Here is a 144,179-nt window from a genome sequence, read left to right as displayed (position 1 = left end):
TTATGCAAGTCAAGTTATGCAAGGCTAACACCCGAGGTGTTACACAAAATGTGACCTAAGAATGTCGACGGCGGGTTTGCCGGCGGTGAGGTCTTCACCGAGTGACCTACGTGACCTAGCGCACCGGGTGAGCTACTCGGTGGGACCTCTCGTCGGGGCTATGCACAGCGCTGGCGCTCATGGCAGAGTGGTGGCGCTGGACGACGGCGCTATGCTGGTGGAGGCTATGGCGGCTCGATCGAACGCTATGCCGAGCATCACCGAGCTACGACGAACCTAGCTAGCGCCCTATCGTGGCCTGGGGTGGACGGTGGTGACGTGGCCACAGAGACGGGGCTAGCGGCAGAGCTCCGGCGAGATCACGTGCGTTGCGATGGCTTACCAAGCTAGAACAGCGGTAATGGGGAGACGCAAGGAGTTGCTGGTGGTGACGGTGGTGCCGCTGTGGTGACGAATGGGCGGATCAACGAGGCTTGGAGCGGCGATGGCGATGGCGGAGGCGCTCGGTGCTGCGGAAGCTCGGTGGCTGCGCGCAAGGACGAAGGAGGAGCCGAGGAAATGAAAAACGGAGCGCGGGATGGGTCGGGCGGGCGCTGGCGGTGTTAAGGCCGTGCTCTGGCTCGTCACTGCCGCGCTGGGCAGAACGCCGGCAACACGCGGCCAATTCTCGTGCCACGCGGCGGCCAAGGTCTGAATCGGTCGGCCACAACGCTGAGGGTTCAGTTCGTTAGTTAAGCCAAAATCGAGCATGACAACGTGACTTCGAGTTGAATTTGCCGTCGATACAAGGTGATTCAGCGAATGATTTTTAAACGAAAATTGTAGCCCTAAGTACCAGCTTTAACTTTGGTTAAGGGAGTATGCTCTAATTCACAACCAACAATGAGTAATGTCATCACCAAGATCGGCTGTCAGTCTGTCAGTCGAACGAAGACTTAGAAAATTTCATAAGTGTTGAAAGGTTGATTTTGCTGATTCTTGTGATCTCAATTCAAGCATGTTAGGAGCTAAATCAGTCAATGACCCAAAAATAAAAGTTGTTCCTTATGTCAAATACTACAACTTTGCTTTAGTGATCTCCTCCATGCAAGGTCTCTAACACCTAGTTCAAACTTGGTCAAACATGTCACATTTAAATGATGATACACATCAAAGCATGGCTTAATGACCTTTTTACCCCTAACCATGAATATCAAAGTTGTTCATAATGATACTCTAAACATGTTTAAGCAATTTGCAAGGTCATTCAATCATTTCATGTAGTAGTCACTCATAGGGCTAGCTAGTGTAATCACATGAAGCTTAAGTGTTGGTTCATGAAATGTGACCATGACAAAGTCCTATTTGCTAACCTAGGTGTTGCTATAAGTTTGTGTGACTCACATCCACCAAGTACATGTGTCCATTCATGATCATAAGCATAGACACATGGAGACATGAAATAACAAGAAAAGTTGCATATGTTTAAGAAACATGCGATAACAAGCAAACATTGCAGATGTTTCAATCCAATGTTTCAATTGTAAATGCTTGTTTATGAATGCTTGATGATCATGCTCATGTTATGCAAGTCAAGTTATGCAAGGCTAACACCCGAGGTGTTACACAAAAACTGCATTCTCTACAAGATATGGTATGTATGAGTATCTTGTTATGTCTTTTGGATTGACCAATGGCCCCGCACACTTCATGTATTTGATGAATTCGGTGTTTATGCCCGAGTTGGATAAATTTGTGGTGGTATTTATAGATGATATCTTGGTCTATTCTGAGAATGAAGAAGAGCATATTGAACATTTGCGAGTGGTTCTCACTGGATTGCGTGAACACAAGCTTTATGCAAAGTTCAGCAAGTGTGAATTCTGGCTTCGTGAGGTGCCTTTTCTCGGACACGTGTTGTCCGATGGTGGAATTATGGTGGATCCCACCAAAGTGCAAGAAGTGTTAGACTGGAAGGCTCCAATCTCGGTGCACGAGGTTCGAAGTTTTCTGGGGTTGGCTGGCTATTATCGTCGCTTCATCCCAAATTTCTCTAAAATAGCCAAGCCTATGACTCGGTTGCTGCAAAAAGACATGAGGTTTGTCTGGACTTCCGAGTGTGATGTGGCTTTTCACACCGTGTGAACCCTTCTAACTTTGGCTCCGGTTTTGGCGCAACCGGATATCGAGAAACCTTTTGATGTGTTCTGCGATGCATCAGGTACAGGTTTAGGAGGTGTTCTTATACAGGAGGGTAGAGTCATTGCTTATACCTCTCGCCAACTTCGGAAGCATGAGGTGAACTATCCAACACATGACTTGGAACTTGCTGCAGTTGTTCATGCTTTGAAGGCCTAGAGACATTATTTGCTTGGCAATGTGTGTAATATCTACACTGATCATAAAAGTCTTAAGTACATCTTCACTCAACCTGAGTTGAATATGCATCAGAGAAGATGGCTCGAGTTGATCAAGGATTATAACCTCCACATGCACTATCACCCTAGCAAGGCAAACGTCATTGCGGATGCCTTAAGCAGGAAATCTCATTACCACTCTTTGGTTGAAAGTGACTTCCATTTGTCAAAGCTCCTACATCCTATAGTCCTTCACAACATCACTGTTAGTTGTACTCTATAGAGTCGAATTATCAAGCTATAGAAGACAGATTCAGGTGTGTTCCACATCAAGCGCAAGATGGAAGAGCAAGAAACCAAGCATTTTTGGGTAGATGAGAATGACGTGTTATGGTTTAAGGATAGGTTAGTGGCCCCGAAGGATAGAGAGCTTAGAAATCAAATCCTATCCGAAGCACATTCCTCGAAATTGTCTATTCATCCTGGTAGTAGCAAAATGTATCATGATTTGAAGCCTCGCTTTTGGTGGACCAAAATGAAGAAAGAGATAGCCGCTTATGTGGCTAGGTGTGACACTTGTTGTCGAGTCAAAGCGGTGCACATGAAAGCTAGATTGCTTCAGCCACTCTCTATTCTAGGTTGGAAATGGGAGGAGATAAGTATGGATTGTATTGTTGGACTCCCTACTACTCAGAGGAATTTTAACTCCATTTGGGTGATTGTAAACCGTCTGACCAAGTCTGCATACTTCATTCCTGTCCGCATATATTTCCATCCAACTGACTATGTGGAGTTGTACTTTAATCAGATAGTTCGACTTCATGGGATACCTTGCACTATTGTCTCTGATAGGGGACCACAGTTCACTGCTCGCTTTTGGGAGTACTTACACGGATTATTAGGAACTAAGTTAGTAAGAAGCTCTGCCTATCATCTGCAAACCAATGGGAAAACTGAGCGAGTGAATCAAATCTTAGAAGATATGTTGAGAGCATGTGTCATCTCAGATAAGGGTTCATAGGAAAAGTGGTTGCCCCTAGCTGAATTCTCTTACAATAATAGTTATCAAGAGAGTATCAAGATGGCGCCATTTGAAGCTTTGTACGGCCAGAAGTGTAGAACCCCGATGAATTGGGTTGAAGCTGGTGAAAGGAGATATTATGGAATTGATTTTGTTCAAGAAGCTGAAGAACAAGTCCATACTATCCAAACCCATATGGCCATAGCTCAAGCTAGGTAGAAAAGTTATGCTGATCGCCGTAGAAAACCTATTGAGTTCGAAGTTAGAGACTTCGTTTATCTGAAAGTCTCACCCATGAAGAGTGTCCAATGCTTTGGTGTGAAGCGAAAGCTTGCGCCAAGATATGTCGGTCTTTTTGAAATCATTGGACAAAGTGGTAAGGTAGCATACAAGGTCCAATTACCTCCTGAGATGAGTGCTATCTTCAATGTCTTTCATGTATCCCAATTGAAGAAATGTTTTCGCATCCCTGAAGAGAGAGTTCCACTGGGGGATATCGAGTTAAAATTGGATTTGACTTTTGAAGAAAAGCCAGTCTGAGTAATCAACACTCGGGAGCGCGTGACTCAGAGTCAGGTGGTCAAGTTTTACAAGGTCATGTGGAGTAATCAGGGTAGTGAACGTGATGCAACGTGGGAAAGAGAAGATTATTTGAGGGACGGTTATAAGGAATTCTATCAACAATGGTACGCTTGTCAAATCTCGGGACGAGATTTTTATAAGGGGGAAGGCTATAACACCTCTGGTGTTTGGCTTCCACATTTGCACTTGCATTTCATAAACATGAGCATCATTCATCCATTCATGAGTTTGGAATTGTCTGAAACATGCTTTTGAAATATTGCAACATATTGTTACATTCTATGTGTGATTGTTTTAGGAAATGCATAGTGTGTAACACTCAAGTGCAACATGTGCACCACACTTTAGTGAAACAAGGTTAGCTAGTACAATGCCACAAACTCATGAAACACATGAAACATGGTTTTGAAACAGAAGTAACAAAGTCACTTGTTTTCCTTATTTCAATACATGTGATACTTGATTTTGGTGTGACCAATGTGTGGTGTGGCTAATTATCCTCTTAAGCAACATAGTTATACTTAGAAGGTCATTAGGAACAATGTTCATGTTGGTCATTTTGCCTAATTAGGTTTCAAAGTCATGGTTCGACTATTGCGGACCCCTAGAGCTCCTGGGTTTGACTGTTTAAAAAGTATAGATAGAGTGTTTGCATGTCTGAGCAACCTAAAGCAAAGTTGTAGAAAATTTTATAAGGAACAAACTTTGTTTAGGATCCAAGTCATGAAAATGTGCAGAACATGTTCAATTTGGGCCGACAAGCCAGAAATCAGTGCTGTTCCAACACTTAGAAATTTTCTAAGTGTTGGAGCTGTTTTGTAGTTTCATGAAGACAACTTTGGAGCCTTGTAGATTGAAATCCATGGTGAATTAGCTCGAGCTCATGTTGAGTCAATTGGAGTACTCACTTATCTCTATCACGTAGTTCAACTGGATTAGCATTTGGTCGAGCCGATTAGGAGTTTTACATCGTCGAAGATCGCCTGTCACTCGGCACAATTGGTAACAGAATCGGAATTTTCAGACCTGCTACAGTGCCAACCGGTAGCATAGCCCTGCCGCCGCATGGTCGCCATGCGCCATGGCCACCACGTGACATGGCTGGCCTGACACCGCTGCCCGGTGTCCACCGCTTAAAGCCGCGTCCTCCTGCCCTCCCTGCTCACTCTCATTCACCCTCCTTCGCCTCCTCCACTCTCAGCAGCGGCAGCGCGCCGGCTCCGCCATCGACGTTGAGCAAGCGTCGATGCCTAGCTCACTCGCCACCATGTAATCACCGTCTCTAGTTAGCCCACAGCTCCGCTGTCACCTCCTCTAGCCCGTCCATCACACCGTTGGGCCGAGGAACCGAGGTAGTGGCCACATTTAGCTTTCCATCACCGTCCGGACCTCGCTGGAGTGGCGCTCGCCGTGGTCAGCACTGCATGGCTCTCCTTTCCCTTCCCTAGCTTCCGTCTTGTCTTCTCCGTCACTCATTGATGCTTGGGTAATGATGTAACCAGCTCCACCGGTCCGGTCAGGCTGGAACATGGTTTTTCAGTTATAGATTTTCCTTTTATCATTGAATGATCCTTGTGTGAATTTTTGTAATTTATCTATGAATCCAATGACCATGAAATTTTGTGGGGAATGTCCTAGTACCTTAAGGATGCTAGAAAAAATATAAAATCTGTTGCTTGACACTTTTCACTAAGGTTTCCTAATTATGTCATTTTAAGCTTTTATGGCTTGTCATTTTTGTGTAGGATATTATACTTGCTCAAATGATGTGAAATGTTTATAGTAGTCTAATTGGAGCATGTAGTACCTACTGTAATTTTTGTAGATTAAATGGTCTAGTTCTCATATAGGTTTATCATTTCTCTTAATTAAATAAATAAATTAAGGAAGGCATTAAAAGAAATGAATTGGTGGTGAATACTTTACTTTCTGGTGTTCTTGTGATTTGTGTGATAAGTGAGTAGAGTTGGTTTTGTCCAATTATTTGTTTGCAACATAAGTTAATAAATATTTCCTGGCATTATGTCTTTCTGGACAGTTCTCGGGACTTTACAAAGTTCCCCATGATATTTTGGTTTGCTGGGAATGTGGTGAATACAAAAGTTGTAGATAATTTATGTATCTAGCTCCTGTCAAAATTTGGTGGCATTTAGCCTAGTAGTTTAGGAGCTACAGTCATGCAAAGTTAGATTACAGTTTTGCTTGCTCTCTGTCTTGTTGGACCTGATTATGTGGTTCTGTACATTCGACCAGGTAAAGTTTGGAATCATGCCTTGAGGTATGAAAATGAATTGTAGGCAATTTCACAAGCTTTCCAAATTGTCTTGTGGCCTATCATTTCGATGTATAGATCTCCAGTTTTGGTCAGTTTACTATACCGCTATATAAGTTCCTGTTTTGCTGAAATACGAATGATTGTGTGTGCTCAGTTGTAATGTTCTTGTTGGTTGTTTTGGTGTTAGCCTAACTTGAGAACATGCTTATGTGCAGGTGCTTGGTCCTTAACTGAAGATGAGCAATTGTATATTAGATTGTATAAACTTGGTAAGTTAAAGTAATTTGAATAGAGCTTAAGTCGGAAAATGCGGACTGCAGTAAGCATGTGCATTCCCCGAGCATTTCTAACTTCGTTCATGTGCATCCATGATATTTATCGTGCGCATACATGCAATAGGTGTGTCGGAGAGAGTGACGCTTCTAGAGTTCGAGGGAGCAAGCCAGGAGGAGGAGCCCGAGGTGCAGGAAATCGACGAAGCAGCCGCTGAAGAGGAGTTGCCCGAGTGCCCTAACCACCGTCCTTCCTCTTTCCTAAAAGGCAAGCCCCGGAACATATTAAGTCTCCTATGTTTTTACAAATATCTTGAGTATCTTTTATCGTTGATGATGCATTAAGTATAGGAATTGGTTGGAACCAATTGTTGCATTATATATCTATCCTTGTCCAGATATCGCACTTGAATCCTATTTAAGTTCAGGAACAGGTTAAATGCTTAGCCATGCTTAGTGCAGTAGAAGTTAGGTGATTTCCTGTCACCTATGAGCTTTAGGATGAGGTGGATCATGGTTGGCTATATTTGCTATCGTGGAAAAGAACCATGTTAATAATGAATTAAGACCAAGCGGAGTCTTGTGTAGGGTTGGACATAGTGACTCCGTCTGTGTCGTTTAAGGACTGATATGCTGTACGTCCTCATGTCATGTTGAATGCAGCCTAACACTTAGCTGGCCAGATAACTTGTTCCGACCGCGAAGCCTAGTAGCTCGACTCAGGCTGGGAACACGAGCAGTGGCGTGCATTCTGGAGGTAGTAAGGATGTGCGGAGAGCCATTGGCATAAGTCCAAGGTGGGTTAGAGCCCTGAGCAACCTTGGCAGAGTGGTACCCTGAGAATGTTGATCTGTTCGGACTTGCGACACCTGATTTGTGCCAAAGGCGACTTGTTTGCGACCCTGATAGGGGAAGCAGGGTTTGTGTTTAGGAATACTCCTCTAGCTGGATAGGAATCGATTTGAATCGCCGTCTCTCCCGGATAGTGAGAACTTGACTGAGCAGCGGCAACATAGATTCAATTAATTTAATGATATGGTTAAATGGAGAATGATGATAATGTTGCCACGATTTATACCTGCTATGGTTATTAATGTTTGCATCTTAATCAAATGATTGCTTAGTACAGGTGCTAATATAGATGATAGGTTAATGGCTAAAAGTCATTGCTAGTTCAGGTTAAGAGTTGATCATTATTACTTATGCTTTTCCATAAAAAGAAAGTGTCAGCCAGATCCACTAAATTAAGCTATGCATGATCCTTGGTGTCATTTGTTTTGGTTTCTGACGGGTAAGTCTAGATGAGTACATTCTCGTACTCAGGGTTTATTTCCCTCTTGTTGCAGATGACCTTCTATATCAGGGCTTCTGTAAGTGTTGTCTCCACCCGGCGGGTGTCGAAGACTAGATCATGGGCATGATCTCTGTTTCTCTTATCCGAACGCTTTTACGGGTTGTGATCAGCAAACCAGTATTTGTATTTGAACTCGGGTGTGTAAGTTAAACTATTTACTTCCGCATACTTTACAAGACATGTTTTGTAATAACGATGACTCTGAGGTGTTGTAACCTAATTGCAAACCATCTGTGAAATGTTGTAACATACGATATGTTATGTTGAATTACTGTGATCTTGGTTGTATGCAAGTCGGTTTGAAATCCTTCATGGTTTTAGTTGACTACCAGGTTTATATGGGCTCAAGTGTGAGAATTTGATCATTTCGGCGATTGTTTTTTGTACTTGTGCTCTTATAAATTGGTCAGTTCTGTGACAATTGGCATCCACTGGAGGATGCTACAATGGGAGGGGGCCACCCACCCGTGCCATGACGAGAACCACCCCTGCGCATACCAGCCACCACTCTTGTGTCGTTGTGGCTTGAAGACGCCTCGGTGGATTTCGTGGAGTGATGGAAACCCAGACGTTGATACCACAGATGTTGCAGGGCAAATAATGTAACTCGATTTCTTTCTTGTTCATTTTGTTTTCACAATGCAAATACTGAAATCCCACTGTACTTATGGTAATTTGATTTTTTTTCATAGCCCAACTTAGATTGCAGGTTCTTTAAGTGTCACAATCCCCAATATGGAAAAAAATTTAGGACTTTGATTTTGGATTTACTTAACAAGATTTGGGAGCTGGAGGAGGCCAATGTTACAACAAATGAAGAACATCTGCAGGAGGAGGAAGAGATTATGCCATAGATTGAAGAAATGGCTAGGATTCCAACGAAGATGATGGAAAATTCCATACCTTTGAGAAAGAAATGTGCTTCATGTTCTTCTTTCACCGATTTTGTACTTACCTTAGTTCTTGGCATTTTCATTGGCAACTTGCTTAGTTCACCATAGTTGATTCAAGTAACAATTTATGATGTATCAGACTGAAATCTATCACTTTTATACAACTATTGTTAAACTAAATGCAAGGTAATTATCCAGGTGTTTAATTTATTTAAATGTAAATGCTAGAACATCCAATTATCAATTGATGTGTTAGACTAAAATCTATCACTATTGTACAACTATTGTTGAACTAAATGAAAGGTGATTAACCAGGTGTTCAATTTATTAAACTATAAATGATAGTAGATCCAAGTATCAATTGATGTGTTGGAGGCATCCTACTTCCGTGGACACTAGGCCCTGGTACAGGGGCAACCAATTTATTGATCTGTATATACACTCCTATGGTCCTACCACACCTTCCTCCCATCCATTCCCCACTCTACTCCCTTGCTCTGCTTCACCCTACTAGCGTCGGATGAAAGGCAGCCTCTCACGTGCAAACTGCTCCTTCACCTCCAACCTTGCCAGCGCACAAATCTTCAGTGCACCATCCCTGCTTCTCTGCTCCATCTAGATCTAAGGTAACTACACTGGATCTGCTCCTTAACTAGAATCTATATTCCTTTGTATTGCTCTCTCGTGCTCTCTGCCCCTTCACCTCCAACCTAGCTACAGTAATTTTGTTGGATCTGCAGATGAAAATGCATCTTCTCGTTCTAGAGTTTGTGGCCTTGTATATCCATGGAGTGCAGCTTGGAGCCTTATTGTCTTTAGTATTGGTTCACCGAATCAGTGCTTCATGAACAAAATTGATGAGCTAAATGAAAGTGTACCAATGAATGTGGACAAGGTTGTAGTGGTCAAGGCTAGGAATGACATGGAGATTGACAACGATCCCGTGGAGGCCAACAATGATCTACAGGATATTATGGAGATTCACAATGATCCCATGGAGGTCGACTAGGATCTACATGAAGAATGATTAATTACGCAACCAATTATGTACATATGAAGGCCTTTTAACTTTTGCATAGTGTTGGCCTAATTAGTATCTACATTTTAGCTTTTGGCATGCTTGTTAGCTTGGTAGTGTCCACCTACTTATTTGGTATGAATGTATGAAACTCAAGTTGGATTCCTTTCAATCCAAACGTTAACATTGTGTGCCTTAGTGTTCATCACTGTATCATACGGTGATAATAGGACCCATCCACCGGTGATGGTACTGTGCATTCACCATCACTTAGTTGCAAAATTCCCAATCCCGCGTTTGAACCCTCCCGCACAAAACTGATAAAAGTTCGATGCCCGCGTGGCATAAAAGTTACGCAGAGAGCAAGCAACCCCTACCCCAACATCCCCACTAACCCTTCCCCCCCCCCCCCCCCCCGCTGCCCCCTTCCTCCCCCACACACACATAGCTTTTCTTGTCCTCATTGTTGTTGTTCGTCAATGCCGCTCCTGCTCATCAACACTGCTTAGCTCTTGCTCCGTGTCGGTGCACATCGTTGGCTTGCCCTCACAGATCCACCGGCACATGAACTGCTGCTGTCGCCTGCGTTGCCACTCGTGCTCACCTCCGCTACATCCAAAGGCAAGTGTAATAAGGCCTTACTTGCATCGTTGTCCCTTCTCCTTGAAACTCATCTCCTTACTAATATTTGTTGATGCAATTCCACGGCAGGGCAGCCTCATCTCTTCAGCTGCTGGTGTCCTTCTAGATGAACACACCTGCAACATGAGGAACGTAGTGGACAACCTTTCAGATGATGTGCTTGCCAACATCTTCAACTATGTCCCCGCCCTATCCTTGTGCTACTGTAAGTGTGTCTGTCGCTCCTGGAATTGCGTCATCTCCGACTCCTATCAACGTAAGAAGCTTTCATAGACTATCGTTGGCTTCTTCTATGGCAGCTGGTGGAAGGGCAACCGCCACTTCGCTAGCATCACCAGTCAATGGCCCTCCTTGTCCTTCTTGCCCTTCCCCATTAAAAAAGTCCTAGTCTCAGATTGTTGTAGCGGCCTCGTCCTTTGCTAGTGTGCTGGGCCTGATGGATTATGTCACTATGTTGTCTACAATCCGGCGACCCACAAATGGCATGTACAACAGCGTAGCATCCATTCTATTGGTCAGGCTCGCTTAGGTTTTGACCCAATGTCCTCGCACTTCCATGTGATTGAATTTGTTGAGGTGGAGGGTGCGTGCGTAGGTGTGAAGATCTACTCATCTAAAACTACAGCATGGATCTTTAAGGAATCTGAATGGGACAAGGGTAGTATTGTTCGACATTCGAAATCGAGAAGTGTTTTTCTTAATGGTTTTATGCACATGGTTGAGTACTCTGCGATAGTTGTTGTGGATACAGAGGCAGAGATATGGAGGACAATTCCTAAACCAGGTGGTGCTAAAATGTCCATCCATCAAGCTCAGGGTCACATGTGTGTGTTGTGCTGATTTTCGCAATAGGTCTTGGCTTTTAGTGTGGAAACTTGAAGACTATGGTACTGATAACTGGATTTTGAAGCATGTTATGGACACGGAGGAACTGTTTGGACGCATGAATATTAAAGTTGGTTCTGAGCTTTGTGATGAGGAGTACAGAGTGATTATAGTTCACCTAGAATGGAATTTCATTTTCCTTATTGGGAAGGATAGAACATTGATTGCATATGACATGGACCGCATAAAGGTTCATATCATCCATGCCCGTGTTATCCACTTCTGTAGATCAAGAGGGTGTTTCCATATGAACATGCCTTACTACCTTCCTTATGTTCTCTTGTTCATGGAGTCTTTAGCAGAGCAGTAAAGGTGCATTTCCTGCATTTTGTCGTTACGACAGTCTTTGTTCAGGTAGGGAGTTGTTTTCATTCCATGTATGTATAGGCCAATTTAATTTGGCTTGTTAACTAAAGGAATGGTATATGTTCAATATTATTAATTCTGCTGCTTTGTTTAGGTTGTGGATCAGAGATGAATAAGAGGGGTTCCATGGTGCATTGGTTACCAATCCAAAGGATGCACTAATTATATTCATTTTGCCTTACAAGCAAGAGTGCCACATATAAGGAGCATAGCTATGTCATTTCGTTATGTAAGTCTGTATAGATCAGTACCTTTAGTATGCTCTATGCACCGCTTGTGTTAGGACATCAGTGGAGAAAGATGTTATGGTAGCGTCCATTGTTATTGTAAAAAGTACTCTTGTTTGTGAACATGATTTATGGATGTAATGGTTATATATATGTATACTTTGTGTTCATCAAGCTATTAAGGGCCCAGCTGAATTAGTAACTATTATAAAATGGGATGAAATTATGTCACTGTCACTATAGGTATGATGCCTATCAAAAGTATATCACTACCGAATCCTTTAGTAACCCGACAACGACTAAACGATCATCAAAGGTGGATTGTGGTGCAAGGCGATGGTGACCATGACCTTTGTACTGGTGGATCATACGCTGAAGTGACGGTGGTGTTAACCTCTACATAGGCATCTCAGCTGTTGAACCGACAGTGAACCCACACCGCCGACAGTCGGGTCGAAGTACAAGGTGATGGTGTTGGTGACCACTACACAGGCGGTTCATGTGCCCACACGACAGTTTTGATAGCCTCAACACAGTCGGATCATTTGCTAATGAGGCGGTGTTAGTGTACATCCGCAACTGGTTCATGCTCTAATGCGACTGAAGTAAGGACCTAATCACGAATGGATCATTAGCCAATCGGTGGTGTTAGTGTACACCACAGTCGGTCCTAGATGGCAACAGTGAAGGTTATGACCATCACTATCGATAGCTTATTGACGAGGCCAAAATTGGACTGCGACATGGGTTACGACGTAGCTGTGAAAGGTGCAAGTGTAGTAGTGGTTGTGTATTGTAGAACAACATCTACTGGACGAGTTGCAGGTGGCATTGATGTCAAAATACAATGCTCCTCAAAGAGTATCCCTAAAAGTTCTTGCAAACAACAAGATAACATCAAGGAGGTCTATGTGGATGGGGTAATTAGATAAGCCTCTCTGTTTCTTCATTATGATGTGCACATACAAGTGTTCCTTACACATAAATGAAGGATCTTGATTAATGAATTCCCCTTTGTACAACTATAGGTAGACATGTATACTAAGGTGTTGGTGAAGTCTTATAAGGCTAAGTGCTTGAAACACCTGACATCTGCCAGGCTTGCTATAGAACAAGAAGCAGACAACCTAGTCAAACAACTATACAGGTCAAGCATAAGTCGTCTGGGAGCTACATTAGATAACCGAATTTTTTACTATTTGGCCCTTTTTTCGAAAGTTTCTCTCACATAGACCCCTGGCGGAAACAATTCCAGAAATGGACCCTTGGCTCGGCGCTAGAGTGAGTGGCGCCAAGCTCGATGCCACGGTGACTAGCGCCGAGGTCCTGGGCACGGGCAAATGGCCTACCAGGGGCTCGGCGCCAGCCACTCTGGCGCCGAGCTCGGTGCCAGTCTGAATGGTGCCGAGCTCGGCCTAAATATCTACCGACCATCTTCTTCCCCATCTCCGCACCCTAGCCAGCCGTCCTTGCCCACGCCGTCACTGCTCCACCACCGCGCCCGCGCCCACGCCCGCCCGCACCCACCCCCGCCCGCGCACGCCCAACTGTGCCTGCCCACGCCGTTGTAGCTTTGCTGACTAAGACGCTCCTGCTCCGACGGCCAAGCCCGCACCGCGCCGCTGCCTCCGCTCCCTCGCCCGAGCTCGCACCACGCCGCCATGCCCTCGTGTTGTTGACCGTTGGTTGGCTACAGCGCCGAGCCACCACACCCTCCACCGCCGTCCTCGCCTTTGTCTCCACCGGTGGCCTCGGCCTCGCCCCACCTTGCCCCCTCCACCACTGGCCTCGCCCCGCCTTGCCGACGTCCACCGTCGCCCTCGCCTTGTCCCGTTGGAGAGCTGACGGAGAGTGATGTTGAGATGATGAGGTGTATCTTTCCCGACCGTCGTGATCCTAGAGTTCATGAGTTTAGTGATCTTGCTCATTCTGATCTGGCATTTGCAGAAGGACGTGATGATGAGCTCCTAGAAGCTCCTGAGGCCGGTCCTAACATGGTAATTGAGGAGGGGAGGGTGTTCAATGACCTCCCTGCTTTGAAGAGGTGGTTGCAGGCCTTTGTAGTGATATGAAAGAGGCCTTATAGGGTATTGCATTCATATGTGGAGTGCCATTACATAGTTGTGTGTGACAAGGAACGCTGCCCATGGAGGGTTTGTGCAAGGAAGCAACAGGTGACCGGAAAATGGAAGATCACAAAAGTAGTTGGGCCACACAATTGTGCTGACCATGAGCTGACACTGAGGCATCGGCAGTTGACATCTACCCTCATTGCCAAGCGGTTGATGGGAATTTTGCAGGGAGAACCCAACATGAAGGTGAGAATAATTATCAGGACCGTTGAGGCATTGTATGGAGGATATGTGATAACTTATGGTAAAGCATGGAGGGCTAAGCAGCGAGCGTGGAAGATGATATATGGGGACTGGGAGGATGGGTATGAGCAGCTGCCAGTTCTTTTCAATGCAATCAAAGCAGTGAATCCAGGCATGCATTATGAGTACATCCCAAAACCTAATGCATGGATGGATGGGAGGCAGATATTTTTCCGTGCCTTCTGGTGCTTTCCTTAGTGTGTCGAGGCCTTTAGGCACTGTCATCCCATCTTCTCCATTGATGGTATATTCTTGATTGGCAAATACTAGGGCACACTTCTTATAGCCATATCCTGTGATGTGAACAACAAGTTGGTTCCTTTGGCATTTGCTTTGGTTGAGAAGGAGAACAATGACAGTTGAGGATGGTTCTTGAGGCTAGTCCGGATACACGTAGTTGGCCCTGGTAGAGAGGTTGGCGTCATATCTGATAGGCATCAGGGCATACTTAATGATGTGTGAGAGCAGTTAGAGGGGTATGCACCTTTGCACCATCGTTAGTGTACTCAACACCTTACCGAGAATCTACTACGGAAGGACGGTGTCAAGAAAAACTTTGATCTATTCCAGGAGGCTGCTCGACAGCTTGAGGACAAGTACTTTAGGGAAAAGTTGGAGTAGGTCAGAACCGCATCAAATGCAGAAGGTAGACAATGGCTCACAGGTTTGATGAGGGATTTGGAGAAATGGATGAGAGCTCATGACGACGGTGGTTGGAGGTACGAGTTTCAGTGCAGCAACATGGCAGAGTCATTCAATAAGTTGCTATTGGGGATACGTGGTATGCCCGTGAATGCAATTGTTCAATTCACCTTCTATAAGCTTGTTGCCTGGTTCAACGATAGACACGCCCATGCATTGCAGTTGAGGAGTGATGGAGAGATATGGGCTCTGAAACCAAAGGCACACCTAGAGAAGGCAAGAGAAAGGGCTGGCACACATGAGGTTGCATGCTTTGACCACGCCATAGGGACTTATTAGGTCGAGCATAGGGGTGGTACAACGTCCGATGGCAAGGTCCTCCAAGATTTCAAGTGCACTTGTGGTAAACCAAGGCAATACCACTTTGTATGTTCGCATTTTGTGGCAGTAGCTAGGCATTGCAACTATAATATTGAGAGGAGGATACCTCATGAGTTCAGTGTCAACACGCTTGTGAACACATGGAGCCCTCGCTTCGTGCCTTTCTGAGACCCTGGAGAGTGGCCTCCATATGATGGGCCGAAGTACATTGTGGATCCAGCTTACCGTTAGAACAAGCGTGGATCAAGGCAGAGGATGAGGCATAGGATGCTTATGGATCAGATACCCGGAAGAACTAGGCATGGGAGAGGAACTCCATTTGTTACTGATCCCGAGCAGCACGAGTGTGGCAAGTGCGGTAGACTTGGCCACAACTCACAAAGTTGCCATTGGCAGATTAGTGAGGTAGGACTATTGGTTTATAGTATTATTTTATATTTGTCATATCATATATTTAATTATGCATGTCTCAATTTATGCTTGTATTTGTGTCAATTACCTATACATTTATAAGTTCATGTTTCATTGTACATTACAATTCTAATTCATTCACTTTTTTGTAGGATGGAGCAATTCCACCTGCTCGACCCGACGTACGAGGAGACCCACCGAGGACGTCTCATTGCGCTGGGGCAGGTAATAATCTATAAGTTTTATTCATGCATGTGTTCGTGAAGTAACATGTGACTATGTTATATTTGATGCAGGACCTTCCGCACCTTTGTTCTAGGACCCACAGTGGGTTCTTGGACATTCGGTACGACGATAGGTACACTCCTTTCCTACAAAGAGCTAGCCTGGATGTCATCTCCTTTTAGGTTCATCGTGGGTTGCCCAAGCTCAACTCAGCGGCGATAACTACGTTGGTAGATAGGTATTAAAGTGAATCATTGCCTCCATTCATGGCCATTTGTTCATGCGATTGACTTTTTGACAAGTAATCTTGCTTGGTCTTAAATATAGGTGGTGGCCAGAGACTCACAGCTTCCACCTACCTTTGGGGAGATGACAGTCTCACTTCAGAACTATCAGAAGATGCTAGGCCTAAGGATTCATGGGAACCCAATCACCGGGCAGTGCAGGTCAGAGGGATGGAGAGCACGAGTGGAGGCCTTCCTTGGGCATGAGCTTGGTGAGCAAGGGGCTCACACTTCTGGAGTTCCCATCTCATGGCTACGTACAGAGTTCACACAGTGCCCCGAGGAGGCAGATGAGGAGACGGTTGGGTACTACTGTCGGGCGTGGATCCTACACCTTTTTGCTTGCGTTCTCTTTCCCAACGTGATGGGTGACAATGCGTCCTGGATGTGGATCCACTGCCTCAGTGACTGGGACCAGGCAGGTTAGTACAGCTGGGGCTCTGCAGTCTTGTGTTTTCTATACCGGTAGCTGTGCGAGGGGTGTCGTCTACGGCGAACCCATCACTTGGTGGATGCGTGTACCTGTTACAGCTGTGGATGTGGGCTCGTTTTCCAGTTGGTCGTCTAGAGGTACTGGCTCGTCGTGAGTGGTTCCAAGGTCAGCCTCCAAGTCACCAGCCGACGTGGGCATACCTTTGGGACTAGGTCAGGGTTTCGCACACGAGGATAGACCGGGCGTACATTCAGTACACGAACGAGCTAGATTCGCTGACGGTGTCTAGTGTAAGTAAATTTTATTTTACATGCTGCTATTAAAAGGATTAGTATACCATCTAACATCTGATTTGAACATGATGCAGGTGGAGTGGGAGCCGTATGGTGGAGAGGACGCACTTCCTTTTCAGCTGAGCAATGTATGTGGGGCCGACGACTACTTCTATATAATGAGGTGCCCTCTAATCTGCTTCTATGCTATCGAGTACCACCTGCCAGATAGGGTTGCACACCAATTTGGAGTGAGACAGCTTTGGCCTATGCCTCTGTTCTTGACTGGCATTGACTTACACAAGTAAGTATTTTGATATTTCAAATGTCTCATGATGATGGTCCATTTCTTATAATATGGTGCCACGTACGTGGATTAATGTAACGATGACATACGTGTAGGTTGGATCGTCAGAGGAACAAGAAGATTTTTGACTGGGAGAGGCACCACCAGTCCTACATTGAGGAATGGGAGGAGATGCACGACAACCTGGACAACAACATCGAGCCACACACGAACTGTGAGTTCAGGTGGTACCAAGCTTGGTACCAGCGTTCGACAAGGTGCAGGCTCAGGCTACAGTGGACCGAAACTGACTACGCCGACATCGAGTCCTCCGATGATGAGGACACGACGTACGATCGGTCCACTCATGCAGGAAGGCAGGTGGAGGCAGGACCGATCTTGGATAGAGTGGTAAGCCAATCGACTTATTTTGTTACGTTTAGTTACATAACAATACATTAGGCATTCTTGGACCGACATTAGGAGTTATCTATTATAGTTATTGCAACATTTGAGCCGTATAACCCTTATAATAAGTTACATTCTTGTACAAAAGAAAACAAAACTAAATGATATCTGTTCAGAAGTCTTATTATTGAAAACTTTGTTGCAGGGCAATACACTGAGAAGCTCAGTTGAAGAGATCGAGCGCGTTCGGCCTAGAGTCAATGATGAGTACATACTTGGCTTCCTAGATGTAAGATTAAAAATATTCTTTCAAACAAATCATTAATACATTATATTCTTTCAGTTAACATAGTTTTGTACAACAGAGGCTGTCACGTCGTCTATGCCGTGCAGCTGGTCGTTGTGGTTGCAGGACAAACACGACGCATGACGTGTACGATCCTTCCATAGGAAGAGGAGCCTTGGGTTCCTCTAGTCAAGCAACTACAGGGGACGAGGAGGCCGACGACGACGATGACATGGACAAGAGGCACGATGAGCTTGGGCCCTCTTAGCTCCATGATGTTCCATCGACTCATCCTACACCGCCTCTAGGCCCTAGGCGACGCCATCCGCGTGACCCTTACACTCCAGGCACCAGAGCTCTGGGTCATAAGGGTAGGGGCAAGAGTAGGAGACAGTGAGGGACGTGGTAGGTGTTACTATGAACTATTGTGAATTTTGTATTTACTTTTCTTTAACTATTCGGGACTGTATGGACATTGTGGACTATTTGGACTTTGCATGACATATTATGTTGGTTGTGATATTCATTGTGGTTGCATTATGCTTGTTGGATGATTAAATGTTTAGAATATATATTGATGTCTCTGTTTATAACTGTGGATGCTTCTAATACAAGACCATATCTTGTGAATTTTTTGCGTGAACCTTTAATCATACTACACTTGTACGAAGGCACAAATGTAGTACATAGATTAACTATAAATTTATTACATTTATAATCCAAGAATATTTGTACATACGCTGTGTAGAAGAATCTAGGATTACCACGCAACAATGAACGAATCTATGCTTTTTAGACAATAAATATAGACTTTTCAGATACACGGACAGCATCGAATTATCACATCACTGATATAGACCTTTCAGATGCACGGACAACATGCAAGGAAGCACAACTATACTCTATCTCCACCATCCATCTTATGATTGTTTGATCCAAGGGCTAAGGTGAAGAGGCACACGGATCGCTGACATGGCACATTGACAGGCCTCCATTCCTCCTCTCAACCTATAAATAACCACTCACTCCCTCTCATTCACACAAACAATAAGGAAGAAGAACACTCCTCAGTATTTGCTTTTGTTGTAGTACCAATGTCTAGAGGGTCATCCATAGGGAGAGGAAAGGGGAAGAAAACTACCTGGGGGTGGGAGGGTCCTCTTGGTCCCGATTTCTTTGAGCAACCTATTTATGAGAGGTTTCCAGTTGAGAGCAAAAGTGATTTCACCAAAGAGGCACCACTGACAGGATACGATGAAAGGAAAGAAGAGTGGCCAAAATGCATGCATGGTGAGGACTGCCTAATGCAGATGTTCACCGAGGGAATAGATGGAGGTCGTCGTTTCTTCAAATGCCCACGAGCATGGGTAATTGCTATTACTATTTGTTTCTTCAATATGTTTGTCTTGTATATCACTTACACGACATACTTTTTGTAGTCTTCCTTGTCTGAAAAAAACTGTGGGTTCAGTAGGTGGGTCGATCCTCGACCTATTTATCCGCATGCGGAGTACATCTACTACCTACAAGACCGTATCTTCGATCTAGAAAGGGAAGTTAGCAGCAGTTATAAGGATGACGAACAGGACGACAACAACAATGGTGCCGATTCACAAGAGACACTCTGCAATGATCCATATTGCACCTGCCCTAACCACAAGAAAAAGGGGTCTCCCCCATCACCCCCGCCAACACCACCACCAACAACGGGAGGCTACTATGGAGAAGGTGCAACACAATTTGCTATGTGGCCACACTACTAGGATGACTTTATCTTTTTCTTGTGGAGAACCCTAGGTTGAATTACCTAAGTCATGTTAGGTTTAATTACCGAAGGCATGGTTTAATTACCTAAGGCATGTTAGGTTCAGTCAAAGAAAACTATGTACCTAGGTTCGGTACATGTAGTCACATGCCATTTAATGTGTTTCATGTGTTGATTTCTATAATGTCGTATGTCGCAGCATGTGTTCAAATGGAAATAAGTCTGTATCATTAAGCGGAATATTTAGACCATTGATAATGAAAACAACCACATAATGAAAAGTTTGATACTATGTCACATTACAGAACATATTAATAGTACAACTAAGTGCCGACAGTAGACAAAGGGGCAAATGCACTTCCAAATCCTCAATCTAAAACGTACTGAGTAAGCAACTCATCATCCGAGTACTAGTCCTCTACTACAACCCTATTGCTGTGGCTAGGCTCAACTGCGTTGCTCTAACCTGCCTGTCGGTTGTAGTAAGCGGCCTCCGCTTCATCTGCGGCAGCTGCGGCCTGAGTGAAGAACATGTCGTCATCCTCCTCTGCCTGTAAGCCCGCCTCTGCTAGAGCGATGAGCTCGCTCAGTCTGCCAGTGTCGTCGTCAGCCTCCTGCGCCTGAATGCCCGCCTCTGCTAGAGAGATGAGCTCGCTCAGTCTGCCAGTGTCATCCTTAGCCTCCTGCGTCTATATGCCCGCCTCTGCTAGAGCAATGAGCTCACTCAGTCTGCCAGTGTCGTCCTCATCCTCGTCTCCATCATCACACAGCACAATCGGTGATTGAACGGTGCGACCAGCTCATGATCTATGGCCATCTAACTTCTTCTCCTCATACCTTGCACGAGCCACCTCTGCAGCATGTTCCCCGCTGCAACCAATCCCTTGATGTATAAAATGCAATCAGTTAGCAACTCGATAATATTACATTTAAAACCAGGCAACGAAAAAAATGTTTTCAAGCACTCACTGGCACATAATGTAGCAACATGCTCGTTCAAGACCTGCATCTGTACTCTTGTCTCCTCCCTTGCCTCATTCCTTGCCCTCTCCTCCTCTAACGTCGTCCGCCTCTCCAATCCCCATTTGTTAAGCCCAACATCTATCGGGTTACAAATACCGCGCTGTCTAGCAAACTCACGCATCTTTTCTTTGTGATGTTTAACGAATAGGTTGACGTAGTCAGGTCCATATCCCCTCTTCCATGCAATTACTTGCCTCTTCTTCAGTTCATCCAAGAACTTAGCTTGACCATCATAATATTCCCACCTGCATTTTCTAGTGCTCTGTTCAAACAAAAAATTATATCATATATGTCTTAGCAAAACAAACAAAATATGATTTCATGTTTACTAGAAAAATAACGAACCTCATCATACTCAATCATATGGCCGCAATAATGACCTATTCCAAGCTCCGAAGGGATAGGCCATAGTTGGATTTTACACCACATTCGCACATGACAGGAGGTGCTTTGTAGATTACCCGTTCTTTCTTCTTTTCCTTAACCCTCCGCGGTTCTTCTGGCCATTGGTTCTTAGGACCATACAACCACTCCTTGAAACGACACTTCGCCATTGAATACACCTAAATAATGAGACATTAGTACATAAACACATATAGCTCAAGATTTTAACATATACACTTTGCACTTACTTCATGCTTGTTTGGACACACAAACTCCAACGTATTCTCAAGGTTTATCACAGCTCGATCTCCGCAATCGCACAGAGGAGGTTCCTCGAGTCGTCTAACTGTGGCTAGGTGCTTCTCCTTAGCCGTCATTGCCGGAGGGTTAGGGGGGGTGGAACCCACCGCTTGAAGTGCTCACTTGGATGTCTCCCTCTAAACCAATCGTCGAAAAAGAGGTACCTAGGATCAAACTTGTCTGCACCATCAATCCACTGAAAGAAAAAGCACCTCTCATGGTCCTATACAACGAGATTCCAATAAAATATTAGTATCATACTTAAACAAATAAAGAAAAAGGATAGTACAAACAATTTCTTACATTAAACCGACTACATGTGTAGAAGCAACGTGCGGCTGTGTCTGGATGTTTTGATTGAAAAACATGGGCCAGGAAACCACAGTCACAGTTAGGGATAGGAAGGTCAGGAGGAACGGGGGCATCTTTGCTAGACGCGTCGGGGTATAATTCTCGAGGACGACCCCGTTTTCGCCAAAACTCCTCCCGAAACATTTCTTGCATCTAACAAATAGGATGTAATTTAACAAACATAAATAAAAACATCACAACAAAATATCAATGAGAACCATAACTACAATACAATCAATTTCGTTCTAAGAACCAAAAGCAGTTAACATTATACCCTAAACCTAGGGTTTCTCATTTCATCCACAACAATAAACCCATAACATAACTACATGCGATGCGGCTTGGTTTGCTAGCTTTTTCCACGCCTTGAAATGAACCTACGGTTGTATAATACATGTATTGAGGGATACAATGAAACCCTAAGTGATGACGATTCTTAGGTTCAAAAATCCGACTAATATGTACCGAATCGATGCGAGAAAAACAAGGAGGTGAGCGAGTATACCTTGCTCTCGAAGATCTACGGATCAAATCAAGGTTTTCAAGGTCCAATATGTCGATTCGTGAGGTAGGATGAAGTGGCGAGAAAAAACCCCGAGGAGAAAGAAGAGGAAGAACGCTCGGGGAAGAAGGTTGGGCTGGGGTTAAATGCAGGGGGCTTAGCGCCATTCAGACTGGCGCCAAGCTCGGCGCCAAGATCTACGGTGCCGAGCTCGGCGCCAGAGTGGCTGGTGCCGAGCTTGGCACCAGAGTGGCTGGCGCCGAGCCCCTGGCAGGCCATTTGCCCATGCCCAGGACCTCGGCGCCAGTCACCGTGGCGCCGAGCTCGGCGCCACTCACTCTGGCACCGAGCCAAGGGTCCATTTCTAGAATTATTTCTGCCAGGGGTTTATTTGAGAGAAACTTTCGAAAAAAGGGCCAAATAGTAAAAAGTTTGGCATTAGATAACAACTCTGCTTGCAAGTCTTATAGCGACATGCAGCAACAAGTGAAAATGCATGGCGAACTGACTCCACCACCACTGTTGAGTCTGTTAGCCAATAGGATCACTAGCTCAGGTGAATGAACCACTCACCAGTCTTGCTGAGCACCCACTAGCTAAGCCGACCATGAACAAGCGTTGTTTGTCCCCACATACTATGGCTAGAGGTTGAAGAAGAGGGAGAACAGAGCATACACACACAGTACAAGACACCAGCGTTGGCCGAAGCCCTGTATGGGAGATGACAAATCTGAACTCTCTTTACTGAGTTGCCATGGTAGTCTATGTATACAACTCTATCTATCTAGTCCTAGTACAACGCACATGCTGCAATAGTAACTAGATAACATAGTAGGACTGACTTCTGCTCCTGTCCCTTCATGTGGCTACAGTGTGACAGGTGAGCCGTTCGGCCCCTGCCTCTACAGCGGCTACAATACCACAGCATGGAGCCTTTTTGGCGTCGCCTTTCCTTGCTGTGTGTTCACACAAGGAAGCAGAAGATTATTCTAACAATTCTTCCCCTAATCCTACTGTTATCCCTTGTACCCCCTCCATGCCGATCATCTCTTTCAGCTACGTGAGTCGAAGACGTCCAAGCGGCTTGGTGAGGACGTCCGCGAGTTGCCGACCAATTTCGATGAACTCGATGACGATCTGCCCTCCATTGATACAGTCCCTGAGGAAGTGGAACTTCACATCGATGTGTTTTCTCTGTTCATGTAGAACTAGATTCTTTGTGAGGGCGATGGTGGGCTAGTTGTCCAACATCAGTGCCGGTTGGTGAGCTTCTGCACCAGTCACCTCGCCCAGCAGCCGGTGCAGCCACACAACTTGGCACGCCGCTGTGGCTGCCGCTATGTACTTTGCCTCGCACGTAGATAGCGCCACCACCTTATGTTTCAGCGACATCCATGAAATTGGAGCCGACCCAAGGAAGACGAGCACTCTAGAGGTGCTCCGCTGTCCGTCGATGTCTCCTGCCATGTCTATATCGCTGAACACAGTGAACTGCAGCCTACTCCAGTCAGTCTTGGGGAAGATGATCCTCTGATCCACCATCCCTTTGATGTAGTGCAGTAGCTGCTTCATCGTAGCCCAGTGATCCTCTCTGGGATCCTCTATGAAGCGACTGACGTAATCCATGGCGAACGCAATGTCCAGCCTCGTGTGGACTAGGTAGCGCAGACCGCCGACGATGCTCTGGTAGAGTGTTGCATCCACCTTTGCTGCGGTGCTGGCCTTCGTCAGCTTCAGTCGCTCCTCCATTGGAGTCACGCATGGCTTGCACTCAGCCATACCGCTCCGCTCCAATAGCTTGGAGGCATACGCGCTCTGACCGAGCGTGAGTTCCTACTTCCCCTGTCTCACCTCGATGCCGAGGTAGTAGGAGAGTGCACTGAGATCGCTCATTCGAAAACGAGCCGTCATCTCGTGCTTGAAGCCGTTGATGTCCTCCGTGCGGGCACCGGTGATGATTAAGTCATCCACATACACGCCGACGACGAGCTCCTCCTTCCCCAGTCGATGCGTGTAGAGCGCGTGCTCGGTTGCGCACCGTTGAAACCCAAGCTCGCCCAGTGTGGCGTCAAGCTTGGCGTTCCATGCTCGTGGGGCCTACCATAGTCCGTAGAGCGCCTTGCGTAGTCGGAGCACCCTATGCTCCTTTCCCTTGACGGCGAAACCTGGAGGTTGCCTAACGAAGACTGTCTCCGCCAGTTCACCACTGAGGAAAGCCGATTTAACGTCCAAGTGATGGACGCGCCAGTCCTTTGCTGCTGCCAAAGCTAGTAGCAAATGGAGCGACTCCATGCGCGCTACCGGCGCAAAGACCTCCTCGAAGTCTATGCCCTCACGCTGAACAATGTCTCGGGCGATGAGGCGCGCCTTGTGCTTGACAATGGCGTTGAGCTCGTCCCGCTTGACCTTGTACACCCACTTTAGGCTGATCGGACGACATCCTGGAGGTGGATCGACGAGCTGCCATGTCTTGTTTTCTTCGATCGCTTTCATCTTCTCCAGCATCGCCCATTGCCAGTTTCCGTCGCGCTTGGCCAGCGCAAATGTGGGTGGTTCCTCTGCGCTGACGAGCAGTAGCTCTTGGTCATTGAGCAGCCGACCAGCCAGGCCTGAGGACACTGTGCCACCTACGATGTCGTCCAGCCTGCGGAACCGCACCTCCTCACCTTCGTGGAAGGCATCCATAAACTCAGTGAAGTCACTTGGTGGTGAGGAGAACTCAATCAGTGTTGACGGAGTTCCCTGTTTTGTCGGAGTGCTGCTCGGCACCCTGGTTGCAGTGCTCGGCACTACTTCTGGACAGCTCGCCATTACTCCTGCAGTGCTCGGCACCACTGTAGGAGTGCTCAGCCTCAGTCTTGGAGTGGTCGGCACCACTGCAAGACCTCTTAGCTCTGTCACGGGAGTTCTCGGCACCCATTCTAGAGTGGTCACCACCACTACAGAACCTCCCGGCGCCACTCCTGGCGTGCTCGGCATCCCTCCCTAAATGCTCGGCACTGCCGCTGGAGTGGTTGGCACCTCTTTCCCAGCGTCTCTACCACCGTGGATGACCAAGTGCTCGATGACGAAGGTGCTGGTGAAGCCACCAGCTTCTCTCGTGCTCGAACTGGTCAAGTCCCAAGTCATCTTCTCGTCGAACACGACGTCGCGCGAGACAAGCACCTTGTCTCCGCGTACCACGGCAACTCAATAAAGACAGTTCAGATTTGTCATCTCCCATACAAGGCTTCGGCCAACGCTGGTGTCTTGTACTGTGTGTATGCTCAGTTCTACCTCTTCTTCAACCTCTAGCCATAGTGTGTGGGGACAGACAACGCTTGTTCGTGGTCGGCTTAGCTAGTGGATGCTCGGTAAGACTAGTGAGTGGTTCGTTCACCTGAGCAGATGATCCCATGGGCTAACAGAGTCCAGAGTCTCCGTGGTAACAATCTAACACGTTTCAAATGTCTGTAGACAAATCATTCCATTTTCGAGTATTTCAGCTTAATCGCTTAACGATCGATACCTTTTGTCATCGCAGCAACAAGAAAGGTTGGTTTCAACTTCGAAACACCATGTTTCGACCTCCTTACCGATGACAACACGAAGTTGTCATGTTGGAGTCACCAGAAAACAGTCCACCAAAAAAAACAAGGAAGCAATTGCGGCATGCGTTTGGTTCACTGCCCCATTTGCGGCATGCCGCAGCCATGCCGTGGTCTTCTAGTGCATTTTGGGTACAAAAACGTGCCGGAGGTGCGGCGGCCGATTTCAGCGCCGCAGTTATGGCGCGGCCAAAGGTTCGGTGCGGCAGCTTGTGGACACCGTCCAAACGCGCCCTATAGACCTTAACATCAGCAGTTTGGTTGATTTTGGTGACAAGAAAGAGGCCCGGCCAAGCGTTTTTGCGAAGCCTACGTGGAAATCTACTGATGGGTTGCGTTGAAAAAAAGGTATGGTTTGTACAATATACTATTTTGCTATTTCTTTCTCTGTGCCATTGTGCAACCTAATAACCAACTATTTGACACTAATGCCAAAAACAGTAATCAGGATACGGTGGACCATGCAATACCGAAGAAGCTGGAAATAACATGTTCGGATATAATTGAGCAACTAAAGCCTGGTGGTTCATTAGAAGCTACAGTTGTAGATGCAGTGACGAGAGAGAGGTTCCAGGCTAAATCAGGATGGTACTGTCGACGTGCGAAGAGTGTTTGGAGACATTTTATTGAAACTGACTTTGCGGTAACTGAAAAAAGGGGACTAGTAACTTATTCTTTCTAGTTGGTTGTATCTGGCTGATAAGTTTGGTTGTCTTGCTTGGTTTTCCGAGCAGCGTATCGCCCTGATGGATGGTGATTTCTTGCATACTCCGAGCGTGAGAGACCAGTTTGTCGGCGACCACATGTGCCACGACTGTCTCAGTGTCAGCTGGTACAGACCTGTTCGCTTGTTGGTTTCAGTCAGCCCAAACCAACCAGCCAACAGTGTTTTTCTCTCACAATAAATCAGCACCAACCAGTCCAAACCAGCCCAGAAACTAACCAGCGAACAGTTACAAGCATGTGTTTTGTAAACACGACGCCAAAATTGCTCCTGCGTTGTGTTCTAAACAGTTTTTTGGGTGTTTTGGATTGTAGGTGTTGATGTTGGCGGAAATACAAAACAAATGGACAGCACTGTGTTAGGACTTCAAAAGGAGGCAGATAACGGGTTTCGCGCCTGGACATGTTCCAGGTGCAGGCGGTGAAGGATGGGGCCGTACATGCCAAGGCGATGGATAAGCTACATGCAGCCATGAAAAATTGTTTTAAGAACTACTTCGATGGGTGGCAAGTAAGGGGTGTTGGTGTGCCCCTTCTAAATTTTAGTCGCTGTCCCATCGGATGTTTAGACATATGCATAGAGTATTAAATATAGACTAATTATGAAACTAATTACATAGTTTGCGACTAATTTGCGAGACGAATCTTTTAAGTCTAATTAGTCTATGATTTGACAATGTTTTGCTACAGTAAACATATGCTAATGATGGGTTAATTAGAATTAAAAAATTTGTCTCGTAAAGTACTGATGGATTATATAATTTGTTTTTTTATTAGTATCCGAACACTCTATGCAACATCCTCCCGATACACCTTCTAAATTTTAGTAGCCGGATTCAAACACCCTCTAAGTTGGGACACTTGGCCTAAGGCGCTTCTCCGCTGTGACCCAAACATTCTCACGGACCCAAACATTCTCACGGCAGCTGATTCTTAGTCATTTTTATTTTTGTTGTGGCCCTTTTCTGACAAAGTTGTCCCCTCTATAGGTGTGAGTCTGGGGTGTTGGCTCTGCAATTTGTTCGTTCCTTTGACGGAGTTGTACACCGTGCGGATCTGTCTGAAGTAAGTTACTTTATCCATCGTTGTGTTTCTTGTTTTTGTTGGATGTGAAAAAACGTAACTAACAGTTGAATTCTTTGGATTGTGTAGGTAATGGGGAACACATCGGCGCGCGAAGAGATACTGTTCGGCGTACTGCATTTGAAAGGGAACGCAGGTCTTGTCCCTACGAAGTTTAGGGATTTAGAAAATAAGATAGTCAACTAATAGGAATAGTGCAATGATTATGCAATTTGTGTAAGACGTGTTTATGTATTTGTTGTGCTGAACCGACGTGCTAGCTATGCACCCAGTACCATTGTTGTTCCCTTTATATGGAACCGGTTGATTGATTGCCTTAGAATTTGCGTCTGTCTTTTCTCGTTTTGACCTTTGCTTTTGGTTGCAATGTAAGTCCAAATTATGCGGCACAAGCTGGAGAGTTTGTGATATAAAGATTCCTGACTTCTTTTTGCGTGGAAATGTAGCTGTACATTGGTGATCAGTGTTGTGTACCTATTGTTACTTGAACAGTGCATTCAGTAGATAGGATGAACGTCCACGTGAATGAGGTGCAGACAATAGCTGTTCACATTCACCTCGGACGCATTGTTCCAACGTAAAACTATTCGGGCGTCGAGAAAGACCATTGTGAGACAAGATAAAGTTTGTGTATAAAAAGGGTGAGTGGAGGGGGGAAGTAGATGGCGGTCTGTGTCGAGGTAGCGTTTGCGTGTAAAAGGGTTTCTTCTTACGTTTAGCGGCATTATTCTTTCTACGGAACATATCGGGGTCGAAGGTGGCTAGATGCTTGTAACTATGTTAACGCCCCTTGAATGCCTGTTTTATTGAATTTTCATTTTGCTTTCTTTCGAAGTTTGATAGGAGATGGCTGGACGGAACCTGGTGCCGGTGACGCGGAAGATGGTGTTTGACGCTGCAGGTGGAGCTAAATCTCGCAATGCAAGTTTGTTTTCACCATGGACAACCGTGAGTTGAATTGTAAGCAGAAAGGCTAACAGTTTTTCCGAGAAACAATGGACAAGGTTGAATGATAGTTTTTTCCTCTTTTTGGATTATAGGTTCGAGTGGTTGGTCGTGCTCTTTGTTATAGAAAAACAGAAATGGCGGTGGAATTTTCCCTGGACGATGGGACAGGGAAGATTGCAGTTAACTACTGGTACTTTCTTATTGGGCGAGATAGCTAGCCCCAACGATGTTGCATGGATTATTAATACTGTGTGACATTTTCTTTGTCGCAGGTACGAAGTCCCGGGTGTTTGCCCAGTACAAGCGATTTTTTGGGATGATGCATTTGAAAACGGGACAAGGGTTGTGACAATATGGGGGGGGGGGGGGGGGTGGGGGGGGGGGGGGGGGGCGGGGGGGGGGGGAATGGTTTCGGATATCTTACAATTCCATTCTTGCAGTGAAGGGCAGTACGTGCACGTGGTTGGTAGGGTGGCAATTAGTCAAGATGATGTCTTCCTGCAGGCATATTCATGCAGGAAGGGCTTAAATTTGTTTCAATGAAGTATATGTTTTGAATACCAGTTTTATTTCCTCAACTGCGTATAATGATTGCAGGCCTGTACGTGACTACAACGACATAACGCACCACTTCTTGTACGCCATCCATGCGTTTTTTGAGCTGAGTAAAGGGGTGGTAATGTCTCCTACTGAGACTTTTGTGTTTCTGCATCACAACTGTGATGACAGAGTTTGCGACTTACTGAGACGTTTGCTCATTTGATTTTCCTTTTCTGTGCAGTACTTGAGCCATGTTGATACGGTCAGTTCGGCTGGTGCCTCGCTTGGGTGTAGCTTGAAACCTAATATAAGTCATTTGGTTCAGTCAGCGGACATGCAAGGGTAGGTTTACAAAAACTGTTTTTTTTTTTTTTTGGATTTGCTGTGCAATGTACGCTGATTAGGGGCGTGTGTTGTTATACAGGTGGATCGTGCGGTGATGGTGAACCACCGGTGGATGGAGAACGCTGCAATGTTTGCTCGGATATTTCGGAAAACCGGGGGACACTATCCGAAACAGTAGAATTGTCGGCTGCCAGATGGTTTGCCGAGTGCATTCCATCAGGCACTCGACAAATATCCTATTTACCGAGTGTTTTTAATTCAACACTCGGCAAACATATAGCATTCGGCAAAACCCAACTTTGCCGAGTGTCTAATAAAAACAGTCAGCAAACTACAACGAAACACTCGACAAACACGGACACTCGGCAAAGTAGAGACACGTGCGTTGGGCATGCGGCGGCCATGTGACGGCCGTTGGGTGCGCCGTCCTGCCGTTATAACTTTACCGAGTGTCCGTTAGAGACACTCAGCAAAGACAAGGTTTGTCGAGTGTTTTTTATTGACACTCGGCAAACTGATATTTTTACAAGTGTTTTTTTTTTACACTCGGCAAAATGATATTGTTGCCGAGTGTTTTTTATTAGCACTTGTCAAAATAATAATTTCTTTCCTCTCTAGCCCTCCAAACTTTTTCTATTCTCCACATACAACATGTGGTACTGCATGTTAAAATTTAGCATATTTCTCGATCTGTTTGCTATATTTAATTAATTTATTGCATTTAGATGAATTTTTTTGTTTAAGTCAAATTTGAACTGCAAGTGATTCAAATAATAGAATAAATTGAGTAGAGAAATCATATTCATGTTATTGAGTCCATTTTGGGGCCTTACTCGGGAAATGAAAAGAATTTTCGAACATTTTGTTCAGGAAACACGACCACGAACGTGTGGCCGGATGGTTTTAAAATTCTAAAAAAAGCAAATGAAGTCTGAAAATGACGAGATTTGTCAAAAACTCATGATATCATACGTGGAGACTGTGGAAAAAAATTGAGAAGGTTTCGCACAATTTGTCACATACGACCTTTACAAATCGAAGCATCTCCGAAGAAAAATTGTAGTGTTGAGAAGGATCCAGTAAGATTTGGAGTCAAAGTGACGGTCGAATTGGGGTTTGACTTCAAAACTTTTTGTATAGGCAATAGACAACATAGATTGGTTCACGTTAAATTTTGGTAATTTTTCGGATCCGTTTGATAATTTTAATTTATTAACTGTAATTATAGAATTTTAATCGATATATATTGAATTTGAGCTATACCTGCATGAAATAATGGATTAATATTAGTAGAAAAATCAAATATGCATTGTTGAGTGAATTTGACAAGGTATTTTTAAATTACATCATAACAAATTTAGTAAAACACGTTATGAAGGAGGATGGGTGGGCATGAAATATCAATTTATTTTGCCGAGTGTTAACTGTACGACACTCGGCAAACAATATAGTTGCCGAGTGTCATATAGTGGACACTCGGCAACATACCCAAGCCGGCCCCACTTACCAGTACCGTACCGGTTGGGAAATTAAAAAAAAACAATGCCGAGTGTTTTGAATCTGGCACTCGGCATACCTTTACTTTGTTGAGTGCCAAATCGCAGGCACTCGGTAAAGCCCTTTAGTTTTTACCTGATCCGGCCGCACACTTACTCACACACACTCACACACTCACTCGCACACACACGCACACCGGACCGCCCTCCGCGCCGCCGGAGCGCCACCCACCACCCCGCGCCGCCGGACCGCTCTCGGCCGCCGGGCCGCCACCCCCCGCAGTTGCGATCCCGGAGGCAGGCCGCACCTATTCATGGAAGCAACGCGTCCGGGGAGGTGGATGAGCAGCTTCATCAGCCATGCAGTGGGCAAGCTTGATCAACTGGGAAGGCATGCAGTGGACAGGATGCCTTCAACTAATTTTAGGAGTGTGAACTCTTCTTTCCTTTAGCCGGCCGAGTGCCTCTATAAGCTATGTATGAGATACCTTTGAGAATCAAGCAATGAAGAAGTACCCATCTTAATCTCATCCCCTTCGCCAATAGGGTGCTGAGGGGTAAAACCTCGCCCCAACCCTACGGATCGAGGCTATGAACTGCATAGCCAAGATCCAGCTATCCTAGGGCCCAATGCCCCATGACACCCTCTCTCGCCGAAGAGTGGACCGTGCTCGTTAGCCCCCTCCTTCCTCCCGGTCAAGAATGTGCGACTACGGCACAAACACCAGGTCTACTTCACCTACTTCGATCTTCAGCTCTTTGACGTGGTCCCCCGGTCGTCCACCTCTGCAAACAATACCTACGTGGCGGTGGGGTCGTCTCCTCCCGCATGAGGTTTTCATTTTCGAAAATTAAAATTTATTGGGGGTCACAGATAAAGAGGATAAACAAGATATATTGGAAATATCGGACCAAATTCAAATAAAATTTAATCTGAATTTAAGTAAATTTAAATAAATTTAAACAAAATTTGTACGGAAAAGATAAATATTTTCTTATCCACCGATATTGGAAACCATGCGTCCAGCAGGGCATCAATGGGCCGCCGCCGCCACCTAGAGCTAAGACAGCTCTGGTTTGTAGCTTGAACATGCTGTGGTAGGTATACTATCGTGATAGTGCGGCTGTAATTGGTTGAGGCAGGGCAGTTGTAAATTAATCTCCTTTCCATAATAATAGGGCAGCGTCGTACTGAATTTAGAAACAATTAGCTTTTTACTATATCCACCTCAATGTAAATGGAGAGAGTTGAGTCTGACTATTACTACTAGTAGAATAGAGTAGTGGTGCTTTACTAGCCACGTTAGTGTACGTATATAAGTCAACATCAGCTGGCTACTTTTGCAAGTCTCTGTGCTTCTATCTATCGGGTTCAAAACAAAACCGGATAGGCAGGGGCAACCGGTGAAGGTGAAGCCACTGCCCACAGGTCATGTGCATGCATGAGAGAGCTTTCATCAGCTGTGCAATCACTAGGCCGCCGCTGCACGGCACTCAGTTCAGCTGCTTCCCTGTGACACTCGTGCACCCTGTGAAAAGGTTGTGAAATATGCCTGGTTGCCAGCGAGAGCCATCATATCCATGTCCAAGCAGCAAAAGGTTCCAAGTAAACGGACTGAGGAAAGGAACAAAGGCGTATGGGAGGTATAGGAACTACTAGCTAGGTGTACACCAACAATATATATACATTTCGTAGAGTACTTTTCTTTTGCCAGATTAGAGGTGCTTGTTTTTTGTGTGGTACACGACGTTCTCGACTATTTGTTGCTTGTTTCTTTGTCTCACGGAGATGTCTGTTGCTTGTAATTCGTAGTAGAGACCTGACATGGAGGAAAAAAATAATTATCTCTGTGCTTGGTTGATTAAGGGGATGTTTGGTTCGCGGCCACCACGAGCCACAGCCACACATAAGACTGTCATATTTTTTGCTACTGATTTTTAGTTTCTGAGTTACTTTAGGCAGCCAAAGCTTTCTTACTCTATAGCTTTCGCCACAGGTGTGGCGCCGCGGTGGCTAAAGTGTGGCGCATTGTGGCCAGGAACCAAACACGCTTTAAGTGCAGATGTGCCATCAGATGCATAACACATCTCGTAATAGCACTCTTGCTAGTCTTATTCAAAAATACGAAACTGAAGAACACCTCCTATATGCAAACACCTAGAAAAAAAAAATGTGCCACAGAATCAGGTGGCCTCCTCGTTTGGCTGGCTTTACGCCGCACCAAGCTGCGGTTGGTTTTCCCCCCTACATAAACAGTGTTTACTACTTATCCTTTGCAGCCGCCGCTAGCAGCGTAGCTTTCTGAACATGCCACCTTGTCTCTAAGAATTTGGGGCCCCAGGATGAAATACAAAAGGTCCCAAATACAAAATGATGCCCTAAATTATTCAACTTGATCTACCCATTACATTTTTTTTCTTACAATACTTAGGAATATATCAAATGATAATGCTAAAGAGTAAAGCCACTGCTGAAGCAATAAACTAGCCACATGGAGTTGAATAACATGCTTGGAAGACAAACGAATAAACACATGCAAATGTGACCGATTGGAGCTTAATTATCTATTTTTATTGGGCCTATACGTATGGCTTGCTGTGTGCTACGTTATTAGTGTTGGACTAGCAAGCTGCCTTGCGTTGTGTTACGGTCATCTAGTGCGGTTAAATATGGGACGGAGGGAGTATCAGACAAATCTGAGAAGAAGGAAAAAAAAAGAACATCATCACATACACACACACAGCTACACTAACTTTCAGGTACAACCGAAACATGTATGTATGACACTTGATGCTAATATGGCCAGTACCGGAGCCGGACCATCGTAACTCCCACCGACCACTCCATCTTGCGCTGTGTGTGTGCCAAGAGGTGTGTGTACGTAGCATTTGTGGGTGAGGTGAGATGCTTGAACGGGGCCGTTAGTCGCGGGGCCCACAGGACTGTAGGTTCCAACGACCTCTAACTACCAGCCGGGGACGGGGGAGTGTCAAGTGTGGCTGTGGGTGGCCCCGGCCGCTGCTTTAACGCCAGTGGAAGTGAAGTGAAGTCCACTTTGCTGGGAGTGATCGAGAAGCACTCCACTCCACTACCACTCCCCTCTCGCTCGCTCAGGCCACACACAGTTGTTGCATATTGTTGCTGGTTCGTGAAGAAGTACTGCTGGTTAGTTTGTGTGAGAGAAAAATACTGTTCTGGTTAGAAATTTACGATCGTTTATGACAAGCCACAGCCAAATGAACAGGCTGATGACGCACACCTTCCTCTGCCTTTTTTTCTTAATTAATTATATAATAACAGTTGGTGGCTCTAATCTAGCTACTAACTTGGGCTCTTTTCTAGTACCACACACACTGTCACACTCGCTTGAATATTTTGGTGATTCTCTCGTCCCAAACAGTACTCAGATTTTTTTGGCGATTCACAAACTTCATTTTCACCAATTCAACTTGAACTTTTTTTCTTTTTTTGGTGATTGTCATCGCAAACAGTTTCTTTCAGCATATATAAAAATGAACCAAGTGGTAGTTTACCTTTCGATATGCCATCGTCACGCATAGGCAAGGTACGTAGCCAGTACTTACATTTGCACGCCCGGAACTCTTTGATCAGGATGTGCAAGAAATTAAGCAACATCATCAAAGAGCTTGAGAGGTAAGGCACACAGAGGGATTCTATTCTACAGGAACGTACTAGGTCAACCGGGTGTCTAATATATACAGTAACATTTTTAGATCGCTAATCCTATCCCTAACTGATTAAATCCCTCTAATTGATCCTGTGGCCCCTAGGCCCCTAATTGATGCCCCATCACAGGGTCAAGCGCTATCTTTTGTACAGTGCACTTGTTGTTTCATCCGTTTATACTGAAAATTTGTGGATTTGAAATTTCAAAACAAAAATTAGTGAAACAGTTCATTGCCTGATGGTGGAATAATCTAGCTACACAACCGTTCCATATAGGAAGCACTACACATTTTAATCGATTATTATCATTTTCATCATGAACAACATATCGGTGAGAAAATAATGCTTTCACAGTTTTGATTATTGAATTATACTCACAACATAGCTTTATTTTAATAAATTTTTCTTCTTTTTTTTTTGCTGGAAATTCTGGCGGTGTAAAGCATGTTGAACAACATATATATGTCAATTTATGGAAATAATGTAAAGCAAAATTTTAAGAATAATGAAAAATTATTGCCGGTTTCGCTAGAAATACCCGACAGTTTTAAAGAATGAGCGGATCATGCAGCTTCCATCCTTTGTCTTGTGGAAAAAGAACAACAGGGATGGGATCTGAGAAATTGATTAAAATACAGAAGACTGAAGACTTGTTGTTAATCATGAAGTGATATGATGAACTGTATACAGAGTATGTTGCCAGTACGGTAGGTGAAGGTGTATGCAGCAGCGCAGGCATAATTCAGACTAGGGGACTGATGAAGTTCCTATACTACTGCTTTGAATGAATTAAGAAAGAAACTAGCGTTGTTAGGTTCCGTGTGCCATTCACTATCACTAACCTCACATTTAATCCGATCCATATCCCTACAGATGCACGCTTAAATAACTAATAAATAGGCCCTTCTCTGAGGCTTCCTTTTGCTCAAGAGTTTGTTAAGCACATGACTCGGAACATCCTAAATTCAGAAGAATTCTGCTGAAATCAGTAAACTTTTACTAGAAACAGCATGTTTTCATACAACAAAAAGAAGTTTTCCTTTTTCAAGAACAATTACAGTTGTCGTTAGCAATGCGAGCATACATACAACCACGCATACGTGCGCAAATCGAATATTACTATTATTATGGCCTTAATTCGCTAGCTGTAATATAATGGTAGTTTGGGCGCAGATGAAAACTGGTTGTCTGCGAAAACGAAGTTCCTATGGATGGTTTTTGTCAATCCTGAATGATGATATCTAACTATCTTGGCATTGAAGCATCACATGGACTATGGAGATTTAATTTAATTTGCTGGTGACAGAAAATGAAGGCCTACTGGTGAAATGAGAATCATGGAGCAAGATCACACACCGACGTGCTCTGCAGACTGCAGAGCGGTGTGTGCTCACATAGTCACATGTTTTATATTGGTTTTCTGAGCGGTTGGATTGGAGTTGGAAGCAACCTTGCATTGGCATTTGGTACGGTGCTAGATGGCACGATTGAGCCAGGCACCTGTCTGTACATGTGGTTGGGAAGGTGAAGTGACGTTGACCAAACCCACGTTGCTAGCAAGGGCCGGCCTTGTTCGGCTATCGCTGATATTAAAGTTGGCTGAAGCTGATTTGTTGTGAGAGAAAAATATTGTAGATTCTAGCTGATAAGCCGGCTGATAAGTTCAAACGAACAAACCCTAGAGTAGCTATTTTAGTACTGTAGCAGTCCGGCCAGAACTAGAGATGACATCATTTTTATTTTTGTTAGTTCTTCTCATTAGATTTTATTTTTGTTAGTTCTTCTGATTAGATTAGGGGAACTGCTTCGTCCGGACGTTCGATCGGATATTGATCTGTCGGACAGTACTGTGGACTGGACCAATTCGTTTCAACGGTGCGCGCCTAGCACCCGTGCCTCCTTTTCACGCGGCCACCCGGGCGCCCGCGCGCCGTGGGGACCGCTGGCGACCTGCGCCTGCCGCTCCTTATGTCCAGATGGACGACTGCGCAGCCCACCCTTGTCCACCTCACCCTAGACTCACAGTGCACCCCTGCCCCCATCGTTGTACCCCGCTCCTTCCCTCAGACCCCCCTCCTCTCTCTCCGCATGGGCAGGACTAGGTAGCTGGCCCCCAACTCGCTGCGCCCACCGTCTGCCGATCCCCAGCTCTCTACCACGCTCCATCCCCTCGCGCCTGGGCCATGCACCCATCACTCACCGTGCCTCCGTGAAACACTTGGATGCAACATACATCGGACACAGATAAAACATTTGAAACATACTACTGCAATATATGTGTGAAACATATGCAACATCCAGATAAAACACTTGCAACATGTGTGTGAAACATATGGGATATCAACATATGTGTGAAACATATGCAACATCCAAATAAAACATTTGTTGCAACATATGCCTGAAAATATTTTTTTTAAACGCTTGCAACATAACACTGAAAACACTTGCAAAAATATTCAACATGTTCAACATCTCGACTTGCTTTTGCAACACCCATATGCAACAATTGCAACATACCTCTAAAACATCTGAAACACTTGAAACATACATTTGCAACATAGAGAAGAAAAAGGCTGGGGCTAGCCGATTCTGATCATCCGGGTGGGATCCGACGGCGAGCAGCGGCATGCGAGCACCACCACCATCCAGCACCAGTAGCACTGGCCTTGGCTCAGCCTGGCGGGCAGCGCACGCTATGAGAGGGAGCGGGCCGCGCGGCACACGGCAAAAGCAAGGAGCGAGGTGAGGGTGGGGCACGCGACGGCACGTAAGTAAGGAGCGAGCGAGCAAATGGCGCAGGGTTGGGGTGCGGTGGGAGAATGTTGCAGCAGCAAGCGAAGTGAGGCACGACGTCCGGAAGAGAATAAGAGACATAGAAATTAGCAGGGAATAAAAAAAGCAAAGTTGTGGTGCATATCACGCCGCGTGTCTGTCCGGAGGAAGTTGCTAGCGTCGGATGTCCTGCATGTAGCATTACCGTTAGGTTAGTATCAACATAATGCTACTCCAGCCCTTTGCTTAATTATTAAGATCTTAGTTACCCATAGCAACGTACCCTAAATTCTGGACAATTGCGTCCGATGCTGACCCTGTACTACTACCCCAGCTCCATATTTCACAAGAGAATTCCAGTGGTATACATGCTATACTTAATATTTACTAGTACATGCTATACTTATGTTGCATCGCCACGCATACTTTGGTTGTATATCATTTGTATAATATCGAAACCTAAACTCTTATGCTAGGATGGTTTAGTAGCTCTGGTTGTTCATGTAGACCTTCTAGGGCCCTTGTAAAAAGCGCGCCCTTTGTATTGTTACATTCTTCTAGTTAATTACAACAATGCACAAATCTTTTGTTTATTCATGAAAAAAATTTACCAGTACATGAATAACTATTGTGAAAGCACATTAATGGAAAAATGGATGGAATTAGATATTAGTATTGATGAATATATCCAATGCAACAAGATGAAAGAGTGGAGGGCCAATAATGTGCAGTACGAAAAGAAAACGTGGGAGAGGAGAGGAGAGATGGTTGGAATTAAGGCATGAGTTGAGGTTGAGGGAGGCCTCTCGCTCACTCACTCAGCGTCATGGTCAGGCCAGGGGCTGCCAGCCACCGGCAGCAGGAGGAGCACCAGCAGGCTGTCTGCACCGGTTGGTTAGCATGTTGTCCCCTGCCCCACCGCACGAGCTGCCACACCACACCCGCCGGATCCTCTGCACCCTCACCCTGCTCTACTCTACACTTGTTAATCACTCATCATCTAACTAATAATCACTTTTGTGTGAAACACTAACAACTGGAGTACCTAGATAGCTAACCATATTTCTTCACTCCTACACATTCTACTAAGCACCGTATGATCCATCCACCGTTGATGCTGATCTTGCAACATAGGAATCACAGATAGTCCGGTGATATAATAAATAGAGCGTTCTTTCTATACAACGAAACTGTTGCGTTTGTGTGTTGAGGACAAGACTTTTGGATCAAGAGCGAACACACCGATGAGTGCTAACTGCTAAAAACTCAAGCTAATAACAAGGTCAATCATGTGAGCTAGCTAGTGTGAGAGAATCCTAATGGCTATCACCCAATGTGGGCACTCAAGTGTCTTGGGTTGGGTGGTGTGCTTCCAACCTCAACTTGCCAAGGAACCAACTAGGCCAAGCCAGTGGAAGCTAACAACAATGCAAGCAAGAGGGAAGGAAAGCCTTTTCGTGGTGGTAGAGCAAATGACCAAACCAAACCCAAGCCAACTCCCCCACCCCAAAAAAAAGGATTAGATGTTGATTACGACGGCGATGATGCACACACAGAGGAAGAGGAGTGAGTGAGTCAGTAGCGTTGATGAGAGAGAAGCAACACACACAGGCCACCCAAGGGGGCCACACAACAGCACACAGGCACCTAGAGAGAGAGAGGGAGAGAGAAGCAGGGAGGGAGATCACTCCCTTTACGTGAGCACAATGCCTAGCTAGTACCCACCTTTTTCCAGCTCTCTCCGTCTCTCTGCTTCTCTGTGTCTCTCTTGCCACTTTGTACACTCCGTGTGTTGGTTTTGTTGAAAAAATAAGTCGAAATATTGTTTCGATTGATTTCTTCTGAGAGAGAAAACACTGTTCTGACCAGAAAAATAAGTTAAAAAAGATGGATTATAAGAGAAGCTCGCACTCATCTCATCACATGCACACACTGGGATGGCAATTGGAAATGCTGATCACATCCTGACCTGATCAACACTTGAGAAAATACAAATTACAGTTGATCTGATCTGATCATCCAAGAAGGTGGGAATATAATACACAATTTCGATAGTCAGAAGCAATCACTAGCAGAAAAGAAATTGGGATGATATATACTCATCACGGAAAGGAAAAAAAAGAAGAAGAATAAAAGATTCTAAATTAATGAATGAATTAATAGAATTTTTAATCACACAGGGTCAAATCTCAAACATATCTCTGTTTCTGTACCGGTAATTCACATCTCCCATTCCAAATTCCCAATCATCTTGATGAACATGAACAAACAGTGTAATAAAAATAGCCCGAAAAAAGGAATAGAAAAAAAAGAATATTTGACAGCAAGGAGATCGAAGAAGTGTATGTACGCAGTAGTAATTATGTATGATGTTGATGAGAAGCAGAGGAGGGAGCTAATTGGTGTGTTTGTGTTTACTAGTAATGGCAGTCAACCAAAGCGGACGGCGTGGCCGGCGGGAAGAGCAGCGGCGCCGGAGGCCGCTCAGCGACGGCGGCGAAAGCGAAGCGTGGGGACGTCAGCGCCACCGGAGCCTCGGCCTCGTAGCAGGGCGCGGGCATGTTGAGGTCCAGCTCCAGGAGGCTCTTCTCCTTCCTGTTGGTGGGCGCGTGCGCGTCGTCCCGGTCCCGCGCGGCCGCTGGCACCAGCGGGCGGTGCCGCCGCATGTGGCCGCCCAGCGCCTGCCCAGACCCGAACTCGGCGCCGCAGATGGAGCACTCGTGGACCCGCGGGTGAAGATGCTTGGCGCTGCTGCTGCTGCTGCTGCTTGTGGCTACGGCGATGGCGACGGGAACGGCGGCGGGCGTGGCGCCGCCTGCGTCCTGTCGTTCTTGCTTTGGCATCGGGGCAATCGGGATCGCGACCACTGTTGCATCGGCGGTCCCTTCCGCCGGGGCCGGGGTCGGCGGTGGTGGCGACTCGCCCGTTGGCTCCGCGGCTGCAGGGGCAGGGGCCAGGAGGTGGTCCTTTTCCTGGGGCGGCTGCGATGCCGGCGGCGGCGGCGGCGACACCGGAGGAAGCAGCAGGCGTGGCTTCTTGTGGCTGGTGCGGTGGCCGCCGAGCGCCTGGAAAGACGAGAAGCACTTGTTGCACGTCTTGCACTCGTACACGTACTCGCCGGAGGCAGCAGCGCCGCCGTCGCCGGCCGTAGCCGGGCGGCGGCTCCGGAACCTGCTGCTGGCCTCCTTGGCCGCCACCGGTATCGTCCCGCCATCGTCCTTGGCCGCCACGGCGGGCTCGCCGTGCGCGAGGAGCATGAGGCAGAGCGCCATGTCCTCGTCCTCCTCGGTGAGGCCGCGGCACCCGCCGGTGGACGCGGCCTCGTCCGCGGCGGACGGCGACGTCGTGGTCGTCCCTGACCCCGAGACGACCGAGTCCTCCCCGCCGGCTGGCGCCGTGGCAGCCGACGCCGCGGACGACGACCACTCCGGCGCGGGAGCCACCACGACCGGCGGCGCGTGCACGCGCTGCCTCTTGCTGCGCTTGCCCTTGACGAGCACCGGCGGCACCACCATGGCGGGCGGCGTGCCGGCCTCCTCTTCTTGGACGCCGCCGCCCATGGCGCCCCGACCTCGATCGGAGTCGGAGGAGGGATCGGAGAGGATGGGCGAAGGAAGGCAACGTGGAGAGGGGAAGGGTAGCTGGTGATGCTTGAGGAGAAGGGAAGGGATGGCACTGCAGCTGTGCTGTGCTTTGCTGCGGGTGCCTGTGAAGGATATGATGTGATGCTAATGACGGATGGACACGGAGACACTACACCACCACCACAGCCCACAGAGGAGGCCTGCCATATGCCCATGGCTGGCAATGTGTTGTGGCCATAAACTAATCATCATGGTGATTGCATTTGCAGTGGCATTGGTTGAGGGAAGCCTGCTACACTGCTACCATTGTACTGTCCAACACAGTTTTTCTTAGGTACTCCATGTCCTGTAAAGAGTGTCATTCCTATTTTCCGAAAAAATAAATGCTTTAAACTTTGACTAAACATATAAAAATATTTATATTTATAATGCATAATTAGTATCAATAGATCAATCATTGAATATATTTTAATAATAAAATTATTTAGAGATATAAATGTTGCTAATATTTTTTATAAACACAATTAAAGTTAAGAAAAATTTGACCAGCATGAACCCTAGATCAGCTTTTTTTTTTTGCGTGGAGGGAGTACGCTTCTCATTTGGATTGCGGATTTGTTCTTTTTACAGTTTCAAGAGAGTTTTTAAATTGGTACAAAAAAATTACTAAGTCTTAATGTTAAAATAATATTTATAATGTAATGCATGGTGCCTGAGTGATGAGATTTATGGTACCAGATCGAGGTGTGTGTGACAGCGCGCTTTGGTGTCCTTTTTTATGTGCATGGACACAAGACTGGCTCTGCCACCTAATTAGTGAGTGAGTGTCTAACTAAAAGTGTCAGGACTTTGGACGGTGTCGAAAGTGAGTGTGTTTAATCAGGTGTACCTGCACATTACTGTCTCTTGTGGTCCTTTATATATATATATATATATATATATATATATATATATATATATATATATATATATATATATATATATATATATATATATATGCTTAATTCCCCTGTAAATTGCTCAGCACACAGAAGTTGTCGTCGTTACACCCAAAATTCAATTCCTTGCACAGATTGACCATACTGCATTCCTAGAGATAGGAGAATTACATCGAGGCGTGTATTGACCGGTGTCGCCACCTTTGTTGACGATCGATTGCGCTATACATTCGAGAATTCACAGCAGTTTGCAAGTCACCAATGGGTTTTGCGTTTGTCATCTCTTGCCTTGGCAATGCGGACATGTCGTGCTCTCGGCCAATAGCTCAGGTCCAATGTGTCACTAACGGATGAAAATTCCGATGAAAAGGTATGTGTTTGGATATTTCTGCAATCCAATCCTTTTCTGTCATTTATTTTATTGATTGATGAGTCCACAAGGAGATACGGTTTTGCAAACAATGCAGCTGAGGCAGACATATCATATTACTTCGACCATATCTATGCTGCCTCATATTAATTGTGGAAATTTAGTTCTCCATCTGCATCAGACTATTTATGAGAGTATAGAATGCAGGTTTATTTCCTTGCAACTATACATTCATTACCTATATTTACATTATCGCGCGCAAAGATCGATTTTTTATAAGAAATGAAAAACATTTTTGGGGGAAAAGTATGTAATGCCTATGCAATTCATTCAAGCATAAGTTAGTGCGAAGTGGTTGAAGCCATAATTCCATCCTTGAACAACTACCATGAGATTAGGTTAGCATGTCAATACACTGTTTGGCTAGAGTGAAATTAGCTTATCAGTGCACTGTTTGAGCATAAAGATTTAGGCCGGGGGGATGCTTGAAGAGACAAAAGGTAAGGATGGAGGCTTAGCTTGAAGAGAAAATAAAGTGATTTCAACCCTGAAAATAGATTTCTACACTTCTCTTTCAATATACTAGGAGACTTCATTGTCTCTCGCGCCTTCTTTTGTACCAACTCCTTTGTTAATTTCCAAAATGGAGCAAAGGCTAAAATAATAATAAAAAGCATAAATAGATTTGCTTTCTTCTTTTTCTACTTCTGCTCTGCTTCCCAACCGCTTTATATTTTTCCTCACTTTCCATTCTCCTATATATACATGGAAGCAAGACTAGCTAGATAACCATACTGTAAATTTTTTCTTAAACAAATGGAATGCCTACACTTAGGGATTGAATTAATATGCTCTTAAACATAACAGTGTATTTTTACATTGATATGTTAGTTGCATTTTTTTTGTTAGTGTGAATCAATATGCTCTGAATTTTTTTTTTCTGAACATTACATTATTCACCTTAACCTGCTTTATTTTTTCTCACTTTAAGAATAGACATCGCTAAAATAGTATTTACTTTCTATATCTTTGTAATTTGCATCAAGTACACATCTCTAGTGACTAGTGTGGCACCTAATTAGCTCTTCCTTTTACCGTAGGTCAAGCATTCAGTACAACCGCTTCCTCAACTGTACACATTAGCTCACTCCATCCATGGACATCCCCTTTAATTATACATGCCATGCCATGAGCCCATGATCCCAAACATTACATGTCAATGAGAGGAAATGAGTGATCTTTAATCATTTGATACCGTGTAAAACCGTTGGCACTCTAATACATATAGTTTTGTTCAGGTCAGAGGTTGGTTGGCTTGCTTGCGTCCCACACCTATTTTTTTAAAGGAAGAGGCAGCAGCTCTGGCTGTTGCCTGTCTTCGAAGCTGCAACAATACTTTAGTGTGTGTTGTGTTGTGTGTTGTGTGTACTAGTAGCCTGGCAGTGGAGATGGTGTAAGTGTAAGCAACAACTGCTTCACTCCCCTAGCTAATCTCTCTCTCTCTCTCTCTCTCTCTCATCCTCTCTCTCTCTCTCTCTCTCTGTTGTGATAGAGCGAATGGGATGGTGGTAAGACGACATGGCTCCCACATTTTCTTGTCATGGCCAATTTGGTACCGTACATACATGCATTTTGTTGAAAGTAGCAGCTGCTTGCTTCTACGTAACTTTTATGCTGTAGATGAGCGATTTTCAGGGCGAAAGAAAATTCCACGGCAAACTGGCGTCCTGATTGCGCAACTTGGACCGGACGTGCCCCTTTTAACTTTGCATTTTGCTCGGCATTTTAATAAGTTATTTATATTTGGTTTCATCAGCTCTGTTCCTGATCTAATTAAGGAGGCAAATTGTTTTCAGGTTCAGACTTGTCATCGTTTCTTTACTTGCCCTGCACTCCCATTCCCGTCATCACAGCAATGTTTACATCACAGTCAGGCCACTTGCATGCTTAAAGGGCAAACTACCTAATAGCTGTTTTCCTCTTAATGAAAAACTTGCGCTACGGCGCATGTTCGCGAAAAAAACCCCCCTACCTAATAGCTGTATCCTGTACATGTGGCTAAAATTCTTGTAAGATTTACCTTAGAAATTATCAAAACATAATGTGACAAGCATTCAATTGTATCTAAAGTTCTAAACAAGTGGTGGATCTAGAAGGAAAACAGAGCCAGTGCAGAAGCAGATCTCTCAGCAGAATTGGGCGCTGTTACAACTTACGAGAGGTCTGAAGAACAATCTTGACTCAGGGTTGTGCCTCCTCGCCAATAAATAAATAAAAAAGAATGACAGCCTGTCTTCAGCTTGCTTGTGTAAGTGGTCAGATACTTGGGAGCACAAAATGGATTAGACCCATTCATATTCTGAGACTTTGCGTGCAACCAGCTTCCATGTACACCTCAACATTTGACACCAATCTGGACTGTGCGAAACAAGAAAGGGCATTCAGAGTCTTACAAAGAAAAGAAAATACGTCGAGAAGACGGGAGTTCCTTGACAGTTCCGAAGATTTTCCCCATCTTTAAAGAAGATTGCACATAGTTTCATTCAATCTGGTCCTGATTGTTGCATATGTTGGTTCACTGTTTCTCGCTTTTACACATGTGCTTTGGTTGAGCTGCAGGTAAAATAGCTGTGCACAGCAACAGGCCAGAAAAACTGCAGCCATCGATCAGCCATACTCCCAAATAAGTTCTACAGCAGAGGAATTGACAGTACGCATATACAATACTTGATTGCTTGGTAAATATAAATTAATGCACTGATTCTATGCTTTGACCCCCCATCAACTCATTTAGGGCCTGTTTAGTTCTCAAAAATTTTTGCGCAGTACCCATCATATCGAATCTTGCGGCACATGCATGGAGTACTAAATGTAGACGGAAAAAAAAACTAATTACACAGTTAGGTGAGAAATCGCGAGACGAAACTTTCGAACCTAATTAGCCCATAATTAGACACTAATTGTCAAATACAAACAAAAGTGCTACAGTAGCCAAAAACCAAAAAAAAATTCATCTAAACGCGCCCTTACTACTGGATCTATCCACTAACTTTGTGCAGATGAAGAGATGGTAGTAGTGCTTTGACCCAGTGTGGTAAAAGGCGAAATCTCCCTATGCTTTGACCCAGTGTCTTGCGGAAAAAAAAAGAAACCAAAGTGCAATCCAGAATCTATTGAAACTTGATTGTTAAAAGGCGAAATCTCTGGGTTGCAAATAGGGTATAATTTCATTTCGTTTGAGTTGGTCGGATTGTTGATCCTCAGTGTTGATTTGACTCTACACACCGTCAAGCCATTTAAAAAGTAGTGTGATTGTGGCACAGAATTGACGGTAAAAGTTTACCATTTCATTGACCTGTGCACAAGATTAGCTAGAGACGTTGGTGCACTTAGGCCACTGATGCTCTTTGACTTGGTTATGTTAGTTGTCGCAGCCATAGCAGCCGGCATTCCAACCAACGCAACACTCGCTCATGTTCCTCCCCATCATTGGAGTCTCTCGTCTTAGAAATTAAAAAGAGCTTAATCAGAACGTGTCAGCTCAGATTGGGGGAATTTTTTCGCATGTGGAGCATAGTATCTCTGCCAAATCACGGCGTCAATCTTAGATATAAAATTCCTTTGGCACACGTTCCTGGAAGTTTACCTGCCGCCTACGAGTTCATCTCTACAAAACTTAGATATAAATTTTTTGATAATGAGCCGCAAGAAAACAAAAAAAAACACTCTTCTAACCATGAAACAATAAGTGCTGTTTACTAAAAGCCAGTGTCATGTAAAATTATTCGATGTAAATAACAGTAATGAACTTTTATGATCGATACATGCAAGTACAATGATGCTGTAGAAAATAGGAAATGAATCTTGTCCAGGTCACTGAACAGATATGCAGTACATTGAAAAGAGTTTAGCTTGTTTATCATTTATTATTGTTCATGCTTGAAATGTTTTTCATCGCGGCGGTTTTCACTTGGTGTCCGAGCCTTTGTTCTTGAAGCCGTCAATAATCAAGTTGCAGGCGTTCATGGTGTTCCCATTTAGCAGATTGTGGTCTGTTCCCATTTAGCAGATTGTGGTTCCAGAGTTTGATCATAAAAAGCCTCCAGCACCTGTTTCAGCAAGAAATCTCCAATAAAAAAAAAACAGCACCCCCAAAACATATGAAAATGCATGTCTGCTGCAGTCCGCAGCCATGCATACAAACTCACGTAGTAGTCACTCACCCTAATAGCGATGGGCTTCGTGCAAGTAATTGTCCATGAAGCTGGGAGAATGCTTTACAGGCAAATGGTATATGACTATCAGCTATCACCCTGCAATTTACCCTTCCATTTTCAGCCAAACGAACAGGGCAATATAGGTCAAGGACATGAGGAAACAAAGATGTTGCAGCATCTGACAAACTAAATTGTAGTTCCAGAAAAAAAATATTGATAGGAGTGACTGCAAATATGTAGTCAAAATTAGTTTTTACTACTCTGATTAGACTAGAAGCATTTTTTTCCCCATTTTGATTGTTGTAAGGATACAAGTGGGTATCCAATGGTGTTTTCTTTTGTCAGCTAACTAATTACGGTCAAATATCATTCTAGTTCATTTCACTCACTCAAATTACATCAAATACCATTCTAGTTCATGTGAATAAGTTTTTGGGTTGACCCTGTGACCGAAAGTAATTAGAACTTGCACCCCTTGTTAAAAAAACTCTTTCATAGACAATTTCACCTTTATAAAAAATGATAGAAAAGTCTATTTTCAGCACTTGAGCTTTTATTTTAGTAGGGATTTAACCCTCAAACTCCAATACCAAACATGTGCAGTCCTCTAACTATTAAAACCGAACAGCTTTAGCCCTTGGCTGGTTTCAAAAGTTGTTTTGAGTATATGCATATTTTCTAAAAATAAAATAATAGTTAAATCTCTCAAATTCATAAATAATTGTTTTTAAATCAAAGTCAGAAATATATAAAATTGGTACCAAATTTTTTGTAAAAATATAATCTATCTATTTAAATAAATTAGTTATGAATTCAAGAAATTTTAAATATTTTATTTAAAATATAATCTATCTATTGTTCTCATGTTTTGAAATTTCAAAATTTTAAATTGTTCCAAGGAACTTGGATGGAGAAAGGATCAAAACCAAACAAAATTTTATTTGATTTTTCATATTTTAAAATTAATTTTTTCAAATTGTTCGAACGAACTCAGATGTAGAAATGACTGAAACCAAAGTTATAGATCTTAACGAGAACTATAACTTTGTAGTTGACGACTTTTTCATTTGAAACCATTTATGATCCCACAATTCTATTCAAATTTTTCATATTTTGAAATTCAAAATTTTCGAATCGTCCTAACAAACTCGGATGGAGAAATGACCAAAACAAAAATTACAGATCTAGATGAGATATATAATTTTATAGTTTATGAAATTTTCATTTAAAATCATTTACGCTCCTAAAACTACTTTTGAAGTTCTCATATTTTAAAATTCAATGTTTTGAATTGTTCGAACGAACTCGAATGGAGAAATGAACAAAACCAACGTTTTACATCTCGATGAGATCTACATCTTTGTAGTTGTTGACTTTCATTTGAAATCATTCGTAGTCCCAAAATTCTGCTTCAAGTTATCATATTTTGAAATTCAAAATTTTTTCAAATTGTTCAAATGAACTTGGATGAAGAAATTACCAAAACCAAAGTTGTTGATCTCAATGAAATAAATTATATTTTTATTAGAAAGTTTTTTGTACCAATTTCATATTTTTTTATTTAAAATTAATTATAAATGAATTTTGGTACACTTCCGTTTTGCATAACGCAACAAACTTATGCTTGTTCATCATAACTATCGCAGTTACATAGTGAATACCGCAAATACATGAATTAATTTCTAGTAACAGGACGTCAGATTTTCTTAACCCTAGCAAACATACTGGACCTAATTCAAACCTGAACATGGACAGCTATCAACATGGTTACAAACCTGTTGCATATATACACACTAATTTTAGAGTCACATTTATTCTCAGTCTAACTCAAGTCACCTACGCAACCTCACCAAAAGAAGGCAATACTTAAAAACATGCCATAGGAGTAAAGACAATTTGGGTTAGTCAATCAATAGCAGGAAGTGAAATCACTTCTATTTACCGTGATAGCAGAAACTAAGAGGAAATATTGGGGATGGAATAGCAGGAAGTGAAATCACTTGTATTTACCGTGATAGCAGAAATTAAGAGGAAATATTGGGGATGGACTGACCTCTGTCTTGAAACAAATGAATTCCACATATGCATGACACGCTTCTCATCTATTGCAATATCATCGAAACTATCAAGCATCTGCATTCAGTCAGAAAGTTAAAAATAAGAACTAAACTATTTTGCAGTAATACAGGATGAGTTGGGCTCAAGCTAAGGTAGCATATGCTCATATTAATGTTTGTGCAAGAACAGAGAAGAAAGATTATCACATCTTACCTTTCCATCTTCAAAGTCAGCAACATCATCATCAACTTCGCCTTCACTATCATGATTTGAGAGAACTTCAACTGTCATTTGCTACAATAAGTATAAAGAGATAGTTAAGCTAGATTGCAAATATAGGAATGAATCATTTTGGACAGTTGGAGCCACGTTAACATGATACTGGGAACCAATGGTCAAGGAGAACGAATTAAATTACCAGAATGAAAAGCATAACTGCATATATAACACAAATGCTGAAAATTGGCCTGAAATGTTTGGACATGGAAACAAAACTGAAATTAGCAAGCTTCACAAACATCATCAAATGCTTCCTCCAACATTATATCAGGCCTTCCCATCAAATTGGTTGATCATTTGTGAAAATATGGTACCAAGTAGTATGCACTATGCCACCAAGTAGTTATAAGTGACTACTTCACTTGGTATGTGTTCTGAAAGTTACCATGCGTTGTGATGATGCCCTTGGGCCTTCGGATCTTGAGCTTGAGGTAGGCATAATTTAGGACAACCATGAACTTTGCTTAGCATGGTCTCCCAGGTATGGCATTGTAAGACCCAGTGAAGCCCACCGCCTCGAAGGTGAGTTTCTCCGTCCTGAAGTTGCTTTGGTCATCGAACGTGAGGGAGAGCGCGATGCGTCCGAGTGGCATAGCGCGCCTTCCGGGGATGACTCCGTGGAATGGTGCATCAAACGGACAAAGTGCCAATCTAGAGATCCGCAACCTATCGAAGGCATCCACATAGAGTATGTTGAAGCTACTCCCTCCATCCATTAGGACCTTCGTCATCTGGACATCTCCCACCATGGGATCAAACACAAGAGGGAAGCGAGCCCACTTAGGGACATGGTCGGGGTGATCGTCCCTATCGAAGGTGATCGATTTCTCTAACCACGTGAGGTGGCTTGGAAATACAGGTTGGACGACGTTGATGTCACGAGCGATAAGCTTCTCCTAACGCTTGGATTCATAGGTCTTGGGCCTACCGAATATGAGCATCGTATCCCGCACTTCTAGGAACTCGATACTCATTTTCCCTTTGTTTGTCGACGGTCAGTGGATCTTCCTTCTGAGCATCCTTAGCATTTTAGAAGGCATCCAAGTACCACTTCCTCATGGTGTCGTAGTCCTACGCAAAGTGCTTGACCTTGTAGCCATGAAGGAGACATGGGGCGTTTCATGATGTACATGCACTTGATCGAGTTGTTGTGGGAACGCTGCTTCTGTTCTGTTTTGTCGGCGGCTCCCATGAAGTTCCTCTTGCGCTTGTTGTCCTTCCTCCTAGGGGAAGAGGGGGCATCGTTGTCGTCGCCCTCAGCCGCCTTTTGCTTGCCCTTATGCTTGTTGACGTTTGCATTGACTACTTCGTCACCGCCTTTTGCTTGCCCTTATGTTTGTCGACGTTCACGTTGACTACTTCGTCATTGTTGGCATAGTTGATGACAATTTCGAGGAGTTCGCTCATCATCAAGACTTCCATTCTACTGATCCTATGGACTAGTTCTTGGCATCCGACTCCCCTCATTGTCTATTTCAGATGAGCGACCTCAACCTCATGTAGTTCTACCTTAGGCTCAAAGTCATGCAAGGGTAGAACGCTATCATGCTGGGGCAAGTTATGTACACCTCGAAGCTGGAAGGACATGGTGGGCATGGTGGCCTACAACCCCTGCCACACCCTGATGGAGGTTCGGCTGAAGCTCTCAACCAAGAGCACGACGTCGGAGGTCGACGAAACGATGTACCGCAACATGGTGGGCAGCCTTTGCTATTTGATGCACACGATGCCAGATGTCATGTTCGTGGTGGGCTGTGATTAGATTCATGGAGAAGCCCTGGTAGGCGGCAGGAGCACTTCGCCACCATCAAACACATCCTGCGCTACAATGAATTGATGGGCTACAATGACAACAATTTGTGGCGGGCATTGATGAGAGGAGGAGCACCGACAAAGTCATCTTCTTCCATGATGAGATGCAAGTCTCTTGGCAATCTCAGAAGCAGAGAACGGTGGCCCTCTCAACATGCGAGGTAGAGAACATGGCAGACATGGCAGAAGTGTATCAGGTGGTGTGGCTCATGTGGCTGTTGGGCGACATCATCGGCGTCAAGGTCTAGCCGCTGCTTCTGAAGATGGACAATCAGTCCGCAATTTCACTCAACAGGAATATAGTTCTCCATGATAGAAGTAAGCACATTGGCATGAAGTTTCATTTCATCCATGAATCCATGGAGAATGGGAAGATTTGCATGGACCACGTGAGCATCGAGGAGCACCTCGTCGACGTCCTGATGAAGTCGCTTCGACGCATGAGGTTCAGTGAGCTTCGTGGCAAAATTGGTATAATCTATTTAAGGTAAACCGAGTCGGGCTTAGGGTGAGATTGTTGCATAACCTAGTCTCGGTTTAGTTGTTTGAGCTCCTATTTTAGTTGTTGATTTAGTTTTTTTACAAAATACTCGGTGACCTTTATTGATTGATAGATATTACATCGTTCATCAAAAACTCAAGAATAAAACTAGGGGGCTCATCATCCCAATTATAATTAAGTTTCGTCCGCATGCCTTGCCTAGCCAACTCGTGCGTTGTCTTGTTGACTTCTCTGCTGCAATGCTCGATGGAGATCATCTAAAACCCACTCCAAACAATATTACATTCATCATACACAGCAGCAGCTGAATTTTCCGAAAATCCTCTGTTTGCCATTGTTTCCACCACTTACATGCAGTCAGACTAGACAATCAGTCGGTTGCAACCTGCATGTTGTGCTAGCAATAACCCTTCCTTCAATGCGAAGCTTCCGCCATGGGCGCGTCCACCAGATAGGGGAGAAAAGTATGTGAAGTTACTATCGCTCCCCCTATCCAATCTCTTCTAATAACACCAGTGCTGCCGGTCCCCGTTCATTCATCAAAGGAGGTAGCAATATTAACTTTAACAAACTCCTCCGGAGGTTTTTGCCAGCCTTGTCGTTCTTTGGTGCCCTTTATAGTGGCCATCTTGTAATTCTTTGTTAGGGTAGCAATAGACAAGCTCGATCTTGATGGTCGCTGAATGTTCTCACCATGCACAAGCTGGCGTCTCTCCCACCAGAGAGACCAGCCGCCCGTAAGAATAAGCTCTGAAAATCCGACACCAAGATGATCTACAGTCTCCCCCTTCTGATCACTTCCTCAATAATTACTGACCTAGACCAATTAGTGCCAATGACCTCTAAAATTTTCTCCCAAACTCCTAAGGAGCTCCACACAGCCTTTGCTCGATCACAGGTAAAAATCACATGTTTGATATCTTCAGCACCATTTTTGTAAACTGGGCACCCACCAATGTTGCTGGTGTGCCGATTAGCTAGGACAGCCATACATGGAATGAAACCATGCAGGGCTCTCCATCCAAAAATCTTGATTTTACCTGGCAGGTCCAATTTCCATAATCGTTTCCCTGCTTGGCTTCTACTTGCACCAGTTGCCTTCAAAGTGTGAATTCTTGGACCGTACTTACTTTCCCACTAGCAGTGGTAAGCTGACTTCACAGAGAACATCCCATTCCTATTATAGTGCCATGCCACGCAATCTTCTCTCCCCAAGGTGAGTGGAATCTGCAAAATCCGATTTACATCAACTGGCCAGAAAATTGACTTCACCAAATCGACGTCCCATGTTGCATCCACAGGGTTGATGAGATCATCAACTGTAGTTATGATGTTGCTGCCTCTGGCCATTGGACCTTCAAGTTATGACTTCTAGGAATCCATTTGTCCTCCCAAATATTAATCTGAGTTCGATCACCAACTCTCCAGATATACCCCTGCTTAAAACAGTCAAGCCCAGCTAAGAGACTTTGCCACGTATAAGAACTCCCACTCTTCATCCTTGCCTTCAACAATTTACCATCTAGATAATACCGAGCTTTGAGTACTCTAGCACAAAGAGAATCTGACTCACACAGTAGTCTCCAGATTTGCTTCGCTAGCATCACAAGATTAAATGACTGCAAATCTCTGAACCCCATACCTCCTTTACCTTTTGGAACACACAATTTCCACCATTCTTGCCAATGGATCCTTTTATGATCATCCTCATCACCCCACCAGAATTACGACATAGCATTTGTTATTCCTTTGCAGATTTTTTTCAGAATTTTAAACACCATCATCACGTATACCGGTACAGCTTGAGCAATTGACTTAATAAGAATCTCCTTACCACCCATGCTTAGCAATTTTTCCTTCCATCCGTTAATTCTTGAATTCACCCTGTCTATTAGATGTCAAAAACAATCACTTCGATCTGCTCCCACCAACGCCAGCAGACCAAGATATTTATCACTTAAAGTCTCTGTCATTATGTTTAGAGACTCACAAACCTCCAATTTTGTATTTACCTCTGTATTATTGGAGAAATAAATGCTAGATTTTGCCTCGCTTACTTTCTGACCTGAATTTACACAATACCGGTGAAGAATATCTGCAAGGCAATCTACATTTTTCCTGTCCGCATGCATAAGAATGAGAGAATGATCTGTAAATAAAAGGTGTGAGTTAGTAGGGGCTTCTCTACAGACTTTCACCCCCTCGATCTCACCTCTCTCATCTGCTCCTTTTAACATGCACGATAACCCCTCTGCTACAAACAGAAAGAGGTACGGTGACAGTGGATCACCTTGCCTTAACCCCCCTGTTGGCGTGATCATATCAGTTTCAGTAGAATTAAAACAAACTTTATACTTTACTGAAGTGACACATGCCATGATAATTTCACCCATCTCGTGTCAGAACCCAGTTTGATCATAATCCTTTCTAGAAAATTCCATTCAACTCTATCATAAGCTTTATGCATATCTAGCTTGACAGCACACATGCCCCTTTTCCCTTTCTTTTTCCTCATCGTATGAATGCATTCATAAGCCAACAAAATGTTATATGTGATTAATCTGCCTGGGACGAATGCACTTTGGTGGTGGTTAATAATATCAGGTAAAATTACCTTCAGTCTACTTGATAACATTTTTGAAATTACCTTGTAAACCACATTGCAAAGCGATATTGGACGGAATTGGGCCACCATCTCCGGATTGTCAATCTTTGGGATTAAGATAATGGTAGTATCATTCCATCCATCTGGAACAATAGCATTATTAATCGTAGCCAGGACTTCCTCCACCAAATCACCGCCCAACATATTGCAGAACCGTTTGAAAAAAAAATAGCATGAAGGCCATCAGGTCCTTGGGCTTTCAAATCCCCAATACTGAACAAAGCTTTCTTCACCTCCTCTCTAGAAAAAGGCGCCATGAGAATTTGATTCATGTCAGTTGTAACTCTACAGTTCACATTTGACAAAACAGCAAGGTCCACCTCTTGGGTTTCTGATGAAAAAGGATTTACAAAATAATGTTGGACCATCTCTCTCATCTTCTCAATATCTTCATGCTTTACTCCTTGATCATCAACTAGTGCACGTACCATATTCCTTCTTTTGAGATGAGAAGCAAAGTGGTGAAAAAAAATTGTATTTCTATCACCGTGCTTGAGCCAATTTGCTCTTGCTCTTTGCACCCAAATAATTTCTTCTTGTTCCAACCGGAGCAGGATATCCTTTTATGCAGCTATCAACTCATCCGTCATTGGTGCACAGTCTCAAATTTTCCAGCTCCTTTTTCAGCTTCTTCGTATGCTGAGCCGGCTTCTTTAGGACCACACGGTCCATGCAGATCTGCATGGACTGCATTTGCTTTCTCCATCAACTTAGGCCCATGGCCTACCGACGAAGCTCTCGCCCATGCTAATTGAACAATTTCTTCCATGGTCTCCTCTTTCAGCTACCTCGCCTCAAATCGTTTCGGGCTCCTGTGTGATTGCTTATTTGCACCACCAAGGAAGTCCGTATTTACAATGAGCAGGCGGTGATCTGATTTCACCATCTCGCTGTTTACCAACCTTGCGTTAGGAAACATAATATTCCACTCAGGATTCGCGACGCCTCTATCAAGGCGTTCTCTGATTTTCCCCCTTTGCTAGGTGAAAATGTCTCCGGTATAACCAATGTCCGCAAGACCATAGTCTGCCAGAGCGTCTTGGAATGCTTGTATATGTCCCTGAGGGCGTGCTCGCCCCCCTTCCTTCTCATGATGAAATAAAATCTCGTTAAAATCACCCAAGGCCAGCCATGGGAGCGAACTGCTACCATGTAACGAGCGTAGCGCCCCCATGTTTGGTCCTTGTGATCCCAACTCGGCTCTCCATATACTCCAGTTAACCTCCATTCATCTCCATCCCTGACTACCACATCAATAAAGTACTTAGAAACATCATTTAGTTGAATTACCACCTCCTTCCTCCACAGCATCAAAAGCCCGCCACTACGACCATCACTCTCGTGGATGATGTAATGATCACAACCCAAACGTCTCTTCAAATTTTCTGCCTTCGCCTTCCCTACATGCGTTTTAGAGGAAAAACACATCTGGTTGCTCTCGCTTGTGGATTTCCAGAAGCGCTCGAACTGCCCGGGAGCTAGCTAGCCCTTGGCAGTTCCATGCTAAGAGTTTCATTGCGCTCGGTCACCCTCCTCGTCAGAGGGCGCCGATCCAAACAAAGGGTTATTTGTAACATCACCAACTTCCTTGCTTCTCTTCGGTCTCTTCTTCTCTTGCTCCTTCAGAGGGCTCGTTGCCAGAGTGGAGCTCTCCAAAAGATTCACCTGCTTTGCCACCAGACCTCTCCCATCTACCTCCGTAACCTCTCACTTTCTGGACGCTAGAGCAGCATCCAAATTTTCCTCATGATCAGCTGAGGTCTCCATGCCTTCAGCCTCCTCTTCTACCCAGTAATCACGCGGCCCCTACCTCTCCCTCGCCCTCTACCGCCACCTCTACCTCTTCCTCCTCTGCTATCCTCTCTTCCACCAATAGACGGTGGAAAAGATACTCTGAGCCAATCACCCCATTCACACTCATCTTTCCCATGCACCCCATCTCCACATTCAGCAACTTCATGGCCCATCAAGCCACACTTGAAACAAAAGCTCGGAAGCTTCTCATATTGCACCAAATTCATCATCCTCTCCTTGATAGTGATCGGCACCACACACACTAGAGGTTTATTCAAATCAAGAAAAACCCTAGCACGGAGATTAATCCTGCCTTCATTAACGATCACGTGAATGGGATCCCCCACTTTCCTCGCTACTTTTTCTGCCAACTCCCTCTTCTTCATCAAGCCATCCGGTACTCCTTGAATACGAGTCCAAACTGGAATTTTATCCAGTCTGTATGTTTGCACATTAGAGAAACCAAGGTACTCTTCGATCACCACCGCAGCTCCTCGAAACAGCCAGGGCCCGTCTTCCATCATTCTAGTCCAATCACCAAGGCAGTGCATTTGAACTACAAAGAGATTTCCACCGAGAACCTTGAACGTTACCTCCTTTGCTGCTGCCCATGCTATCCGCATGGCACTGAACAGAGCTACATGACTGAAAGCAGGGCAAGCCAGCGTACATCCTTGACGAGCTCTTCAAACTCCTTCGAGAAATCTAGACCCTCCTCTTCTTCCCCTTGCAAATTCATCCTTCCCAGCCGCTCCTCCAAGCTGGGTTCCTTTGGGTCCTGATCCATAGTCTCACCCACCGCTTCTTTCTCCTTTGGTTCCCGCTGGATGCCCGCCATGCAACGACCGCCGACGGAAGTCGCGGACGCGGGGCGCTCTGTACTCACGGATGCTCCAGGAGCACGTACGTGTAGGACCGATTGAACTTGGTAGAATTTCTGTACTCTCGCAGCCGCCGCCGAGAGGAATAAACAACCCTAGGGGTATTCTTGTATCGAATCATATGCCACCCTTTGTAAACATAGTGTTTCACCTGCAACTGTAAGTTAATTACAATGCGTCGCGTTTAGTTGTTGATTCAGTTGAATATGTGGGCTTGATTGCATTGCGATCATGGTTAGCAACAATAACAATTATATTGGCAATAAAAGAAGGTTAACAACAGAACATTAGGCTTCCGCTGAACCTCGATGGATCTTTACATACAATATATGTTCACATCTGTAACTTTTTTCGTTACCAATATCTCTAAGAAAGGAATTAAGTCTAACAAGAGCCAGTTGTTCTGGATAGATACTGAATCAGCTATACACAGACACACACACACAAACTAGCTGTCTGGCCGAATTGAAGACTCAATCTTTCTGCCGTGCATAAGCTTCTTGGTTAAGGAAGTTTATCATCATCCAGACAACGCTCGTCAACTCGCCGCCACTGCTGAGCTTCTTGGCGTGGGACTCCCTGCTGCACCGATTGGCCGCGTACACCACGAAATCCATCCACACGTCAAGGAGCAATCTCAAGACGGCCTCGACGCCTTTCTCCTTGACTCTGCCAAGCAGCTCTACCGCGACTCCATTGGCGTAGCAGAGGCGAGGGACATTCTGGCTGTATTTTGGCATCTCCTCATACACCTTGTTGGCAAGCTCATGTACATGGCTCAGTTGTTGTTCAGGGACACTAGCAGGGCCATCCTGCAGGCAGAACATCTCTCTGAGCTTTGCACCGATATCTCTGTTAATAAGATGACGACCTTGTTGATTCTTGCACCTGTCGGATAGGTTCTCGCAGGTTCGCCGGTACACCATGCCCTGGGCAAGGCCAGGCAGCATGTTTGGGTGGTTCACGAGGAGGAACATCATGTAGTTGGACAGTGTCCTGATCGACTTCACCACCAGCAGGAGGTCTGCTGCTGCATCTTCGTCACCGCTTCTTGATCTGGCGAGGAAGATGTCGGTGCCGATGTGCCAGATGATGACGCCCTCTTGGAACTCCACGCCGAGGTTCCTGTCTCGTTTGATGCGTTCATACAAACCCTTGTCCTCTCTCTCAAGCGCCTCCTGACCCCAGCTCTTCCTGATCACGCCCTGCGAGTTCAGCCCCGTCTCGGTCAGCCTCTGCACGTACCGGAACAGCCCCTGCCTCAGCTCGTCGGAGATGTCAGCTGTGGCCGAGTAATGCTTCCGGTTCCACCAGTACTCGAATCCCAGCGCCATGGCCATTCTTCCTGCAACAGGCCTGTGAGCCCTTCTGTGACGGCTGCAGAAGTGCAGCATGTTATACTGCCCCATCTCGCCAGACCACCTCCTAACACTGACAGATCTTCCCTGTATTGTCTTGACAAGCTGACGAAGCCGATCCCATCTTCCGGTGCACAGTGTCGCGTACCGGAGCCAGCTCCACCGCGTGGTGCACAGGAAGGCGTAGGTCCACGAGGAGCCCAGCGCGTTCAGCACCGACGCCATCTCCATGACCAAGGCCCCTGCCAGCAAGACGTAGGTGACGACCACGTCGAACACGTCGTCGTCGTCTCTGCCGCTGAAATGGAACAGCAGGAACGCGGCGGCGATGGCGGGAGACGAGGCGAGGCGGAGGAGGTATCCCGGCCAGGTGTGGACCACGGCGGACTTGGTGTAGAGGACGTCGTACAGCAGGGAGAGCTGCAGCTCCGCGAACGCCCACATGCCCCTGGCGTCCTGCTTCTTGAGCGCCCTGAGCATCTCCAGGGTGCTGTGCTCGGGGTCTTTCTCCAGCCAGGAGGAGTCCACGGTGGCGCGCTTGCAGTAGTGGAACATGTGGTGCGCGTGCCGCAGGTGGGCTTCTTCCTCGTCGACGGCGGCGGCCTTGTTCGGCACGCCGTGGTCCCAGTGGTGGACGTGGTGGTGCCTGGCGGCGGGAGGCTTCTTCGTGAGCGAGCTCCGGATGCTGCTCTTGTTTCCGCCCCTGATCGCCGCCACCTTCTCCCCGTACTTGGCGACGCCGACGGCCCACATCAGCAGAGCGGCCAGCGCAAGGAAGGTGTCGCCTCTAGGGAGAAGTATGTAGAGGACGTAGGTGACTGCCAGGACCTTGACGACGAAGAGCTGCAGGTGGCGCAGCCAGAGCTGGTTGTCGTGGAACGCGTAGGCGCCGATGCTGTCGGGGCCGCCGCGGTGCAGCAGGAGGAAGGGCGCCCAGAACGGCATCAGCCGGTGCTCGCGCGGCGCGCTGCTCAGGGAGAGGATCCCGATCGCATAGATCCCGATGGTGTCGGCCAGGTGGTACGCCAGCCACAGAGGGACCCGCAGCAGCATTGGGGCTCGACGCCGCCGGATTCCGGCGAGGGGTAGGAGGAGGACGTGCATGCCGAGGCTCAACAGCAGCAGGATCTGGATGGCCCAACGGTTCCACACATCCAGTGGCCTGAAAGCCATTTTTTTCCTTAAACAAGGAAGGAAAACCTTGCTGACTGATTCGCGAGAAAAGGCCAGCAGCAGGTCCTGAGGCTGCTGCACAGGAGAGGAATGGGACGACGACTAAACCAGAAGAGAGAAATGGTGAGGTCTTGTACCATGTAGCTACATCCATCATCAGTGACACGGCCGCATTAGCAATTTAACATTTGCCATTAATTGTTGATTGCTGGTGACTTGTATGAGGCAATGTCCAACAATGTAATAATTAACTCGTCAATTAGTACTATAGGTTTGAACTTCCAAACGTCCGTCGATACTAAAGTCATGAACTTCCACGGCTTCAACAATAAATCAATCGAAGGTGCACCTGTGGCCAATTGATGGATAGCTAAGTCACCTTTCATTGCCAGAAATTGGAGAAGCTTCTTCAGGTTTATGTGATGGGGATGCCAGTATGCCACAACAATTGGTGTTCTGGCTCGCATGCCAAAATTCATTTTCATGGTTGGTATACCTAGCATACAGCGTCTCTATATTCAAGTTGTTTACTACTGCAAGATCTTGCGTGGACGAATATAATAGGTGTCTGGATATCAATCCGTTTGAATATTATCTTAGCGGACGGGTGCTGTCTGTCATATTCCAATCCTTATTTATTATTCATACTAGCTATACCTCGTTATTTAATCAGGGGAACCGGTGACACGTGGAGTCACCTCACTTTGAAGCGGATGAAGATGGCACCAGCAGAGGTTCGCAGCGCTGGCGCACTAGAGGCGGTGGCGACTTGAAGACTTCCACTCGCCGAATATGGCCATTTAGGAGAGGATGTCGGGAAGCAGGGATTTGCCACGGTCATAGTTTTTTTTTCTTTTTTGGTTGTGTGTTCTCTTTATTGAGGTGTGAGTCTAAGTGCTCTCGTATCTTTTTGGATTTGTATACGCTTCGTGTATATAGAGGCTAGATTAATGAATCCATTATTTAAAAAACAAAGAGTTGGGCCAATTCATAACTAAGGGGTGTAAAAGAGCTAGGATACGACTCTGGTGAAGCTTAACTTCAGCTGAGAAAAAGCTCTTCCGTGTTGTCATTGTTGGCATCTTGTTGTTAAAGATGTAGGCATTTCGCTACTTCCAAATGCACCATAGAACAATCATGAAAATGTCCATGAAAGAAGGAAGCTGTGAGGATTGTCTTTGTTCGGCAATCATCTAGAAGACTAGAACATGCTCCTGTGAACGGTCCACTGTAAACCAAGAATGAACCACCTGTTTACACTGTTAGAGCATTCAAAGAAGAGATGCATGGAAGTTTCCTCCACTCCATCAAGGCACATGGTATAGTTATATCCCTCTAAGAATTTCTTTCATCGTCGCATGACATTTCTTACGTTTTGACTATCATAAAAAAGGAGCCAGGTACGTGTTGAACTTTATTTTTGGGATACATTTTGCTTTCCATATACAGAGGAAAGGAGTTGGAGGAGTCATAGCTGCAAAGTGATGCCTGTAGAACTTGGCCGACCTATGTGGCATTGTTCCAAATGTAACACCAAGAATTATCTAGAGGATGCGGCGCCATAAACCCAGCCAAAACATCTTTGAACACCAAGAATTTATTGTACCTGCTCTAGAAATGGCGAGCCTATAGGGGTTTTGTCTCGTTCCCTAAAAACGAGGTTGTTGATGATAAATTGGTACTATCCAGGTGGAGAATCTCTCCCCGCATAGTTTGCTTTCAAAAAAGGCGACCCTAAACATGTCAAGTAGATCCTCCTTGTGAAGTGCCACTTGGACAGACATATTGCTATGCTTAGCATATTGAAAGAGAATTGAGAACTTGGAGGAGAGAGGCTTATCTAAGAAGTTGTCTTCCCAAAGGCCCATTGTGCCCCCAATGCCAAAGACACATTGAGCACCTCTGAAGATAGTGCTCAATTTGAGAATAACTTTCCAGTAGAAAGACCCTCTAGAGGGAGCGAGGCGGGAGACTTTGTTCTTATAAAAGGAGTCACACAAATCAATTGCACCCAAGGAACATTGGCTTTAATGTAGAATTTGTCTAGATGTTTTAGGTCTCTCAGTCCTCTCTCAAATTAGCACCAAGCTTGAGAGGGAGAGGAGAGGGTGGAGGTGGATTTTCAATCTATCATGCACACCCACTCAATCTCTCTTTACAAATTCTTCAGTAGGGTCCTTGACCCTCCTGTTTCTTCAAAAAAAATCTCTTTACAAATTTGCACATAGCCTGGAAGAGAGAGAGAGAGAGGAGAGGAACCCTGACCATAGATGCAACTATAGGGAAAGGAGAGAATTGGAGAGGAAGGAAAGGAAAGGCACCGCCTTATCCTCCCCCAGCCAGCCGGACCTCTCCTAGCCACGCACCTAGCTGGCCACACAGGCACTAGCTAGTGCTCCATAGACCTGCGGGCCCCAGCGGCCAAGCCAGGCGTGGCAATGGCTCCAAGCTAGAGACAGCAGCAGACGCGTGGGCCTCTAGCTCCTCAAACGGTCGACGTGAACGATCACGGAGCGGCCACACGCTCTCGTACCTATCTTTGTGCCCCTGTGCGCCTTACGCGCTGCCCCACGCCTGTTTAGCGGCAACACCGCTCACATGCGCAGAAACGCTTCACCTGGCGCGGTCCCCACGCCAAATTAATATGACGCCCGCATCGGAAAAGAATGAAAAATTTACATATTTACCTCGCCACTCGTCCTAATATCATTCTTAGGATGGCAATTATAAATTTACTAGATGAGAGAAGTTTTAACATCGGATTTGCCATCTTTATGCATGTGGCACGCCACGTCAGCCTGACACGTTGGCGTCCAGTCAACTGGGGCGTATCAAAAGTCCTTCCTGCCCTTGCCTCGCTCCTCTCTCCCCCTCTCCGACAGCCGGGGCCCGCAGCTCCTGTCACTGCCAGGTGGGTCCCACTTGTCAGCTTCATCTTCCACCTCCAGCCGAGCAGCCGCGCCGCGGCCCCTCCCTGTCTGGTAGCAGCCCCAGCGCTCCCTCCCGTTCGTGAGCGCGGGCACCAGCAGCTCCTCCGCGGCCTCGCAGGCGCAGGGACGAGCAGCTCCGTCGCAGCCTCGCGGGCGCGGGCGTGAGCAGCTGCATGGCGCATGCCGCGGCCGGACGCAGCGCACGGGTCCTACTTGTAGAGCGCTTCGACCTGCTCCAGGTCTCCAGCACCTCGTCTCCTGGCACGGCGACTCCTGCACCACCCGTGGCTCCTCGCATGGGCCAAGGCGAGTCTTGCACCGTCCACGGCTCCTCGCACGGCGAGTCAGGCACCATCCGCGACGCCTATAGCCTACCCAAGTCGCCACCCATGGAGGCAGCAAGCACGGCGGCGGTGTTCTGAACGCGAGTCCACATACAATTGATGATGGTCGTTGTTCTCGTTCTGCTTGCCATGAGACCACATCTCGGCCATCTGCAGCATCCATCTCCTCCAGCATGCAGCGCAGGCACTCCTAGCGGAGCAACTCCACCTCCGCCTGTTCCTCCGCCACATCCTTATCTTCTCTGTTGTTATCCATTGGATTACTGTTATCCACTGGATTTGGGCATGTGAATTTGGGTTAAAATGGGGAGGGTGAGGAATGGATAAACTGAGACTTGGGTTTGGGTGTGGACAAGGCCGGGTGTATCCACACCCTCCCCAACTACAGGTATACATCCAGACGCCGGAGGTTGAAGAAGATGCTGACGAGTAGAGCCCACCTGACAGTGAGAGAAGCTGTAGGATCCGACTGTTGGAGAGGGAGAGAGAGGAGCGGGGCAGGACATGAAAGACTTTTGACATGCCATGGCTGACTGGGCACCAACGTGTCAGGCTAACGTGGCGTGCCACATGCGCAAAGATGGCAAATCCGATGTTAAAGCTTCTCTCATCTGACAAATTTATAATTGTCATGTTAAGGATGATATTTGGACAAGTGGCGATCGTTATAAAGGTAAATATGTAAATTTCATGAAAAGAACCGGCGTGCCCCGCTCCTAGGCTTAGCGCGCCACGCTCCTAGCCTTGGCTTATAGCACCCGCATGATGGGCCGCCCTAGTGCACAAGCAGGCTGCCAGCGCCTAGGCCCACGCGCGACCCTAGCGCTAGCTTTCACATGGCCTCAAGCTAAACAACAATTTCTAGTTCGGGCCAGGAATAATACCGAGCGCACCCTCTCTGCCTACGCACGCGCACAACAACAGAGAAGGGCTGCTTGGAAATTTGGCACAGCCGAACCAGAAATTCCCAACAGTTCTTTTTTCTTATCTTTTTCCATCCTTTTCAAGTGCTATCTCTTCCCCAAAGCATCTAGCAAATTTTAGCATTTGAGATAGCTTTTCATAAAGAATTTTTCAGGACTTTCTCATGCACCTCTCCACGTGACTAAGGGTAATGCATATGCAAGTGAAATTCAGACTTAGTGGCACTAGATAATCGTTGCAACTAAAAGATTTCCTCTCTTTATAATACGGCTATCTATCATAAACCTGATCAATTTTCTTCTCTACTCAAGTTGGACCGGTGAAATAAAATTCCCTACAAATATATCTTTGCCTTACGCATTCCGTTTCATCTCCTCCAACGTTGATGCTACACAAGCACCAACCTGCATCAAGCCTTTTGATAATCAACGATAGTCAACACTTGGCTTGATCTTTCTTAAATGATATGATCCGGTTCATATCATCATGTAGCCTTATTGGTTCTTCGATCTCAACATCACTTGCTCTTCACCGTTGTCCTCGTCCATTGGTGCCAATTCATTGCTCAAGCTTCTCCGCCATGTGCGGTGCGTCACTCCAAAGCCTCTAACTTCCCTTCACACTTGCAACCGGTCCATCGATATCAAGCCTTGTCTTAATCTTCTCCACCTAGTCACATGACTCCATGTCATGTTTCATATGCAATAAGCTCCTTCATTGACACACCTTCAACACCTTAGGGTTACATTGCAAAGGCAACTAGCCATCATCACACTTGTAAACACCGAGCATACGAGATAAGAGATCTTACTCTCAGCTGGACATAGGGTATCCCATACCTATGTCTCATGTGCTACCCTTCTGATTCCTTGTGCATGATACGCTGATCTGCATTGCCGGAGTCAATACCTCCGACACCCTTCATTCCAAATTATAAGATGTTTTAATTTTTCTAGATATATTAGTTTTACCATATATCTAGACATAATGTTATCTAAGTGCACAATAAAAGTTATATACCTAGAAACAAAGTGAAAATGTCTTATAATCTGGAATGGAGGGAAGTATATAACTATGGGTTACTATACACCTTCCCGGTGAAAAAATTAAGTTGAAGATGTAATCAAAGTTCGGCTAAATTCATATGGATATGTATAATGCATTCACGAAAAAAACATCTGGATATCTTCTAGAGCTCTCGACTCCTGTATGTGTCTGATGGCCTATGTGTTTCTCCTAGATGTTACTCCGCTGTATCATTTTGTTTGAACATGGATTGGATCATATAGGATGCATCTCCTATAGTCAACATACGTCGTCCTCATCAGAGTGTTAATTATATACTTTAATTTCTTGCAGGATATCTGTGGGTCTTAAAAAAGAAAGAAAGAAAGAAGAATATGCAACAATAATGGCTGCAGGAGGAGGGCCGCTGGACATTTGGAATGAGTGGGCGACCCAGATCCTTGTGCTCCTGAGCCTGATGCTGCAGGTTGTCCTCCTGCTCTTCGCTGGGATCCGTCGCCGTGAGGCCTCCACCGTGCCGACGTTCCTCCTGTGGCTGGCCTACTTGCTCGCCGACTCCACCGCCATCTATGCCCTCGGGCACATTTCGCTGAGCGGTGCGCCGAGCAAGCACCAGCTGGTAGCGTTCTGGGCGCCGTTCCTGCTGCTCCACCTGGGCAGCCCCGACAACATCACCGCCTACTCGCTGGAGGACAGCAAGCTCTGGCTGCGCCATCTGCAGAACCTCGTCGTGCAGGTCCTGGGCGCGGCGTATGTCCTCTACAAGTATGTCGCCGGCGGCGACTCTTTCGTCTTGCTGGCCGCCGTATTGATGTTCGGTGTCAGCGTTGTCAAATATGGGGAGAGGACATGGACAGCATCCGTGACTCTCTCGAGGGACACGTTGGCAAGCACCAACATTTCCACCCTCCAGACTATGAATCCATGGTGGCAGCCATAGAAGATGATGAATTCTATTTGCGCCGTGCGCACTCCATGTTCCATGTATGCAAGCGTGCCATAGACTCTTGGGTGGCCAGCCCGGACGAGAAGAAAGAGGATGATCATCAGATTCATAGCTCTTATTTGGACCGGGAGGAGGAGGAGAAGCGGCGTCCAGCTGAGGACCAGCAGAGCCTGGAGATTCAGTTGGATATCAAGACAGAATTGAACAGCTACAAGGGCATGGGCATGTGTGGACACTGATGGATATGGAGCTATCGCTCATGTACGACCTCCTGTACACCAAGGCAGGTATGATCCACACTTGGCCTGGCTATGGCATCCGTGTCGCCTCCTCCCTCGCCGCTGCCGCCTCGTTCCTGCTCTTCCAGTTCAGTAGCAAAGATGGTCACAGCAAAGTTGATGTTGCGGTTTCATATACCTTGATGTCTGGGGCCTTGATCTTGGAGACGGCATCGCTGCTGAGAGCTCTAGGGTCGACCTGGACATATGCCTTCTTGTGCAACACGACGTGGAGTTGGCTCCGGTACACAGCACTCTGCAGTGGCAGGTGGGATCGCCTCCACTGGTTTGTCAAGGCGATCACGGGAAGAAGCGGCCTGTACAACAAATTGGGCAACACAACATGCTGCATGCTTGCAGCCGCCGCAAGAGAGCGTATGAGTCACTGCTCGGCAGATTGGCAAGGATGCTAGGATACGAGGACTGGTTCATCAGGTACCATTTCTCCGGGACAATGGAGTTTTCACAAGACCTGAAGCACCGGCTGTGGTAAGGGGGAACTGGCCGGGTCAACGTGTGTTTTTGCAACACGAGGAGATCAAGCTGTACGGTTCTCTCACATTTGGCAACAATTACCTTGGAGCTGAGTTCTAAGAGTGCGTCATCATTTGGCACACTAATCCATCAACCCATGCTCCCGCACGGGCTAACATGATACTTAAGCAATAGAAAACCCTATTTGTTTAATACGTATTTACTAAAAAAAAATACTTCATACAATTAAATTTTATTTGAATCTAGATTTGGATCGTTGTGTGGCACGGGTAAGAATGTAACATTAATTTTTTTTTGAAGTGTGTGTAACATTAATTCGATTCTACGGTTGTGTTTTATTTTTCTTTCTTTGGTTTGTATCCCAGTATGGCTGACTTCGTCTGGTATATGGGCATGTTGGATGCCCCACTTTATGAATTGAACTATATAACAAATTAGAAGGTCATTTCACCTGCAAATATAAATTAGTCCTCTAACCTGTGCTCTCGTATAGGATAGAATCTTAAGAGACGTAAGGATTAGTTATTGTTTAATATCTCAAAGTAATAAAAAATACTTATATTAAATTGCACATATTACACTTTGTTCATTTTCTAACACAATAGACACAAATAGATCTTTTGTACTCTCTAGTTGTGATAACCAAATGTTTTGACATCCATATCCATAGTTTGTTCCATTTCAGGGCACACTTTATTTTTAATACGTATTTATTTGAAACATTAGATTAACGAATGGTGGCTGTTGCTGCAGCTCATGTCTTATGACGTCATGAATCTAAGTTTAATTGCTACTTGTTTTATATTCTCAAGTTGAATATAAACTCTTGTGCTTATTGTATATTTTATTAACTCTCGTTTGCAATTTTAAAAATAAGGATATGTTAGGCCATAAACTACATATATGTGCAATACTGTTTATATAATCATTATAGACATATAGAATGTTTTAGTTAGAATGTATAAATATCTCAATAAAAAACTTTTATAAATGATATGTCATGGTCATTAATGTAATTTTAAATAACTTGTTAGTATCATTAGTACATGAGTCATTAATAAAATATTTTCATGATTACTAAAAAACATAATATATAGTTATTTTATACATGTATGTGTATTTGATGTACATGATGGTACAATAGATATATTTACTTTAATCAAATTTTAATATATTAATAATAGAATTGCATAATATATAACCAATTTTAAGCTAAAACTCTAGTTCTTATTGTATCTTTTATTCAAATTTAGGTTTCTTATTTTATTAAAAAAATTGGGTCTGATGCCACCCGTTAATTTGGACAACAGCATAAATGATCATTTCAACCTACACCGCCACACTTAAGATGTTGGATTTCATTATATCAAAACATTATGAGTAGTTTTTTTTATAATATAGACCATTTAAAATTAAATTAAGAATATTAGTATATTAGTCAAAATGTATAAACTTATTTAAAATAATGACTTAAAATTTTATTATTGTAGAGTATCAATGTAACTTTAAGTGAATTATCATTGTCATTGCTATCTATTATGAAGGGAACATTTCATAAGTTATTAAACTAAATATTTAACTTAATATATACTCCCTCCATGTCCTTAAAGGAAGTGGTTTTTGACATCAACACAGTCTCCGAAAACAACTTTGACCGCTAGTTTTTACTTTAAAATATTTATAGAATATAGTCAAGATATATACTTTTACAAAACTACATTTCGAGACGAATCTACTTACATCACTTATATATTTTCAAACTCAATCTGAAATACTTTATTTGTAGTCTAAGTTTCAAATGTTTGACTCAAGGCAACCTCAAAATGACTTCCTTTTGGAACATGGAGAGAGTACATATATTACTTTATGAATATTGGATGACATTTCATAATATATATATTTATTGATTACATGAGGATTTGAGATGCATTTTTATTTACTTTTTTATAATGGCTTGAGGTTGATAATTTACTTTATATTACCTTTCAGCATGACATATAGGATAATTTGAATGTAAACTTAGCAGTTATTTTGTATTATCTTTCGTAAAAGTAGATGCGCGTAATATACAAAAATATTAGAAGATTATTTCAAATTATCTTTCATAATGACTCAGATGGATAGTTTAGGTATAAATTTAGAGGGTTACTTTGAATTGTCATTCATAATTAGAGGTGTGGTTGATTTAGATGAAGATTTAAGAATTATGTTGAATTATCTTCAGCCGAACAATGAAAACAACAGAACAAATTCCAAACAAATGGCTTATAATTTCCATGCGGTTGAACAAATTCTCTCGCTTTTTTAGATTGTCAGGCCCCTTTTACCAGCAGTCCAGCACAAATGTATCTTTTTTCGTTGGGTTTGATATTAATAGACAAAGTTTATTTCTATTTGATTTTTTATTAAAAGATTAATCAATCCTGAACATCATGGGCTGATATCGTATTAATACATACACATATTTTATGGAAGCAGCTAATCCACGGACAGCCGTAATATAGATCATCCGCACGGCCTTGCCATTTATAGTAAAGTGCAATTATTATATTCCTTTTTGGTAAGAATGCTAATCACGCTGGCTTGTTCATATGTAACCGAGACCGCTCGTGGCTTGCATGGCCCAGGCCCAAAAACTGACCACGGTTTATGTGGGAAAAAGATAAATCAAGCCCTGATTGCATGTATACGTTTACAAAAAGGGCAATGTATTCAGAAAAACACACATCTCAGAAAAAGAACACATTTGCATCTCCAGTTTTCTATAGCACAACACTATACATCTAGTCTATAGGAAAGCACACATTTCCGCATCTTCTATGTACATGGCCTGTATCATGCTTCGCAGTACATGGCCTGCATCCTGCATGTCAAAAAAAAAAAAAAAGGATAACATGTGTCATAAATTTGTTGCTGGACGCCTGGATGGAGAAAAAAGGATGCACATGTTAAAAAAAGTAAAAACCTTATGTTGCTTATTTGAGAAGACATTATTGTTCCAGGTTGCTGCTAGTAATGCTGTAGTAGATTGCATTTTCTTAGACAATTTAAGTGTTATTCGTTAGGCAACAATGTCTTCCTAAATAGACATTTTAGCCTATTCTTACTAGTAAAAAAGAAACAATATTTGTCGATCACTGACCAACTCTTTTGTTTAAAGATACATTACTATAATTTAGCCAATTCTTACTGGGCAATTTAGCCTATTCATTAGAAACAAATTCGTCCATCACTGAAAGAAACAAATTTGTACTTTGAGTTATTATTATTTATATAGTAGTCACTGACCAACTCTTGCTATTTCAAATTTCCATTGTATCATTGTTATTATAGATGCATAGTACATGCAAGTCATGATTGCTCAAAGGTACATCGCTCACTACGGGAGAGACAAAATTCCCCGAGTGTCGCTGGCTTCCCCGAGTGCCAAAAATCGGGCACTCGGGAAAGATAATCTTCCCCGAGTGTTGCACTCGGGGAAGAATTGCACTCGGGGAAGAGAGGCTTTTCCGAGTGCCGTAGAGATCCCGGCACTCGGTAAAGATCAGCACTCGGCAAAGGCCCTCTTCCCCGAGTGCAACACTCGGGGAAGATCGGCACTCGGCAAAGAAACATGTTACTTGACGGTTCACCCCGCCCACGCCGTTAAAACTTAAAAAAACAAAAATTCTTCCCCGAGTGCCTTCCCTGGCACTCGGGGAAGAGGCCCTTTCCCGAGTGCCACAACAGGGCACTCGGGGAAGAGGCTGCCTTCCCCGAGTGCCCTGTCCTAGCACTCGGGAAAGGGCCTCTTCCCCGAGTGCCAGGGAAGACACTCGGGGAAGAATTTTTGTTTTTTTTGTTTTTTTTTACCTCATTTTTTTTGTGAGGCCTTCCCACATTATTTGAAAATGTCTGTTCAAATTTGGGACAATTTTGACTTTTTTTTATTATATTTCGTTAGTTTTTTTCGTTTCATTGAATTTTTTTGCATACTTCGAATTTGAACTGCAGGTGCATGAAATAATGGAATTTGGTGATTCAAAAAATTATATTAATGATATTTGGTGTATGTTGAGGCCCTTCTCCGCATGCTTATACAAGTGATCACATGCGGAGAAGTCTGGGTTTTAGGCATCCGATGTCGCAACTTGCTCGAAACCTTCTCGATTTTTTCTCATAGCCTCTACATGCGATAACACGACGCCCAGATAAGTTTCGTGATTTTCGGACTTCGTTTGGATTTTATATAATTTAAAAACACTTTTCCCGCAAGTTGTTCGTCATGTTACGTCAACAAGATGCTCGACATTTAATGCGAGTTCCTGGATAAGGCCTCTACATACACCAAATATCATTAATATAATTTTTTGAATCACTAAATTCTATTATTTCATGCACCTGCAGTTCAAATTCGAAGTATGCAAAAAAATTCAACGAAACGAAAAAAAACTAACGAAATATAACAAAAAAAAAGTCAAAATTGTCCCAAATTTAAACAGTGAATTTTAAATAATGTGGGAAGGCCTCACAAAAAAATTAGGCAAAAAAAACAAAAAAAACAAAATTTCTTCCCCGAGTGCCTTCCCTGGCACTCGGGGAAGAGGCTCTTTCCCGAGTGCCAGGACAGGGCACTCGGGGAAGACTTAAAAAAAAAAAAGGCCCAGCAGGCCTTATCTAACCTAACCGGCCACCCACCCGGCCACCCCACACCCGCCCGCAGCTCGCCCCCCCGCGCCGCGCGCCCCCGCAGCCCCCCGCCGCCGCTGCAGCTCGCCCCCCGCGCCGCGCGCCCCCGCAGCCCCCGCCGCCGCCGCAGCTAGCCCCCCACGCCGCGCGCCCCCGCAGCCCCCGCAGCGCCGCGCGCCCCCCGCAGCCCCCGCGCCGCGCGCCCACGCAGCCCCCGCAGCGCCGCGCGCCCCCCGCAGCCCGAGACGACGGCGCGGCCCTGCCGGCGCGCCCCTATCCCTGCGCGTCGGGGCCGTCCGGCCGGCGCGCCCCCTCCCCGGCCCCTGCGGCCGGCCCCGAGGCAAGCCGCCTGGCACTCCCAGCCCCGGCCCCGAGGCAAGTACTAGATTTATCAAATTGCTTTCTTCATTTTCTGTTGCCAATTGTGACTAATTACGACATGACTTTGCAGGGTTTTTTCGGGTTGTATCAAGGTGCTAGCAATCACGAGGAGCTGCATAATTTGATGAAAGCAACTGTCATGATCCGTAGGTTGAAGAAAGATGTCCTTTCACAGTTGCCTGTTAAACGTAGACAACAGGTAGCCTTGTGGGTTTTTTTATAATCAACATAAGAAATATACATTAATTTTATTCTGTAAATTAGAAACATTCGATCAGTTCAAATCTGAGAATCTGTCTGTAGTAAATTTGAATTTTGTTTAAATCAACAGTTAAAGGTCCTTTGATCACTAGCATAGACCTTTTGAATCAGTGCCTCATTCGTAATTGTTTTCTGAACCTTTCTATGTTGGCTATATGCTTGTTTCTTTGCAATGCTTAAATTGTAACATTGAGAAGATCTGTTGATTCTTTTTGACGATCTTGCACAGTGAGTCAGTAAGATAACCTTTAGGATGTAGCTTTTATGTGAGCTTAGTTCCTGTTATACTGATATTTTTCTTGACTACACAGATCTATGCTTAATCATTTAATTTTCGTCAACCTTTCAGGTCTTTCTAGATTTAAGTGAGAAAGATGTGAAAAATGTCCGCGCTCTGTTTATTGAGGTATTATCCATTTTATTCTTTGCCTGCAAATCATATATTGTAGAATATGAGAACACAACCAGTTTTAGGTAGCTAAACCTATCTGCATTTCATATAACCACATTATATGGTATCGTATGTAATTGTTTGCACCAGTGAAGAACTTTCACATGGCGTACTGGTTTAATCAGCAGTGAGTTATATGACTAATTTAACTAATCAAAAGGTACAAATTGTGAAAGCTAACTAGTTATTTGTTCTCACATTGTTCTAGAAAGTAAAGTTATTGTTGGAATTTTTTCCTTTGCAAGTTGCTATGGTGCTTTTGAAAAGTCTAATCTTCATTTTTTTTATATAAACTCAAACAGAGGGAAAGTATGTATTGCACTTAGTTTTCTTGCTGTACCTCTGCATGAATGCATCAGCACAACCATTGAAGTTACAATTTTACTTTAAATAATTCTGAAATGGTGTGCATTTTGTTAGTTGGAGACTTTGAAGATCAAAATTGACTGCTCTGACTCCAAAGAGATGGTCGACTCTCTCAGATTTGCTTACCAGAATATTGTCAATAAGGTAATCTGAAAGTGCACCCCTTTATGATCCTATATACACTTGGTTGGTATTATTTTCTAAGTATTTTACTTTCTTAGTTACTAACTTACTATAAACCAAGACATGTAACTCTGCTAAAGCTGAAGTGTATTCTTACCATTTTTGAGGTACCCTTATCTTGGCATGTGTAGTGACTTTTAGTTATAAAAGTTATAAATTCTGCATCTTTCCAGTTCAAGGTTCTGTTGGCTTGTGGCATGTAACTGAATTAGCCAATTTAGTAATTCCAAATTGTAGTTCTAAAATCTTTGGAGAGGTTATTTGTTCATTGGAATATCCATGTCAATTTTGTCGTCTTTCTTTTCCGCTCTTCTATGTGGTATTGTGGTGAAGCTCAACATTGAAATCAGGAGCATATTCCTTTCTATATTAACATATTAACATCATATTCAACTTTTGTTATTTGCACTTGGTTTGAATATTGATTCATGTTATTCATTTTTCTGTCATTTAGCTTACTGTGATTAGTCTGTATTTGTGCTTGTCTGGAAGTATGATTCTATTTTTCCTAATCACAGATCTATACTGATTCAGCTGTAGCCAAAATTCCAGCTGTGTTGGATTTCCTGGGTACTACGATTGAGGTGATCACCTGATATTATAATTCTATATATTTGTCAAATTACCTATATACACTTGGTTGGTATTATATCTACTTGGGACTGAAAGGCTATGTTGTTGTTGTTGTTGATATTTGTCAAATTACCCTTTTATTCTACCCTTGTGCTGGAATGTGCTAGTTAGTGCAGGTTCATTATATTGTATTTTCACTTGCTGAAGCTGATAATGCTGTCCAGTTATCACCAATTGCCACTAACCTATACATGGCCCTCACAGTTCTCCTGTGTTCCATTTCTTTCATTGGGGATCACATTTTGACAGTGTATAATTTGAAAAAAGAAACAATATCCCTCTTATTCAAATGCTTTGTTGTTTACATGGAAAAGCAAAAAACAAAAAAAAAAGAATTTTAGAGGTGGCTTCCCCGAGTGCCTGTGCTGTGGCACTCGGGGAAGAGGGATTTAAAAAAAAAAACAAATTTCTTCCCCGAGTGCCTGAACTGCGGCACTCGGCAAAGAGTATTTAAAAAAAAAATTCAAAAATCTTTCCCGAGTGTTGCACTCGGGGAAGAAAATAAAAAAAAAAAAACAGCGTCGGCCGGCAGCCAACGGCGTCAAGTCTTCCCCGAGTGCCAGCACGGCACTCGGCAAAGCCTTCCCCGAGTGCACGATTTTTGACACTCGGGGAAGGCGACTTTCCCGTGAGAGGATTAGCCGGAGGCTCTTCCCCGAGTGTTGCACTCGGGGAAGGCTTCCCCGAGTGCAACTGGGCCTTCCCCGAGTGCAACTGGCACTCGGGGAATCCAGCAGTTCCTGTAGTGGCTGTACCATGAAATTCATAACACTGACTGAAACTAAAAAACTGCAGGCCGAGTCACAGAAGCTAGCTAGTGAATAAAATGAATAAATTCTGCTGAGAGCAAGGAATGATCACATAAGTACATCAATTTCGGTCCACTAAACTGCTATTGGTAAACTAAAAACTGCAGAGAGAAACATTACCTGAAGTCCTGAACGGTCAATGGACAGCTGATGTTTCTGCAGAACTACTGCTGCTGCTATAAAATTACCAAGCACTCAAACAGCTAGTAGGTCATTCAAAGGATAAATAAATCAATACAAACACCAAGCAGCTGCAAAGAAGCTAGGGAGAACATGGCAAGCCGCTGCTCAACCTGAAGAAAACAGATCTAAGCGATGCAGTGCCAAAATGCTGCTTATGCTGCTCAATAGTGCCCTAACTGAGGCTGCATCTGTTATGACCTGTAGATAAGAACTAGAGCAACCAATCAACAGAGAAAGCAAGGATCTGAAAAAGCACAGCAAGCTGCATTTTCTTAGGCAGTGTTGTAGTGGATTACATTTTCTAAGGTAATTTGAGTGTCATTTGTTAAGCAACAATGTCTTTCTAAATAGACAACTTATGTATTCTGAAAAAGCAAGTATAGTGCGTGTTCATTTGCAACCCACAGCCCTACCCCCACCCCCACCCACCCCCGGTTTATTTGAAAAAAAAATACATAGCTCACCGCTATTATCAAGTTCATAATTGTATATGGGCTTCTCTGTCACACAGTTACAGTCCATAAAAGAGGTGCAAGACAAGGTGTACCAGAGTCAAGAAAGAGAACAGAAACCAGCATAGCAACAGAGATTAATGGCATACCGCTTGATCGACTAAACATTAACGGCCTTCAAGACCTCAAAAAAGACAGCAGCTGTTTGGTATGTCTTAGTGAGCGGCGCACTGGGGAAAGGATAAATAAATCAATACAAACACCAAGCAGCTGCAAAGAAACTAGGAGAACATGGCAAACCACTGCTCTATTGGTGATGAGCAGGTTGATGCTGGTAATGCTGTAGTGGATTGTATTTTCTTAGGAAATTTAAGTGTCATTCGTTAGGCAACAATATCTTTCAAAATAGGCAATTTAGCCTATTCTTACTAGTTACTAGTATATTGCCCGTGCTAATGCTACGGTGCCATCTAAAAACACAAATCAACCAACAAAAAAGCATAATAACTCAGACAACAAAATAATAAGCATAATAACTCTGTTGAAAGTGAGATGAAGATGAGCACGTACTAACAAACATAATAACTCAGCTAACAAAAAAAAAACATAACAATTGTACGTCTTATGCACAGTTAATGTGTTAATAATGATATGAAGTTCTCTCTAAACATGTGTTTTCTATTCAGTTGGGCAACACCAAAGTATTTTTAATCAACGCTAAACTGGCAACTGAGGTCATCGTCATACATGGAAATCTGCTACAAAAAATCATCTCCAGCACCTTCTGGTTGAGCAGCGACGTCACCCGTGCAGTCCCTAAAGAATCATCTCACTACCGGAGACCGGCTCTTTGTCGAGTGCCAGGTGGTTTGCCGAGTGTTGTTTTTCGGACACTCGGCAAAGACGCCTTTGCCGAGTGTTTTTTTTTTGACACTTGGCAAAGAGGCTCTTTGCCGAGTGTTTTTTTTTAACACTCGGCAAATAGTCTCTTTGCCGAGTGTTTTTTTTTGACACTCGGCAAAGAGCTTCTTTGCCGAGTGTTATTTTTTTTAACACTCGGCAAAGAAAATTTCAAAGCACATTTTGAACACATTTTGAAGTAGTAAATTAATTCAAATGAAAAAGTTTTCAACTACAAAGTTGTATAACTCATCAAGATGTACAATGTTTGTTTTGGTATTTTCTTCATACGACAAAGTGAAAATAAATTTGTTCACAAATCTAACATATCTCTCTTGTAGTTTATGAAACTACAAGAGAGATATATAAGATTTGTGAACAATGTTAGAACGACCATGTCGGATGAACAGATGACCAAACAACCAAAATAAACTCTGTAGATCTCGAAAAGTTATGAAACTTTGTAATTGGCAACTTTTTGATTTGAAAACATCTTGTCATGCAAAACTGCGTTTGAATTTCAAAATTTCAAAATTCGAACTTTTCAAATGACCTCGGATGAAAAAACAACCAAAATAAACTCTGTAGATCTCGAAAAGTTATGAAACATTGTAGTTGACAACTTTTTTATTTGAAAACATCTTGTCATGTAAAACTGTGTTTGAATTTCAAAATTTTAAAATTCGAACTTTTCAAACGACCTCGGATGAAAAAACAACCAAAATAAACTCTGTAGATCTCGAAAAGTTATGAAACATTGTAGTTGACAACTTTTTGATTTGAAAACATCTTGTCATGCAAAACTGTGTTTGAATTTCAAAATTTTAAAATTCAAATTTTGTAAACGACCTCGGATGGAAAAACTTCCTAAACTAAAAGTGTAGATCTCAAAAAGTTATGAAACTTTGTAGTTTACAACTTTTTTATTTGAATTCGTTTAGGGCCTCAAATATGCAATTTACACTCGATTTAGTATAATATATTGGGAACTAAAACGGAATCCAGACACAAGTGAGAGTGTGGTGTAGTGGTAGAGGAGGTACGTGCACAGCGGGAGGTCTCGGGTTCGAATCGCGTCGCATAGCCATGAAATTCACGCGAAAAATGTCGGAGATGGGTGGGCACTGGCCGGTGGGGGCCTCCATCGATAAAAAAGAATTTCATTTTTTTGGGTAAAAATTCCCATTTTTTTCGGGTTTTTTCGGTTTCAACTTTGCCGAGTGTCAAGACACTCGGTAAAGTTGGCTTTGCCGTCACTGTTTTTGGCGAGTGCTGTTCGCCGAGTGTTACACTCGGCGAACCATTTGCCGAGTGTTTTATGCCTTTTGTCGAGTGTTTCGGGCACTCGGCAAACTCAAGGAGTCCGAGCACATTCTGGTTGAGAAGCAACGTCATCCGTGCAGTCCTTAAATCCACCAAGTGAAAAAAAAACAAATCATTTTTTTACGCAAAAAGGCGCTCAAAAATCAACAAACAGACGCTGAGCAAACAAAAAAGCAAATCGAAACTAGCATGTTTAGTTCCACCTAGTCGCTGTCCCATCGAATGTTTGGACAAATGCATGGAGTATTAAATATAGACTATTCACAAAATTAAATGCACAGATTGAGTCTAATTTGCAAGACGAATTCACTAAGCCTAATTAGTCCATGAATTGACAATGTTGTGCTACAATAAACATGTGCTAATGACGGATTAATTAGGCTTAATAAATTCGTCTCGTGGATTACTGAGGACTTCTGTAATTTGTTTTTTATTAGTATTCGAACACCCCATGCAACACTCCATGTGATATCCTATGTGATATTTTTAAACTTTAGTCTCTGCATCCGAACACCCTGCATGGTGCAGCAGCAGCAGAAGAAGAGCTCTGCATTTGCATCATCAGCCTCCTGTTGGTGCCCAGTACTGCAGCGTTGCTGCTGGCTGCTCAGGCGCACCACAGGCAGGTACTGCCAGAGCTCCACGCTCAACGAGTGCAGCACCTGGCTGAGAAGGAACAGAGACAAACGTGATCAGAGAAATGAGAAAAATATTAACCGTTCCGTTCGAGGGCGAGGAGTGGCACTATGATAACACATAAAAAGAATGAGTGACATCTGGTATATCACGGCAATATCAATCACGAATCAATACCTGAGCTTACCAAATGGTTTAGTAGATCTTCATCCGCTGTAGGCAGTAGCAGTGGACATAATAAAATTAAGGTATTCAGATATGGCAAAGTGGACAGAATAATTTCAACTGCTAACAGTCAGCCAGTGCCCTTGTGCCCCTATATCACTTGCCCCTCGAATCTGCAATCCATCAAAGCAAAGAAGAAAAAAAATGTTTGACGATTTAATTTATTAGTCTCCAAGGGGTGCTCAAGATATATTTAACACAGAAATATACATTGTCATCATCTTGTTGTTGTTTCTCACAAGACCTGTCAAAATGCAGAATTTAAGCAGATATAAGAAGAACGGTGTTTCCCTATGCATACCTAATTATGATATAACAATAGTACAATACTACCCAACCAGAAGACGAAAGTTATAGTAGGTTCGCATGAACACCAATTTTGTTTTCCTGAAGAAAGATCGCCAAAATACCGCAATCCATGGAAACAATTATGCTTGCACAGAAGCATTCTAATGCAGCCAGTATTCACAGCTCTTACTATCAAGGTAGACAGGAATAAGACGATACGACTCCACTAAGGCAGTAGCTAAACCACCAAAAATCAAGCAACAACTGCTTAATTAACGTAGAGAGGGAGGCGAGCGGAGCGGACCTGGGCCATGGGCTCGGTGAGGGCGAGCAGCGTGCCGGCGACGTCGAGGAGGATGGCCTTGTGCGTGATGTCGCCGTAGATGGCCCGCCGGTAGTCGTACTACTCCAGCGCCTCGACTCATATCCATGGCCGTCGCCTCGACTCATACCCGCCGTGCCGGCGCGCATCATCCACGGGGGAGGGGGAGGGGGAGGAGGGGGCACCGTCGCGCGCGACAGGTGATGCGGGTCATCGTCGTCCCGCCCGCGTGGCCGCGCCGCTACACCATGTTCAGGGGCACCCACCGCCAGGTCCCGCACTTATCTGATTAATGTAAGAATTTCTAGTATTTATCTTTTTTTTTTCTAGCGCGTCTGTGAGAATTAACGTGAAGCCTCTGCTAATTAGTAATAGCAAGATTGCTATAGATGTTTTGATCGCCAAGAGCAAAGGAGACGATGCCGGGCATGATGATGCAGGAGACGCAGACCTAGTGAGGGATATCAGGACGCTGTCCTAACTACATGGCTTTCCTCCTGGTAGACCGCCCCTACATGCTACCAGGGCTTACTCAGAGCATGCTGTACCGGAAAACCTGTGATAATCTGGAGGAAGTACGAAATCACAGTCCAGATCGACATGAAAAAGGATGTGTGCACCAAGATTAAGGAATTCTTCAGACTGCGTGACGACCCCAATTCCGACGGATTGATGCACGTAGACGGCCTTGCCGGCATCCTATCCAAGGAGCGAGGAGCCACCACTCAGCCTTGCTGTGCCTCGCCTCTATTTTTCCTATAAATATCTACACGTCAGGATGGAGGACACAGGAAGGGCGGCCATGTGCAACTACTCCTCGATGTGTGGACGGATTTTCTTGTGTATAGATGCAGCAGGGAGTCCCATGCCAAGAAGCTCAGCAATGGTGGCGAGTTGACTACTATCTTGTGGCTTATGACAGATTTCCTTCACCACGAAGCTAATAATATACTGCTGCACAAGAGAAGAGGCGCCGGGGTGGGGTTTAATTATATTTATATTTGTTATGTATGTGTCCTAATTATTGTACACAATCTGGTTCTGTATCTAAAACGGGTTGTCCCTCCATCTGGAAGTATAAGGTGCTTTTTTTTTGTCTTTAAGTAATCTTTGTACGATTTTACTAAGTTTATTTATAGAAAAGTGTAGTAATATTTACAGCACCAAATCTGATTTATTAAATCCATAACAGAATATTTTTTTATTATAGTAGATATCTCTATTTGGTAGAAGCCGCATGTTTCTGCCGCCACCGCCAGCCCTTGATCCTCGCCATCGCCGTCCCTGTCGCCTAGGGCTCCTCTCCTTCCTCTCCGGTGTGTCTACCGGGGTAAGGAGAGGGGGTCACATCTCTCTCTCTCTCTCTCTCTCTCTCTCTCTCTCTCTCTCTCTCTCTCAAGTTTTTAGATTTAGTTTGCCGAGGGCCTAGCCTAAATAAATCTATCGATGAAATTAGATGATTTTCGGTCAGGATCTTGTTATCTGCGATGACTTTGTTGATTGCAATGACGAGATCACCATTGCAGGTGTCGATTTCATCGGCAGACGACCAATTTGTGGCCATTATCTGTAGGGGGAGGGGTGTTTCACTACTGCTGCATGTCCATCATAGCCGGTTTGTAACCCCCCATCTGTGACAATTATGTCACTCGAGAGTTAATTGTCTACGGTTATGACATGGTTAAATGCCGATGGTTCGAATCCGGTGGTGGTAATGTGAGACACTGTCATTTTGGCATTTGATTCGATGTTGTTAGGGTTAATTTTGCAAGCGGTTGCAGTCTAAATTCGGCGTTGAATATTTACTAAGCACCGCCGTTTTGTGGATGCGGGCGTTGAATATTTACTAAGCACCGCTATTTTGTGGATGCAACCATTGTTGATCCTCTAATACGAACGACGGTTGAATGGTTGACCCAACGGTGCCAAGGTAATCATCACCAATAATTCATCCTTTGATATGGTTGTGTTAGCAATCTGATCAACATCGGTTTTGTGTACAATCCGTCGGTGTTCAGATTGTTATGAAAGGCGGCCCATGTTTGCATCCAGCTTTGATGACTAATATATCACTGGTGGATGTGATTCAAAAACTAGCGATGACATGGTCCATATGATCGACAGCTATTTGCAGTAACAAACAGTGAAAACAATTTGATCAGGGGCGTTTCTTGGGTTAAAGCGGCAGTGGTCAGTTTTGGTATTAACGCCAGTCTATAATCTGGTGGGTCACCGTTGGTTGTCAGTTTCATACGTCGATTAGCAACGTATAGCATTATAGTCATATTTCTAACAGTAGTAGGTATCACACAAATGCAGGATATTAACTGATCTCACTAATTCACATCCATACATATCACACACTATCTTCCCGGGCACAATTACATATAAATAAAGATGTGTCCAGTTTGCGAAGAACAGAGACATGTTAACTTCATTCGGTACCAGGCTGCGAAGACATAATTCCCTGTTTTGATTAGAGGACCGAGTGATGTCCATGTAGGACTTTGTCCATAATAAAACTAGCCAGACATTCTTGAAGAGTCATTATGTTGTCGTGGATCAGCTTCCTTGTATCTGACAGCAACATAGACTGGAAGAAGACATCGTTGAATTAATATAACATGGAGTGCATTATTCAATGTACTCAATATAGTTTTGTGTGTTGGTATAACAAGAACCTGTTTGTGTTTCTTGGTTTCTATGATGCCATGCATGACATAGAATGCACTAACATCAATGGCACCAAGAGGTTGCACTGCAATCATATATATCTCGGCTTCCTAGAACCCTAGACTCCCACAAGGTCTATGTATGCAACACTTCTTACAGTACCTTTCGTAAGCGTTGTGATCCACCAGAAAGATCATTGTGATGAACAAATTTTGTTACTAATATAAAATATGGGATATACGAATCCACTGGAACGATAGCTATAGTTAGTCAGCATTTCAATGGTTTGATATGCTCACTTCCCCTCATGCCTGTTTTATACACAGTGAGATGACGTTCGCTTAGGTCTATAGCAACAAAGACAGTATGTTCGCTTCAATAAAGAAGATTCGATGTAGATTAGACTCCAACTTGGTAGATGTAAATGAATTACGCGCTTACCTGTTGTTGTATGACAGGAGAATTGGTGATTTATTCAATTGGGCCAGCATGACCTTATACATTGCATCGGTCTTCGATTTGAATGCCACTATGGTGGAGTTAAAGGTGACCAGGTTGAAGAAGCCAATTGCAATATTTTCGTCCTTGCATGTCTTTGCCTCCATCCTACAGAAAAATGAAGTTAAATTTGATGGGTACAATGATTCAATTGCATGTCCTCTACAAATATGTCTCCGGCGGTGAATTTTTCGTCTTGCTGGCTGCCATATTGATGTTCGATGTCAGCGTTGTCAAGTATGTGGAGAGGACCTGGGCGCTCATGCGTAACAATTTGGACAACATTCGTGGCTCTCTTGAGGAACACGTTGGAGAGCAGCACCATTTCCACCCTCCATACTATGCGTCCATGGTGGCAGCCATAGAAGATGATGAATTCTATTTGCACCATGCACACTCTATGTTCCAAGTATGCAAGCGTGCCATAGTGGACTCTTGGATGGCTAGCATGGACGAGAAGAAAGAGGATGATCACGAAAGCTCTTATTGGGACCTGGAGGAGAAGCAGCGCCTAGTTAACGACCAATAGAGCTTGGAGATCTAGTTGGATAACAAGACAGAATTGAACAGCTACAAGGGCATGGACATGTGGACATTGATGGAGATGGAGCTATTGCTGACCTCATGTACACCAAGGACGGTATGATCCACACTTGGCCTAGCTATGGCATCCGTGTCCCCTCCACCCTCGCCGTCGTAGCCTTGTTCCTGCTCTTCCAATTAAGTAGTAGCAAAGACGGTCATGGGCATGGCAAAGTTAATGTTGCGGTTTCATACACCTTGTTGTCTAGGGCCATCCTCCTAGAGACGACATCGCTGTTGAGAGCGCTAGGTTCAACATGGAACCTATGCCTTCCTGTGCAACACGATGTGGAGTTGGATCTGTTAAGATATTCCTTGTGTATGGTTTGGCTAGGTAGTTCCTAGCTTGTAGTCCAAAGTTGTTTAGATAATATCTTGTTGATATTTTTTCTTGTAACTTCTTGTTGGTGAACACGCCACGCCAGGGGCTCTTCCTGTGCCTATTTAACATGAAACCGAGACCCTAAGGGGCAACTCATTCAACCCATTTCACATGGTATCAAAGCTATTAACAGGACTGATCCATGGATCTCCCATTGTCTTCTACGGCTTCTGCTGGTCCCTCGCTAAACTTCATTCTCGTGAGCGAGAAACGCAACAAGAACAACCACCATATGTGGTGTGCCCAAGTGCTCTTGGTGCTATGGGGTGCTCAACTCGTCGGCTACATCAGTCCGATGGCTCAACCCCCTGTGTTGTTCCTTCCTCCACCGAAGGGCGATGATAAGACGGATACACCACCCATGCCCTACCCTGAGTGTGAGGTGTGGATAGCCAAAGATCAGCAGGTCATCAACTACCTGTTGTCGTCTCTCTCCCGTGTCATCCTCTCCCAGGTTGCATCTACGGAGACCACAACGGCAGCATGGGCCACCATTAAGGAATGTTCACGTCCTAATCCAAGGCACGTGTCATTAACACTCGCATGGCACTCGTCATGGCGTCTAAGGGGCGTAGACCATCACTGAGTACTTCACGAAGATGATGGCCCTTGCAGATGAGATGCCATATGCAGGGACAAAGCTTGAAGATGAAGAACTTGTCTCCTACTTCTTGACTGGACTAGATCTGGACTTCAATCTGGCGGTCTCTGTTGTGGCCTGCCTAGATTGAACCTATCCTTGTTGGTGAGTTGCTACACGTAGTTGGTCAGCTTCGGGCAAAGGATGGAACTGCATGGTGGAGGTCCTTATTCCTCTGCAAATGTGGCTTCCAAGGGTTTCCATGGAGGAGGAGGCAACAACACTGAAGGTCATGGCGGTAGACTGCAGTGGCTTTGGATGTGGACAGAAGGGCGGTCCGAGGGGGTGGCTATGGTCATGTAAGCGCACCATCTAGCATTGTTTGCCAGGTGTGTGGCAAGGATGGCCACCCTATGTCTATGATTTGCTCCATTTAGCAAAAGCTAACCTTAGAGTAGTGGCGGAGCCTCATAGAGGTGAAACTAGGCATTGGCCCCCCTTCTTCTGACAAAAGATAGTGAACAAGCATACGAATCCCTCAAGAAGAAAAGATAGGTGCAGTGAAAGGAGAAAAAACAGGACATGTGAAGGACATAGCTACAGCTATGACTGAAGGAGAAAAGGCTAGCGAAGCCGTGCAAATTAAGCTCGCCCAACCAACTGCAACAGTACCATATTTTAAAATAGCCCCCTCAGTTCTCAGTCCACCCTCCGCCTAGTGCCTTAGAGACCAATGGCCTAGAGCCTAACAACAAGAACCAGCTTGAACAACCTATGGCAAGAATCTGATTGTCCATTAGAAAGTATGCCAAACCTGCAAGTTTAGTACATTGGCAATTTTGACACCAAGCAAGAGCGCATGTGAAGCAACTTACAACAAAGAAATAGAGCACACACTATACATTGGAATCTATCTATATCTCATATCACCCACTATAAGTGTATCTCAACATGCAAGCCATCCACATCATCTCTCACTAATAGCCATATCATCCTACTATTGTTGGGGGAAGCGCCTACGACTAGCCACCCCGGCAGACCACTGCCCATTGCGGCGGGGCCTTCGGTCTCGGTGACCCCTCTGAAATGTGTCCGGGGTGCAAGGTCCTAGGGTGAGCCGACCCTTTTCTGTGTGGATACATGTCCATGGAGCCTTAGCTTTGGTCCAAGCGCATCAACACACAGGTAACGGGAAGCACGGATCCTACGAGACGTTAGCCGCGCCGTTAAGAGGGGGTAGTTGGCCAAGGTGTAGAAAGTTACGGTTGTGCCCCTAGGGACGGCTAAGCAATCTACCCATGTAATTTCTCAATGCCCCCAGGTATGACCTATAAATACCTAGAGGCAACACTATTTCAGACAGAGTTTTTTGATGAATTAATGAGCATTTACTCCAAAATTTACTCCTGTCACCTGTCGTTCCACTTCTGACTTCCACCTTTGTCGCTCTCTTTCCCTATGGGAAACCCTCGTCCTCCCCCCTGCCCCCCGTCTAGTCTCTAGCGAGGGTGGGAGGCCAGGAATGACCCCACATCTAACTCTAACATCTTAATTACAAGTTATCCACTCTATCTCCACTTAATTTCATTCCAAATTCTTTGCAATCCCCGCAACAACACACAGGGTATCTTCTAGTTGTTAGGATTAGCATGTCAATGCCAATTTGGTTTTGAGATTGAGAACCTTACAAGCAAACAAAAGTGTCATAGAAACTTTTTGGGCCATCAACCACTTGTTCCAACAAAGAAGCAGGTCCTGAATTTGTCGAAGGGAGATGGTTCAGACCTAAATGCACATGATTAGAAAGGGAAGGAGTGTCATCTTCATTGCCAAGTTGTAGGATTTATCAATGGCTTAAGGCTCGTGAAGAACTCTCGCAACATACCAATGAATCATATAAAATCATTGGTCACTAAGTGTCCGACCACAAGCACTAGACAATTGAGAAGACCATATACTACACTAGCTTATGATGGGCCATGCTACAAAATAAAAGAAATATGGGAATGAAGTATACGAACCAAATTTAAAGCAATAACCTTAGCCCATGCAAATTCTAAATCCCTAGGCACTTTGACACCTAAGTTTTTCTATAAAAGCAAACTAAAAATTCCTTAGGGCCATCACAAGTTCTCAAGTCCTTAGCAAAGTTCAGACTAAGATATAGGTCCTTAAGAGTAAAAATATAACTTATGCTAAGCATGGAAGAAAGTAATCCTAGTTGTCACCAAATGGAACTTGCACAGAAGCAAGCAAAGTAAGAAGTAATGTAATAACAAAAGAGAGGCAAAGAGACAACTAGATTTTTTCCGTGGTATTGGGTTGTTGCCCAAAAACCTTAGTCCATGTTGGAGCAACAAAGAGTCACCAAGCCTCAATTAAGCTCCGCTTCACTAGTGAATACTAATTCTCCACTCAAAAATTGTCTTCAAACCACGGTACACCAATTGGAGGCTCCTCAACAAGAACTCCACTAAGAGAGGTCATCAAAATCCTCCACCAGGCCACCTAGATGATGGCAATCACCAAGAGTAACAAGTATTCAGCTCTTACTCAAACAAATTCAACAAAGAACACTAGTAGCACTCAAGGCTAACTGTCAATTCTCACTTCTTTAGTTACATGCCTCTCCAATAGCTTTACTATCCTCTCTATAAGTGTTGTTTGTTAGATATTAGGCACATGTAGGCACAATTTAATCCAGAAAAATAGCAAGAAGTCTATGACACCATATATGTGCTTGTGTGATCTACTCGCACTAGTAAGCATGATGATGACTATCAAACTAAGCATAGCAACCATACTGAATATAACAAATGCAGCAAAACAAAAGGTATAACTAGGGCCGAGACCAAGGTTGAGGGCACTGGTAATGTCGTTCTCACTAGTCCATATAGTGAGCTGCTTGAAGTCGTGAACCACAGTTGATGAAGAAAGGTGTTCATAATGTAGTCCTACGAATGGCCACCAAGAAGTAGTCATTCACGAGTTTGGTCGTTGGGATGTCACTGGCACATTGGGAAAAGTGTGGTCGGGCTTTTTCTAAGTGTAGGATTTACCGGACCATCTGGTGGAACACAATGTAAGTGTTCTAAGTGTTTTCGTGTAAAGTGTTTTGGGGCTTCTTCATGTGCATGAGGCTCTCCTAGGGAGTTCCTAAGGTGATTGGGAAACAAAGCGCAAAAGCGAAAGGTTTCTAGTGTTAGGTTTAACTTGTTAGGCTTAAATGATATGCCATGTGCACATATGCAAGAAGATGATGCACAAAACATATTTTCTAGATAGCACAGGCCCAAAGGAGGTTAACAAAGCTAGTTTCATGACTTTTGAAGTTCTAGACAAGTAGATATTCATTTAATGGGCAGAAAATGCATTAAAATGTAGCTGAAATTACAAATTTAGTTTTGGACTCTTTTAACTCATGTTTAGATGATATATAATTTTATAAGAAAACCAACAAAATTTGTTTCAAAATTTTTAGAGTTAAAATGAATTTTCTATTAATTTTACAAGATCATGCATGACTATGAAGTCTCTGTTGTGTACCGGTGGACAGTCCGGTGGGGAGGGGTGGACCGTCTGTTGGAACATGCAAAAACAGTGTGTTTTTGTGTGTTCTCAGACCATCTATCCAGGACTATCCGATGGGTGTGTCCAACATGCAAAATTCATGCCGGATATGATTCCGGGTGCATCTGGATACCGATTTGAGTGTGGTTTATTGCTATGGTCTCCTAGTGATGTGCGCAACTTGTAGATGTTGGTTGTGTCATGCATGGTGTGTGTGGAGGTCGATCTCACATATGGTGGTGGTGGGCATGGATGAGGGGTGGAGCTCATGTGGTGGGTGATTGAGAGGGGGTGGGCAGGGGAGATGGCTTGGGACTTGCTTACCACGTCGAGGAGAGTCTCCAACTGCAGCAGCTTGGATTGGGGAGGCTTGAGGCAGGAGATCGGCTTGGGGGCTTCTCCATGAACGTGAGGAAGAACATGACTTGGGGCCCTTCTTCCCCAACTTCTGGTGAGGTTGAGGGCATGAATGGGGTGCAACACGTTGCCGATGACATCCTCTGGCCATGGGGGCAGCTTCCTCCTTTCGTCTCCTTTTCTTGTTAAATTCAGACCATTTAGATCATCATAAATTTAATAGTTTTTTTTTCTTCTTAATCTCGTAATTTCTAGACCCTCTCATTGAACAAGGGTTTCCTTCTTTATAAAAGATATATAATAGATAGATTTGGAAGGATATATAGAATTTTTTCTTTGAAATTAAGAAGAACAAAAAACGCTTACAATGCACCCTTCTGAAGAATTTATATCTTTCACAGCGTTAATGGGCATGACTGAAAAAGTTAATGAATATAACCGGTTGATCCAGTCTCCATGACACAAACATCACTAGTTGCCCATTCAAACATGTTCTCTTTCATTGAGTTAATTGTTGTCGCTTTAGTTGACAACGATAGCCATCTCGCTCAATTAAAGAGGCAAAGACTAAGATGCAGCACACTCATGGATCGCTTCCAATGAGTCTCCTGGAAACCTTGTCGTTCCTACCAGGGTTTTAAGTCCAATAATGAGTTTTTGTAGACGTTTTGGCCTAACCGTGTAACATCTGCAGCCTTGTGCATGGAAGCTTATAAAATCCGTTGAGCAGATATAATTTATTCAAAAAAAAAAAAGAATCGCACAGAGCGGACTAAACATGAATCAGTGGGAAGCTATGGAGAGGGAGAACCATGTAACCGAGCGCGGGCTCGTCCCGGTCAGCGCCGGCGACGTGCAGGTGCAGCACGACCATGGCGGGGCGGCCAAGACGGACGGCTTCGTGCGCAGGGACCAGTCATGGTATACTCCTACACATATCCTGAACGAACAAGTGCATGCCAACCAAGTGATGGAATTGTACTTTGACGCGAGCTCTGTTCTTGTTTCAGCCGGTACGCTAGCAGCGACATCCCAAGCGATCTGCTGATCAAGGTGGGCGGCGTCAACTTCCACGTCCACAAACACCCGATGGTCACCCGGAGCGCCCGGCTGGCCCGACTCGTCGACGAGGCGTCGGCTCTGCACGGCCCCGACGCCGTCACCGTGCTCGAGCTGCCGGACCTGCCGGGCGGCCACGGCGCGTTCGAGCTGGCCGCCAAGTTCTGCTACGGCGTGGTGGTGGACATCACGGCCGCCAACGTCGCCGTCCTACGCTGCGCCGCCGAGTACCTGGAGATGACGGAGGAGATGGAGGAGGGCAACCTCGCCTTCCGCGCGGAGGCGTTCCTGAGCTACGTGGTGGCGTCCTCGTGGCTGGACTCCGTCGTCGTCCTCCGCGCCTGCGAGGGCCTCTCTCCGTGGGCCGACGACCTCCAGCTCGTGCGCCGCTGCAGCGAGTCCGTCGCGGCGAAGGCGTGCACCAGCCCGAGGGCCGTGCGCTGGGCCTACGCCGGCGGCAGGACGTCGCCCAAGAAGACCAGGGCCGCCGGCACGTCGACGGGCAACAGCGGCAGCCCGCCGGCCGACTGGTGGGTGGACGACGTCTGCGTGCTGAGGATCGATCACTTCGTGCGCGTCGTCACCGCCGTCCAGGCCAGAGGCATGCGGCCCGACCTCATCGGCGCCGCCGTCACGCGCTATGCCTCCAAATGGCTCTCCTCCGCTGGCCTCCTCAACAAAGAGAGCCCCGCGTCGCATGGCGGATTCGGCGTGCTCCAAATGGTCGTTGCCGGCGAGGGGGATGAGGATGACACGCAGACGGAGATGACGGCCAGTGAGCAGCGGAGGATCACTGAGAGCCTGATCAGCATTATCCCCCCGAAAAAGGACTGCGTCTCCTGCAGCTTCCTCCTCCGGCTTATCCGCCTGGCCGTCGTCCTCAAGGCGGCGCCGGCGTTGGTCACGGAGGTGGAGAAGCACGTGGGCGCGCAGCTCGACCAGGCGGCGCTGCCCGACATCCTGGTCCCTTCGTACCCCTACGCCCGCTCTGAAGCCGCGTACGACGTCGACCTCGTGCAGCGGCTGGTGGAGCAGTTCGTGGTGCAGGAGCAGTCCGGCCGTGGAAAGGAGAAGCAGGAACAGCAGCAGCACAGCTCCAAAGTGCTGAGTGTGGCGAGCCTCATCGACAGCTACCTCTCCGAGGTGTCCCGGGACCGGAACCTCGCCCTGGGCAAGTTCCAGGCCCTGGCCGAGTCGCTGCCGGAGTCGGCACGCGTGTGCCACGACGGGCTGTACCGCGCCGTCGACTCGTACCTGAAGGCGCATCCAGCATTGACCGAGCACGAGCGGAAGCGGCTGTGCCGCGCGGTGGACTGCGGGAAGCTGTCGCGGGAGGTGCGCACTCACGCGGCGCAGAACGAGCGGCTGCCGCTCCGCGTCGTGGTGCAGATGCTGCTGTCGGAGCAGGCAAAGATGGCCGGCGCGCTCGGCAGGGTGGGCAGGAAGGAGGACGACGTCAACGCGCTGAGGCTGGAGGTGGAGAGCGTGAACGCGAAGTACATGGAGCTGCAGCGCGAGGTGGAGCTTCTGCAAGGGCAGCTGGAGCGCATGCTGCCACCGTCCGCGGAGGCCAAGCAACAGAACGTGTCGGCGGGGTGGACCAGCGGGTGGAAGAAGCTCGGGAGACTCGGCAGGATTCAGGTGGAGCAGCCGGTAGTGACGGCGGCACCCGACGAGACACGGAGGCGGAGGAGAAACTCCGCCTCGTGAGCTGTACACAAGTTTAAGTAATGGAGTTTTCAGCTTCTTTTTGTTTGTACTGGTGAACAAGCACGTGTTTGTGGTTGTAATAGACGATATCATATTTATTTATATAGAATGAAACATACTTAAAAGTTGCTTAGGATTTGTAGTTTTTTTTTTAACAAGACATTTCGTTCTTTTCATAAATTATATGAATGTTTTTTATACTTTGTATGCAGTAATCATTAAATTTAATATACGAACCTGTCATCGGTTTAGCAGTAGCTACATATGCCAAAGGCTAACTTGGACCCCAGTGGCAAGTCCAACGGCAAATCCTGCAGCAGCAGTTCCGGCTATCATGGTCCTCTTCTTCTTCGTAGCACGTTTCAAGACTCCAATCCCACACAAGACACCATGCCAGCCAAGGTCTCAGAGCGGGCATGCCTCTTCATTAGCTGCTCATATAAAACAGAGTTCTAAAACGGGACAGAAAGAATTTAAATTGTTTCAGTTCATGAAGAGGACAAGACGGCCAAAAGGCCAAATGTAGTCGTGTTGATTCTACAGCCGAGGTTACGAAGCAAATGAAAAAAATAATCCCTGGTTATGAAACAAGACTCCCAGTGACCAGTGATAACATAGATTTTAATAAAAGAAATGTTTATAGTAACAGTAATACAACAGAACCACATAATCGCAACATACAGCAAAATGCAATGCACTCAAAACATGGTTACCTTTAAGATTATTAGATATGAGATAATGGAGGAAAGATTCCGAATAGCACAACAGCATGAGCCATTTGAATCAGTGACGAAGCCAGAAAAAAAAAATTAGGAGGGGCTGAACAAAAGAATAGAGGCTTTTTTTTATTTTCTCTTAACCTTAGCCCCTCCTACCTAATACATATATGCATAAAATTTTAAGCGAGGATTTAGGGGGGCTCCACGTGCCCAGAATCAGGAGGGGGGGGGCAGCCCCCCAGCTCCACCGCTGCCTCCGTCGCTGATTTGAATATTTGTGGCACAATATAATGGGTGAAGAACTGCCGAAAGCATAGTATGAGCAGGGCATTATTTTGAGACAATACAGACTTTAACCACTGACGACGTGTGACAGAAAAGGCAGGAAACTATTTTTAATGAAGAAAAGCCAGCCATCTGATTCAAATAAAATCATTATCAGTCAGTTAAAATCGCCTAAAAATTAAGCAACAAACATGAAGAGCCGACTCAAGAAGATGTCATGTTTACCGGCAATAGATTTATGGTATTAACTGCATGATGTTCTGTGCTGTTTTACAGAATTCCTAGTGCAAATGTAGGTGTGTGGGAGACTAACCGGAGTCATCAGAGGTGTTCCAAGAGAGAATGGAGGTTGCGTCCAAATGCATAGAGGACATTTTTCTCATATTCTTCCCATCCTTTGAGGCCTTGAGGATCATCCACAAACTGAGTTCGCATCCTCTGCGTCATGATTTTAATCTTGTGCAGCACTTCAGGCATACGTGGCCATTCAAACTCCTCTTTGCACATATGACATCGGGAGTCATATGTCATATTTCTGTAAGATGCATGGCCAAACACTGTGGATATGAAATCAAACTTTCCTGAGATGTCCACAACTATTTAAAATATTATAGGAGAGCACTTTACAAATTCTTGGCTGTTGCTGTTCATGGGTCTAGCGACATCGAGAAGGGACACACCCATTTCAAACTTTCCTGAGAGGGTCATAACTTTGCAATAAAAAAAACACATTAAGGCATTGTTCGTTTGATCCCAAAACAAAGGAAATTGGAAGGGATTGAGGGGGATTAAATCCCCTACAGTCAAAATCCCCCTCAACCCCCTCCAATCCCTTCGATTTTGGGATCAAACGAACAGTCTGAGGAATTTCCCAATGAGTTAGGCCCTAAGGTGTGATTAGAGACCCAGGAGGCACGAAGTGGCAGCTTAGCGCCGGTAATTTTTTTTCCCTCAATATTCATCACAGCTCTAGCAAGTCGCAAGACACTAACACAGCATTCATCGGTGCTAGCCGCCACACGCATCCCTTGTCATCAATAAACCTAGGCTAGCAAAGATCCACTCCCAACCTAAACGAACAAAATCGGACAGGGATGAATCGCGTTATCATACCACGCCGGAAATTGGCAGAACCAAAACTGAATGACGAACGTGAACCAGATTGTGATGGCCATGGATCGGGGCGCGAGGTACTCACCGAGCCACTGGTCTTCTCCTGCCACCTGTCGTCGTCTCCGTTCCTCCTCCTTCCGTCCTTCGCTGCGGCCCTTGGAGATGCACTGCAGGTGGAGATGGTCTGAGGACGAGAGGTGGAAGAGCCGCGGTTCGCGGACAGAGAAAAAGCTTTTTATGTGCCGGAACTGCACACAAAAATGGGCCAAGCCCATTCTAAACTTTCTAAGTTTAAAGCCCACGCGTCAAACGACGGCCACTCCTCTTTTTCTAAACTTTGTCCGGCACGCGGCACACTTGGCTGTCGAAAAAAATTCTATTGACGGTGCCACATGGATGTGCAACACCGCCTAAATTGCATGCACCGGCACCGTAGTATATCTCGTTTCAAGAGCTAATTCGCTCTGACACATTATGAATAAAATGGCGTTATCAGAATGCACGTAGTGGCTCAAAATGAGAATATGCCCAAATAATTCAATAGAGGTCTGAGTTACTAAAACTTATTGTTATGTGATGCTCCAAATAAATACTTAGTGTTACTAAAACTTAAGTGTTATGAGACGTGTATGAGCCTCTAAGAAAATGAACTCATGCTGTGCATAAAAATGTAAAGTCATGCTCAGTAAGCTTAAGACATGCATCCACGACTATAAGATTGAAGACTTTTGTTTTCTTTTGTAGTTTATAATAATAGCCAGTCGTACTTCTTTTTTATGTTTTTATGTTGGAACTTTTAATTAGAGGTATTTTTCTCAAGATGTAATTAACATAATTTGTATATACATATAAGAATTATGGAAGTATGAACTCGCAAAATATGTTCTTTTACTTTTGTCCTAATTAAATTAAACCAAAACAAAATTTATCTTTGCTGACGTGGAGGCGGGTCATGGCCGCTCATTTCCCATCATCACCTACGAGTAGGAAGAGAACTATCCGTAAGCGATGAAGATTGATAGCTGATGACCAGGAGCTAAAGACTGAAAATGATACTCTCTTCAGTGTTGTTTAATGGGGTTCCTAGCAAATTTTTTCATTGCAAAAGAGGAGTTAGACAAGGAGATCCCCTATCACCCCTTCTCTTTGTCCATACTTTCTCCTATCCCTTTTGAGTAAAGCCAAAGATAATGGAAACCTGAACCTGCCTATCCCTCTAACCTCCTCAAGAGACTTACCTATAGTCTAGTATGATGATACATTGATCATCCTAGAAGGAGGTGCCAGGCAACTATTTTTCCTTAAGTCAATCTTGAACTCTTTCTCGAATTCTACTGGTCTTAGAGTTAAATTTAGCAAATCAATGATGGTACCCATAAATAACTTTGAAGGTAAACTTGACATATTGGCAAATACTTTTGGTTGCAAGAAAGAAGGACTAGCCTTCACGTACCTGGACCTACCTTTATGAATCATCCGTCCAAAGGTTGAAGATTTCCTCCCTTTGGTAAGCAAATGTGAGAAAAGATTAGCCTACACATCAAGCTTTCTCTCTCAAGCTGGAAGACTTGAATTAACAAATGTTGTGCTTTCTTCCTTGCTCACCTTCTATATGTGCACCATGGCCCTCTCAAATTCTATAACAAAGCATATTCATAAGTACAGAAACCATTGCCTATAATAGAAAGCCTCCAAAAGCAGGCTGGCAAATGGTATGACAACAGGGGTTTTGGAGTGATCAATCTGACACATCACAAAGAAGCTCTAATGATAAAAATATGCACAAGTTCTTAAAACAAGTTGGACATTGTTGGTATTTTTAAACACAAACAGATAAATCCACAAGCACATGGATACCGTTGTAGCTTTCACTCGAAAGTATTCCAAGGTATCGTATTTATCCATAGGGAAACAATAGTTAAAGAAGTTGATAGTTCACCATCATATACCTACTAACTAATATACCGACTAGACAAAAGTGGGGGTAAGTGTTGGTAATGATAAGAGTTATTAATAATAACACAGACATAAGAAAATTCCATGGTATATAAATGAGCAGTCTAGCTAAATTGAGAGGACAACAGTTGAGTTCAAGGTTCCTAAGTACTTCTCTATTACTTTGGTTCTATTCTAGTTTAGACCAGAGAGTATAACTAAAGCATGGGTAGATATAGCGATCACACAATAACACTTTGAGACATCAGAACACTAGCCACAGACAGGGATGAGAAGGGGGCCAGGAAGCTCTGACTATGGTCCTACAAACACCAACCCGGACATGGTGGAATACGTCGGCCGTCAGGGCTGTCACCACCTGGGGCTACCACAACTATCCGTGGGGTTAGGTGCAATCTCAGGTAACCTATAGTTTAGACACCACGTCTATACTATCGATTACTACTCTAATCATGTACTATAACTAGAGCACTTGAGCGAGCGGAGATCCCATGCCAAGGTGTAATACTATACTAACCATACACATGACAGGCATAAAAGTAAATAGAGAAGATACTATGTTAAAGCATAAATCTTGCCAAGGTAAGATACAAGATAAACCCGATCTTCAAATATTTCTCTAGAACCTGAGCATAGCTTAACTCTCCCTAACTTTCAACTTAACTATCCTACTTCTACATCTTGATAGCTTTATGGAGATTCCTCTCTTGTGGTGTATCTTGATCTAAATGAGAGATGGCTCTCCTGGAGGGGGTAGAGGGTGCCTTATATAGGGGAGATGGAGTGGGGGGCAAGGCATTACCACGTCATCGATCCACGTCAACTCCCTCGATCACCGTTGGATAAACCGACCTAAAATCGCCTTAAAATTAACGGCATATATTTTGGAAACACATACGAGGCGGCGGACAGCGAAGGGCTCTTGAGTTGGCTGGCTGGCCTCCCCACTGGGCCGGTCGGCCTGCCACTTTGGCAAGTGGGCCTCCCCTTCGTGTGGTGGGTCCTGGACTCCGTCTTGAGTTGCCTTTTGTAGTTTTTGCGAGTTGAATCACTTGTTGTCGTCGATTTACTTGTTTGGAGTGTATGACAGTGGTCCCGAGACTGTTTTCTAGATAAATCCTCCTGTATTCACATATTCATCAAAGCTCATGGAATTCGTTAGTTTAAACCCCTATACCTATGTTTGGTGATGGAATTAAGTATATATGTAGGATATATTGACATTTTATAATTGACATTAACAACCATCAACAAGTTCCACCAAGCTTATCATTTGCTAGTCCTTGAGCAAAGTTAAACTTGAACAATGGATCATGAGTTGCTACAATGCTTTCACGCCTCAAAAGTACACATACGTTCAATCAAAAATTCTCCTCCGGATTAGAATAAACTGATCTAACTTTCAAATTTACCCATATTACCTTCAACCATGGGGCTTCTTAGCCTTCACTTGGGTCTTGAGCAATTGACAGACCGAACGATCAAGTCAAGCACCATATATCAAATTCTTTGTTCCACCATTATTTCGGAGTTTTCATAGGTTTTCAAAATAAAACTCAGAGATTCCTTTGTATGACACTCTCAAGTCTCTCAAAATATGTAGTATTTGTGGATCCTCACCGAAGCAAAAGTGATGTTATGCTTTTCTCTTCCTATAATTAAAGCTTATGTGGAGCTCACAAGAGTGGAGAAAACTAGAGCATACTTGCAATGCATATATTGTAAAGTTAAACAACGGACCCAAAGAGTGATGAGTGATACAATCAAATCAAGAAGTGCATGTGTGTGGAATATTTGAGGTGGAAATATATGGTGGCTAATCTAATTCTACTTTGCTCCTTAGAAACCTATCTCTCTTTTGAAGCTTGAAAATATTTTTTACGAGAGAACATGGGCTATTTTATTCATTTCTATTTTTTCAGGCAGGCATCTAAGTACCCATTGCTTTCAATATCTTGGACACTTTTGTGTCCATTTTTCTCATTATTTTTTTCTCTCTTTCTTTTTTTATGAATAACTTTTGCATAGTCCCATACCTCTTTTCTGTAACAAACTTTTGAGAGATAGCAACAAGAACTTGGAGCATTTTTTTTGGTGAATGGAAACCTATCAAGCATGTTTTTGTTCACTCCGAGTGTAGGAGTAAAACATTTTTGGGCGGATCTAAATAAAAACCATATTTTTGCTCCTACCCTCAGTGTAAGAGTAGTGCATATTTGGGTGGTGTGTACGTGATCTTGATTTTAAGAGCATGACAAATCTCTCATAAGGGTCACAAAGCTTGACCAAACTCAATGCAAAACAAGCAGCATATATGTGAAAGTTTTTCTAGCCTAAATAACACGTATGGCTCTGGTGGGAATTCAAGTTTTGTCATACAAGAACTCATCATGACATTTTTTGTCTTCTAAAAAGTAAATCTCTAGAATTTTGGTGTCACTCGGAACAAGATAAACAGCAGCCGAGACCTTCTCATATCATATCCGTCAATTACTTATACTTAGATCAAGCATATGCTACCCACGAGTTTCAAGTTCAGAGTAAATCCTTATATCAAAACAATCTTATCCAAAACTCGGAAGAATTCAAGGCTAAAAACTAGGTACTTGAAAGAAATTACAACAGAGCAACTATTCATCATTTTTATTTAATAGATTATCCAGAGTCCTCTTTATTTGTTAACAGCTCTAAAAATAAATTATCATACACACTCTTTTTATTTTGTTTTAATTCATCATTTTTAACTATTTAAAAGAAACTAAAAACTAAAGGGGAAAGAATACTTACCTGGATACACAGGGGTGCTCCTCCTCTAAGCTAGCTTTCGATGCAATTTGTTTTTATTAAAGTTTTTACATACTTTTATTTTGTTTTATATGTAGACTAATTTTTCAATGCAATGCAGATGATAAACATGCTAAAGAAATTTTATGCAAATGGAAATAAATATGGATAACTACCGAGTTATCTTTCGGCAAGGGTTTGGTGTTTTAAGTCCTTCGAACTGGACTTCTCCATGTAAAGTTCATTGATCGAATACCTCGGTTTGCTCCAAAGATGAGGATTCTTGTGGTGGCACCTCTAATGGTGATGCCACCTTCTTCCGCCAAACCCGTCTTGATTTTGAGTTTGATTTTGGGTTGACAGGTTCAGAACTTTCACTTGTAGAAATTGGGGAATCAACTGACTATCACATACTTTGCTTGAAGTGTGTCCTGCTCATAAAGACAAGGTAGAGTTGAAGCATAGGCTCTGTTGGTGGGAAAACACCAACAGAACCAAAACTTTATATATTCTTCTCTAATCTTAGGCACAATGAATATGATAAGATTGATGTTATGTGCTCTATTCAGTTATAACATGGGTGATAGGATCAGAAAGATGAGCATAAATATAGCATTTGAATACATTTGACAAAAAGGGTTGAGTCGCTTAACCTATGAAAGGATTGTCTATCTTTTCATAATGTATCAATCTTTACATGATTATGACTATCATCTTCTAGAGATAAGATGTGCAATATTTTAGCTCATTTGGTTAAAACTATGAGATCATGAAAGTGGTGCTATGAACAAATTTAAAGAAAAAGACATGTTGGATTAGTTAGGTTGAATCAAGTAAGGTCGTAACTCAAACATGTTTGTTTCTTTACTTATGTGCATACTCAAGATCAAGGAAAAGTTTTTAAAAAATGACCACTTTCCTTGAGCTGTTACCTTCATCATTGGAGCATGATGGCACCATGTGACGAAGGGTAGATGTCGTGTGGTGGTCCTTTCCTCCTTGAAGCTTTGACTAGTATCACATCTTGAGTTGTTCAAGAGCATCTTATCTCCTATGTTGCACTTTCTTATTTCTCATCCTTTTGTGATGCCATCTTTTTGTTATTTCTTTTATGGATCTTGGCATTTTGTTTGGACCTTCTGCTCCATTCATTATTTCATTCCTGCAAAAGATTAGTGGACAACATATACCCGAAGGGATGTACAAATAATTTGAAATAAGGATAGTGTTGTCATAGAGCTAAAGGTCATCTTTTATGCTATAACAGAGTTGGTTATAACATTTTAATTAGTATAGATAACATTTATCCCATGTTTTAAATAATGTGCCTCAATTGTTACAAAAATTTCTTCTCGCAAGGATTGATTTTACTTTACATCTTAAGTTTGATTTTCATGTATGAAATTTGTAAACATATTCAAACTTATAGAAACAAAGCAATATTGAGCAGAGGGATTGCAAGCCAGCATGCCAGAGTGATGGGAGCCTAGGAGGAAGAGGAGTAGGGTTGTATCAACTGTAGATAGGTCGGCCTTCCTCCCGACATATGGACTTTTATGTCACTCGACACTGTTGGCGAGGACTCATGGTTTTTAGGTCCATTAAGCAGAACCTCTCCCTTGCATTTAACTTTTCTTTGTACCATCTGATCTAGGAGACGAGGATGTAGACAATTGCATGTTCATCTCCCGCCAACCTTTCTTAATATTTATTGCTTTTTGGTTGACGAGTTGGTGTTTATTGGAGATGCAAACTCGAGTTCCTCCTTGATTGTCTTTATCCTCTAGCGGTATAGCGAAGAGTTGTTCTTCTCTGTTTGATAGCGATACACTAGCTGTCTTGATGGTCAAGGAAGGAACCTCATTGGTACTTGCATGAAAGTTTCATCTTTAATGACTAAGGCATGTCGTCTCGTGACCATGGTCATTCATGGCCTTACAAGACACCATCGACAGACATCATTGATTACTAATGTTTGTTGCCACGATGATACATGCCATGATGTAGTGGCATCTCGTTATCTTGATCCTTGCTTGTCGACATGCGAGATGGTGTATTCAAATATTATGAAAACAGGCATATTCTAGCAAATATGAGGTCGGTTGCACCTTGCTTGTCATTAGCATCTTAGCTTGAGTCTTGGGAGGGCTCAGTGCTAAGTTTTCTTTGACATTGCTTGCTGTCTGTTGATTTGTTAACCCACTTCTATGAGTGATTGCTTCTATTATAGATTCATTTTATGGCACTCATCTTCTTTTCTCTTTTATTCCATCACTGAAGTGGTAGTTTGGTTTGGGTTTGTAGATTCATACCAAACCATGAATAGGCATATCTTATATTTATTTTTTTTCCTGTAAAATGTTATTGGACACATACCTGAGGGAATATAACAAATTTAAATCACGGGTTGTTGTCCATAATTTTTATGATTTTTCTCTATGCTAATGGAAGGATGGTTTTAGGATTACTTTAGCATAGATTTTGTTTATCATGTTCTATAGCAAATTTTATGTGTTTGCTGCATTCTAGCATGGTTCAAGGCAAAGATAACTTGCAACAAAAGACAAAATGAATAAACTTTGATACTCACTGTTCTTCCTTTCATGATGAATGAGCTGTGTCTTCTTTGTGCAAAGTTATTTGGAGTTTATCACATACCTTGATTCATCTCTGATGTGAATTCATCTCTTGACTTACCCAAATTAAATTTGAGAGTTTCCTGTGGGGGTTGGTCCAACAAAATGACTAGTATCTACTACAACATATTCTTGGTTCAAAAATCAAACTAGACACCATGTCTAATTTAATCTAGGAAAGCATTTTAACCTAGGCATCACGCTTAATTTAAAAAGCCTTTGAAAGTAAGATCAGCACTCCTAAACTAAGCATCATGCTTAATTTAAAAGATGTATGAACATACTCCAAACCTTAAACATACTATAGCAAACAAAGGTAGCATGAAAGCATTACAAGGATTTATTCAAATGGAGATGAAAGAGCATGATCATGGTGAGATATTTTTTTATTTTTTAGGTGCAAGCGATATAGATATATGCAGGAAACAAAACATGATATGAATTTGATATGAGAAAATTCAAACTAAATGGAGTAGATGCATGGTTTATTCAAAGTAAACATGCAATGGGATGAAAAAAGTAAAAGATAACTACTCATCAAGTTTGAAGTCCATGAGCAAGACTATCTCACCTTTCTTGATCATACTTACCATTACTTACAATGGAATTTGTGAGTTGTGCAGCTTCTCTTGTTCGTCACTTGAGATGTGATTTGAATTCTTTTGATGGTGACTTTTTTCTCCAATCTACACATGGTTAGAATAATATATATATGTCTATACAAACCTGTGAGATGGCAGGGTTCCAGTGTTGATGGATCATGAATGTTTAGGCACCCTGGTTTCTTCAATGTTTCTCTCATCTTCTTTTCTTGTGGAAACTTGCCGGAAGGTCACAATGGCATCTGCTGCCCTGTTTTTCTACAATTCAATAGAACAACGGTAATCCCATAAAAGCAAGTGATAACTAGATTAGCAGATAGCAAGCTAGTATCAAAATCTTACGCTAATTGTTTCCTCGGCAATGGCGCTAGAAAGCTTGTTGGTATTTTTAAACGCACACAGATAAATCCGCAAGCGCACGGATAATGTTGTAGCATTCACCCGGGAGTATTCCAAGGTATCATATTTATCCATAGGGAAATAATGGTTAAAGAAGTTGATAGTTCACTATCATATATCTACTAACTAATATACCAACTAGACTAAAGTGGGGGTAAGTGTTGGTAATGATAAGAGTTATGAATAATGTGGGGGGGGTATAACCCTAGGTACCCACGGCAATAGACATGGGCCACACCACCAGGGGAGGTTCGGCCCATAAGATCAAGGCCTATGGTGCTTGGCTCTGATCAACGTGCACCACAAGGCAATCAGAAGACATCTTGGCGATGATGGAAGATCTTTTCAGATATGATAGATATCGTATTCCTTGTAAATACTTACCATACAAGCGAAAAGATCTAGGCCTAAACCGACTTGTAACCCTACCCCCAAACTATATAAGGCGGGTAGGGACCCCCTCAAATTCATCTCATATTCAATACAATCCACTGAAGACATAGGACGTAGGGTATTACGTCGATCAGACAGCCCAAACCTGTCTAAATCACTATCTTTGTGCTTGTGTCACCATCTGGTTCCTATTACGCGCACCTCCACCAATCATCTACTACCATGGGTATATCCCTCGGTAGACTACCGACTAGATTTCGTTGATAGTGGCATGCTAGGTAGGGGGTGTGCATGCTGATTCCATGGTAAGCCAGATGGTCCACTTCCTGAGCTACATGATCCTTCCTGAGCTAGGTCAGACCTTCACGGTCAGATCTATGACATGGGTCATCAGCCCCGATGGTGTCGAGGAAATCATGGAGGCGATGCAGAATCACCCTATGCCGATCATGCCAATAATAACATCTCTGATCTCGGTGCCTCGCCGCTAGGTTAGGAGATCCATCAGCAATGACGATCTGATAGCATCCATCGATCGGGTCACAGATCGCTTAGCAGAATGCCAGCTCCTCATGGATTTGGACTTAGATCAATCTAGAGTGAGCGACGAAGTTGCTGCACTCCAAGGTCACTATGCCACTAATGCCGAGCACCCTACTCGTGCACATCGTCCAAGGTGGCAAGATGAAGATTTGGTGATCACAGCAACTCTAGAAGGGCGTATCGTTCAACGCTGACCACTCCCTGCCCTGATGGAGAGCATGCCAAAGCCCTATTCTTTTGGGTTGGTGGGTGTGGGTCTGATCTATTAGGACATCGTGCACCATCTTTTCGTTGACCATGCCGAGCGTAGCCACGTCAACGACCTCTATCAGATCGACTTCCCTATGGCCGACCAGCTTGTGCCAATGGTAAACATGGTGCAAATCTGAATAGATCTTTTGGATAACATTCTCCATACAATCCTGGAGGAAAGCCCTGAGTCATACTCCGAGGGCTCTACCAGCAACTACCCACCTTTCCCTCAAGGCTTTAGGAGAGAGCTTTTTATGGTTAGCCGCAATAGCATTGCTATCAATGGAGAAACCAGTGTTCAACGCCGTGAGCGCGAAGCTAGGAACGCTGATCACCAATGATGTTGCAATGAAGAAGTAGAAAACACCGCCCAAGCTGCCAGAGGTGACCTGCCACCTCTCGCTCATAATCTCCAACAAGAGTTCCTCATGGTGGACAACCAGCAAGTGGAGCAGACGCCGAGCGCCAATCTGGCTGTGGCCACCCACGAGTTGGCTAGACTCCCACCAACGCCAAAGGTACTCAAGATTCAAGCATTGCTTAAAGCAGCTTAGGTCTAGGTCAACGACATCCAAAACCTAGCTCCATCTTTTTCGACAGCGTCTGCACGTAGTCGTAACCCCCATGGCTCTCGCCGTGATGGGGGGAGTCGCTACCATAGTGACCAAATCATCCAAGGGGGGTCTAGGGGTAATGTTGCCATCAATCCTGGATCACAAGGACCATGAAATCAACATGGCCGACCAGCTCGTAACGCCAATCAGGAGGTTATTCAACCCCTTCGCGGTGACGGCCATGGCCGCATCAACACCAATCTCAATGCCCGCAATCGCATCAAGAACTATCAACAAAATCTAGTCGATAGTCTACTAAGGGGTATACCCACGATAGTAGATGATTGGTGAAGGTACGCATAATAGGAACCAGATGGTGGCACAAGCGTAGAGACATCGATTTAGATAGGTTCGGGCCATCTGATCGATGTAATACCCAACATCCTGTGTCTTCGGTTGATTGTATTGAATATAGAATTCTCGATGCAATTGTGGGCATCGAGATTGGCGTTGATGCGGTCACAGGCGTCATCGCATAGGGGTTGATTAACCTCTTGGTTGGCATTATGATCTAGTTGGCCACGCTGATTTCGTGGTCCTTATGATCCAGGATCGATGGCAACATTACCCCTAGACCCCCTTGGATGATTTGGTTGCTATGGTAGCGACTCCCCCCATCACGGCGAGAGCCACGAGGGTTACAACGGTGTGTGGACGTTGTTGAAAAAGATGGAGCTAGGTTTCGGATGTCGTTGACCTGGACCTAAGCTGCTTTAAGCAGTGCTTGAATCTTGAGTATCTTCGGCATTGGTGGGAGTCTAGCCAACTCATGGGTGGCCACAGCTAGATTGGTGCTCGACGTCTGCTCCACTTGCTGGCTGTCCACCATGGGGAACTCTTGTTGGAGATTATGAGTGAGAGGTGGTGGGTCACCTCTGGCAGCTTGGGTGGCATTTTCTACTTCTTCATTGTGACATCATTGGTGATGCGTTCCTGGCTTCCCGCTCATGGCGCTGGACACTAGATTCTCCATCAATACCAACGTTGTTGTGGCTAACCATAAAAAGCTCTCTCCCAAAGCCTAGACGGAAAGGTGGGCAGTTGCTGGTAGAGCCCTCGGAGTATGGCTTGGGGCTTTCCTCTAGGATTGTATGGAGCATGTTATCCGGAAGATCTATTTGGATTTGCACCATGTTTACCATTGGCGCAGGCTGGTCGGCCTTAGGGAAGTCGATCTGATAGAGGTCGTTGATGTGGCTACGCTCGGCGTGGTCAGTGAAAAGATGGTTTATGGTGTCCGCACACATAGGAGAATTCCATGGTATATAAATGACTAGTCTAGCTAAATTGAGAGGACAACAGTTGAGTTCAAGGTTCCTAAATAGTTCTCTATTACTTTGGTTCTATTCTAGTTTAGACTAGAGAGTATAACTAAAGCATGGGTAGATATAGCGATCACACAATAACACTTTGGGACATCAAAACACTAGCCATAGATAGCGATGGGAAGGGGGCTAGGAAGCTCTAACTATGGTCCTACAAACACCAACCCGGATGTGGTGGAATACGTAGGGTTAGGTGCAATCTCAGGTAACCTATTGTTTAGACACCACATGTATACTATCAATTACTACTCTAATCATGTACTATAACTAGAGCACTCGAGTGAGCGGAGATCCCATGCCAAGGTGTAATACTATACTAACCATACATATGAAAGGCATAAAAGTAAATAGAGAAGATACTATGTTAAAGCATAAGTCTTGCCAAGGTAAGATAAAAGATATAACCGATCTCCAAATATTTCTCTAGGACTTGAGCATCGCTCAACTCTCCCTAACTTTCAACTTAACTATCCTACTTCTACATCTTGATAGCTTTGTGGAGATTCCTATCTTGTGGTGTATCTTGATCTAAATGAGAGATGGCTCTCTTGGAGGGGGTAGAGGGCACCTTATATAGGGGAGATGGAGTGGGGGCAAGGTATTACCATGTCATCGATCCATGTCAACTCCCTCGATCACCGTTGGATAAACCGACTTAAAACCATCTTAAAATTAGCGGCGTAGATCTTGGAAACGCATACGAGGCGGCGGAGAGCAAACGGGTTCCAAAGTTGGCTGGCTAGCCTCCCCACTAGGCCGGATGGCCTGCCACTTTGGCAAGTGGGCCTACCCTTCATGTGGTGGGTCCTGGACTCCGTCTTGAGTTGCCTTTTGTAGTTTTCGTGAGTTGAATCACTTGTTGTCATCGATTTACTTGTTTGGAGTGTATGACAGTGGTCCTAGGGCTATTTTTTGGATAAATCCTCCTGCATTCATATATTCACCAAAGCTCATAGAATTCGTTAGTTTAAACTCCTATACCTATGTTTGGTGATGGAATTAAGTATATATGTAGGATATGTTCATAGTTTATAATTGACATTAACAACCATCAACAGACATCCCATGGGTCATCCTGATATGGGGAAACATTACTCCAATGAGAAGCTCCCTAGTCACATAAAAAGGGCTCATTCTGGTGGAGGATATCTTGAGGGAGGAGTTTCCAGAGTTGTATGCCATTTCTTCTCTTAGATTCTAGTCACTAGTAGTCTTCCTATCTCTAGAACTGTTGTAACCAACTTTAGACAGTGATCCCAGCTTTTGGAAAACAATCCTTTGAAAAATCAAAATGACATATGGAGATACTCATGGGGATCATATTTTTTCTGCTTCCAAAGCATACTCTGAATTGACTGGACACTTGCATCCACATGAAAGCTTCAAATCGCTCTGGAAATGTTTTTGCTAACCAAAACATGAAGTTTTCTTTTGGTTGTTGATGAAAGACAGGCTAGTACTAGAAATATACTAAAAAGAAAGAACATGTATTTGGATTGTTATGACTGTGTTCTCTGCCAGGCCCATTTGCAAAAGACTATAGGAGCTAGTTAAATGTTAACATACCACCAAATTCCTCTTTCCTTGAGATTGTAAGATTCCACGTAGATCAATTGCATCCTGAGTTCTTCATGATTTCTTCCATCCTCTTGTGTCGGGAAATCTGGATGGCTAGGAATGATCTAATCTTCAAGAATATCCAACTTTCCCTCTAGAGGACTAGAGTTTTTTTCTTAAAATTAGGGATGTAAATGGATCCGATATGAACGAATATCACCAATATTACATTTGTTTTCATATTTCTACTCAGATTTGGATTTGAATACGGATAATATCAACTATGTCAGATAAGATACGATGGGATATTGACATCATAAATATACGATTTGAGCATTTAGATACAGATACAGTATAAGATGTTGAATATCTAGACTTGGATACGGATAGATTTAAACTCCTCTAGACGGATTCAGTCTCAAATACGGTCGGAAATATCTGTACCATTTTCATTCTGGCTTGAAATGAAGTCTGCATGCTGAAGCTATGGGAAAAGCTAGAATAACATCTTTGATTGATGGATCCATAATTTATTTGTTGTAACCTGTAGGACATGCTTTTATCTTTTTTTCACTCTTTCTTTGTTTCTTGAATCTTCCTCCTAAACTTTCAAATATATGACTCTTTGTGTTTATTTAAGCTTTTTTTACATCTACAGGAGTTTCCACCCCTACTACAGACTTCTCAATAAAGGGGGAGGGGTAATGGCACCTAGCAATGATGCCAGTGTTGGCGTTAGGGTGTGGACTGTGGAGGATCATGAGCTAATCACATGAATCCTACTCAACGGTATTTTGCCGTGACTAGTTAGCATAGGGAGCTTTGACGATGAATTTTTGGTCGTTTTAGTTGTAGAAAATTATTACTTTTAGACTTAAATATTAATGTTCTCTTGAAATTAGTATTTGTACGATCAATGGTTAAGATACTCTATTAGTTAGATTCTTTCCATACTTATAGAAACATGAATTTTATCGATGAACTACGGTCTAGTTTGATAGAGCTATTCATGCTTCAGATTCTCTATAGAAACCTATTCTCTGTGAGAAGTGATTCTCTGACTGAAATTCATTCCCTATAATTCTCTTGAATAAACTCGGTGCATAAAGTGATTTGTCGTGAAGTGAACTAGTGAAGCTACCTTTTTCAGCTCCTAGCTCTCTAGTTTATTTCAAAGAATCATTTCAGGGAATTAATAAAGAATCACTTCTTAGTAAAATATTGTTTGATAGAGTTTCTCCTGGATTTAGCATAGAAGTTGTTTTGGGAGCTCTGCCAAACTAACCCTGCTACAAAAATATTTGATGTATGAGGCTAGGACCGTGGTTCCTTGCCTACATTAGTCACCTGAAAGCATATAGGCCCCTAGTTGGGTTTTGGTGATTAATGATGACACAAGATTACTATGACTAACATGTGTTTTGTAGAGGCAATTTGAGTTAGGTCATGGTAATGGCAATTGATTGGGCAATCATGGTTGTCATGCCCCTATCGATGGAAATCGTTTCAGTTTTTAAAGGATGGATGATAAGGTTAAGGATGGACTAGTTCTAAGTGTCGTTTGGTGATGGAGAGACACTTAGATTAGTTTAGGACTTTGTTTTTCTTTAGCCATACTATTAAGGGGGGTATGGACTAGTAGCTTGACCTAGGTAAGTCTAGTGGGTTAGGTGTGGTGCACACTTGTCAAACCTAGCACTAGGTAGCTCAGGAATAGCCTTAAGATCAATTGGAGTAAACTTCATTCACATAGGATTTTGAGTTGGAAGTGAATGGAGGGTCAAATGATTGACTAGACGCTGGTCTGGTTGTGACTGGACGCTGGAGGGTGAGTCCGGTCAGTTCATTTGATCAACTACAGTCATCTAGTATTGACTAGACGCTGAGTGAAAGTGCACCGAACGCTGGGTACCTACATCCAGTCAACTCCAGAGAGGTTCCAGAGAGTCTGTTTCCTGACCGGACGTGTTCGGTTGGTGCTGACTGAACGCTGGTTAGGATTCGGTAACTGATCAGACGCTAAATAGTGAAGTGACCAGACTCTGGATGCCAGTGTCTGATCAACATAAGTAAGGTTCCAGAGAGCATTTTTCTTGACCGGGCACATCCGGTCAGTGCTAATAGGATGTTGGTTAGAGTTTGGTTAGTACTTAATGGCTCTTTCTGATATAGTGGCGGGTATAACTAACTGGAGCGTCCGATCACCCCGTAGAATGCTGACTCAACCTCTAAACGTTATGTTCTGAATAAGGGGGTATAAATACTTACTTCACTCGTCTATGGGAGGTCTCTTACCCATTTGTTCAGCTGAGAAACACCTTGAGAGTGTAAGGGAGAGCAAGAGCCTAGTGAGGCGATTGAGATTTGAGAATCCAAGATTAAGGTCCTCATTAGTGCAAGGAGAGTAGCAAGTGTGTATCCACCCTTCTCATTAGGCTTGTTGTGGTCTAGTGAGAGTTTATGCTTGTTACTCTTGGTGATCGCCATCACCTAGATGGCTCGGTGGTGATTGGGAGTTTGGTGATCATCTGATAGATCTTGTGGATGACCCGACTCAAGTTGTGAGCGGTTGTGGGTGATTCACCATGATGGAGTGTCAAAGAATCAGCCTGTAGAGAGCACTTGATCCTTGCGTGGATCAAGGGGGAGCTACACCCTTGTGCGGGTGCTCCAACGAGGACTAGTGGGGAGTGGTGACTCTCCGATACCTCAGGAAAACATCGCCGTGTTCCTTTCCCTCTCTTTACTTTGAGCATTTACATTTGAGCAATTCGATTCATGTCTTTACATTCCTAGAATTGCCATGCTAGAATAGGATTGGAACCTAGGGTGCAAAACTTTTGTGCGTTAGAATAATAGAAACACATTCTAGGCACAAGGGGTGAAGTGGGCTAAGTGTAGGGCTTAATTATTGCAAAGAATTTAGAATTAGCCCAATTCACCCCCCCCCTCTTGGGCATCTTGATCCTTTCAATTATTATCAGAGCCTCGTGCTCGCTAAATTAGTCTTAACTACCTAGAGCAAGATATCCCACGGGGATGGACCTCCTCCTATGTTTGAGGGAGATAATTTTCCTTATTAGAAAATTTGCATGGAGGCTTATCTATAAGCTTTAGATGTTGGAGTTCTTAGAGCCGCCTCACAAGGCTTTCCAAAACCTAAGGATCCCACAAACCTTTAAGGCGATGAGGTTAACTATGAGAAATGGAATGCAAAGGCTAGAAACACCCTCTTTAGAGGCCTTTGCAAAGATGTTTTTAACCATGTGCGGAACCACAAGGATGCCCATGCACTATGGTCGGACATTTGTGCGCTCCATGAGGGAACTAAGAGTGAGCGTGAGGAATGCTACCACCTTGTTATGAAAAAGCTTAATTCATTTGAGATGCTTCTTAGAGAAAGTGCTAATGAGATGTATTCATGCTTGAACATTCTTGTAGAGGAAGTCAATGGGCTTGGACTCACACAAATGCAACCCTCCAACGTTATAAGAAAGATCATGAGTGTCCTCCCCATTGACAAATGTGGGCATATTGTGATGGTACTTCATAAAGGTAATCTTTCCACCGCTACACCAACTCAAATATTGGGAAACATCAATGCACATGAGATGTACATGCACATCACACCACAAGATGGCTCTTCTTCCACCAAGAAGAAAGACTTGGCATTCAAGGCTAGCGGAGAGAGGAAGGGCAAAGCAAGAGTTGATCATGATAGCTCAAGTGATGATGAAATTGATGATGCAAGTCTTGCTCTCATGGTGAGAAGAACCGCTAAGATGCTCAAGAAGCTCAACAAGAACGGTGTCAAGTTTGATGGCAAGAAGAAGAAATTCTTCACTAGCAATAGAAGGAAGCCCATCTCCAAGATAGATTGTTATAATTGTGGAGAACTTGGTCATCTAGCTCATCAATGCCCCAAACCCAAGAAAGACAAATACAAGAAGAAGTACAAGGGCAAGAAAGATGACTCAAGTGATGAAGATGATGATGAGAAGAAGAAGAGCAAGCCATACAAGAAGAAGGATGGCAAGAAGGAGTATCACAAGAAGAAGAAGAAGAATGGCAAGGCATACATTGTTGGTGATTGGCTCACGAATATTGATTCATCAAGTGGCTCATCCGATGATGAAAGTGAGAATGAGAATGAGAAGGTGGCCACTATTGTAATTGATTCTTCACTATCTTCACCAACACCACCGCCGTCATCCTCTACACACCTATGCCTCATGGCTAAGGGTGAACAAAAGGTACAAAATGATGATGATAGTAGTGGTGATGATAATGCTAGCAATGATGATAGTGTTGAAGAATTTGAATCACCTTCTTATGATGATCTTGTCAAGTTGCTAAACCAATATACTAAAATCATTAGAAAGACAAGAGCAAAAAATGAAAAGCTAGAACTTGAGAATGACTCACTCTTAGCAAAATATGATAGACGAAAAAGCTAGTGTTGAGCTTAGAGAAGAAAATAAAACTATGTCATCCAAACTCAAGGAGCTCAAATCCTCTAAAAAGGAGCTTAAAGAAAAACATGATAAACTCAAGGGGATACATAATGAGCTCACCACTAGCTACAATTTGCTAAAAGAAGAGTACACTAATATCAAGGTTAATCATGATAATCTTGTTGTTTCTCATGAGTTATTATCCAATGAGCCACATGATGCTACTAACAATGTTGTTAAGATTGATATATCTACATCATGTGATGATTTGATTGTTGAGAGCATTAAGCAAGGTTCTAGTAGCAAAGGCAAGAAAGTGGTTGAGTCTAACAACTACGATGAGTATGTCAAGTTCAAGAATGAGAATGAAAAGCTCAAGAAAGATCATGAAAAGCTCTCAACCACCAACACAATTGTGATAGAGAATCTTGACAATGATTGTGATATAGCTCTTGAAAATGAGATGCTTAAAGAAGAGAACAAGAGACTCAAGATGGAGAAAAATCATGAAGAACTTAGAGAAGAAAACAAGAGGCTCGAGTTGGAGAAAGAACATCTCAAGACCGGTTTGAGCAAGTTCACAAGAGGCCAATATCTCCAAAGTGAGCTACTCATAAACATCATGATGAAGATGAATAGAAGTGGTATTGGATACTTGGCAAATCAAGAGAAGAAGGCTTAAGCTCAACATCAGTAACAACGCAAGTCAAAGCCTAAGCCAAAGAGATGTATTGAGTGTGGACAAGAAGGTCACTTTGCCCATGAGTGTTAAACTCCACCACCACAACCCTTGCCCAAGCATACTAGACCCTTTGCCTTCAATGCTCATTATATGCTTAGAAAGGATTCTAGTGGAAAAATGAAAGTCATGTTCTTAGGTCCTCCCAACAAGAATAGGCCTAAGAAAATTTGGGTTGCAAAGTCTCTAGTTAAGAAAGTCAAGGGCCCCCATCAAGTTTGGGTACCTAAACAACAAGCTTGATCTCTTGTGTGTAGGTGAACTACAAGACCGGTGGAAGTCATTAGGTAATTGATAGTGGTTGCACTCAAGATATGACCGGTGATCCTCATATGTTCACCTCACTAGATGAAGAAGTAGATGGTCAAGAAAGGATTACATTTGGTGATAATTCAAAGGGCAAAGTTCAAGGATTGGGCAAAGTTGCATTATCAAATGATCATTCAATGTCAAATGTGCTATATGTTGCTTCATTGAGTTTCAACTTGCTATCCATTGGTCAATTGTGTGATCTTGGCTTTCAATTTTTGTTCACCAAGAAGGAAGTAGTTGTATCTAAGAAAGATAATGATCAAATTATATTCAAGGGCTTTAGATACAACAACCTATATCTAGTGGATTTCACCTCCAAAGATGCAAACTTGAAGACATGCTTATTCACCAAAACATCACTTGGGTGGCTATGGCATAGAAGACTTGAACATGTTGGGATGAGCTCACTCAAGAAGCTAATGAAGAATGAATTGGTGAGAGGGTTGAAGGATATGAAATTTGAGAAGGACAAGCTTTGTAGTGCATGTCAAGCCGGTAAGCAAGTTGCAAACTATCAGGTTCATAAACTTGGGGTCCCTCGGGGACCGGCTTCTGCGCCATGGCTCGGCCCAAGAGTCTAAAAACAATAGGGCAAAGGAACGGTCTAGCAATTGACCGGAAGGCTAGGCCCAAGAAGAGCAACACCCACTCGTCAGCTACTCGGCCCACCTATCCGACCGAAGCGCTCGATTCAGGCTCAGCCATCTTCGGATGGCCTCTCTAATCGGAAGGCCTGCCCTGAGCCCTACTTCTGACTCCGACCCCACGTCCCTCCGATCGGGGCTTGTAAGAACCCTGCTCACCGCTCTTCTCCAACTGGCGCACTCAGAGCTGACTAGAGCCATCTGACCGGGGACACCCATTTGGTAGGAACCAGAAGGCGTGCGGAGAAAGGCAAGGCAAGGCTCACAAGTCAAAACCACTATACCAGGGACCATACCCTACATGAAATAGTACTCTATAGCCACCCTAACACAAATAGTATTATAGGCACCGACATCTCTCTCTACAGTATTGTAGGGGCCACTAAAACTCCCATACGGTAAGACCCCCCGCATGTCTCTGGACATCGATAGCGGTATGGGCACCAGGATTTACCGTACTAAGTGAACATAGCGAGACTCCTCACATGTCTCTAGGCATCAAATAGTATTTACAGGTACCGACGTCCACCATCCCTGAAAAAGGCAGCACGACCTCCTGTGTGCATCTGACATTCTACAGCGACATCAACAGTATTGTAGGCACCCACCATTATCTGGTACCCACTGGTGTGGGAAACAAGGCTCGGTAAGCATGGACAACAAGGCTCGGTAGCATATGCACCCTTTCCCTCTCACTTGTAAAGCCGTCCCCTTCATCTATAAAAGGGGGTGCGCTTCCTCCAACAGAGGGAGGACTAGACATACCGATTCTAGTAGGCCAGAGATCCTTAGATCGATAGCTCACAACCACAGAACCACTAGGTTCAGACCTCAAGTATCCGCTTTAACACTTAGCTCATAGCGAAGTTACTGTCACTCTTGGCCCTTTCGGTCGGAGCCGACCGGACCTCTTGTACACCCTATCTTTCTCCCTCTTGTTTGTAACCCCACTACAAACTTCGAGCACCTGGGCTTAGGAATAAAGTCACCGACCGACCCTGACTGGACGTAGGGCACGTTGCCCGAACCAGTATAAATCTTATATCATTGAGTGCTAGGCCACCTCCGATCACAACGTACAGCAAAACCACAAATATTCACTAGTTGGTCACTTTCTGCACTGACACAAACACTCATCCTACAAAAGCTTACATGTCAACAACAAGAGTGCTTGAGCTCCTTCACATTGATCTATTTGGACAAACAACTTACAAGAGTTTGGGAGGATATCTCTATTGTCTTGTGATTGTTGATGACTACTCTAGATATACTTGGGTGTTCTTCCTTCATGACAAGACCAAAGTGGCCTCATGTTTCAAGAAGTTTGCCAAGAGAGCATAAAATGAATTTGAAGTGAAGCTCAAGAAGATAAGAAGCGACAATGAAAAAGAATTTGGCAACACAAACATTAAAGCATATTGTGATGAAGTTGGGATCAAGCATGAGGTCTCTGTAACATATACTCCTCAACAAAATTGTGTAGTAGAGAGAAAGAACTGGACACTTATCACACTTGCAAGAACAATGCTTGATGAGTACAATACACCTGAAGCTCTATGGGCGGAAGCTATCAACACCGCATGTTATGCATCCAATCTCCTATTTCTTAAAAAGTTTTTTGGCAAGACCCCTTATGAGTTGCTCAATGGGAAGAAGCCGGACGTCTCATTCTTCTAGGTGTTTGGTTGCAAATGCTATATCTACAAGAAGCGACAACACCTAGGGAAGTTCCAAAGACGTTGTGATATTGGTTTTCTTATTGGTTACTCATAAAAGTCCAAAACATATCGAGTATTTAATCATGCCACCGGCTTGGTTGAAGAAACATATGACGTGGAATTTGATGAATCTAACGGCTCCCAAGGAGCACATGAGAATCTTGATGATGTAGGTGATGAACTATTGAGGGAGGCCATGAAGAACATTCTGGTTGGAGACATCAAGCCCAAAGATGATGAAGATGATGTACAAGTGATAGATCCACCTTCTTCATCAAATGTGCCACAAGATGACGATAAAGATGGGAGAGTAGAAAATAAAGATACCCATGTCTCTCATGATCAAATGGTGGCACAAGCACAAGATGTTGATGCTCCACAACCTCCCCCTCAAGTGGTTGATAGAAGAAATTAACCTCTACTATAAGCACATCCACAAGATCTCATCATAAGGAGTCCTTCAATGGGTGTAATGACTCACTCTTAAATACTTGCTTCATTTATTGAACATCACTCTTTTGTTTCTTGCATTAAACCTACAAATGTAAAAGAAGCTCTTCAAGATCCAGATTGGACAAATGCCATGCATGAAGAATTGAACAACTTCACCCGGAATGAAGTTTGGACACTTGAAGAGCAACCACAAGGTGCAAGAGTCATTGGAACAAAGTGGGTGTTCTGCAACAAGCAAGATGATCAAGGCATTGTTGTGAGGAACAAGGCAAGACTAATTGCAAAGGGGTTCTCTCAAGTTGAAGGGTTGGATTTTGGAGAGACCTTTGCATCGGTTGCAAGACTTGAAGCCATTCATATCCTCCTTGCATATGCATCGCATCATGAAATGAAATTATATCAAATGGATGTTAAAAGTGCATTTTTAAATGGCTTCATAAATGAACTAGTCTATGTTGATCAACCTCCCGGGATTAAAGACCCTAGATATCCTAATCATGTTTATAGGTTGTCCAAGATGCTATATGGGCTCAAGCATGCCCCAAGAGCTTGGTATGAACGCCTTTGGGATTTCCTCATTGAGAAGAGCTTCACCATTGGGAAGGTCAACCCCACACTATTTACCAAGAAGCTTGAGGAAGAGATCCTCATTTGTCAAGTATATGTTGATGATATCATATTTGGCTCATCAAATGAAGATTATTGCAAAGAGTTTGGTGAATTGATGTCGAAGGAGTTTGAGATATCGATAATTGGAGAGCTTACATTCTTTATTGGTTTTCAAATCAAGCAAATGAGAGAAAGGATTTTCATCTCTCAAGAAAAGTATACCAAGGACCTTCTCAAGAGGTTCAAAATGGATGAATGTAAGCCAATCAAGACACCTATGCCATCAAATGGACATCTCGACCAAGATGAGGGAGGTAAAACGGTTGATCAAACTCTCTACTGCTCTATGATTGGTAGCTTGTTATATTTGACCGCATCTAGGCTCGACATCATGTTTAGTGTCTGTATGTGTGCTAGATTTCAAGCTAATCCTAAGGAAGCTTATTTGGTTGCCGTTAAAAGAATCCTTAGGTACCTTAAGCACACACCAAGCATAGGTCTTTGGTATCCCAAAGGAGCTAGATTTCAACTAGTTAGCTATTCTAATTCGGATTATGCTGGTTGCAAAATTGATAGAAAAAGCACATCCGGAGGGTGCCATTTGCTTGGTAGATCACTAGTGTCTTGGTCCTCCAAGAAGCAAAATAGTGTGGCATTGTCCACCGCCGAGGCGGAATACATTGCCGCGGGTGCTTGTTGTGCACAAATTCTTTACATGAAGCAAACTTTGCTAGACTATGGTGTAGTTCTAGAAAAAGTACCTCTTTTGTGTGACAATGAGAGCGCCATAAAGCTTGCTAATAATCCAGTTCAACACTCTTGTACCAAGCACATAGATATCTGTCATCACTTTCTTAGAGATCATGTTGCTAAAATGATATATCACTAGAAGGTGTAAGGACCGAGGATCAATTAGCGGATATCTTCACTAAACCACTAGATGAGGCTACATTTTGTCGGTTGAGGAATGAGCTCAATGTGCTTGATTTTAGTAACTTCACTAAATAATGAGCTTGTGTTGTCCCTTGCATTGCATTGTAATATAAAACATATTTAATTTTTAGTAATGCATTTAGGGCTTGTCTAACATTGTTAAGATAACCGCCGAAAAGCGTGTGAAGAAGCTTAACCATGGATCAAACTTGACAAGCAACTAGACTTATTTTCAAGTATTACATTGTATGTGCATGTGTGTTGCTTTGTTGTTTCTTTTCGGTTATCTTTTGAGCACTCGTTGTGTTTATCCACAAATAGGGAGAGCATTTGAAGCTCCTATTGGTCATAAAACCCTCTTGTGTGATCACATGGTACTCCTCACCCCTATTATTGCATATTTTCTTAAAAAGAATTATAGCATAAGGCAAAGTACTTTAAAAAATTTGAGGGTTTGAATGAGGTCTCACATCAGTCCCAATTGGTGTTTATTTGAGTCTTATTGAAGTTGGGACTTGATTGGAAAAATGCAGCGCGAAGGAACTTTCAAGATCTACTAAAAAATGGTGACCGAACGCTGCACCGGACTTTGTTTCTAGCATCTGATCAGTTCACAGGAGGTGAACAGATGCAGCATAGAAGTGACCGGACGCTGCACAGTGTTCTTCCAGCGTCCGGTGTGAAGGTGATACTGCGTCTGGTCAAACGAAGGAGAGGATGTCAGGATTGATCGGACTCTATTCTGTGTTCGGTCAATGGTAATCAGACGCGTTCAGTAGCGATTTGAGGGATTTTGGACCTCTCTGTTGTTGACCCTACTCCAGGTGGCAGTGTTCGGTTGTTGCCACCGGTGCGTCCGGTCAGTAGAATCCGAGGGGATCTAAATTTCTTTCCTTATCTGTCGCGCGGGGCCACCTTAAATCGTGTTTCCTCTTGCCCGCACCTAGGTCTCACGCGCCGCCAGACCATCGCCGCGCTGCACCCATGCTTGCCTCACCGCGCCCGCGCCTGATATAGCAGTGCCCGCGTCTTCGCCACCGCGCCACCTCTTTTGAGCCACCACGTACCAGCGCTGCCCTATCTTCGCCGTCGTGCCACCAGGCCCACTCCGACTGCGTCACCACCGCGCCTATGCCTACCTCACCCATGCCTTCGCTTGCCCTAGCCACGCCCACTCCGCACCTACCTCACGCCACCACGTCCGCACCCATGTCTGTCATGTCGTGCCTGCACCTTCATAGCTACACCGCGCTTGCGCCTCCACAGCGTCGTCGCGCTCCACGCCATGCACCAATGCCATCACCTACCTCGTCAGCACCCATGCCCATGCCTACATTGCGCCAATGTGCCTTCTTAGTTGTTGTTTGGCTTTGCGCCAAACCCTAACCCTGGGCATCGCTTTGCTGATCCTAGTGGTGCCCCGTGGTCCTTTCCTTTGCTGGTTGGTTGCCAGTTCATCGGATTTCATCAAGTAGCAAGCTAGCGCTTTCAATTTCTTATCTACTTCTTGCATCTTAGGGTTTTGCACCTCTAGATGAATATAGTGATTATTTATATTTCCTATCTATTCCATCGTGCATCGAGTCGGTGCTCTTGTGGTTGATTTAGCAGTTGTCAGTAAACTTGAGGCCAAGCCCATGAGTATGGATTGAGGCCAAGCCTCATGAGTGTTAGTTAGTTGTTGTTTCCTATCAGTGGCAGTAATTCTCGTTAGCTTCAGCAATGGCACATTGCAAGAATGCTAGAGGTGGTCCTGGTGATGAGGATCCAAGGCCTCAACATCGCTTGACTGTTTAGGAAAAAGGAAAGGCAAAAAAGACTACAACAAAGAAGTGGAAGTTCACTGATGTGGAGACAGAGAGAGCAACAGTAGTGGCAGCCATCGTAGAGAGAGCAGAGAGAGGTGGATCTAGGAGTGGTGTTCATATAGGTAATCAGTTGTCACCAGGTCAGAGGGCTGTCGTTGAGAGAGTTGAGACTCGTCATGGTAGTCCACCTAGGACTGTCATGCTAGGAGGGCGGCATGTCTCTTTAGAGGAGAGCCAGACTCAGGGGGAGACAGAGCAGCAGACACAGTCAGTAGGGTAGATAGAGGGTACTCAGCAGACAGAGGAGGTTGAGGAGATAGAGCAGGCAGCAAAGCCACAACTTCAACGCTCTAGTCGTACATGTACTCAGGTGTCACTGAGGCCCGAGACATAAAGGAGGGGTTCTCATCCACCTCCTAGACCACAGGGTCCGCCTCCGGTGGTTCACCTTGACTTGAGGGCAGCTACAACTAGATAGGTGCAGCGACTACGGTTTGTGCAGTTTGAGGACTGGTTTTCACCGAGGCGGGATGAGCGTGCATTAGAGAACTTCTATACGGTGTTGCAGGAGGACTTTTATAATGCTTATCTGAACAACGGTGTTGCTTTTAGATCTCAGTGGGTCTACTCCATAGAATCTCTAGTTGCATCTGCAGGCGAGCAGATCCGTCCTCACCTTTCCTACCTGCTAGGCTTGATAGATCTTCTTGGATGGATTGGCCTCTATGTTCTATCATGGTCAATGAGTTCTACTCCTCTCTTTGGATTGACCCGAGGCACAGATTCATACACTTTGCTTTTAGAGGCCATGACTATAGGCTCTACAGCTCGAGAGTCAGAGAGATACTAAGGATTCTAGAGTCTCCTATTCGCCTTCATGAGGTATGTTATGGTCAGACAGAGCCTCCGAGATGCCCTCATGGTGGTCTTGTGCCACCTACAGATATTGTCAGACCATGCTTCATAGAGCCATTTGGCGAGGGGTCGAGCAGGACACCACATGACCTTACTCCTACAGCTCAGCTTCTTGATGCTATTATGAGGAGGACTTTGCTTCCGAGGATGGGCTATCGCGAGGGCTTGACACGTATTCAGCTATGGCAAGTGTATCGCCTGGTGTCTCAGTTAGTCTTTAATATTTGGGATGTGATGCTTTCAGAGATGGAGGATACACTAGCAGAGAGCTTCAGAGGTCACCATCAACTGCCTTATGCTCATTGGATCACTTTCCTAATCCAAAAGGCAGTTACATAGAAGTCTCCTAAGACAATGGTAGAGTACACATGTGCTACTACTGAGTTTCTACCATATGACATGACCCAGATGCTTAGTCATAGTCGTGCGAGGACACCTCTCCAACCGAGCCATCATCCAGAGGTACCATAGATAGAAGCTCAGCAAGATGAGATCATCAGAGGGATTACAGCTATAGAGGAGGAGCAGCTTGATGCACAGCAGTAGGATGTGGTCGAGACTAGAGCGGCCCGAGTGATAGCTTTGATGATGACTATCAGCCGATTCCACAGATGGCTCCTCGACCATACAACAGAAAGGCCAGTGGCTCCAACTCCGCTCCACCATAGCCACCACAGATAGAACCAACTCTTCTAGCTATACTTGAGCGGATGAGGCAGGACCAGGCATGCCAAGCATAGGAGACCATAGCTACACTTGCTCAAGTTTAGGCACGACAGGATGAGTTTTAGAGGCAGCAGCAGGCCATGCAACAATAACAGCTTGTGATTCAGCAGCAGTTACTTGGCTTCATGCAGCATGTATTCACTGCTCTTGGGGTTGCTCCTCAGCAATCTACACCTCAGATAGGCTAGCATGCCACCACCACTTCAGTGACTCCAGCTATACAGCCTAATGGGCTTCAGAGTCAGGGACCACTAGCTACTTAGTTTGCTTCACAAATAGAGCAGGTGTCCTAGTGGTTTGCTTCATCAGTGATAGCTCAAGGTCCTCACTTTACTCCTATTGTTATGGGCTTCATCCCGACTCAGAGTTCATCAGTGTTAGTGACGGACACCCTAGTTTCTAGGAGTCTTAGTGCTACCTTCAGTGAGCTTACATGGTAGCCTACACCTCCAGAGTTATGAGTCCCTGTCCCTACCATAGTTGCTCTAGTTACCAGGACTATAGAGACGCTTCAGTCGTCTGTTGCATCGCTCGAGCCACCTCAGACAATCACTCCAACACTTGAGGCTTCAGCGACAGCGACAGAGGCAGATGTGGCTCCACTTCCTACAGTGATACTTCTAGAGTCACAGGCCACGCCAGTTACTGAGCAGACCCTGGTCGCTTCACCTTCACTTCTAGCTACAGAGGGTCAGACCACTTAGATTTCAGGGTCAGAGGATGATGCAGCTCAGTTTCAGATCTCTCACCGCACCTTAGCACCCGACTTGTCTGCTCCTGTCCCACCATCTGACCCTTAGGTTTTGGTGCTTGACGCCAAAGGGGGAGAGGGAGCGAGTATGTTAGATCTAGGGGGAGCGTGTGATCTAGGGGGAGAGTGTGATTTGTTTCTTTTGTGTGAAACTTCATGCATTCACGTTTACTTTCATGCATTGTCTTATTACATGTGATGGTGAAACTTATATGACATGTGTGCTCTCTACATTGATTTATATATATGTCATGTCACTTGGTTATGCTCATTTGCTTTGCTTCTGCATTTTACTCCGATTCAAATGAGCTTTACTTTCTGTACTCATGCTTAATTCATATCTTTTGTGTACATCATGTTGGCTTGGGTCATATATGCATGTCTAACCCCTTTGTTCTTATTGTCAAAAGCTTATATGAGCCAAGCATGTTGAAAACCTCACTCATCTCTTCTACATACTTGAGGTTGTGTTGTCATCAATTACTAAAAAGGAGGAGATTGAAAGTATCTAGGCCCCTAGTTGGGTTTCGGTGATTAATGATGACACGAGATTACTATGACTAATATGAGTTAGGTCATGGTAATGGCAATTGATTGGGCAATCATGGTTGTTATGCCCCTGTCGATGGAAATCGTTTTAGTTTTCAAATGATGGATGACAAGGTTAAGGATGGACTAGTTCTAAGTGTTGTTTGGTGATGGAGAGACACTTAGATTAGCTTAGTACTATATTTTTCCTTTGGCCATACTATTAAGGGGGGTATGGACTATTAGCTTGACCTAGGTAAGTCTAGTGGATTAGGTGTGGTGCACACTTATCAAACCTAGCACTAGGTAGCTTAGGAATAGCCCTAAGATCAATTGGAGTAAACTTCATTCACATAGGATTTCGAGTTGGAAGTGAATGGATGGTCAAATGATAGACCAGACGCTGGTCTGGTTATGACCGAACGCTGGAGGGTGAGTCCGGTTAGTTCATTTGATCAACTACAGTCGTCTGGTACTGATCGGACGCTGAGTGAAAGTGCACCGGACGCTAGGTACCTGTGTCCGATCAACTCTAGATAGGTTCCAGAGAGTCTGTTTCCTGACCGGACGCGTCTGGTTGGTGCTGACCGGACGCTGGTCAGGATCCGGTAACTGACCGGACGCTGAACAGTGAAGTGACCGGACTTTGGGTGCCAGCATCCGGTCAATATCAGTAAGGATCCGGTAACTGACCGGACGCTGAACAATGTAGTGATTGGACTATGGGTGCCAACGTCCGATCAACATCAGTAAGGTTCTAGAGAGTATTTTTCTTGGCCGGACGCTGGTCAGAGTCCGGTCAGTGCTTAACGGCTCTTTCTGACACAGTGGCGGGTATAACTGACCAGAGCGTCCGGTCACCCCGTAGAATGCTAACTCAGCCTTCAAACGTTATGTTTTGAATGAGGGGGTATAAATAATTACTCCACTCGTCCATAGGAGGTCTCTTGCCCATTTATTTAGCTGAGAAACATCTTGAGAGTGCAAGGGAGAGCAAGAGCATAGTGAGGTGATTGAAATTTAAGAATCCAAGATTAAGGTCCTCATTAGTGCAAGGAGAGTAACAAGTGTGCATCCACCCTTCTCATTAGGCTTATTGTGGTCAAGTGAGAGTTTATGCTTGTTACTCTTGGTGATCGCCATCATCTAGACGGTTTGATGGTGATTGGGAGTTTAGTGATCATCTGGCGGAGCTTGTAAATGACATAACTCAAGTTGTGAGCGGTTGTGGGTGATTCACCGCGACGGAGTATCGAAGAATCAGTCTGTAGAGAGCACTTGATCCTTGCGCAGATCAAGAGGGAGCTACACCTTGCGTGGGTGCTCCAACAAGGACTAGTGGGGAGTGGCGACTCTCCGATACTTCGAGAAAACATCGCCGTATTCCTTTCCCTCTATTTACTTTGAGCATTTATATTTGAGCAATTCGTTTCATGTCTTTACATTCTAGAATTGTCATACTAGAGTAGGATGTGTTAGAATAATAAAAACATATTCCAGACATAAGGGATGAAGTAGGCTAAATATAGAGCTTAATTATTATAAAAAATTTAGAATTAACCTAATTCACCCTGTCCCTCTTGATCTTTTCATCACCGACTCGGAATGTTGGCGGGATTGTTTGTTTTTTTTTTTTTTGTTTCGGCGTAGTTTGCTACACTCATGAGCAATATAATAAACAATTCTGGCACGATGCCAAACATTTAGATGGTGACGATTTCAATGACTTGAGTGAGTTCCGACGCCAGCACTGAACCTTAAATAAGAACAAAACCCATACGCCTGCATTCTATAAAACAAGACATATCTCACCACTGTGGCGCAACAGTTGGCCGCCACAGCATTCTCCGAACAATTCACCGTTAATCCTCTGTTAGCAGGAACAATAAATTGCGAGAACCACTTTCACAGGAAACAAAAAGTACAGGTTCCTTGCGGTGAACCTGCCCATTTAAATTTAAATCCTCGACTTAACACGGATGCTCGTATTTTTCTGAATTTATTCTAAGATTTAACGGCGCTATGTTTTTAGTGGTAGGCGACGTCCCGTTGACAGTAAGACGCTAGTGGTGACTTCGTGGATCTCGAGATCTACCGGCTCAGTTCTTTATAGATGCTCATAGGAGTAGGATTTACATACGTGTGTTCATAAGAGTGGGTGTACGTGTATATTATGGACGTCTATGTTATACTGTATAATTCTCAAGAAGAAGAAGAAGAAGTAACAACTCCATTTTCACAGAAAACAGAAGGCACAGCTTCTTCGGAAAGGAAAAAAATGCCATTTTTCTAGAGTATATATACGGAGCAAATAATCTTGCTCCGGCCTACTTTGAAAATAAATGCAGTTCTGTTAAAATTTTGAATCGCGCACGGCATCGAGAGCGGCTCTCTTGGATGTTTTCTGTTGGCCTGGCTTTGGCGAGTGCCTAGATGGTCATTGGTCACAGGCTCGCATCATCACCTAGGCCAGCAAATCCCGCTGCAGACAGGCCGCCATAGAACAAGATACATTTCTTGGCTGGAAGTTGTTAAACTTCCTAGCGCCAACCGTATAAAAAAAATACTCTATCTGTTCAATGCAATCATGTGTTACGTGCCGGCAAAAGTAGTCCATATTTAACCAAGTTTTTAGTTAATACTATTCACATTAATAACTCTAAATTAATTTATTATAAAAATACATAATTAATTTAATGGTATTTATTTGATATCATAAATATTAATACCTTTTTATTTATAATTAGTGAAACTTAAGATTATAAAACGTAACACTGTATTAGAATTGCATTCTTTTCTGGACGGATGAAGTACCGTTGGCTGCTGTCGACCCTGTTCGCTTGAGCTACTTTTCAGTAATTGAACAATATTTTTCTCTCACAACATTTCAGTATAAGCATAACATAAGTCAAATTTCAACATAAGCGAACGGGGTTGCCACAGCAAATTCACTTCATCCTGGTTCCACAGGTTCACTGCTGACTATGTACATGGCACAAGAACAGAAACGGTCCAGGTTGATGGCTGCAACTATAGATAAACCAAATGGAGGACACAGCACGGCGCGGTCAACCCTTCAACACTGATTTTTTTTTTTTTTTTTTTTTGGAAATGAACACTGATAGCCTAATAGGCTATGCTGCTTGACAGGCTTAACCTGAGGCACAAGCCCAACACTCGGTAAGGTTAACCGTGCTGTGCTGAATTAGTAAGGTTGGTGGGCCTGATGGATCATATTAGCCCAGTTAGCCCATCTCAACTCATCCTATGCAGGTAGAGTTTGCAACGTGTCAGTGATATGAATCCAAGATACCTTGTCGCATGGGAAACAAACCAAATAGGACGGGGTATATCGACTCATTGCACAAGCAGAAACCAGAGGGAGGTATCTCATCTAGCTTGGATGACAAGGCATAATAAGATGTACTTGGAAACCAACTCTATCTAGTAGACTTCTTTGTATTGAACTATGAAATCTTTATGTAAATTGATCAGGATTCTATCTACAACTTCAACCCCCCGCGAACTATGTAAGGAGGGGTGGAGAGCCCTGATCAGTATTTTCTCATACCTCATTATATCTTAATACAATCTAGGCAATTAGGCTCACATAGCCATCAAGGCCCCTTAGACACCGAGAATACGACATAAGAGAGCTATTCTCCACTAGACATAGGGTCCCCCCTGACCCAGTATAAAGTCTGTGTCCCGTGTGATACCCACCTGATACCCTGTTCACAATTCATTGATCTTCATTGCCAATGCTAATAATTATGACATAAGGGGTAAAGGTGGAAGGCGGAGGGCATCTTGGCTGTGATCACCTCCAGCCTGATGCAGCAACTCCAATATGTGGTTGTGGTGGTGTAACTCCAAGGAAGAAAACAAGACAGGAGGGAGAGGGAACGAGCGTTACGTGAGCACCTCATCGAGGTGGCCGTGAGTTTGATACATGACATGACAGGGGAGGAGAGTGGAGTGAGCTCCAAGTGCAAGGTGAACGGCAAATAGGAGGGGGAGGCTAGGGCAAGCGGAGAACGAGTGCTGTAAGAGAGGGAAGCTATAGAGGGAGCATAGGCGGCGACAAGGAGCTTGGGAAAGGACTTTAGCTTAGATGTTGTATCCTCTATTTTGTATTTGGGCCTTGGAGGTAGAGGGAGCATAGGTGGCGACAAGGAGCTAGGGAAGGGAGTTTAGCTTAGATGTGGTGTCCTCTATTTTGTATTTGGGCCTTGGAGGTTGGAGGACCGAGATTAGGTTAGCCATTAATCGGGTCATGCACATGAAGGCATGCTAGCACTACATGATGAGGTTGCGGCTAGACACGACCCCTGTGTATTGTTCTGTGCTGGTCTAGGTATGGCTGCAGTGGTCAGACCTTGCTTGTGTTGCGCTTTTTAACGTGCCACGTGAAAGCTCTAGTTTGGTTTTGGTTAATTGATGAAACCCTAAGTGCTAACCTAGTTTATCAAAGTGATTATGAGATAGGTAGCACTACTCCAAGTGATGAAGCAATGGCGAAGATCATGACAATGGTGATGGCATGGTGATGATCAAATGCTTAAACTTGGAAAAGAAGAAAGATAAAAACAAAAGGCTCAAGGCAAAGGTAAAATTGTAGGAGCCATTTTGTTTCGGTGATCAAGACACTTAGTGAGTGTGATCATATTTAGGATAGATAGCTGTACTATTAAGAGGAGTGAAACTCATATCAAAATGCAGTTATCAAAGTGCCACTAGATGCTCTAATTCATTGCATATGCATTTAGGATCTAGTGGAGTACTAACACCCTTGAAAATGTTTGTGAAAATATGCTAACATATGTGTACAAGGTGATACACTTGGTGGTTGGCATATTTGAGCAAGGGTGAAGAAGATAGAGTCGAAGAGGAATTAGTCGCGCTGGTTATAGAGCGACCGGACACGTCCGGTATCTTGGCGACAGACTCAGCGACCGGGCGTGTCCGGTCGCCACACCGGACGTGTTCGGTGTGAATCAAAAACAGCAGTATACGGAGGACATCTGATCGGACGCTGGCAGTGTCCGGTCCGGTATCACTGGACGCATCCGGTCGAGCAAGGATGCTTACTGTACTCGACCGGACGCTGAGGCTGAGCATCCGATCATTTGTGACTCTGTGTCCGGTGTGAGCGTCCGGTCGTCAGTAGAAGGGGCAGCAACGGCTAAGTTTGTTTGAAGTGGACACGTGGCAGTCTGGGGCTACCAGACACATTCGGTATGCCGACCGGACACGTCCGGTATTCACGACCAGAGCGTTTGGTCAGCCCGCATTATGCCCAGCGAAAAGGTATAACGGCTCTATTTGATGGGGGTTCTATTTAAAGCCCCATGGCCGGCTCAAGCTACAACGCTTGCACATTTTCATTGACATAGCAACCTTGTGAGCTTAGCCAAAGCACTCCTACTCATCTCCATCATTGATCCATCATCTTTGTGAGATTGGGAGAGAATCCAAGTGCATTGCTTGAGTGATTGCATCTAGAGGCACTTGGTATTCATGTTGCGCTGTGGATTTCGCTTGTTACTCTTGGTGGTTGCCACCACCTAGACGGCTCGGTGGAGCGGTGGAGGATCAGCACGAGTTGGTGATTGTTCGTGGCCACCTTCGGTGATTGTGAGGAGAGTTGTATCTTCCCTGGTAGAGTGCCGAAAGGTAACTCTAGTAAATTGCTCGTGTCATTGAGTTACCTCACTTGTGAGTAGGTTCTTGCGGTGTCCAATCGTGTGGATGAGGTTTGTGAAACACCTCTTAGCTATCGAACCACCAAGTGTTGGTCGACACAACAGGGACTAGCATGTTGGCAAGCATGTGAACCTCGGGAGAAAATCAGTTGTCTCTTGTCATTTGCATTCTCCCAGTGATTGGCTTAATCTTCATCTTGTGATTGGTTCATCCCCTACACGGCGGTATAATCACCCTACTCACTTATCTACATTCTTGCAAACTAGTTGATACAAGCTCTTTAGTGTAATTAGAATTGAGAGCTTGCTTTATTATTTATATTCATCTAGTTGAGCTCTTTAGAGTAGCAAGATTGAGAGCTCTTAGTGAGTAGTTACATAGCGAGTTTGTGTGCCTAAGTAATCATTGCAACTAGAATTGTTGGATAGGTGGCTTGCATCCCTTGTAGAGCTAAAGCAAGTTTGCATTACGCTATTTGTCATACTAATCAAATTGCTCTAGTTAATTTGTAGATTTTTAAATAGGCTATTCACCCCCCCTCTAGCCATATTAGGACCTTTCAAGTGGTATCAGAGCCGTGGTCACCGTTTGATTGAAGGCTTAACAACCTCGGTGTCAAATTATGGCTCAAGTTGTGTTCAATCATGTGGGGGGCAAACCACCGTTCTTTGATGGCACATGCTATGGTTATTGGAAGAGAAAGATGAGGATGTATATTGGTTCAATCAATGATCAAGTATGGGAAGTGACCGAGAATGACTATGCTATCATTGATCCCGATGATCCAACCAATCAAGACAAGATCAACAAGCAATGTAATACAATGGCGCTCAACACCATATACAATGCCATTGATTCCAAGGTGTTTGAGCAAATCGAGGATTGTGAAAGAGCAAATGAGGTGTGGAAGAGATTGGAGGAAACATATGAGGGCACACCGGTGGTGAAGAGTGCCAAGTTGTACATCCTCAAGGACAAGTTGACAAGTTTCAAGATGAAGGATGATGAGAGCATTCCGGAGATGTTCCATCGATTGCAAGTCATTATGAACGACTTGAAGGTATTGGGAGAGAAGATCAAGGATGATGATGTCTCCCATCGATTCTTGATGTGCTTACCTCCAAGATTTGAGATGTTAAGATTGCTTATCATAAGAGGAGGATTGAAGGACATTACCCCCAACCAAGTACTAGGTGATGTCATGACACAAGAGGCATACCGTGTGGAAAGGGAGGGGGGTGACAAGGATGACAAGAAGGAAGAAGAGGACAAGAAGAAGAAGAGTATAGCATTCAAGGCTAGCTCATCATCATCTAAGAACAAGGGCAAGTCCAAGAAAGAATCAAGTGACGATGGTGATCTTAGTGACATTGATGATGAAGCCATGGCCCTATTTGTGCGCAAGATGGGCAAATTCATAAAGAAGAAGGGCTATAGTGCAAGAAAGAGAAGAGATCACACCAAGAGCAAAGAATATGTGAGAAGATGCTACGATTGCAAGAGCCCCGATTATGTTATAGCAAATTATCCCTACAATAGTGATAATGATGAAGATGAGAAGAAGAAGCACAAGAAAGATAAGAATGAAAAGAAGGAAAAGAAGGAGAAGAGAATGACCTTTCAAAAGAAGAGAAGGGTGGAGGTTATGTGGTCACATGGGATAGTGATGGCTCTTCGGATAGTGATAGCTCTAGTAATGATGACAAGAAATCTATCAAGAGAGCACTAGCAAGCATCGCCATCAACAAGAAGCTCTCCATCTTCGACACTCCATCGACATGTCTCATGGCAAAGCATACTAAGGTAAAATATGATGAGAGTAATGATGATGAATGTGAAAGTGACTCTTGTAGGAATGATAATGATGATGATGATGATGATGAGGAGTACTCCAAGGAGGAGCTTTTGGACATGTGTGAGCAAGTGCACACTTGCAATGAGATGAAGAGAAAGGAGTGCAAAGAATTGCGCAAGAAAGTAAAATTTCTTGAGCAATCCTTTGATGAGCTCAATGCCACTCATGAGGGGCTAATGGATGCCCATGAGAAGCTTGGCAAAGCTCACTCTAAGCTTGAAAAGGCCCACTCCTCTCTCATTGAGCAAGTCAAGAAGGAGGAAGCCAAGAAGGAGCAAGCGATAGTAACATGTGATGTGGGAATAACATGTGATCTTATTGATGAATCTTTTCATGAACCCATTATTGTTGCTCCCACTAACACTTCTTGTAGTGCTACAACTTCCACTTTACCTTTGAGTGATGGTCTTACTTGTGATGCCTCACTTATGGTGGAAAATGAGAACCTCAAGAAGGAGGTGAATGAGCTCACTCGTGCCTTAGGCAATGCCTATGGTGGAGAAGCTCACTTGCTAAAGTGCTTGGGTAGCCAAAGATTTTCTCTCAACAAAGAGGGATTAGGCTATACCCCCAAGAAAGGCAAGGTGGCCTTTGTCACTCCCAAAGCTAGCTTTATGAAGGGCAATGGTCGGTTTTGCAATAGATACAAGCAAGTTGAGCATATAGAGCAAAATTGCAAGACTAACAAGAACAAGCTACCTAATGTATCCTTAATCAAATTTGATTCTTGTTACATGATTTATAAGGATGCCAATGATGTGAAGGCTAAGTTTATTGGTACAACAATTATGGGCCCAAAGAAGAAGGCAATTTGGGTACCAAAGTCCTTGGTGACTAACCTACAAGGACCTAAGCAAGTTTGGGTACCTAAAAAGAATTGATCTTCTTTTGTAGGTAAATTATAAAGCCGGAGGAAGGTATTGGGTGCTTGATAGTGGGTGCACACAACACATGACCGGTGATCCAAGAATGTTCAATTCAATCAATGAAAGCAAGAGCAATGGGATTGATAGTACCACATTTGGTGACAATGGCAAAGGCAAGGTCAAAGGGCTTGGTAAGATTGCAATATCCAATGACTTGAGCATTTCTAATGTGCTACTAGTAGAGAGCTTGAACTTCAACTTATTGTCGGTAGCTCAATTGTGTGATCTTGGTTTCAAGTGCATATTTAGTGTGGATGATGTAGAGATCATAAGTGTAGATGGCTCTAACTTGATATTCAAAGGATTTAGATATGAGAATCTATATTTGGTTGATTTCAATGCTAGAGAAGCTCAATTATCAACATGTTTGATCACGAAGTCTAGCATAGGTTGGTTATGGCATAGAAGGCTTGGTCATATTGGAATAAAACAATTGAACAAATTGATTAAGCATGACTTAGTTAGAGGCTTGAAAGATGTCACATTTGAGAAGGATAAGTTATGTAGTGCATGTCAAGCCGGAAAGCAAGTTGGTAACATACATCCTAAGAAGAGCATGATGAGCACATCTAAGGCATTTGAGTTGATGCACATGGACTTGTTTGGACCAACCACATACACTAGCATTGGAGGAAATAAATATGGATTTATGATTGTAGATGATTTCACTAGATACACATGGGTATTCTTTCTTATTGATAAGAGTGATGTGTTTGCAACATTCAAATCTTTTGTCAAGGGTATTCACAATGAGTTTGAAACAACAATCAAGAAAGTTAGAAGTGACAATAGAAGTTAGTTCAAGAATACTAGAATTGATGAGTTATGTGATGAATTTGGAATTAGACATCAATTCTCGGCCAAGTACACTCCTCAATCAAATGGCTTAGTTGAAAGGAAGAATAGAACTTTGATTGACATGGCAAGATCAATGTTGAGTGAGTACAATGTGAGTCATTCATTTTGGGCCGAAGCAATCAACACGGCTTGCTACTATAGCAACCAACTCTATTGTCACCCCATGATGGAAAAGACACCTTATGAGCTATTGAATGGAAGAAAGCTCAACATAGCATACTTTTGGGTTTTTGGTTGTAAATGCTATATATTGAAGAAAGGCACTAGATTAAGCAAGTTTGAAAAGAAATGTGATGAAGGTTTCTTGCTTGGTTACTCCACTGCTAGCAAAGCTTATAGAGTTTGGAATTTGGCTAGTGGTACTCTTGAGGAGATTCATGATGTGGAGTTTGATGAAATAAATGATTCCCAAGAGGAAGATGAGAATCTAGATGATGTAAAAGACACTCAATTAGTCAATACAATGAAGAACATGGACATTGGTGAGTTAAGGCCTAGAGAGGTGATTGATATTGAAGATGACAAGAATCAAGTGCTCTCTAACTCAAATATGCAAGCTAGTGGTTCTCATGATCAAATCCAAGCAAGCACTAGTAATGGCAATGTGTAAGATCAACAAATGGCTAGTTCATCATCTCAACCAAGTAATCAATCAAATGCTAGCAATCAAGTGCAAGTGCTTCAACCAACCAATGTTGCAAGAGATCATCCATTGGATACTATCATTGGTGATATTTCAAAAGGTGTGCAAACAAGATCAAGATTGGCCTCATTTTGTGAGCATTTCTCATTTATGTCATCCATTGAACCTAAGAAGATAGATGAAACATTGAGGGATGTTGATTGGATCAATGCTATGCATGAAGAGATAAACAACTTCATAAGAAACCAAGTATGGGACTTAGTTGAGAGGCCTAAGGATCATAATGTGATTGGAACCAAGTGGGTCTTTTGGAACAAGCAAGATCAAGATGGGATAGTAATAAGGAATAAAGCAAGATTAGTGGCTCAAGGTTACACTCAAGTTGAAGGTCTTGACTTTAGAGAAACATATGCCCCGGTTGAAAGATTGAAAGCAATTAGGATCTTGCTAGCTTATGCTTGTGCCAACAACATCAAGTTATACCAAATGGATGTAAAAAGTGTATTTCTCAATGGGTACATCAATGAGCTTGTCTATGTTGAGCAACCTCCCAGTTTTGAAGATGAGAAGAAACCCAACCATGTCTACAAATTAAGAAAGGCTTTGTATGGATTAAAGCAAGCACCTAGAGCATGGTATAAGAGATTGAGAGATTTCCTACTCTCTAAGGGATTCAAAATAGGAAAGGTTGACACCACTCTCTTCACCAAGAAGCTTGGAAATGACTTGTTTGTAATGCAAATCTATGTTGATGATATCATCTTTGGATCAATAAATCAAGAATTTTGTGAGGAGTTTGGCAAGATAATGGTAAGTGAGTTTGAGATATCTATGATTAGAGAACTTAGTTACTTCCTTAGTCTTTAAATCAAGCAAATGAAGAATGGCACATTTGTGAGTCAAGGCAAGTATATCAAGGACATGCTCAAGAAGTTTGAAATGGATGAGAGTAAAGCTATTAGTACACCAATGGGAACAAATGGAAGCTTAGATAGTGATGCTAGTGGCAACATGGTGGATCAAAAGATATATTGGTCTATGATTGGAAGTCTACTCTATGTGACCGTATTAAGGCCGGATGTGATGTTTAGTGTATGCATGTGTGCTAGATTTTAAGCTTCACCAAGAGAAAGTTATTTGAAGGCAACTAAGAGAATATTGAGGTACTTGAAGCATACACAACATGTTGGATTATGGTATCCCAAAGGACAAGATTTGAGTTGATTGGATATTCGGATTCCGATTATGTGGGATGCAAAGTGGAGAGAAAGAGCACATCGGGCACATGTCAACTATTGGGAAGATCACTTGTATCTTGGTCATCAAAGAAGCAAAATAGTGTAGCACTTTCAACCGCCGAAGCGAAGTATATTTCGGCCGGTAGTTGTTGTGCTCAATTACTTTGGATGAAGGCTACCTTGAGTGACTTTGGAATCAAGTTCAAACAAGTGCCATTGCTATGTGACAATGAAAGTGCCGTAAAGCTCACCAACAACCCGGTTCAACACTCAAGAACAAAGCATATAGATGTCCATCATCACTTCATAAGAGATCACCAACAAAAAGGGGACATTTGCATAGAGAGTGTGGGCACCAAAGATCAACTTGCCGACATATTCACTAAGCCACTTGATGAGAAGAGGTTTTGCAAGCTAAGGAATGAATTGAACATACTTGACTTCTCAAATATGTGTTGATGCACCCCCATTATATGACATGCCTCTCCTTCGAGCAAAGCAAGGTAAAGTTGATTGACATGTCATCCATCCATTGCTAAGGACTTGTTTAGTGCATCTAGTCATTCCCATCATGTCCTAGGCTCATTCATGAAAATCAAATGAATTTGATCCTTGTACGGTACCACTATTGCTTGTATGTTTAAAATGATCTAGTGGTAGCATATGACATGTTTGTGGGCTTGTGAACCTAGTGTTTGATTTAGAAAATGAGCTATAAGTGTTTAACTCAACATGGTACAAGATAACCCTTATTTGGAGGTGTGAAGAAGCTTGTCCTTGATCAAACCGAGTTAAATATCTTTTGCAAGTAATCTAGATTGAACCAAATTGGAAAAATGATCCTTATTTCATATGGTTTCACCCCAACCTATCTATAATTTGAGCTCACCTTTTGTGCTAATTGTTAACAAAGGGAGAGAGAAACAAAGATATGAGTGATAGGGGAGTATTTGACATAAGGGGAGATATATGATAAAGGAAAGGGATCAATTAAAATTTTGATCACACAAGTAGGGGGAGCAAGCTCATAAACTTGTATGATGCATTTGAATGAATATTTCATATATTTGCTTGCATGTTACAAGTTCTCAATTTCAATATCCATGCTTGTGTGGTGTATGCTAGTTATAGGTTTGAATGATGAAATGAAAAACTAGCATGCAGAGGCTAAAGTAACTATACTTATGTTCGTTCTATGGAAACTAGATCCTTGCTTTTAATATTGATCTCATGGGGTATTCTAGTTTTTGTGTATGTCTAGTTACTAATGATGCTAAAGATGGTATATTGGTGCACTCCGATTGGTATCACGCTTCAAAGGTCCATCTCTTATACCTTAGCATCACTTGGTAGAAATTGACTCCTATATTTCCTATTTAAGCATATGTGCAAAGCTATAATCCAAACTCTTAGCACACATATAGGGGGAGCAATTGCTACCATATGGAGTTAATGAAACTTGTCCATATCCTTTACACATGGTAAATATTCTTGGGCAAGCAACATGGATTCAAATGAACTTTAATTCATATCTTTGTGAAAGGGTTGTCATCAATTACCAAAGAGGGGGAGATTGAAAGCTCTAGTTTGGTTTTGATTAATTGATGAAACCCTAAGTGCTAACCTAGTTTATCAAAGTGATTATGAGATAGGTAGCGCTACTCCAAGTGATGAAGTAATGGCGAAGATCATGACAATGGTGATGGCATGGTGATGATCAAATGCTTAAACTTGGAAAAGAAGAAAGAGAAAAACAAAAGGCTCAAGGCAAAGATAAAATTGTAGGAGCCATTTTGTTTCGGTGATCAAGACACTTAGTGAGTGTGATCACATTTAGGATAGATAGCCGTACTATTAAGAGGAGTGAAACTCATATCAAAATGTGGTTATCAAAGTGCCACTGGATGCTCTAATTCATTGCATATGCATTTAGGATCTAGTGGAGTACTAACACCCTTGAAAATGTTTGTGAAAATATGCTAACACATGTGCACAAGGTGATACACTTGGTGGTTGGCATATTTGAGCAAGGGTGAAAAAGATAGAGTCGAAGAGGAATTAGTCGCGCTGGTTATAGAGCGACCGGACGCGTCCGGTATGTGACCGGACACGTTCGGTATCTTGGCGACAGACTCAGCGACCGGGCGCGTCCGGTCGCCACACCGGACGTGTCCGGTGTGAATCAGAAACAGCAGTATACGGAGGACAGCCGATCGGACGCTGGCAGTGTCCGGTCCGGTATCACCAGACGCATCCGGTCGAGCAAGGATGCTTACTGTACTCGACCGGACGCTGAGGCTGAGCGTCCAATCATTTGTGACTCTGCGTCCGGTGTGAGCGTCCAGTCGTCAGCAGAAGGGGCAGCAACGGCTAAGTTTGTTTGAACTGGACATGTGGTAGTCTGGGGCTACCAGACACATCTGGTATGCCGATCGGACGTGTCCGGTATTCACGATCGGAGCGTCCGGTGCTGCGTCCGGTCAGTTGGACTGCGGCGTCCGGTCAGCCCGCGTTATGCCTAGTGAAAGGGTATAACGGCTCTATTTGATGGAGGCTTCTATTTAAAGCCCCATGGCCGGCTCAAGCTACAACGCTTGCACATTTTCATTGATATAGCAACCTTGTGAGCTTAGCCAAAGCACTCCCACTCATCTCCATCATTGATCCATCATCTTTGTGAGATTAGGAGAGAATCTAAGTGCATTGCTTGAGTGATTGCATCTAGAGGCACTTGGTATTCGCGTTGCGCTACGGATTTCGCTTGTTACTCTTGGTGGTTGCCACCACCTAGACGGCTCGGTGCAGCGGTGGAGGATCGGCACGAGTTCGTGATTGTTCGTGGCCGCCTTCGGTGATTGTGTGGAGAGTTGTACCTTCTTCGGCAGAGTGCTGAAAGGTAACTCTAGTAAATTGCTCGTGTCATTGAGTTACCTCACTTGTGGGTAGGTTCTTGCGGTATCCAATCGTGTGGATGAGGTTTGTGAAACACCTCTTAGCCGCCGAACCACCAAGTGTTGGTCGACACAACGGGGACTAGCGTGTTGGCAAGCACGTGAACCTTGGGAGAAAAATCGGTTGTCTCTTGTCATTTGCATTCTCCCGGTGATTGGCTTAATCTTCATCTTGTGATTGGTTCATCCCCTACACGGCGATATAATCACCCTACTCACTTATCTACATTCTTGCAAACTAGTTGATACAAGCTCTTTAGTGTAATTAGAATTGAGAGCTTGCTTTATTATTTACATTCATCTAGTTGAGCTCTTTAGAGTAGCAAGATTGAGAGCTCTTAGTGAGTAGTTACATAGCGAGTTTGTGTGCCTAAGTAATCATTGCAACTAGAATTGTTGGATAGGTGGCTTGCATCCCTTGTAGAGCTAAAGCAAGTTTGCATTACGCTATTTGTCATACTAATCAAATTGCTCTAGTTAATTTGTAGATTTTTAAATAGGCTATTCACCCCCCTCTAGCCATATTAGGACCTTTCACCACAGGTCCCTAGTTGGATCCAGGTCTGTTTTTTATGATCCAATCACACCATTGAAGTTCGCAAGCTGAGCGTAAGTCGGCTGGTTGGTTTACTTGTGGTGGAACTTTCTTACCTGGGTTGAAGCCTTCAACTTAACGCACTTGGTCACATTTTCATATATTAATGACATTATTGTTTGAAATGTTCTTTCAATGATAGGCGATATGCTCATTAATAATGAGGCACCTAACTCAGCCCTAGACTTTTGAAGATACTTCTAGGAGGAGTAGGGTATAAATCCATAATTTAACGACATTGTCTTTTAATGGTAACATGGTAATTTCGTCGATATCAAGATTTTCTGGCCAAGTTCTTCGAAGTTGCCCATTAAATGGCGTGTGTATATTCATAGAGGTGAGTGTGCATGTGTGTATAAGTGTTTTGTGTATGTATCGTGGTTCATTACAAAACACCAACCAAGTTTTGGCAATATGCTTGTTAGCCTTTTTTAAAGATTATTATTGTGATAAAACGGAGATGACGCCAATGGCTATGCATTCTAGATCCGGGCCTCCCGTGGCCCCTGGCCATTTGGCCCTATACAACAACAATGTCCATTTGTCTGAGGCCTTGTTTAGTTTTAAAAAGTTTTCTCAAAAAGTGTTACAGTAGCCATCACGTCGAATCTTGCGATACGTGCATGGAACATTAAATGTAGACGAAAAAAAACTAATTACACAGTTTGGTTGGAAATCGCGAGACGAACGTTTTAAGTCTAATTAATCCATGATTGAACACTAATTGTCAAATAAAAACGAAAGTGCTACAGTAGTCAAATTCCTAAATTTCATCCAACTAAACACAGCCTGAGTTATTAGCATGTCTCTCTCTTCAGAGGTGACGAGTTCCAAATAAAATTGAGGTTGACGGTTCTTATGTAAAGGGTGGCAACTGCCAATTCACATCGCTGAGCTTCGTTGAATCCTAAGGCGGCCGTCCGGCAGGCCGAAATCTCCGTCCCCGTCCAAAACTCCAAACCATTTGGCATCATTGTCAGGAGCTGCACCCGAGGGCTGCCCATTTTTATCAAACCCATCGCCACCGCTTGGCGCGCTCTTTGGTCTGGGAATACACCACATGGTTCTTGCATTGTGCCGGCGCCTGCATGGATGACTTCTCCTTCTCCCGCTCCGGCACGCACCAGCCGCGCCGGCAGCGGCAAGCAGCAGGCGCGCGCAGTCCCTTCTCCACCGCGGACAACTCCGCCACCTCCTTCGCCACCACTACGCCTCGGGGCATACTGCGGCGGCGCCGGTGCGGCGGCCTCGAGGACACGTCGTGGCAGAGCTCCGTGTCCTGGCAGCCGGATACGTCGTGGGCGCAGCCGCACGGCCTCGGCGCCGTGGTCGGGCCATGGGCCCCCGCCGGGTCGGACGCCGCGTCGCGCCGCGGGCCGGCGCTGTTCCGCCGCACGGCCAGGGACTACTACCTGTCCAAACGTTCCAGCCGGATGATGTACCGCGATCGCTCGTCCGCGGCGCAGCAGTCCCGATCCCGGTCCGTGGTGGCTGCCGGCGGCAACAAGCGGCTGGAGCTGCAGAGCGTCGTGACCGACGCCAGCCGAGCCATCGTCGTCGCGCCCAATACCTCTTTCGCCAGGAACGACGACATCGTCAGCACCGCCACCGGCGCCGGCGGCCGAGGCGGCCCCGGGGACAAGGCGATGGTGAAGTACAGCGACACGTACATGTCCCGTGGAGTCTCCTTCTCGCGCGACAACCACGACAAGCTCTACGTTCCGGCGCGGCGGGACCGGGACGCGCCGAGCTTTGGCTACGGCGTCAGCGTCACGTCCTACAGTCGGAGCCAGTACTACGACGGCGACGGCGGGGACGGGGACGAGGACGACTACGACTTCGACTTGTACGACGACGATGAGATCGAGGTGAGGATCGGGAAGCCTGTCAGCATCGCCGGGCTGTTCAAGTACTCGGCGCCGCTGGACATCCTCCTGCTCGTTCTTGGGTGCGTCGGCGCCATGATCAACGGTGGATCTCTGCCCTGGTACTCGTACCTCTTCGGGAATTTCATCAACAAGGTTGTCAACAGCGACAAGTCGCAGATGATGAAGGACGTCAAGCAGGTAATTAAGTTAGATGCTGATTGATGATGCTAGCTGCCATACGCCTGAAATTAGGATTCTGATTTAGCAAATTTTCTATTTACACTACTACCTTGTTGGATATAATGCAGATCAGCTTTTACATGTTGTTCCTTGCTGCCGCTGTTGTCATAGGAGCATATCTTGGTAAGCATGAATAATGTCTGCACGCATGTTCAATTCTGGGCAAACCTTGGAGCATTCCTCCCCTGATGTGATGATCCACCCTGTGAGCGTGCAGAGATCATGTGCTGGAGGATGATCGGCGAGAGGTCCGCGCTGCGTATGCGACGGGAGTACCTCAAGGCGGTGCTGAGGCAAGAGATCGGCTTCTTCGACATGGAGGTGAGCACCGGCGAGGTGATGCAGAGCATCTCCAGTGATGTCGCCCAAATCCAGGATGTCATGGGAGACAAGGTAACAGAGCAAGCTACTGTAGTGCATGCTTGGCACGGAACGTACATAGTTACTGTACAGGACAGAATGCTATCTTAACACTGTTCAATCGGTCTGAAAGATGGCAGGATTTGTGCACCATGTCTTCACCTTCATCTTCGGCTACGTGGTGGGCTTCATCAAATCATGGAAGATTGCTCTCGCCGTCTTCGCTGCGACGCCGGTGATGATGTCGTGCGGCCTCGCCTACAAGGCCATCTACGGCGGCCTCACCGCCAAGGACGAGGCGTCGTACAAACGCGCCGGCAGCGTGGCACAGCAGGCGATCAGCTCGATCCGGACGGTCCTCTCCTTCGTCATGGAGGACCGGCTGGCCGACAGGTACGCCGAGTGGCTCAACAGGGCGGCTCCCATCGGCATCAAGCTGGGGTTCGCCAAGGGCGCCGGCATGGGGGTCATCTACCTGGTGACCTACTCCCAGTGGGCGCTGGCGCTGTGGCTCGGCTCGCGCCTGGTCGCCAACGGCGACATCAAGGGCGGCGACGCGATCGCCTGCTTCTTCGGCGTCATGGTCGGGGGGAGAGGCCTGGCGCTGTCACTGTCCTACTTCGCACAGTTCGCGCAGGGCCGGGTGGCGGCGGGGCGGGTGTTCGAGATCGTCGACCGGGTGCCCGACATCGACGCCTACGGCGGCGGCGGCCGGTCGCTGTCCTCGGTGAGGGGGCGGATCGAGTTCAAGGACGTGGAGTTCGCGTACCCGTCGCGGCCGGAGGCCATGATCCTGTACAACCTGAACCTGACAATCCCGGCGGCCAAGATGCTGGCGCTCGTGGGCGTCAGCGGCGGGGGCAAGTCCACCGTGTTCGCGCTCCTCGAGAGGTTCTACGACCCGACGCGGGGGACCATCACGCTCGACGGCCAGGACCTGTCGTCGCTAAATCTGCGGTGGCTCCGCTCGCAGATGGGGCTGGTCGGGCAGGAGCCCGTCCTGTTCGCCACCTCCATCGTCGAGAACGTGATGATGGGGAAGGAGAACGCGACGAGGCAGGAGGCCATCGCCGCCTGCGCCAAGGCCAACGCCCACACCTTCGTCCTCGGCCTGCCGGACGGCTACGACACGCAGGTCGGCGACCGCGGGACGCAGCTGTCGGGGGGACAGAAGCAGCGCATCGCCCTCGCGCGCGCCATCATCCGGGAGCCGCGCATCCTGCTGCTCGACGAGCCCACCAGCGCCCTGGACGCCGAGTCCGAGGCCGTCGTGCAGCAGTCCATCGAGCGCCTCTCCGTCGGCCGCACCGTCGTCGTCATCGCGCACCGCCTCGCCACCGTCCGCAACGCCAACACTATCGCCGTGCTCGACCGCGGGGCCGTCGTCGAGTCCGGACGCCACGACGACCTCGTTGCTCGGGGCGGCCCGTACGCTGCCCTCGTCAAGCTCGCGTCGGACGCCCCCAATCCCGCCAGCAAATTACCTTCCGGCGGCGCGCCGGCGTACAACAGCTTCACCGACGACTCAGGCGTCTACGACGACGAGATTTTGTCGTCCGTATCCAAGTCAAGGTACGGCGGAGGCGCTCGCCGGACGTTCCTCCGAGAAGCAGAGGCGGATGTTCGCGCAAAGGCCAAGGACGACACCAGCGATAACAAGGTCAGGGTGTCAGAGATCTGGAAACTACAGAGGCCGGAAGGCACGCTCCTCATCCTGGGCTTCCTGATGGGCATAAACGCCGGCGCGGTGTTCTCGGTGTTCCCGCTGCTGCTGGGGCAAGCCGTGGAGGTGTACTTCGACGCCGACACCTCCAAGATGAAGCGGCAGGTGGGTGCTCTGGCCATGGCCGTGGTCGGCCTCGGCGTGGCGTGCATCCTAACCATGACGGGGCAGCAGGGGCTGTGCGGATGGGCAGGCGCCCGGCTCACGATGCGCGTCCGCGACCGCCTGTTCCGCGCCATCATGCGGCAGGAGCCCGCGTGGTTCGACGAGGAAGACAACGCGATGGGCATCCTGGTGACGCGCCTGGCGCGGGACGCCGTCGCGTTCCGGTCCATGTTCGGGGACAGGTACGCCGTGCTCCTCATGGCCGTGGGCTCCGCCGGCGTGGGGCTCGGCATATGCTTCGCGCTGGACTGGCGTCTCACGCTCGTCGCCATGGGATGCACGCCCCTGACGCTCGGCGCCAGCTACCTGAACCTGCTCATCAACGTCGGGGCCAAGACGGTCGACGGCGCGTACGCGCGGGCCAGCAGCATCGCCGCGGGCGCCGTGTCGAACGTGCGCACGGTGGCCGCGCTCTGCGCCCAGGGCAACATCGTCGGCACCTTCAACCGGGCGCTGGACGGGCCCTTGTCCAAGGCCCGTCGGAGGTCGCAGGTCATGGGCGTCATCCTCGGCCTCTCCCAGGGAGCCATGTACGGCGCCTACACGGTGACGCTCTGGGCCGGCGCTCTCTTCATCAATAGAGACCTGTCCAAGTTCGGCGACGTGTCAAAGATCTTCCTCATCCTCGTGCTGAGCTCCTTCTCCGTCGGCCAGCTGGCCGGCCTCGCTCCGGACACGTCCGGCGCGCCGGTGGCCATCGCCGGCATTCTATCCATACTGAAGAGGCGTTCGGCGATCAGCGACGAGAACGGCAGCGGCAAGAGGCGAACAATCAAGGACGGGAGGCCCATCGACGTGGAGCTGAAGAGAGTGGTGTTCGCGTACCCGTCGCGGCCGGGGGTGACGGTGCTGAACGAGTTCTCGGTGCGCGTGAAGGCGGGGAGCACGGTGGCGGTGGTCGGCGCCAGCGGGAGCGGCAAGTCCACGGTGGTGTGGCTGGTGCAGCGCTTCTACGACCCGGTGGATGGGAAAGTGATGGTCGGCGGCATCGACGTGCGGGAGGTCGAGCTCAAGTGGCTTCGTGGGGAGTGTGCCATGGTGGGCCAGGAGCCTGCTCTGTTCAGTGGATCCATCAGGGAGAACATCGGATTCGGCAACCCAAAGGCTTCGTGGGCCGAAATTGAAGAGGCTGCCAAGGAGGCCAACATCCACAAGTTTATTGCTGGGCTACCACAAGGCTATGACACTCAGGTAAGCAATTTCATTTTTTTTTCAAGCAAAACCTGACCAGCTCTGACTGTTTTTTTTCCCGAGCAGGTCGGAGAGAGTGGGGTCCAGTTGTCAGGAGGGCAGAAGCAGAGGATCGCCATCGCACGAGCAATCCTGAAGCAGTCCCGGATTCTGCTTCTGGACGAGGCCAGCAGCGCGCTGGACCTGGAATCCGAGAAGCACGTGCAGGAAGCCCTGAGGAAAGTGTCACGGCGTGCGACGACGATCGTGGTGGCGCACCGCCTGTCCACGATCCGCGAAGCCGACCGCATCGCCGTCGTCACCAACGGGAGGGTCGCCGAGTTCGGCAGTCACCAGGAGCTCCTAGCGACCCATCGCGACGGCTTGTACGCCGCCATGGTTAAGGCAGAGGTGGAAGCGCAGGCGTTCGCATAGGAGATTCATACTCTGATTTCAAGGATATCAGACGTTATATACAAGACTAAGGTCCCGTTTGGCAGGGCTTCTCCACCGGCTTCAGGAGCCGTTTGGAGTCGTTTTCTACCAAACAGGGTAAAGTAAAATAGCTTCACTTGTGAAGCCCCTAAAAACATGCTCTCACAGTGATTTGGGGTGGGATGGAGCAAAAAAAAAAATGGATTCTCCCGGCTCCTCCTCTAGGCCTCTAAAAACATGCTCTCACAGGGAAGCCATTTTGCCAAACGGTTTACCAAAACCGCTTCAGCTCCACCGGTGAAACTGTTCGTGGAGCTGAAGCAAAAAAAAAATGACTTCACTAATGAAGTGAAGCCCTGTCAAACGGGGCCTAAGTAACCGCACCAGACAAACCCAACAGACCCATCCGTGCCAACCGGCGCAAGCGCGCGAGCATTTACCGGATCGGTAGTTACTGCTGGGTAGATGGGACAACACCCCTCCTCACGGCGTGATTTTGGATCTGGCGAGCTGCCGTGTACATGCATGCAAGAAATATAGTGGAATGAGGCTTTGTTTAGTTTCACCCTAACTTCCAAAAAGTTGCTACAGTACCTGTCATATTGAATGTTTGTGGCCCGTGCATGGAGCATTAAATGTAGACGAAAAGAAAAACTAATTGCACAGTTTAGTGGGAAATTGCGAGACGAACGTTTTGAGCCTAATTAGTCCATGTTTAAACACTATTTACCAAATAAAAACGAACGTGCTACAATAGCCCCAAAATCCAAATTCCTACAACTAAACAAGGCCTGAGTGGTTACGAGAATACATGAATCACCATACCGAGAGCTTACAAGTGCAATAAACTATTGTATATGGACTATGGTAAATAGATACGATATTTAGGTAGTTACGAGAATACCGTATGCAAAATATTCTTGTTACGAGAATACAACATACCTTAAAATAGTAAGGTTACGAGAATACTATTGTCCGCAAAAAATAGTAAAGAATATATTCTAGTAAATAGGGATGGGTTACGAGAATACTCTACATGCATGCTATGGCTAACTGAAGAGTAGTATACAAGTTGAACTAATGTAATTGTTCATGTGTTACGAGAATTTGAGCACAGTGACTAAACCAAATTTGTCATAAGCTAATTAAAATAATTTGAATGTCTCGGACAAAATTAGCATTAAGAAAAGATTTACCATAATTTCATGGACAAGTTACTATAATAATTCTGTTTACAACAATACTAATACTATTTACAAGAGTCGCACCGCCTGGCTGCTGGGTACACCCCGGCTGAGACCTGCCGCCGATGAGGACCCACCGCCGCCACTAGGATGGTTGCTGCTGGATGTGTGTAACGCCCCTGAGTACAAACGGCTCAGATTCACTCTGCACGCTGAGCGAACCATACCTACCACCATCCCACTTACGCTTTCGTCCTCGCTTCGCGTAAAAGGATTAACTCGGAGATGGTGGGATGGACTCTCCACAATATCTCATTAACTTACATATGGGCCACTATGGGCCAAATTCCAAACTGGGCCGGATGTCACATGCACCCCCCTCAAAGGAACCGACGTCCTCATCGGCCCAACACACCCACGATCGGACAAACGATGACCCTCTTAGCACACACGACCGTACGTCCAGTGCCGGCACATGTGCCATGCTGTGCACCCCGTAGGGCCTACACGCGCAATGAACCCCATGTCCGCGCCCCTGGCCCGCAAGCGCCCGTGGCCGCGAAGGTCGGCTCTGATACCATTTGTAATGCCCCAGAGTCCAAACGGCTCAGATTCACTCTGCACGCTGAGCGAACCACACCTACCACCATCCCACTTACGCTTTCGTCATCGCTTCGCGTAAAAGGATTAATCCGGGGATGGTGGAATGGACTCTAGAAGCCTTATATATTGGTCTATCCCACCTTTAACAATCAAGGTGGGACTAAACTCTCCACAATATCTCATTAACTTACATATGGGCCACTATGGGCCAAATTCCAAACTAGGCCGGATGTCACAATGTGCAGAACTGCAGGCGACATCCCGAGGTGTGCCTGGCGCACGCCATCGCACTCGCCTCGCCGCCGTACTACCGGGGGCCGCCATCTCCACTGGACGTGCCGCGCCATCACCGGGTGTGTCGTGCCCGTGAACCGCCACCACCAGGGCGTGCCATGCCCGGTGAGTCGAGGGTGCGGCACCACCGTCGGGGCGCGTCGTGCACGCGGATCGAGGATGTGCCTCCACTGCCGAAGCACGTCGTGCCCATAGATCGAGGGCGGGCCGCCACTGCCGAAGCGCGTTGTTCGCACGGATCCAGGGTGCACCGACGGCTAAGTGTCACCGGCAGGGCAGAGCAGTTCGTGCTCGACGGCAACCACCGCACCTCCCTTGCTCCTCGTGCTTGAGGCGGAGCCTGGTGTACCGGTTGGTCGGCTGCCGCTGCGCCAGCGCCCGCCGCAGGAATGCGTCGCTGCCGTCCACTTCCTGCCCTCGTCGCTCCCACAGCGCACTGCCCTAGCGTCCCGTCGCACAGTGCCCGTAGCGCCCCGAGGTCCGTCGGCCCAGCACCGACGGAGGCCAGCGTCGCTGACGACGTAGCGCAGTAGAGGAGGCAGGCCGTGAGGGCCACGATCTGCGGTGGTGCGGACGTATCTGAACAGGACCTAATCTAGACTTTTCTCTAGAGAGATGGAAATAAGCGTAATTTTTGTGTTAATTAATGGACTAGTATTTATTGTCTTTACTGATGCCGTCTTTACTAGTGCGGTGGGTGAATGGACAGAGCTGGGCGACGCCCGGGCTCGAGTTCTAACTCGGCTACACACTATGTTATTTTGTAGCCATACATACATACATACATACATACATACATACATATATATATATATATATATATATATATATATATATATATATATATATATATATATATATATAAGTTCTGACTCGGCTACACAATATGTTATTTTGTAGCCAGCTATATATATATATAAGCTGGTCATAGAATAATTTATTCTGTGACCACTTTAGGTTACGATAATTACCATGCTAATTTATAAGATTACAGTAACTCCTTACTAAGTGATTTACTATAACATTATCGTAAATATTACCGTGAGTTGTAGTAACACGAATATCATAAATGTATATTCATGTTATCGTAAATTGGTACAAATATTATCGTAAATCAAGGTGGCTATAGAATAAGTTATTCTATGGCCAGCTGCAGAATAGCCTTATATATATATACACACACACTACCATGTAGCTGGCTACAAAATAACTTATTTTGTAGCCACTTTGAATTACGATAATCACTATACTAATTTACGAGATTATAGTAACTCCTTACTAAGTGGTTTACTATAAAATTTTGGTAAATATCCACATGTGTTATAGTAACCCAACTATCGTAAATAATGTATTGACATTATCGTAAATTAGTATATAAAATTATCGTAAATGGAGGTGGCTACAAAATAACTTATTTTGTAGCTGACTACTGAATATACTCTCCCTATATAATATTATGACGATGATCAATTCTTTTTCTACAACAAAGAGTATTTATTTAGGAATGCGGATGTTGATTATATCATTACTAGTCCATCACCCTATGCTCTCGCACGGGCTAGAATTTTAAAAGATATACTATTAATATATTTGATTAATTAATAAAAAATTACTTATATTAAATTGTATGTTTTTTTGTTTATTTTCTACAAAATAGACACAATAGATACTTTGTAGTCCATATCTAATGATCGTAAACTTGTTAATTACTTTTTTGCAAGGGGCCGACTTATATATTTTTCATGCATATTCATATTTTTACTTTGCATTGCACCTTGTCTATTTTAATATGCAATTAGTTTGAAACCTTGCCATTAAATGTTGTGACCCTTGTTGCATCAAATATATTAAGTCATGACTCTAAATTTTGATTTTCTAACTTTATTTTTATTTACTGCTACAAATTTTTTTCTCAAGTTAAAACTCTTGTGCTTATTGTATCTTTTACTAACTCTCATTTTGGACCGTTTTAAAATAAGGATTTTAGGTCGCATAGTACATTCCTGAATACTACAATAGCATATGCAATCATTTGAAACTTGCACCATGTCACCTAAGATAAGTGATAGAGCTTGAAATGAGATCTCAGATGAGGGTAGCAGTGCTAACCTCAAGAGAATTTTAAATCTTATTAAGCCTTATAATGATCG

The 144,179-nt window shown here is 44.6% G+C and overlaps 7 protein-coding genes, 1 non-coding gene and 2 pseudogenes across 8 annotated transcripts; 6 read left to right on the top strand and 4 right to left on the bottom strand.

The window, feature by feature from the left end:
* Nucleotides 1–10,933: 10,933 nt before the first annotated feature.
* Nucleotides 10,934–11,756, top strand: LOC136495521 (uncharacterized). The gene is made up of 4 exons (XM_066491431.1): nt 10,934–11,177; nt 11,260–11,468; nt 11,581–11,655; nt 11,739–11,756. Exons 1-4 carry the CDS (start codon nt 10,934–10,936, stop codon nt 11,754–11,756), a joined length of 546 nt encoding a protein of 181 aa, XP_066347528.1.
* A 27,807-nt stretch (nt 11,757–39,563) lies between these two features.
* Nucleotides 39,564–41,193, bottom strand: LOC136497127 (zinc finger protein ZAT5-like). The gene has a single exon (XM_066492913.1). The coding sequence runs from the start codon at nt 40,939–40,941 to the stop codon at nt 39,799–39,801; it is 1,143 nt and encodes a 380-aa protein (XP_066349010.1). The 5' UTR covers nt 40,942–41,193; the 3' UTR covers nt 39,564–39,798.
* Nucleotides 41,194–46,036: 4,843 nt separating this feature from the next.
* On the bottom strand, nt 46,037–49,251 carry LOC136498570 (polycomb group protein EMF2B-like; annotated as a pseudogene).
* Nucleotides 49,252–56,795: 7,544 nt separating this feature from the next.
* LOC136498545 (uncharacterized) lies at nt 56,796–59,012 on the bottom strand. Its single transcript, XM_066494451.1, has one exon. The coding sequence runs from the start codon at nt 59,010–59,012 to the stop codon at nt 56,955–56,957; it is 2,058 nt and encodes a 685-aa protein (XP_066350548.1). The 3' UTR covers nt 56,796–56,954.
* Nucleotides 59,013–64,621: 5,609 nt separating this feature from the next.
* LOC136498010 (uncharacterized) lies at nt 64,622–79,025 on the top strand (annotated as a pseudogene).
* LOC136496668 (uncharacterized) lies at nt 66,690–72,905 on the top strand. The gene is made up of 6 exons (XM_066492398.1): nt 66,690–66,713; nt 70,658–70,963; nt 71,075–71,203; nt 71,615–71,671; nt 72,137–72,226; nt 72,784–72,905. Exons 1-6 carry the CDS (start codon nt 66,690–66,692, stop codon nt 72,859–72,861), a joined length of 684 nt encoding a protein of 227 aa, XP_066348495.1. The 3' UTR covers nt 72,862–72,905.
* A 1,425-nt stretch (nt 79,026–80,450) lies between the features above and the next one.
* Nucleotides 80,451–91,753, bottom strand: LOC136495520 (uncharacterized). Its single transcript, XM_066491430.1, has 6 exons — nt 91,650–91,753; nt 91,079–91,521; nt 90,788–90,986; nt 89,685–89,899; nt 81,151–81,315; nt 80,451–80,629 (listed from the first exon to the last, which is right to left on the bottom strand). The coding sequence occupies exons 3-4, from the start codon at nt 90,980–90,982 to the stop codon at nt 89,810–89,812; spliced, it is 285 nt and encodes a 94-aa protein (XP_066347527.1). The 5' UTR covers nt 90,983–90,986; nt 91,079–91,521; nt 91,650–91,753; the 3' UTR covers nt 80,451–80,629; nt 81,151–81,315; nt 89,685–89,809.
* LOC136498752 (small nucleolar RNA Z247) lies at nt 82,810–82,950 on the top strand. The gene has a single exon (XR_010769754.1). It is a non-coding gene; the product is annotated as a small nucleolar RNA Z247 (small nucleolar RNA).
* LOC136497245 (coleoptile phototropism protein 1-like) lies at nt 87,228–89,572 on the top strand. The gene is made up of 2 exons (XM_066493036.1): nt 87,228–87,599; nt 87,689–89,572. Exons 1-2 carry the CDS (start codon nt 87,457–87,459, stop codon nt 89,445–89,447), a joined length of 1,902 nt encoding a protein of 633 aa, XP_066349133.1. The 5' UTR covers nt 87,228–87,456; the 3' UTR covers nt 89,448–89,572.
* A 43,306-nt stretch (nt 91,754–135,059) lies between the features above and the next one.
* On the top strand, nt 135,060–139,999 carry LOC136498064 (ABC transporter B family member 19-like). The gene is made up of 5 exons (XM_066493992.1): nt 135,060–136,053; nt 136,164–136,218; nt 136,313–136,488; nt 136,589–139,534; nt 139,601–139,999. The coding sequence occupies exons 1-5, from the start codon at nt 135,076–135,078 to the stop codon at nt 139,946–139,948; spliced, it is 4,503 nt and encodes a 1,500-aa protein (XP_066350089.1). The 5' UTR covers nt 135,060–135,075; the 3' UTR covers nt 139,949–139,999.
* The last annotated feature ends 4,180 nt before the right edge of the window (nt 140,000–144,179 follow it).

The sequence above is a fragment of the Miscanthus floridulus genome, chromosome 12 (assembly GCF_019320115.1).
Source record: "Miscanthus floridulus cultivar M001 chromosome 12, ASM1932011v1, whole genome shotgun sequence".
Lineage (NCBI taxonomy): Eukaryota > Viridiplantae > Streptophyta > Magnoliopsida > Poales > Poaceae > Miscanthus > Miscanthus floridulus.
Note: the sequence above shows the minus strand (reverse complement) of the source record. Positions and strands in the feature narration are given on the sequence as shown.

Bases quoted from the DNA above. Each gene is read 5' to 3' on its own strand.
- LOC136497245 (XM_066493036.1), top strand. From the start codon at position 87,457: ATGAATCAGTGGGAAGCTATGGAGAGGGAGAACCATGTAACCGAGCGC. The intron at 87,600-87,688 runs GTATACTCCTAC...TTCTTGTTTCAG, and splicing joins GTGCGCAGGGACCAGTCATG to CCGGTACGCTAGCAGCGACA.
- LOC136495520 (XM_066491430.1), bottom strand. From the start codon at position 90,982: ATGACATATGACTCCCGATGTCATATGTGCAAAGAGGAGTTTGAATGG. The intron at 89,900-90,787 runs TTGGAACACCTC...GTCCCGTTTTAG, and splicing joins GACGCAACCTCCATTCTCTC to AACTCTGTTTTATATGAGCA.
- LOC136497127 (XM_066492913.1), bottom strand. From the start codon at position 40,941: ATGGGCGGCGGCGTCCAAGAAGAGGAGGCCGGCACGCCGCCCGCCATG.
- LOC136498064 (XM_066493992.1), top strand. From the start codon at position 135,076: ATGGATGACTTCTCCTTCTCCCGCTCCGGCACGCACCAGCCGCGCCGG. The intron at 136,489-136,588 runs GTAACAGAGCAA...TCGGTCTGAAAG, and splicing joins AGGATGTCATGGGAGACAAG to ATGGCAGGATTTGTGCACCA. The intron at 139,535-139,600 runs GTAAGCAATTTC...TTTCCCGAGCAG, and splicing joins CACAAGGCTATGACACTCAG to GTCGGAGAGAGTGGGGTCCA.
- LOC136498545 (XM_066494451.1), bottom strand. From the start codon at position 59,012: ATGGCTTTCAGGCCACTGGATGTGTGGAACCGTTGGGCCATCCAGATC.
- LOC136495521 (XM_066491431.1), top strand. From the start codon at position 10,934: ATGTCCTCGCACTTCCATGTGATTGAATTTGTTGAGGTGGAGGGTGCG. The intron at 11,178-11,259 runs GTGGTGCTAAAA...CTTGGCTTTTAG, and splicing joins GAGGACAATTCCTAAACCAG to TGTGGAAACTTGAAGACTAT. The intron at 11,469-11,580 runs GTTCATATCATC...AGTCTTTAGCAG, and splicing joins ATGACATGGACCGCATAAAG to AGCAGTAAAGGTGCATTTCC.
- LOC136496668 (XM_066492398.1), top strand. From the start codon at position 66,690: ATGGTGGCTGTTGCTGCAGCTCAT. The intron at 66,714-70,657 runs GTCTTATGACGT...ACCCGCCCGCAG, and splicing joins TGGCTGTTGCTGCAGCTCAT to CTCGCCCCCCCGCGCCGCGC. The intron at 71,672-72,136 runs GTATTATCCATT...GCATTTTGTTAG, and splicing joins TCCGCGCTCTGTTTATTGAG to TTGGAGACTTTGAAGATCAA.